At 42.2% G+C, this 109,735-nt stretch overlaps 1 protein-coding gene across 1 annotated transcript; it reads left to right on the plus strand.

The window, feature by feature from the left end:
* The first annotated feature begins 2,845 nt into the window (after window positions 1-2,845).
* On the plus strand, window positions 2,846-95,885 carry KIF26A (kinesin family member 26A). Its single transcript, XM_079308612.1, has 15 exons — window positions 2,846-3,180; window positions 3,338-3,580; window positions 33,071-33,571; window positions 49,447-49,592; window positions 67,975-68,158; window positions 79,611-79,820; window positions 81,800-81,893; window positions 82,369-82,631; window positions 82,877-83,060; window positions 83,354-83,513; window positions 85,203-85,365; window positions 85,907-89,279; window positions 92,678-92,868; window positions 93,738-93,888; window positions 94,406-95,885. The coding sequence occupies exons 1-15, from the start codon at window positions 3,127-3,129 to the stop codon at window positions 94,579-94,581; spliced, it is 6,093 nt and encodes a 2,030-aa protein (XP_079164738.1). The 5' UTR covers window positions 2,846-3,126; the 3' UTR covers window positions 94,582-95,885.
* Window positions 95,886-109,735: the final 13,850 nt, after the last annotated feature.

Here is a 109,735-nt window from a genome sequence, read left to right on the forward strand (position 1 = left end):
CAGCGGGACCCCCGAGCCCTGCCTGGCCCCAGGCTGGGACAGGCGGTGAGGAGAGGCAGGCAGCCTGCAGGCAGGGCTGCCCGAGCCGGGAGCAGCCATCGGGCACCTGTGTCTCGGCCCCTCGATGAGGAGGAGCTCGCTCCCTCCTGCCGTCCTCACCCATTGCAAATACAATTAAGCAGTGGAGAGAAAAGTGGGGGAAGCTTTTTGGAGTGAAAGGCCGCGTGCCTTACGGAAAGCGCTTTACTCCGCTCCCTCAGGCTTTCCTTTTTTTTTTTTTTTTTTTTTTTAATTTTTTTTTTTTCACCTTCTACTATTTTTTTTCTGCCTTTTTGTGCCTGTCTTTCTTCTCTCCTAAACTGACTTCATCGGCAGCTTTTCCCTCCTTGCGCTCACCCCGGAGGAGGAGGAGGAGGAGAAGGAGGAGGAGGGAAAAAACAACCCACCAACCCAGGCACTAAACCCACCCAGCAGTGGATGGGGGGAGGCAGGAGGCTCGCAGTGCGGGCTCGTGGCCAGCGGGCGGTGGGAGCCCCCTCGCTGGGCTGGCGGATGGCCGGCGGCGGGGGAGCAGGGCGCTGCCGGCCCCGCGCACCCCGCGCAGCGGCGGCCCCGGCCGCGGCCCCGGCGCCTGCGGGGCGCTGAGCGCTCCGCGCCCGCGCTCGCTCGTCAGGCAAGGTGCGCTGAGGGGGGATAAAACGGAGCGAGAGCGGCGGAGAGCAGCAGAGAGACTGGCGGGTCTGCCCGGCTGCTGGCTACCTCACCCCGGCGGCGCATCCTGGCAGATGACGGAGTAACTCACCCGTGTCTGGCTTTTTTTTTTTTTTTCCTCTTCTTTTTTTAAGAGGTGGGAGGTGTCTGCTATTTTATCCTTTTTAAATTTTTCCTCCTCTGTGTGCGTGTGTGTGTATACAAATACATCGCCTCCGCTCAGGGAGCAGGATATTTCAAACCCCAAACTATGGCTTTTCAAAAATCGCCCGATGCCTCCAACGCCACGAGGAAAAATCCCAGCCTCTTGGAGATAGGAGCCTTGTGCTTGGACTCGGAGATCATCTTCGGCTTCACCAGCCACCTCCTGCGGAGGAAAGCCAGGGTAAGGGGATCTTGCGGCGGTCCGGGGAAGCCGGGTCCCGGAGGGGTTGGAGGGTCGGCTCAGGGGAAGGGGGTGGCAAACTTGGCGGTGCGGAGTTGCGGGCGGCGGTGCCGGGCAGGTTTCAGCACCACGAACAGTCCTGGCGGCTCCGCGGGGGAACCGCGCTGCCGGACCCCTCCTGGGGCTTCCAGGGGACCGCGGCACCTTATGTGACCCCGCTTTCAGATGGGGAATGTTGGAACCGCGTCTCGCTGTTTCCACGAGGGTGTTGTAGTTACTAAGAAAAGGAGATTGCTCAGCCCAGCGTCGGCCGGGGAGCCCACCCCTTTACCCCCCGCCCCGTCCAACCCGAGCCTTGGAGCCGCGGGAGGGTTTTGCAGAGATTGTTTGGGCACGGGAAATTTCTTCCCGGACTTCCCGGAGAGCAGCATTGCCCCGATCAGGCGGGAGAAAGGGAGGCGGGGCGCGGTGCCCTGGCGTGTGTCTGTGCCAGTCCCGGGTCCCCGCCGGCCCCGAGGGGCACAGGCAGCCCCCGGGCACCAGCCCGTGTCCCGCGTGTCTCCGCTTTACTCCCGCACCCAAACTTTTCCCGGGCTGCCGGCGGGCGGTCCGGGAGGCGGGGGGCGACAATCCCAGTGCAGGGGGGCTCTCTGCCCGCCGTGAGGGGCGCGCCTCGGGGCTGTGCTTGTCGCCCACGGGGCATGCACCCTTAGCGGTGGGGCCGGTGGGGCGCTTCACACACATGCTCGGGAGAGCCAGAAAAGTTTAAGTGGCTGCGGAAATTTGCCTCCTGGGGCGGGATTATTTTTAACCCAATATGTACGTGTTTCCCCACTCTTTGTGCTCGGTGATGCTCACTTCACCCCACGCGCCACCAGCACCCACTCGCGCGGTGGAGGGAAAGGGGCTCAGAAGCCGCGTTGGCATCTCCGGGGGAGCGGCTGCCGTCCCCCCGCGCGGCCCCGCGGGGCTCCGGCTGCGGCTCCGGTTCCAGCGGCAGCTCCGGCTGCTCCGGCTCAGTCCCGGGCGGGAGCGGCGCGGCGGTGCCGGCAGGGGGCGCTCTGGTCACAGGGACCGGCCCAGCCCGCGCGCGTGCCGGCCCCGCCGCCGCCGCACCGACAGACAGCGGCGAGCGCCGCGCTCTCCGGGGGGAGAGAACTGAAAAAAGGGAGAAAAGTGCTAAATACACGAGCCGGAGCGGCAGCCAAGTAGACAATTAGCTGCGAACGTTAATTTCTCCATCTGTCAGGTCAATTTTCGCGTGTAGGAGCATCCCGTCGCGCCCGCCGAGCGGCGGGAGGGTCGGTCCCGCGGGACCTGTGCCCCCCGGCACCGCTCATCTGCCCCGGAGGGAGGGCACCGCATCGCAGCCCGCGCAGGAGAGCGGCAGCGCGGGGCGGAGCGGGGGGAGCGGAGCCCAGCCCGGGCGGACCCCGACCCCCGCTGGCAGCTCGTCTGCACCCCCAGTGCCGCTTTTCTGATTCCGTGCCCTACGGCGGGACCGCACCCCGCTCCCAGCCCTTTTTTCCCCACTCCCGAAGAACTTGGGTTTAAGTGTGTGAAGGAAGCAACGACTTAAGTCACATTGATTTTGGCACGAGCCCGTAGGGTCTTTATGAAGTGGCATATTCCTCCCCACGCCGCTATCCCAAAACTAAAGCTAAACCCAGCCCGCCCCGGCAGAGGCTCCCCCGCCCCGCTTACCCCACCCCACCCGCCCCCGCCCAGCTCCTCCTCCCCTGCCCTCGGAGCACTTTTCCAGCTTTTTTTGCCGACGTGCTCCCGTGCTCTCGGTCCTTCCCCGTGCCGCCGTGGGGAGCTCACTCAGCCTCCCTCTCCCATCCCAAACTTCGTTCCCGTCTCAACATGGGAGGCAGCATCACCTAGAGCGGCAGCGCGGGCGGCGGGGACCCGGCGCGATCGCTGTTGGCAGCCCTGACCCCGCCATGGGCGCCCCGGGCCGGCCGCGCCGCCGGGCAGCGCGCCCGCACTAGCGGAGCGGAGCGGGGCAGGGAGCATCCCCCGCTGACATGATCGCGGCCGCCGGCAGGAAGGCTCTGGGAGCTGATCCCCGGGCGCCGGGGGTAAGTTCCTACAACACTCATCTCCTCCCCGCGGCCAAGGTTTTCCATGTTTTTTTACTCTTCCTCACTTTCTTTTTTTTTTTTCTCCTCGCGAGGAGGAGGGTGGGAGCAGCGTTGCCTGCGCGTCCCGCGTCGCTGAGCTGTGCTGTCTCCGCAGGTGGCGGAGGGGAGCGCGGTGCGGGAGCTCTCCCCGCGGAAGAGGCCGCCGGCCGCCGAGGAGGAGCGCTGCGCCAGCCGCCCGCCGCCCGAGGGAGCGGGAGCCGCCGCGGGGGCCGAGCCGCGGCCGCTGGAGCGGGCGGCGGCCGGGGGCTGGTGCCGGAGCTGCCAGGCGCAGCTGGCCGAGCTGAGGAGGCAGGCGGCCCGGCTGGCTGCCGGCGGCTGCCCGCCCAACGCCCCGCCGGTAAGTGCAGCCCAGCACCGCGGGGAAGGGGGGGCGCGGAGCCCGGCACGGGGGCACAGCTGCATCCCCGAAAGATTTGGGAGGGGAGCGTGACGGCAAAGCCGGAGGTTTCCAACCGAAAAGGGTTCTCCAAAAGTTCAAGGATTTCCCGGACTTTTATGAAAAAGCGAAACTGTGCGGCTGAAACAGTTAACAATAAAACAGGGAGTTTGGGAAGAGCCGAGGAGCGGCTGTGCAGGTGCCGTCGGGGCACCAGTCCCGGTTCCCGGAGCTCCCCGTGTCCCCGCAGCAGCCGGGGCCGCCCCAGTGCCCGGTTCCCGGAGCTCCCCGTGTCCCCGGGGCCGCCCAGCCCCGCTGACACCGCCGGGGATGCCGGCTCGGTGCGCGACTGGGCTTTCCCTTCATCCTTACTAATAGAAGCTGCCGGTGGCAGGCGTTCAGCTCCTCCTTCCGAGAAGCCCATAAAGTGCGGCTGAGAATCAAACACTTGTGTCTGTGGCGCTGGAGGAAACTTTGAGTGGGATGTGATTTTGCCCTCTGGATGCTTGAACGTGCCTGCCTGTCTGATGGGCTCACTCCTGTCCTTAATGTCCCTCGGGCAAGCACTGGCTGTGTCATTTTCTTTCAGTTTGTGCTGCACGGAGGCACTTAATACCCAGTAGGGAATGGAGAAAGTGCATGAGGACGCCAGGAGGTTCCCTCTAACACAGGTGCAGCTTTATTAGCATGTATTGTAATTGTCGGCACAGCTTTTCCTTCCCCCCCCCCCTTTTTTTTTTTCCCTGTCTATCAAAGGCCTTTATTATCCTTGTCCCTTTTAATTTGTCAGAGCAGGTAGAGCAAAGCTATTGAAAGGTGTAAAGTCTTGATACAGAGTCTTGCCTAGACATCTGAAGAGATCCTGACAATTAGCTGATGGGGCAAAATGCAACAGAAGACCCTGAGATTCTGTTTCAGGACACACAAAATGTGTGTTGGGGTTTTGATAACGTTTGGAAGTAACGTATTGTTTTCTAAACAATGCTTATCTGGATGTTTGCAAGAATAGGGGGGAGGGTCTGAAGAGGAAGCCAAACCCTACTGACCTTCGTTTTCATTCAGAGAGTTCCTGTATGATCTACAGAATTCCCATTGAATCTAAATATAGTTTTGTTTGGAAGTGCATTGTGGAGCGGTGTCCCAATGTACAGTGAAGTTTGCATCAGGCCAGATCCAACGCCTTTTGAAATCGACAGGATTTTTTTGACTTACTGGGTTTGGAGCAGGCTCTTATTTCTGTGGTGTAAAAGGTCACGTATCTTATCTCATTGGATTCAGGACTGCTGGACCTTTTGTTTTCTGGATTGCTGCAAATGGTGGAAAGAAGTTTAATTTCCCTTGTGAAGTGCCTGAGATGGGTTCCTCACAGAAACCCCTGTTCCTGTTGCTGGGGTGGGCCTCTGCCACAAAGAATTGGGTCCTATCTGTGAGCGGATCTCTGCCATGGGAAAAAAAAATTCCCAGTGCAGGAGAGTCAGAGGCCTCAGCCAGGTGTTCAGGTGAGGAGACCTGTGAGCAAAGGCCTGTTTGTGTGGTCTCCTTCCTGCAGGTCTCAGGAGACTTCCTTGATAAGCACTCGATGATGGGTAAATTAATCCCCCTTTTCTGCAGGGTTTCAAAGCATGCCCAGGAACACAGTAAAATGGGAATCATCACAGTGTCAGAACCTCAGCAGTCCTGAGCACAGAGTAACAGATACCTGGAGTTTACTCACTGTGCAGCATGCACTAAGGCTCAGTGGCTGAAATTTCTTGAAAACTGCATTCTCTGACACTTGTGAGTCTTGTAGCCTAATTGCCAGCTCAGATTCCCCCTAATCCTGAGCAGCTCCTCAGGAAGGAAGATGCAATAAACAGTTGCACTTACTGCCTAGTGAGTGTGAAGTAGGTTAGTGGGAGATAACAGTCAGGGGTTTGGCTACTCAGCTGCTGAGAATTGGCCTTGCAGTGGGAATCTGATGCAATATGTTGGCAGGGTGAGCACTGTGTAATGTTTGTGCCAAGAAAGCAGCTTGCTCGGTCCCCCCCCCTCCCTTTCTTGTTTAATTATATAACAAGACATCTGAAAAAGCAGCTCCTCTCTGGAAGAGTTTCATGCCCATACAATGCAAGTCCAAAGTTTCCTGCACAGCTCTTCTAATGCACTGTCAAACTAAGCAACTACTGGATGAGTAAACACCAGAAGGCTGCTGCTTGGAGCATGCTGCTCTCAAAGGATTTACCTCCTCTGCCTTAATAATTAAGAGATCTTTCAGCACAGATTCAGAAGGGTTTCCACACCTGGTTGAAAACCCTTTGGAAAGGTGGGTGGGTGCCTCAGAGATGAAAGAAGGGCTAGTTTCCTGCTGTTGATATCTTTCCTGATGAAAGAGTGGAGGTGTATTCTCGTGTGTGGGGCAGCTGACAAGGGATTGAATTCACATTAGAATAGAAAACCAACATACTGTTTGCAGTCTGCAGGGATAACAAATCTAATTACTTGAGAAGGCTATGATTCATACAGTTTGTGTTGCTATCCTTTCAATTAGGCATATTTAAAATATATAAATAATTTAAAGTTTCAGTGTTCAGATGATGTGCATTGATTACAGAATACTGTTAGTTGTTTGTGCCTCTTCAAAGTCCTCCAAATCTCTGTGGACAGATGATAAAAAGATACACCTCTTTGCTTGTGTTAAAACTCTTTAAACAATCTCCCAAGCACAAGATTTACTGCATCCTACACTCTCAATTCCCTTCATATTACTGCTGCTGCCTTTACAGTTTTCCACCACAGTGAGGCCTGTGTGTGAATCAAAATGTGATTTTCATTAAGTGTGGATGGAACCAAGCAAAATTTAATCTGAAATTATCCCAGATTAACATTTTGGTATTACAGTGTTGGCATTAGTTACCGGGTCATGTACTGAACTAATGTAGGAGGGAAAACCAAGGTGTCTTGGTTTATCCCTAATTGAAAGTTTTGCAGGCTGTGTCCCTGGAGAGTTGGTAATGGGATACAGGATCTCCTACTGCCAGAGATCTGGCTGGAGTGGAGAGCAGGTTGCTGTGCCTGGAAGTTGCTGCTGTTGGCAGCTGTGGGACAATCCATGGGAAATGAGTTGGTGGTCTGTGTTTCACTCCCAGTTGGCAAATAGCCTTGTCACAAACCACAATTACCACTAATTGGCATCATTGTTGGCAGTTTCAGGGAGACACTGAGGACTGAATGGGATGTAGATTAAATTAGTAATAATATTACTTAGCACCTAAATTCTTCATTGTGCTTCACAAATGCTAATTAATCAATTTGTGTGATTGCCCCTGTTAGGTAAAACCCAAACATGCTGTCATTTCTAAAGAGGTGTGTGTCTCCAGAAGGAAGTGGAGAGGCAGGGAGAGTTCAATACGAGAGATGTGCTCCTGTAGCTGCATTTCTGGAGGTAAACTCTGTGCTGCCTCTGGCACAGGCAATGGCCTTTAGGATATACAGCTACTGTAGAATGGTTTTAGCTAATCCCTTATGAGCAGAGGAAAAATCTCTCCTGGTGTTAGATACACACACAGATGCAACTACATCCACAGAAGTGATTTATACTGGTATAAATATTTTGGCCGTAGAAAAGTAATGCTTGTGCCCAGGTATACTGTATTAGAAGAATTTTTTATTGGTCTGAAAGGAGGCCAAGAGCAGCAGAAGTTCACTTTGAAAGTGATTAGCTTTGATGATAATGTTTGTCCCAGCCCAGGGATTCAGACACTGCATTTCACTTATCCTCATCCACTCTCATCCCCTGACACCCCCAGACTGAGCAGTTTATACTGTACCTACAGCCAGTGCAGGCAGGTGCTAAAGGCAACATCAAACAGGGCAGAAACATTCTTTTGGTGATATAGCTTGAGTTCAGGAAGTTCTTGCTGTCTTAGTTTTTTAAGAGCTTCTTTTTTTCCCCGTTCTGTTGTTTTGTTTCAATTTTTTACCCCCATTGCATTATCTGCACTGTGTGTTACATGAGGCACACCACTGGATGGCTTCCAAGGGCCTGAAGGACAAAGAAGAGAGTGTGGCTGTATTGCTGGTGGGGTTTGCAATCTTTGTTCCTCAATACCTGGAAAGTCCTGCATTCCCAGCTGCCCAGGTAAACTGCAGTTGGGTACAAAGGGTCACACTGCCAGCCCTGGTCTGCAGGGAGCCTCAGTGACCAGGACAGGTTATGCCTTTGTTGCTGGTGAACCATGAATCATTTGAGGGAGCTAAGCAAGTCCTGGCCTGCTGTATCCTTGTCAGGGCTCAGTGTTACACCAGCCAGAGTTGGAGGAATCTCTGATGCTCTGGGAAAAAAGGGAAGATGGCACTGGCTTTAGACGTGCTGTTTGTGTGGATGTGTCACCTGTGCAGATGCCAGGCACTGCTGGATGAGCTCCCATCACTCCTCCTTCTGGTCAAAGTGATGGGCTCTTGGTGGCACACCTGTGTGTGCTGCTGATGGCATCACCTGAAGGGAGATGAAGAACAGAGTTTTGGGATGGGCAAGCTCTTCCCTGTGGGTTTCTCCTGTGTGCTAAATAACCCCCCCACATTTCCACCAGCAGCAGAACTAGGGAAGGAAGGTTTAATAGGATGGATGATCACTGCATTTGTTCTCCCCATCCTTCTGCATTAATCCCAGCTGTTCTCTCCTTGTCCCAGATGGCTCCATAAGAGGGAGCATCTTCTCTGCAGCTGCACAGTTTGGTTACAGTAAGCTAGTACTTGGACATCTGGCTTCTACCAAACAGCTAATAACACATGGGTACTGCCCAATATCTCTCATAGTTTGTGGGAGTTGTAGGAACTTGTTCTGAGTCTTCTACCTAAATTTAAAGTCATTTGACAGGTTGAAAAGCTGTTAAAGGAGGGCTGTCATTAAGAAGGATGGAAAGAAGGACGTGCAGTAGTTCTTATTGCTTTGGGAATCCAGGCTGAGAGGACAGTCATGGGATTGAGGACTGTAGTCTTGATGTGTGAGAGTCAGGGATGCTTTGTAATTCCCACCTTGGCCACTCTGATGGCCTGGAATTGAGGCAAGGAGAGCTCATGTGATCCCTGGCTGCCAGTACCTGTCTCCTCCCTGTGCACTGTTGGGTGTTCCAGGAGCCTGTGCTGTGTGTGGAGGACCCTGGCAGAGGGCTCTGTGTCCTGAGTGTTTGCCTGCAGGGTCCTGCTTCCCAGAAAGAACAAGGATTCAGACCTTAAGGGGGCTTCTTGCAACACTTGAGGTGCATGTGGAATTGGTCTAAGCTTTTAGGAACAGTCCCTGGCTTCACTGAGTTTTCCTGCCTGTGCCCATTTTTTTTTCTCTTAGTGTGTCAACCCTTACTACTGGGGTAACCCTTACTGCCTGGAATTTGGGAGTCAAAATGGTGACACAGCTGAGTCTTGACTAAGTTTGGGGTCCTCTGTTACTTAGGGACTCTTCTTATTGTCATGGGAGATCTTTCTGCAACTGGGTTCATATGGATAAGTGGAATTGAGTGGGAGAGCTGTCTCTTACAGATTGCTCTCTAGAGGAATCCAATTTTCATGGCTCTTTACAAGCACTAAATGCACCTTAAAATGTTCTATATTTAACACTTCAAAAATGTGTAAGTGGAGAAGTAATGTCTTGGTTAATAAATACAAAACTACGGGGCATTTTTTCAAGATGCACATTTAATATTTAATTTTTGTGAGAGAGGCTCTTGCAGAGACTTGGCTGTGGAGTGCTCCAGGCAGTGAGCTCAGATGTGGATTTCAGGTACGTGTGCAGTCTAATAACAGGGTTAGTGACAGCACTGTGTCAGATGTGTTGACATGAGCAGTTCCTTCTTTGACGGGCGCAGTCGCTCCCCATGTGACAGCACGGGCTGCGGAAACTAATTGCAATGAGTTTGCTTGAGACACTTTAGGATTTTCAAGCATGCCCTTTTAAAATACAGGTGAGAGGGATTATCTTGCAGTTTGGATGCTGGAGGCAAGAGACCTTCTCACTGGGGGATCTGGAGTGGGGGAGTGGGGATTGCACAATTAGCTGAAGGTACTGTGGTCTCCCGGGTAGCTGAGGGTAATTAGTGTTTCTCTGGCTCTTTCTCTGGCTAATTCCTTCAGCACCCTGCCCTATTAGGGGAAAGGGAGGAAACACATAAACCATTTCAAAATCCCAGGGGGTGGAAAAGAGCATCTGCTCCTAACATCTGAGGTTACTTTGAACCTGTTGAAATATGTAGTAGCTGCTTTATTGTTTTTGCCAAGAGTTTCCACCTACGGTGATCCCAACCTCTGACTTGTTAACAATGAGGTTGTTGGAGGCAGTAGTCATCCTCCTCCTCTTCTCTGGCTCACAGCAGCTGACAGTGGCTGCTGCCCTGGATCTGGCACTGCAGGGTACAGGAGTGGGGATGACTGAAACCACCAAGATTTTCTTTCTTTTTTGTTTTTCTCCCCCAAGACCAGGATTACCCTGTTCAAGTTGCTGCATGTGTGTCCTGCTGCCTGGGTACCCCAGAATAGCTGCACTCTGTGGTCTGAGTTGTCCTTGCCACAGTGAAGATGCTGGTGTAGGGAAGAGCCAGTTAGTCCCTGGGTTTTCAGCTGGCATGTGAACATTTTGTCATGAAAAGTGAGCAGAGATTTTGCTTCACCCTGGTTAAATGAGGAGAATCTCTCTGAAAGTGTCTCCATGTCTTAAGGAATATTTTTCCATGCCAGTGATGTTACCTTTCTCAAACCTGGATTACCTTCAGGAACTAGATCTATTTGGATATTGGTCATACTGAGTATGGCAGGCAGCTGTCCAGTTGGAAGTACTGTATCTGCTCTTTATAATTTACTGGAAATCAGTGGAATTTAACTTGTCTGGATTTGTCTTCTTGCCCTCTGACTGCAGACCTGCAGCACTGGAATAACTATTTTGTATTTATGTGTCCATATATCCCCAAGTTGGAAGGCATCATTAAGAGGGCAGGAATCTTGTCTGTTGCTGGCTGTGCTTGGGATCAGGACCTGGCTGACTTCTTTTACAAGTATCTACTAATTTTGTATAGTGACTTACAGGAGAAAACTTGGGCCTTACTTTAAGGAGAATCATACCTCCTGTTGCTTCTCTTAACAGGAATTATCCCACTGCAGGGATGCAAAATCTGAATTAATCCCTGGATCTGTCACTGACTCTGTGAATTTGGACAAGCAGTTTAATATGCATGGGCTTAATTTCTCCTTTGCTCAGGAAAGAGAAAATGCTTCCATCTTTTGTTCATTTCCATTAAAACTTTATTTTGTTTTGGTGGGGACTCTCTTGCTTGTCTCATTAAACATTATCAAATGCTGTTAGTAGAGCTGACTGCTCCTGTAATGTGCATAATAAGAATATATAACATAGGGACACAGAAAACAGTGGACTCTGATTTGCAACTGAACTTTCAGGTCAGAAAGGAGTTTCTGGGACTGGGGTCACTGCAACAGCAGAAAGAGCTGAAAAAGTCATGGATTTCAGGTAGACTGTAAAGCAGTAACAGTGCTGAAAATCTGCTGGTTCACCTGGAGAGGAGTGGTGAGGCTGTGGAAGGAGACTGAAGGTCTGTGCTGTATGTCCAGTTGATGTGGAGCTTCAACAAGCAGCAGGTATCAGATCATGAACAGGGGTTAGAGCTGTGCTGATGGTACCTAAAAAGGCTTTATCTGCATGATGCCTCCCTGTGATGGAACTGGAAAACTGCCTTGTGGAACTGTGATGTGGCCTTGTGAACTGGGGGCTCTCAGTGGCTTCAGTCCCTCCCACTGCTGTTGGAGTTTATGCCAAGGTGTATTAATTACTAGTTTTTCATTAAAAATGTTTTACTTTTAAATGGAAAGAAAGCCAAATTTTATAGAGGAACTTCAGAGCAAAACTTCAAATTGTTATTGCTATCATTTGGAATATGGTGGGAATATGTCACTTAGCAGGAGTAATATATTTTCTAGGATAAGCTAAAGGGAATGTAAATCTTTGGCATATAGTTCTTTGGACTGACTTTGCTTTGAAACTGCTTGAGCCTTTAAGACATAGCTGGCAGATGTTCATTCTCGTGTAGGAGAAAAAAGTGTTCAGTATAAATATATCCATCTATTTTAGGCAGCATAATGCCATTGTTGCGTGTTTGTTTTATCACCAAGAGTCTGACTGCTATATGCATTAGCCTTATGTACAGTGAATCAGAGAAATCTCAGCTCTTGCTCACAGAAAGAGGCTTAGGTGAGTACAACCCTCCTTCTTTGAGTCAAGTCTTGAAATCTGTCTTTGATCAGCATTCCTGGAGTTTGTAAGCTGCTCTGAGTTTCGGCTGGGGCTGGGCTGCTATTACCAAACATTAATACCTGTGCAGGATTGACTGGAGCACTGGACAGCTGTGGGAAGATGATCCATTTTCACTTACTCTTGGCACATCTTCCCCTGATGCTGCTGAGGGGTTTTACACTGCTGGGTGAACAGGATGAGAGGCCTTCTGTACAAAACTGAAATGTGATACTTGTGGCAAGGCTGGGCATAGACTTGGCTTTCAGCATGAACAGTGAAAGAGGAGCATTAGTCCTGGTTCTCACAGCATTCAAAAGGTTATTTTAAATGTGTTTCCTGTTTTATTGCAACATACCATTTGTTACAACATGGTTTGTGTTGCTGTCTGTGTGTATAAATTCATCAGTGCTGATTATACTGTAAATGGGCAGTGTTTGGCTTTGTGTTTGAACTCATTTGGGATGTTAAATGTACTCAGTTTGTATTGTATTCTGGTTTATTACCTTATGTTGTTCTCACTGTATTGTATGTTGTAGCATGTATTTACTCCTTTTGGCATTGCTGCTTTTCTCCTACATCTCAGAATACAGCAATTTCCTACAGCTTGCATATGGCTTTATCAAGTAAAAATTTCTTCTCAGGGGTTGCCTGTTGCTTTTGCATCTTATGTGGCTCCTGAGGAGTTCAGGGGTGGTGTCTGTGCCCATGGCACACCACATGGCCTTCAGCAGAGTGGTGCTGCTGAGTGTTTTGGAGGAGGTGAGACTGCTGAAGTGGTTGAGATCAGTGGCACTATGCCAGACTGGTGGCACATGTCCAATTCCCACCCCAAAGCTGGAGCTGTCTCTGGAGACTGTGGAATGTGACAGTCGTAACAATTGTCAGAAACTTGAGGGCTAACAGGTTGTTTGCAGGATCAGGAAATCTGGTCATCCTTGTTTGAGTCACCCTGCTCCTCTTGGTGTTCCATATTGCTGCATGGCCCTGGGAAACCTGGCTCCAAGGAAACTCATTAATGATGGGAAACAAATTGCTCTACAAAGTTGGGCCTTTGAAGGATGGAGGTGAGGGACAAATGTCTTTGCTACTGTTATTTCTGGTCAATGCTTGGTGCTACTTCTCTGGTCAGTGAGCAGAAGATGGAAGGGCTGGTTTGTCCAAAATTCCCTTTTTAGAAGATGTACCTTAGTATGATCTACAGGCACTGCAGAGCTTTTGTAAACTATCTTGAAAAACTATGCTGTGGGCAAAACATAGGGCAGGATTTGGCCTATAACTGTCTTGCCTGTAGCTTGAAATTCAGAGTTAAACCCAGAATCTGCAGTTAAAATGTTCAGGTGTTAGTGTAACTTGTGTAACTGTAAATTGTGAACTATTTGTCTTTCTCTGAAGATTTTGTTGCAAAGGTAGGCAAATACATTTGACATTCCTCCAACAAGCTCTCACAAGGGTAATTTTGTGTGGATGATTGAGTGGCATGGAAACACTGTAACATACCATCCTTTTGTGGATTTTGTAAAGAGAAGATGCAGTTGAAATAATTCATAATATACACAGAATCTCAGCAGACTGCTGAGAGAGCTTCTTTCAGCAATTATCTGTAAGAATAAAGTAAAAAGCATTTATTATTGATATTCACTTTTTACATATAAAGAAATATTCTTTCTGATACTTTAAATTTTTTATTTGTTGGCTCCAAAGGATTGTAGAGCAAGACAAATGTGTTCAAGGAAGAAAAAGATACGAGTTAATACATTAAGTTTACATATTTTTCGTTTGATGGATTTATGGTTTTTAATTACATCTTCATGTCTTGCATTGGGATCCCTGGGGGCCTTTCTGAATTTCATACTTGTACTCTTGTGCACATGAGATGCTTTAACCTGCCACCTCGTGCATCTCACTGCTGCTTGACTGACCTCTGGTGAAGTTACTTGTTATTCAAGTTTAAAATCGGAGACTTCCACAAAGAGCTCAATTATTAGAATATTTGTGTGGCTGAGAGAGTTTCTCATGCTGTCATGTTGTGCAACACAGGCTGTGAATGGGTTTCTCTGATTTTTGTGTGGGAGGTGGAGTTTGTGCTCAGCATTTGCTCCCTTGATCACAAGGAGCAACACCCTGGCTCAGTGTGACTGGCTCCCTGAGGGCAGTTTGGCAGTGGGAAGTAGTCATGTCTTTGGTAACAGCCCTTTGGGGAGCCATAGCTGGGTTTAGGGAGGAGTATTTCCAGCAGTGCATCATCCTGAGTGTGCATCTCCCTGCTCCTGTCTCCGGTTACATGCGACGCTGGGTTTTCATCTCGTAGCAGTTTGCATCGTGGTTCTTTGGTTGGCAGAGGAATCAATAACCTGTGTTAACAGGTGGAAAATGAGCCTGTTTGCTCTGTGCAGTTTCAGTTGATTTACATGGGTGAATTGCAGAGGAAGCCAGGCTGCAGAACTGGTCAATGTTTATTCCAAATCCATCTCTCCGTGTTGGTATCATTACCTCTGTCTGCTTTTCTCCAGCCCATCCTCTTCATTTTTCTGTTCACTGGGAACATAATTGCCTGTTTATGTGTATGTGTGTGGAAGTAGTGTCAGGATCTATTTTTTATAGTGATGATATAGCTGATTGAAGAGGCAAAAATCTCTGGCTGACATTATTCAGGCTTTCCAAAAGAAACTTGCTTTTGGGGCTGACAAGGAGCATGAATATTCAGGCACAACTTGAACTCCTGTTCTCAGATTTGTCCTGTGTGTTCTTTTATTATTCTGGTCATGGCTGCTCATAAGCACATGCAGCTCAAAAGCCAAATATGTCTGTGCTGTAAGAATTTAGCTGGGTTTCAGCTTCTTACTGCCAAGTCTTTTGATGACATGAAAGATGTGTTATATGCAGGATTGGCTTTCCTGACTCACCCTGAGTTCTTCACTGAGTGTTTTATTCCTGTGGGAGGGTTTGGCTCTTGCAGGACTGGGTGCAGTGAAAAGTGTGGAGTAGATAGTTAAAGAACTGAAATGCAGAACACTTAACCCTGGGAAGTGAACACAAGTGAGAGCACAAAGGCATTGTCCTCTGAGGTGCTTCACTGGAATTTTCTACTTTTTTGTTCTGTTTTTACAGTTTTTATTTTAATTTCTCTTGTTAGAATCATAGAATATCCTGTGTTAGAAGGTCCAACTCCTGGCCCAGGACAGGACCACTCCAAGAATCACAGCACACTGGTCCAGGCTCAGTCTGATTTTTCCTTCATGTCACTGGAGCAACAGTCCTGTTTGCTAGTGTTAGAAAATTGTCCATGGCATTCTGTCCTTCTCAGAGGCTGTGCTTGTGCTTTCCTTGGGAAAGCTGTCTCACTAAGCATAATTTTAAGAAATGGTGCACCTGCTGCTAAGGAAGTGAGCTGAAAAATGTCTGTTTATTCAATGAGAAAAAAACATAGATTCACTGAGTGAAAAACATACTTCTTTCTGTACCTGAGCAGGATTCCTGAAGTCTGTGCAACAACAGAGAGTTAAGATAATCCTGATCTTACAGAGTGAGTTAACCCAGGAGTTTTGCAGCTCAGTTGAGTACAATACAGGAGTGACATCAGTGAGAGATTAGAATAAGCTTTGTTATCTTCAAAGGCTGTTTACTCAGCACTGGAGAATCGCTGTGTTTGTGGCAGAGGTAGGAAATGTCCTGGGGCAGGTAGGAGCTGACAGCATTACACAGAGCATGGAGTGTTTCTGCTCATGCAGCCCTGCATTGCCTGCTGGCTGCCACTGCCTTTGTGTACACCACCCATACAGAGATCTTCAAGAGATTGCCAAGGTTATTGTGGATGCTGAACACTGAACCCAAGCAGTATCCTTCATTTCTACCAATCCTGGAACAGACTACTTGTATGTTTCTTAAATTTTCCTTAAAATATTGGTGAGAAGTATTTTCAAAATCTCAGAGTTGAGTTTTGAGGATAGTTACCTACCCTTGGGTATTTCAACTGTTGCATGTTATCACATGAAAGACAATTTGGGTTTGGGTTTTTGGAGGATTCTTGTGCAGCTCTTGGGTCTTTTCTGCAGATTTCCTTTTGAGAGCAGTTAAGTTACATCTGATCTCCAGAAAGAGGACAACCTGATTTGCAGATTTATGTATAAAAGCTGCTATAAACTTAATTTGGAGCCCACTGGGGTGCATGTCCCACATGCAAGTCTTTAGCAAGTCCTTTTTTCCTCATGGAAACATCCCTGTAAAAGTGGTCTTGAAAGTGAATTTTTGCCTCATTGGCATTTTTCAAAAGACAAAACACAGATGCAGTGTTCCAGGCAGATATATTTTTGTTCCCAGCTGTTTTGAATGCTCATTTGATGTTAAGTCTTTGTTCAATCCAGTCCTGTGTCATTAATGACTCTGGAGTAAGTAGGTATGCAGAGCTGGAGGAAATCCTGTTTTATGTGTTCCTATTCTAGGAAAGCCTCAGAAAGAATAACAATGATGCAGCTCAGTGAGGTAATGGGTAAACATAGTAAGAAATAAAATGTGCTTGCTCCTTACTGAAGCAGAAAAATAGCTTATGAAGCAAAATGTCTTTGATAAGTGTAAATAATCTGACCTGCTTCAGTGTGTGGATTAAGACATTAAGTGGGGAAGGTAAAATGGCTTCTTGTAAAGAACCTGTCCCTCTGGTTGTGAAGGAGGTGTCAGCAAATGTTAATGAGAATTAAAAAGGGGTAGGAGCCCAGTCATAACCCATCAGAGTCACATGAAAGGCTCTCCCTGCCCTCGGTGGTCAGTGATTCCCCCTGAGGTTGAGGCTGTGCAGCTCAGCCTGACTCCAGGTGGGTGCTGCTTCCAGGCAAGGGGAGGGTGCTGCAGAGCAAAGCCTGGGTCTGTAGGTGTCCTCTTCATGTCCTCCCAAGGTGCTGTGGGAAGGAGAAAATAGGAGCATCCCCTTTTCCTTCCCTCTGCTGAGTGAAGCTTAGGGTAGTGTTTGTTTTCAAGAGGAACCAGGTTTCTTGTAGGAAGTTCTTCATCAAGTTCTTGAGGAAGTTAAGGCTGGGTTTAGAGCTTTTGATCCTGGTCAGTGGATGGATAGCAGGTAAAAAACAGGATGAATATTTTGTGGAGTGAGAAGAAAATGTTGAAATTGTGTAGTTTTTCCATCACCCAGCTTCCACAGCAGCATGTGTGAATACAGTGAAATATCTGAACTGCAGCCCACTCACACTGTGCTGCAGGCCTCCCTAGGGGCCCAGGGCAATTCAGCTAGCATTACATTTTTAGATAAGCTTACCCCATTTAGCACATGCATTTTGATCAGCCTGTGATTACAGACCAGTGACTTGCATGCATATGTACCAGAGCCCTGGTGTTGGTGTTCCTTAGATATGCACTGGTTTATGGGCATTAATCTGGTGTGTGCACTTCAACTGTATTTCTGTTTCTCTACCTTCATCTTTTTTAGCTGCAAAACAGCAGAGATCCCTTTTCCTTGAGTGAGTAGGCAGAATCATACTTGTGACATATTTTAAGACTGCTTAGAAGATATAAACTTCTTCAAGTGCTTGTGATCTATCTAGTTTTGCTTTATTTGATTCCTTAAATGTCAGCCACTGTGAACAGTTCTAGGATTTTCCTCCTTTATTTGGGAAGTGTCGTTGATGAGAAGGCAGCTGATGTGCTGAAAGCATCACTCCCTTAGGAATTTGGTGTGTGAAGTGTTTAGCTGGGAAGAAAGCCCTGTGACAGTTACCCTTTTGTTTTTGTTTTCTTTTGCTTTTCTCCCCCTCCCTCCCCCTGCAAAAGCTTCGATGGTTTAATGGTTAAAGAATGCCGCAGCTCTGCTCAGCTGTGCAGTGCCTTTCAGGTAGTGAGAGGTGTCTGAGGAATGAGAGGGATCCCATGGGAGTAACGCTGGCACTTGGCTGACCTGGTCTGATGGGTCTGTACATAGTCCCAGCTCCTGCCAGGAGAGCATCTGATGTGCAGCAGCAGCAGCCGGGGGTGTGACCCCTCCTGTACCTGGATGGGCAAGTGCCTCCCTACCTGCTGGGGTGTGGCTGCCTCCAACACCTCCTGGAGAAGGCAGCTCCTTCAGGAGACCTTGGCCTCGGTGGAAGGAGCCCTGCTGGCAGGAGGAAGCTGGGAGTGATACCTGAACATCTCTTCTGTAGAGGAGCAGCTGCTCTGGCTCCCTTAGCACACAGTGCTGCTTGGAGCAGCGCTCAGGGCAGGCAGTGAAGGGCTGGGAATGCATTTGGCACACGAGCTTGTAATGCCTGGTGCAAAGTGCAAGGTGGGAGGTGTCTTGAAGCATCTCCCTCTGCCAGACCCAGCTGTGCTACTGCTCCAGGAGGGGCTCCAGGAAGGATGGAAACCATCCAATTGCTGCTGCTTTCCAGAAACACTTGAGATCAGAGTCTTACGAGTGTGTATCACCTCTCATGTATCTTGCTTGTTGCAGGTTATGTTGTGATGGCAGTCCTGATCATTATCTCATTTTAATTTTCAAGAGCATGATGTATGTGGATACACCTACTGCGCTCAGAGATTTCGCTGTGAGATTAGAGACATGTTTAGGAAATTAGTAATGAGAGAAAAACACGTAATTAAAAATGATATCAGTTTGGAAGCTCATCCATCTTCAGCCAGCTTGCTGGAAGAGAAAGAAGTCTTACACAATACCTAGTGGTGGGAAAATGCATTTGGCTCTCCACATTTTAAACAGGAAGGAACTATTTAAATGACAGACTTACAATAGTAATTGGGGCATTTACTTGTGAACACTGGATAACATATTGTAGATGAATAATAATGCAGTAATTCTGTATAAAGTTAAGGCAGATCTTCTCATGTTTGTTTACTTTTAATGATGCCTTCATGCAATTTTTTAAAAAACTTATTTGGAGCCTTTCTAAAACAATTGGGTAATTGTACTGAAAATAACATTCATATTTTGAGGTAGTCATATTTGCATATGCCAAATATTGTCTGTAGCATTATGAGGATGCACACTTAAAAATTTATTTGTTTCCTGAGATATGCAGTTTTATGTGAAATGTCTTAAATTCAAAATCTGCAACAGAATTTTAGCTCTTCATCCCCAATGACCATTATAAAATTGCCATATGTCTTAAAATATGCTGTACACAACTGCAATTGTTCAGACTGTGAATTTCCTCCCATTTTATGATGAAATCCTTAGTTTAGAATAATTTTATTCTTTAGTAGGAGAAACACCATTTGGTCATATATGGTTCATTATAAAATGTGGTAACTTTTATGCATTTCAAACACTACATGTGCTTCATTTGAGTTTTTATGCCATTTTTCATGAACAATTAGCAGTACTTTGTTGTCATTTTTGTCATGAAATGCCCATAAACTCAATTATCTTCCTGTTTGGTCCCACTTACAAACACACAGAAAACCTAAGCAGATGTCAGACCAATAACCAGGTGTACATTGTAGTACTTTGCAAACTTCTAATTGCTGCAGGGATGTTTCCCAGTTAATGGCTGTGTTTATTAAGTGCTCCTGTCTGCTGTGCCTTGCTCAGGAGTGTACCTTACAGGTGGTGTGCTCAGGCTTGTTTATCCAGTGACAGACTGGAGTAGCCTTGCAGAGGGATGTGCTTTTTCAGTTTTGTTGTTTGTAGTGTAGTTAGCAAAACTGCTGAATTGCTTGTGGTGTAGGGTCCTGTGTGATGAAGTATTCAGTGATCTTGGGGTGGGTGCTAATGGTGCTGTTGGCTGTCTCCCTCTCCAGAGGTGATGAGTGCTGTTATCTGGAAGGATGGACAATAGATGAGGATAGTGTGGCCAAAATGACTCACCAAGGCCAGCAGTTCTTGATGGTGCTTGGAGCAGGGAACCCTTGGTTGGTGGCCCTTTGTGTCTCAGAGCTGGAGGTCAGCAGCTGTGGTGGAAAGGGTGTGGAATGCTCCTTGGCATTCCCTGTTGGGCTTACCCATGGAGAGCTGGCCTTCCTGGAGGGCTGTGAGGGGAAGCACAGTCTGACTTGACAGCCTCCTCGGGGTCTGTGCTGTTATGCATGATTGGGGAGATACAGATGTGGACTGAGGATTCCTCCAGTTGTTCTGTGTTCACTGCCCAGGAGCAATGGCAGCACAGGAAAAGGAGACCCTTGATTCATGACCCTGTGCAGTCCTGCAGGTTTGTACCCAGACAGGCCAGAGTGCCAGGCTTGCTTCTGAGATACATTATGTATTGATGAAACAATGAGAGTGATCATCTTTTCCCAGGAATTAAATAATTGCTTCCTGGATGAAAGGACCCAACATCTGGCTCTTGGGTTTCATGTATTTTATCATGTAGATGTAACTGTTTGCTTTGTTCCTGCAGTAATGTTAACCTACTAATGTATGAAGCTGTTTCAGGTCAGTGAAAAACTGCATATAAATCTTTATTACATGCACTTGATTGTCTTTAACTCTTTATAAGATATAATTAGCACCTTGTAATCATATTGGAGTGCTGTTTCTGTGATTACCCTGGCAGTTAGTGTGCAGTGCAATCCTGGTTTTATAGACTGGAGTTAATGTTAACTTGATTGGAATAAAGGACAAACATCATCCTGTGTTGTTGGCCAGGTAATTTTCTCACCTTTCTGCTGCCCAGTTCCATTGCCTCCTGCAGTTCTGAGATGTGGCTTCTGATTCAAAAGCTGTGACCTTCAAAATGTGGCCACTTTCAGGGATGGTGTCTGTGATGGGAGGGAAGAGGAGGATTGTGGCAGGTCTTCAAGGATGGTAACTTGGCAAAGCACAAGTGCCTAGAAATGTTTTGATCCTATTGTAATGAATAGCTGCTAGTTCCTGTTGTTGTTTCTGTTTTGATTGAGTGCCCAGCTGGTGTGTGGTGCAGATAGGATGTTGGGGCAGGGAAAGGAAGTAACTGTCAAAAGTGCATCTCCCTCAGGAAAGCAAGAATGTGGAGGCATGGTAGGATTGGTGTTTAAATAGCACTTATTTTTCCTTAGTTTTCATAGTGCACTGACCGTGTGCAATTTTCCACATGCTGGGTAATGGAAAATTGGCCCCAGAGGAAGTCACTTTGTAAGTCAAGTTTGGGATTATAAAATCAATCACTTTTGGGTCACTAATTGATGTGGAAGATAGGAATTTCCTATACAGTATGATAAGTTGGTTGGTTTTCTGGCAGGGTGTGCACAGTGCACTGTTTAGCCAACGATATTCTTTCCTGATCCTGTTGTTAACTTAGGAAAAGCATCAGGTCATTTACAGCTACACCCAAATTGTGGGTTTGTTTCTGAGTAGAAAGGGGAGGGTGGAGGGAGTTTCTCATGTAGGATCTACATGTGTTTTATGAAGCTTGTTTTCATCTCTTTGTGGCATAACAGAGAAGCTTGGCAGCCATGTGGGAATCGTGAAGATTGATTGCTCCTGGTGTTAAGCATCTCGTATCTCTGAGTTTATATCAACACTACCCTTCTTCCAGCAGCAGCATCTGGCTCATTGGCAAGCTCTGTGGACAGTTGTTTTCATTGCTCTGGAGATGCCTCTGGCTGTCATGTGGCTGCTGCCTTGGCCATGCTGCTTTGTTATTCTAGCTGGTCCCATTTTCATTATTTAGTTTTTGGCTTTCCTTTGATTCTGATTGATTGCTACAGAGACTGTAGTCTTGAATAAATCTTGCCTAATACTCTCATGCAGGGACTTCTATGAGATGCTGATGCTAATTTATTTCAGTGACTGTTTGCTGATGGAGCTTGGAGCAGTAACATCCCAGCCTGTGCCTTCTGTGCAGGTTTTCCCTGTGAATCACAGCATCAGGCATGTGGAGTAAAACACACATCTTAGAGCATGTCCTGCATAATGGCTTTCTCTGAGACTGGTGCTGCAAGCATACATCAAATATTAACAGAGCACAGTCATTGCTTGGAATGGTGCTGAGAGTCCTGGAATCAGCCGCTTGGATTTTTCAAGCTGACCATTGGGAGCAGAGATTCTGGCCCTGCTGATATAAACTGTCACAGGAGCAAAGAGTAGTGTGTGTCAGTTCTGGATTTATATCCTCAATTGCTGTCCTTAGCTGCTTGATTGTGTTTTTTATTCATATACTGTATACTTTAAAAAACATTATTTTTTCAGCAGTACTGTGGGTTTGGAAGACTCATGGGCTTAAATAAAAGTGAGTGTTTCTTAAAATACTAAAGCATCTATTTTCATTCAAGAAGCCTATCAGGGTCACTACTTCTCGTGGTTGAAATTAACAGAGCTGTGATGTGCAGGAGGTGGGACAAGGTACTTATCTTCACTGCTCTTTAACACTGATCTCTAGAATTGCTTCAGTGCTGCCCACAATGGGGGCTACTTGACAAGCTGTGAGATTTTATAAGGATGTTAGCAAGACATGAATGATTACACAACTGGTTTTAAATGTATATTTACATCTGTAATGATGATACTAAGGCAACTTAGGTGACAGGTTTTTTTTTTTAATGATTCACTGCAAATTTTACATATAATGCCAGAAAACCTTGTTTTAAAAAGAATGGGGATATTTTCACACCAAGATGTAACTCAAGTCATCACCCAGCAACAACAAAAGTACATTTCATTGGCATTTTATGAAATGGGGAGGCAGATTGGTGAAAGACTTCACTGCTAATTTGAAATTAGGAACAGGGATATTTCAGTTTAGGGGAGGATATAATGACTTTGCATTCAGTATGAATGCTGCCATGGATTTCTTTAGGGCCCAGTCTCACTCTGGGGCTATAATTTCTGTTATTAAAAGAACCCTTTCTTCCTCTGTACCTGGCCTTTCTAGCAGGTGATGAGGCAGCTTCTTTTCCAAGGTCCCAGATTACAAATTAAAATAAAAACATCCTTTTATGTAGTACCTTCAATTGAATGGAAACATAAATGTATCCTGTGATGTTAGGCATTGTGTACAGTTGTGGAATTTCTATAGAGGTAACGTTAGATACTGTAAATGTTTAAGAGCCTTGTTAAGTGTGACTGGTAGGACGAGCTAGTGCCTTTCATCTCTGAGTTGCTGGTTTTATTAGGATCTGGCTCGAAGGGTTTTGAAAGTTGTTGCCAGGTATTTGATTGCTTCTGTATCTCAGGAGACAAGGTTTGTTTTGTGTGTGTGTGAGGAGCCTGAAAGAGTTTGCAGAGGTATTTTTGCCAATCATCTGTGGGCACGTCTACGTGTGCGTGTTACAGGCAGACATAAGCTCACTTTGCCCATGGGTTTAATATGTTTATATCCCATGTCTCAGCAGTTTATAAACCCTATTAACATGGCTTTTGAGATGCTTTGAGCATGGACACAGTGGGTTTTTGTCTGCCTGTGGGCACAGCCCTATGGATTTATGTTTGTAGAAGGCAGACCTTAGGCAAAGGGAGCTGCTTCTCTTTGATTACACCAGTCCTTTGGATGGTGAGAGATTGCACATCTTGAAGTTTTCACAGGACCACAGCAGGGCTTTCTAACAAGAGGGTTATGGGTGGATATTGATCACCAGACTGTTGTCATTCCGCTCATGTAAGTGTGATGTGCTGGGCTGACAGAGGCAGTTCTCACCCAAGCCCTTCTTCTGGGAGCTGCTCTGTCTGTCCATCCCCAGCCTGGATTGGTGCTGGGGCTTGTCCTGATGCAGGTGCAGCACCAGCACTTGATCTTGTTACACCTCATGAGATTCCCATCAAATGGAGCTTGTCCAGCTCTCTCTGGATGGCATCCCACCCTTCAGGTGTGTCAACAGCACCACTCAGTGTGGTGTCATCTGTAAATCTGCTGAGGCTGCACTTAATTGACCTTAATAAAGATGTTAAATAACACCAGTCCCAATAGGGACTCTGAGGGACACCACTTGCACCTGATGTCCACTGAGATGGACAGATAAGAGTGCTGGACTTGCCCCTTCTAATTTAGGCATCTCATTTGGATTCCTAGAACTGATCCCTGAAGTTGTAGGGAATAAAACATAGCAATTCTATACTTTGTATCTGTAAAGGAAGATTGAAAGTGGGATATAAAATGTAGCATAATTAATGATAAAACAAAGTTTTGGGTGTGGTGATGATGGGCTGTATTTGACAGAATTTTTTGAAGTGTATAGAGGGTCGTAACTGGGACAAGAGGTATGAAATTAATATAGGAATGATGCAAGTGGGAAAACTTGCTGTGGGTAGGTTACTAATAGTCATCTAAGTAGAGGGGTATTTTGAAATTTGTGGCACTTGGACCTAAGCAGCAAATCTGTGCACAGATATGTTACCCATCTTTCCAAAACTACTATCATAGGGCTGAGGAGTGATATTCAGATTTTTAAAAAGTAGTCCAGCTTCCTCCACTGGAATGGGGTCATCTATCTCTTGATCACTTCCCACAGCTGTTTCTCATCTCCTCTTCAGAAATTCTCAAAAAACCCCAAGATTTCTCAATGCCATTCTGTAGCAATTGCCAATGCTCACTCATCCTTGATAGTTTTTCATGAGTTACCTTTGCTTAAAAGTAGAATGATTTCCTATTTTCCATACCCAAGTGGATCTAGAAAGCAATTTGTCACCAGTCTGTTTGTAACCACTTTTTGTACTGAAGGACTCTGATTACTTTTCACTCGTCTAAAATAAACCAAACTCATTTAACTTCCTGCAACATCCTTGTTTTTTAAATTGCTATTTGTCCTGTAGACACTCCTCAAATGCTCTGTCTCCAGCTGTGTTTTATCTGGCTGGGATAATTCACCCTAATGGGATTCCATTGGAGGATCACTTGATTCTTTGTGCAATGGTCCTCCACCAGCAGATAATCCTTGGGATCTGCATATTTATCTTTTCTTTCTAATGTGAGCTGGGGTGAGAAGAATGAGATGAATTAGTTCTATGCCCTAGCATCCTACCTGAAACTGAGGGACAGCAATGAACCTTACTTCCATCCTGGTCCAGAGATACTGAAGACACAGGACCAACAGGTGGCTGAGGGCAGATTTGTGAATTTACTTGCTGAAGTTGTGCTGCTGAAGAGTGGTATTAAAAAAAGCCATCTAAGAATCCACTTTAAAGGGCTGCTGGATGAACAGCTTGGAGAAGGGAGGTGGTGTCTCATCCATGCCACCTAGTATGCAAAGGAACTGAAGCAGACTCTTCAGGTAGAGGGTGGCCAGCTTGTGGTTGAGGAGTTACAGATGCTCTTCATCATTCCTTGACTATTCATCCCTGTTAGTTTTTTTTTTTCCCCCCTTGGTTAAGTCCAGGCAAGAAGAAAAAGTTAAAACTTAACTCCACTACAGTACTCCCTAAATTCGATGCAAAGCTGAAATTTTTCAGCCAAGGAGGTTTTTTTTTAACTGAGGCACTGGAACTTAATTAGAATGAAGAATAAATGAAATCCCCTTTTATAATAATAAAAACTTCATGGTGTGCTAACTGTGCACTGTATGCAGTAATTTGTAGCATGCAAGGGAGTGCACAATGGGCAGCCTTTTGGTTGTGAAGGCTAAATCGTTTCTGTACAGTCTTCAAGTATTCATCTACCAAATAATTGATAAAATGAGCTAGTGAATGAGACACTAAGAGAGTGTGATCCAATGCCAAGTGCTGGTTTCCATAGTTGATTTTAAATCTGCATTATGCTAATGATGTTCATTTGGAAAATGTGTCCACTCCCTAACTTCTGCCGCTGAGTGTTCTGTTAATTGGATTCAGATGGTTGGACTGAAAAAGTGGCAGGGTTCATCTACAGGGGAGTGTTCCAAGCACTTTTTTTTCCTATGCAGTCTTTCTAAGCTAGAGTTGCTTTCACTGTGGCTGGTGTCCAGCTGTTCTTGAACTCTCTCATCAAAGGTCTGTCTGATACAAATGGGCACAGTTCTGCTGGGACAATGAAGTTATGATCTCTTAAACATGCTGAAGATCTCATCTGGGGTGTGACTCCTCTCCCAGTCCATTGGGCTGGCTGGGCTGGGTTGCTGGTCAGAGTTCATCAGAGAGGGAGTCCATTTCACCAGGCTCACAGTGCAGTTTGTAATTCTGGAAACACAGGCTGTTGACTGAATTGTAATAGCAGGAACAGCCTTTTGTTTCCCATGAAATGATATTAAGAGCTGGTGTTTCTGAGGCATTTTGACAAGGCAGCACGTTTCTGTATAGTGGTGCTGTGCTCTGATTTTCATCCCTATGCTGACATTCAGAGCTATTCTATTACCTGGGCAGCCTCATTGAACTCAAACTGTTTGTGGGGTTGGTGGCATTCCGTGGGATGGCATCATTTTCCCAAGCAGCTGTTCTAACCCATGAGCACTTGGTTGGCTTTGAAGAGGAAAGAGAAGTTGTGACTTTTTATGCAGTTGTGACTCTAGTAGGCAGAGTTTTTATAATAAGATTTACTGTGCTCATAGGCTAACCAAAATTTATTCCCTAGTTCCAAAGAAAAAAATAATTAGGGATGGAAAGCTCTTTATCTTTTAAACAAAAGTGTCTAATTTCTGTAAGAGGTTTTTAGTGTGAATTTCTGAAAGTCAGCTTCATCCAAGTGGCTGTTGCTGAAAGTAGAATCAAACAAAGGCTTTTCAGACACCAAGTATTGTGTAGTGATAGATATGCAACTATTTCTATACACATACTTGCTGCTGTTTCAAGTGATAATACTTTCCTGAATGTTTATAAAAAAATAAGAGGGAAATTAAAAAACACACAACGTGTGTTGGAAGATGGTATTTTCACATGAACAAAATCAGTACTGAATTTACATTGAGCAGTTATAGTAAGCCTCAAACCCAAGAGGGAAAATTAAAAGATTACTTAAAACCAACAATAAACATGCAAATTAAAAGTCATAAATTTTAAATGAAGTCATATGCTATTAAAAATAAGCATAAAATTGCATACTAGTTTGGATGTGTAGTTTATAGAACACACCAAATGTTAAAATTGGATGAAATTAAGAAAAACATTTTCCAAAGGCAAGTAAAATATCTGTTTAATTAGATAGTAAAGAAAGAAGATTAAAAGTAATATTTTGTGAAACAGTAATTACTGTTTTTCAGAAGTAGTCAGGTTCCTGTGTGTTGGTCTAAATTTACCGGTGATAGCAGATCTCTTTGGGGTCTTTTGTTTTGTTTGTGTCTTTTAATTAATTTAAATGGCAACCACTACCTTTATGTTGTTTTCTTAGCACTGAACACACTGCATGGCTGTTTGCTCCAGTACTCTGCCAGCTCATGAAAGCAAATCTGGGAGATCAGCTCATCCCCTCTGGTTCTGAGAGGTTAAAAGCCAACTCATTGCAGGGGACTATACAGCAAGATAACAGGAAAGGCAGCTGAAGCCTTTGGGAGGTGGGTTGAGGTGCTGATGGGAGCCTGAGATGTAAATAAACCAGATTGCTCTCATTTCCTCTTTCCACTGTATTATGCATTCCAATAGCACTATTCATCTTTATGACAGACACCTATTGCTTTAACTTTACTGCAGGCCACTGAAGTACATTAAAGTGGGCAGGAAATGGAAATAAATAGAGTTCAGTGGAGCTGCGAATAACTAAACACGGCGCAGTCGTTTTTAGCGAGGGGCCATGCGAGTTTGAGCAGATTTATTGTATTGCTTGGCTTTTGTTAGAAAGATGGTAGCTCTTTAAAAGAGATACTCTGTAATTTTTCTCTATAAGTAAGAAAATGTGCTTGGATTTTTTTTTTTTCCCTAAACTCTTTGGGTTGCCGGAGATGAAAAGAAATTGGGTTGAGTCTCAGCTGGGTAGAGTCAGGAGGATGTGTCTGTGTGCACTACCTCGGGTTGTGGCTGGAAACAAAATAATGGGATTGGAGATTTGAAGAAATCCTGCTAGGAAATAGAATGGGAGGAGGGCCACAGTCCATTGGCTTAAATTAACCTTCCACCTAAAGGTAGTGAGACACTGCTGTAAAAAGGCCAAATGGAATTCGGCCTTAAAAATCTATCTACTTTTTTCCTAATGCCTGCACATTTTGCTCGCTTTGGAAATGTGGATTGCTCTCCTGCTTGTTCAGAGGAATGTTTTCAAGGACAGTGAAGTTACACTGCAGGTTCCAGATACCCTTAACCCGCAGGAGATGGGACTTCAGGTGAATTCTGTTTTTGTGAAAGCTTCATGTGTTTGTTTTTCCTTGGTTGTTTATATTCTGATAAGATGAGGTCAGTGACTGAATGAATTCACAACATGGGTTACTTGAAGACTTAAAGCTCATATTTTCACTCCCTTGAGATTTGTCAGATAATTGGAAACTTTTCTTAAAAAAACCGTTAGCACTGGTTTTGTTTTTCCATGGTTACATTGAACACTCTATGGGTTTGCTGAATCTACTGCTTGTGCTTTTAATTTTTTTTAATTTTTTGCTTGTTTTCACAATGACTGCTGTATAGTTGAAAGCCGGCATCAGCTTTCAAGGTATTTGTTAATATAGAAGATATTAGGGGATATTTCACAATGCCATGTAAGATAAAAACTGATTTGTAAGCAGTGTGGCAGAGATCTGGAAGGACAATTAAGACAAAAAATCATTAACATTGATTCTTGTGCACTGGGATAGTACATTCCTTTTTCTAAAAGCATCCTTTTAAAATATTGTTCACCTCAGTGTGTATTTAATTATATATTTCAGTGTGACATTCAATGATTCTTCTTTCTCTTAAATTATACTTACATCAGGACTTTAATTCAATTCAGTTAGAATGCTGCTCTGGATACACTCTCACTGCAGAGAGCAGTGCCAGGCAGAATTGCAGTAATTACTGAGGACGGTTGTTGGCAATTTGACTTTTCATCATTTGTTCGTCATCGTTTGTTCGCACTCTGTGCATAGTTCCTCGCTGAAAGGATTAGGTTACAGATGGGTGGGTATTACTTCAGGGACTTCTTAAGTGAGAATCCAGATGCTTTTCTGCCTCCTCTTCTCTTGCTTAGTTTGGGAGTTAGAAGTCAGTCGCTGCAGGTAAGATTCAAAACTTGTATCTTTATTTCTCTTTGTGATGGAGAAAAGCTCTCTATTCTTTCTTGCTAGAGCAGAAAATCTAACTGCAAACCCTGAATACTTGGGAAACTGCAGATTGAGCTATAATTTAAAAATAATTTAATTTAAGTGCAGTTATCACTGATAAACTGCTTCAAGTTCTCCTAATAGTTCAGGTCCAGGAAGGTAATTTTGTGCTTCATGCTTGGCTATGCTGGCTGTGACTTTGGTGTCTAAGCTGTAGCAGGGATTTTTGGAGATACTGGCCTTTGGCCACATGCCAGTTGCTTTGAGTTATGTCTGCAGTTTCAAGGGCAATGGTCTGGGGATGTAGTATTCTACATTTGTGGGTTTTGTCTGTGTACCCCACATGCACATGTGGTGTTACCCCAATAGCTGAGACCCTGCTGGTTCCCCCCTTGGTTTCATGGGGAGGGGGCAGAGCTGAGCTGTTACACCAGGGAGGGAATCCTGGATTACAGAGACCGTTCCCTTCTCGATGGTGCAAATTGCTGATGTGCTTTCAGATCTGTGCTCCTTTTCCCTACTGCTGCTTTCAGAGGCAATGCCTGAAGGCAGCTTCAGGCTGAATGCTCCAGTGCTGAAGGAAATGGGTGTTTTGTTGTGTGTTGTAGCAGGAGCACAATCCTGGTTTTCCAAGTTTACTATGCTGCCAGCTGAACTTGCAGACCATTTCTGTGAGCTCCTCTCATGTGGGCAGTTTCCATGTGTGTGTTTAATCCCCCAGCAGCAGTTGGCAAGCTGGCTTGTGTCTGTAAGAAATGCTTGCTGAAAAGCAGTGGTAAATTCAAGCATTCAGAAAATTTGTCCTCGTATAAGAACATGTAATTATCTCATGCCCTGACCTTGCTGGGGGCTGCTGTGCTCCTCAGTTCCTAGGGGGACCATTTATTTTACAATTCTAACAGTCTGTGATGTTTGAATATCTGAAACTTGTATGCAAAAGTTATCAAGCTGAGTCTGAAATCAGGGTTTTCGTTCCTCCAGTGGGTGGGGAAGTTGTGAATGTTACAGCATCACAGTGTTCTGCTTATCCTGCTTGTTCAGGAGGAAAGATGAGCATTTGGATAGTAGGTGTGACAAAGACAGCACAGTTTATTTATGCTGTGGAGGAACAAAAGAATCGTGTTCTTTGTAGCACAGCAGACTAAAGAGGTTTTGGAGCACAGTTTGGAACAGAGGCTTGTGTGTTGTGTGTTTAATTTTTGTGCCGTTCCCCTCAGCTATTTGCACACCTCTTTTGTTTGATTTGCCTGTCTGCTGGTGGAGCTGTAGCGAGGATGCCTTTGGCTGCTTCACCACGTGTGTGTCACACATTTGGTCACTCGGGTTGTATTTCTTCCCTCTGTTAAACACAAGAGTGTAAATTCCACCCCAGCCTTGCTGAGCTGCTGAAGCAGGGGCTCTCCAGGAGCAGGCATTGTCACCGGGCAGGAAAACCTCTCTAATGGGGCTGGATAAACTTTTAAGTTATGGTTAATGTTTTTAACATAACTTGTGTTTCCTCTGGCCTTCACGCCCAACCATTAGCCAGGTGTTTTTGTCTCTCAGAGTGGAAAAATTAAAGTAATCTAACTATGCAGCAGGGCCCTCCCTGAGGTGCTGGAGAAGGTTGTCCACAGTGCAAACTGGGGGTCACAGAGGCTGGATGTGTGGGTTAAGAGACTCCTTGTAAAGCTTGGCAAAATGTAAGCATTGGAAATGAGATGCCCCCCGTTTTGTTTTTTTTTTTTTAACTATAAATAAATTATGAGGTTTAAATTTGGCAGGCTATGTGCCTATAAGCTTTGCTCTGTGTAATTATATATATATATATATAAATATATATATATATATTTAAAATGTATTCTTGTTCCCCCCTTTAATATGACATCCACTTGATTTCTTTGTAACTGCGAGACAGACCTGACTCTGATCTGCCTTACGCTGTAAACTCTGTTTATGGAGCTAGAATTGGGGTCATTAATTTTCTTTACATCAAAAGAAGTAATTTCTTTTAAATGAGAAGCCTGTTTCACCTAGTAATTCCCTTTAATTGCTTATGTGAAACTTTTGACATTTGATAGCAATTTAAACATTGCCAGATGAGGCTCCTGCAGTTGGGACGTGCAGGTGCTTCCTTGTGTGCCCAGCTTGGATCAAAGGATGCAAGCCCAGGGATGTGCCTGGCCACAGACAGGGCACCCAATGCTGAAGGAGCTGTATTTTGGGGCTGCTTGAGTAGATGCTGTGTGTCAGCTCAGCAAGTGTTTGCTCAGAGGGCTCTCCCTTGGAGAAGTTTCTGAGGAGCACTGAGCACGGTGCTGTTTGTTTTTCTTGGGAGATAGACTGCATGGCCTTTGTTTTGCCTGAGGCTAAATAGTGCTTGCAGCACTGAGTCTCTGTTTTTTTAAAGTCTAACAAATAGCACTTTCTGCTGAAGGGATAGAAAAAAATTTCTAAAATATTACTTTTTTTTTTTTTTTTTGCCTGACTAATATCTCTTTATTTAGTATTACCATCTTCTGGGAAGTTTGGTGGGAAAGTATTTTCTTCCTCATGAGGGTAAGCAAATGGTGCAACTTCAAAGGCATTTCTAGCCGGATCTAAGCCTCAATAAAGAGAAGAGACAAAAATGAAATAGTGTCTTACCCTTCACTTTTTATGCTGGTTCACAAATGTGAATCAATCTATTGTTCAGTCAGTGGCAGGAGTAGCTTTTCTTAGCCTGAGAAGTATGTTTTATTTTAAGTCAATAAGCAATAATTTAGATTATTGTGGAAAGAGCAACTTTGGTTAATTGCTTTTGGCTGTGGAATAACTTGATGCTAGATAAATTTACAATGGTTTCTATCAATTGTACTGTGCTTCGTGAGAGATTAAAACTATTGCAGGAGTAGTCCAACAGCTGAACATGAGATAAATTCTGTGCTGCTGCTGCTGCAGAAGTTAAGCAGTATTTTAGTACTTTCTGAATTCAGAGCAAAGCCAAAGCACCAGTGCCAAGACTTCTTTAAAGAGTTTTATTGATGTGCATTGTAATTAAAACCAGAATTAGTTTTCTAATAGGACATTCATTTCCTAGAGAGCAATTACAGCTTGGCATAAAGTAATACATTTTTAAAAACAAGTGCCAATCTGGGGATATCCCCAGCATATGTTGGATGACTGATTTACCAGCTATGTGTGTCCTACTTATTAACAAGAAAGTTAAATATTTTCATTTAAAATAATTATATAAATAAACCTTTGGCTATGCTGTGATTTCATTAAAACCTTAATTGTTTGGAGAGCTCTGTGAGAGTGTGTGAAGTTGGGTCAGTTTTACAGCCTGATGTTAGTCTTGATAGCAGATTTACGACAGGGCTGGATTTAATCTCTCGACTAATCTTTACAGTAGCAGGCCTGGGATGGGAAGGCGTTTGTGTGCTTCAGGAGATAGGAAACTCTATCTCTGAAGTGGAAACGGTGCTGGCTTCTAAAATGTCTTAGCAGCCTTAAAATGAACTAGCCAAGGGGTGGTGGGGAATTGCTCTGTGGAAACAAAATAGGTGTTGCTTTTAAATCAGGTTGCAGCGTGCTCGTTGTCACACCTTCACACATGGCTGTGGGCTCAAATCTATTTCTCATTAAAGCAGCTGTAGCAGAAGGGAATATTGCCACCATCTGGGTTGCAGAGATCAGAAATAACAGTCCTGTGGGCAGCCGCATATAAACTGGCTTTCATGCCACTTGATTAATCATTTCTCAGGGTAAGGGCAGCAAGATGTTTACCAGGTCACGCATTAATTTCTTAAAATACTTTCAAGTCTAATTTTCCTGGGTTTCTAATAGTGGTATGCCTTTGAATCAAGTTACCATATCTGTAGGTTCAGCATCTCAACTAACATTGTTCCTGAGCAGGGGAAACACGGGTACTTTAGATGTCTCCAAAGGAGAGTTAATTAGAAGAATGAGCAGTTATTAAGAGCACCACAGTTCCACTGTTTAATTCTGATGATAATTTCCATGCTGGGTCTAATACAAATGAATTCACTTATGGTTTATTAATCGACTGTGGGCCTGTTAGGGTATTTAGCAGGAAAAATGCTGAGAGTTACCAGAACAGATTTAAAGCACTTCTGTCAGTGGAGAGCAAATCAGAGAACTTTATATTTCCCCTCTCCTTTTTATCTTTCTGCACTGCTGTAACTGAGTATGGTGTTTTTTCTCCCTTTTCTTCACTTCTTTAGGACCCACGATTATCAGCTTTAATTTTTGACAAGCTTCAAGTGCCTGACTATTTACAGAAAAACAGGAATGAAGGAGAGAGCAGATGTGAAACTTGTGCCACTCACTTGAATCAGCTGAAGCAGGAAGCCATTCAGATGATGCACACCCTGAGCCAAACCAGCTACCCAGAGATGCCCGACCTCCCGCCCGGCGCCGGGGCGGTGGCCAGCATGGTACCCAGGATGGTCACTGTCTCCTCCCAGAGGGACCTGCCACTCCTTGCTGGCCAGGTGGGCAGGCAGCCTGGGAAGTCTCCCAATCTCTTCTCTGCAGCAGAGAGGAAGAAAGGACTCGGGTGGTCTCAAGGCGTGGGAGGTTTTCCCAACTCCAGCGTTCAGGTGACGGTGGCGCCCAGCGGTCTCAGCGGTGCCCTGAGCTCCGTCACCATCCAGGCTCAGCAGTACCTCGAGGGCATGTGGAGTATCTCCAGGGTGAACAGCTTCCTGCCTCAGGCTTGTCTAGTAAGTAGTGATAATTCAGCCACTTGAGTTGTGTTTGTGTGTGGATGTACAGATAAAGTTTGAGATCTATACATATTTATCTTTGTGGGGATCAGCTAATGGTATTCTAAGCCATGTTTCATGAGTTTAAGAGCTTTAAAAGATGTTCTATCAGATTTTCTTTCTTAGCTCACATGGTGAGATCCTTTTCCTCAGATGTTTTTGCACCTATTTTAGCTTCATGAATGCAGGTGGTGTTATTTGCCTGTCACATACCTGGTAACCCCTTTAGAAGAACACAAAAGGCCAAGTTTGTCACACCTGAAGCTCTGGAAGCTTCATGGGATTATATCAAAGATGAACTTGACCCTCAAGTCTAGTGCTGAGCTTCCAACACTGTGTGCAGTTCAGCAGTTGCTGCTGATGGGCTGTGATGCACAGCATTAATCTGCAGCTTAGATGTCTTGCAAAACAGTTTGCTGCTGAGGAAGGGGCTCAGGAGGTTGCTTCAGAGCCACATGCCTGTAAATGTCACTGCACTTGGATTTTAAGCCTTGATGTTGATTTCCTGTATTCTGTGTGCGTTTTATGAACTCTTGTGGGAAATGGAGAAGCTTTATAGAGGTGCACATTGCCTTTAAAGCAAGTTCATTATGTGGCCATCTATGGAACTGTGCTAAGAAGAAGAATACAATATGTGGCTAATTTTGACTAAGATTTATTCCTAACCAGGTTTCAGGTAGGGAATGGTGGGGGTGTACATAACAATGAAATGTGTACAGTTTGAAGTAATGGTTTTCACTTAAAGATGACATAGCAGATCTTTGAGATCAGGTCTTTTGGTGCCAAGGAGCTTTACATTTAACATAATGCCTTACATGCTGTTATATGTAAACACTACCTAATACTGCTTGGTAGCTTCAGCTGGTTGGGCTCCAAGATCATCAGAGATAAACATTTGAGTGCTGCTGTGTAACATTACTTTTTCAGGCTGACTTTTGTTTCCTTTTAGAAAAGCCTTGGAGACTTGAATCCTCCCTCCCATACTTTTCTCTCTTAAGGAAGTTTGTGAATTCACATACATTCCACCTTTGAGGGGTTCCGATTTAAATTCAGTGAATCTCCACTGACATCAAGTCATTCACTGAGGAAAGGGAAAATTGCCCATTCAGCTCTTCACAGTTTATAAGGAACTTCTGCTATGAGAGCTTTTCTCTAAATTGTTGCTCCATGCATTAGGGATCAATTTGGCCATGTAAGGTGTATGATGCTACCTTTAAATTGCCTTCTAGGTTCTTTGTACATCACAGAAATAGAGAAGAAAAAATGGGAAACGTGCTGGGCAAAGAAGCCTGCACTCTGAAAGCAGAAGTATTTCCATTTGTCTGCTCATTCATTGTCTGCCCTTATTCTTGTCCTAAATAATTCAGTAACAGCCAGCTGCAGATTTCCTCCTGCTTAACCATGCTGACTGATAGATGTGGTCTTCCCTAACCACTACACTATCCTGAGATAAAACTGCTGCCTCATTTAACCCCTGTGAAGGAAAAATGTGTATAATGCAGCAGAGCTTAAGTGTGATTTAGAAATGTGCAAAGAAACTCAGTAGCCTGGAAAAGAGTGACCTTTAACGAAAGGACAAACACTGTGAGTGTTGGAGGCAGCTTGGATGTGATCCAGTCATCTGCAAGGATCCTTTAGATTTATAAGCAATTTTTGGAGAGTCTTCAGTTTTATATCTCTCTTCTCTCTTTCTTAATTTTATTCATTTAAACCCAAATGTAGTTACTGAAGACTGAGTACATCTGTTTCCAGATGGTGCTTCTTGTGTCTGTCAGAATTCTTCCAGTGCCTTTTGTATTGTTAAGAGCCTTGTGTCTGATGAAGTTGTTTGGGTGGGTGAGGCAGAAAGTGCTTCCCCTACGCTCTTCCCCTGAGGAATCACAGGTGTTGAAGAAAATAGGGTTGGAGAGATTTCAGGAAACTGTTAGTCTAGCCCTTGTCTAGGATAGTATCCACTGCAGGACATTCTTGTCCAATGCTTAACTTACATAATTTTAAAATTTTTCAAAGACTGAGATTTTCTGAGTTCTGTTGATTCTCACATTTGAACTTCCTTCCTGATTAGAAAAGTTTATTTTATTCATTTACATTTTTTTTTTTTTACTGGTTAGAGAGATAATTTTGTCTTTCCTGGAGTTAGAGACAGAGTTTAGGTTTCAGATTAACCCAGAAGAGAACTGTGCATACACATACTTTTAGTGATGTCTGTCTTTAGCAATACTTCCTGCCTTGTGGAGCAAAGCTGGTCTGGCCAGAGGAATTCTGCAGCAAGAACTACTGCAGTGGAAAGAACAGCATTGAATGTACTATTTATTGTGTGTGACTGGGTTTTGAAGACTTCAGCCCCCATTTAGGCAACATACTGCACAAATGCAGAAGGAAAATACGGTTCTTTTCCCAGGGAGTTTCTACTCTTGGTTGTGACACCAGTTATTTTGACCACCCTGTAAATACTCCTGTTTCACTGGGAATCTTAAGCCTTTTTTCCCCTACCAAAGGGTGCTTGAAACAGGTGCTGGACTCCTGGTGGGAGGCTCCTACCCAATGCCTACCCTGCCAGTGATTTAACTCACTGCTGCACATGAAGTGGGCACAATTAATTTTATTAATTTGGGAAGACAAAGGTAAAGGCTGGGATTCATCTCAAGTATTTTTAATTGTCAGAACCCCAGGTGTTTATTATAACATAATTACTGAGGCTTCCTTTGTGGCTGTGGAAGACCAACAGGCACTTCCAAGAGGTTCTCTCTCCTTCTCATCTGGGATGTCTGTCTTGGTCTGCCTTGTCCATCAGCAGTGCCTGTGGCTTCCAGCTGGTGCTCCTAGAGCCCAGGTAGGTCACAAATAAATCCCTTTTTGGATGTCCTGAGTGCCTTCTGGGTGTGAAAAGACACCCCAGTGTGCATCTGCCAGACTTCAGGAGACTTTGCAGCTGCACACATTTCTCCAGAATCTGTATTTTTTATTCATGGGTAGTTCTAATAGTGGTGGTAGTGGAATTGTCTGTGGAGATTAAAAAAAGATTTGATTCTGCTCCTCTCATCTCCCTCCCAAACTCCCATGTATTACCCTGTAATGTCACGGTTGTGAAAACACTTCTGGGCTGAACGTTGGGGGTCAGAAGTGCAGGACATCGTAAATTTTTAATATGTGTTTGGAGTTCAAGTGTGAAAAATCCATTATATAGATTATAAATTTTTTGAACAGGAACGTGTGTTTGAAGCACAGTGTGGGTGCTGCTCAAACCAAAATAATGACCATGGGCTTTGTGAAGAGGAACAGTAATTAAGGATCTGGAGGAAGGTTCAGGGAGGGGAAGACTAGGATTGCAACCAAGGTGCAGAAGGTGAAGATGTAATCAGCTGCTTTACCCAAGTGGCCTGTTGTGAAAAATTACAAAAAATAATCAGCAGTAGCAGTGATAAGTTGTCTGAGCAGACAGTGAACACAGTGGAGGGGAGGGAGCTGGTATAACTCTGGGTAAAGGAGGTGATTTGTGCTGGACACCTGACAGCTATAATTAATAAATAGTTTTATATTGATGTTTTTATTCTAGACCTGACAAGTCAATATAAGGTTACTACTCAAATGAAAAAAACCACATTAGCAGTGCTCAGCACTGCCACCCAGTTTAATGCAAAAGGAGAGGACTGAAGGGAGTTTGGGCTTCCCAGATGTGTTGGAATCTGGCTGAGAAGTTGAACATGAAAACCACTGAAAATATCTTATCTGCTTATTAGAGTGTTTGCATTTATTGTGTATTGTAGAAAAAAAGAGGTCTTATTGTATATTTTAAATTGACTGTGTTATTATTATACAGTGTTATGTACTGCATAAAATTGCTAAAGTAGCCATGCCATGTGCTATAAAGACATCTCAGTGAAATACAGCTTATTTGCAAATTGCTTTTTCTTTTATCTTACACAAAATGAAATCCCAGTCACACTGTATTTCTTACTTGCATATATACAATTGGTACTGGTTATAAAGCAAAACGTTGTGGCTCCTTGAATACTTACCAGTTTGTAAGTGGATTTAAAAATATATTAAAAAAATGCACCATTAAGAAATTGAAAAAGTTGGAGCACTAAAGAATTTGAAGTGCCTTAAGTAAAACTTTTAAAGCCTATTTATGCAAAATTGTAAAATTATCAAAAGCTCAATGTATGTTCCTGAGAGTATTCACAAATTTAACTTTAGATATGAGTTTATTGCTTGGGTCTGTGAGTTTCAAAGAGGGAGGGTTCACCCACAGCACAGCACATGTAAATGGGTGCATAGACCCTAAAGTTAAAGAACTTTTGTTTATTTGTCTTATGTGAAAAACGTATGAGTTATTTTAGTCACAAATTCAAGCTTTCCTGTAGTTTGAATAAGTCTTCTGCTTACCCTAATCTAAACCAGATGGATTTGTCTCAGAGTAGCTCAGCCTCTGTTGACTTTTCTTAAAGCCTCTTTGTTTGTTTATAGCCAGGGTGACTTACATTTTGTTTAAAAGATGCAATAAAAGGCTGACTGTGGAAAACAGAACAATGACAAGATTTACTTTCCAGCATTTACTTTTTTACTTTGATAAATGTCATGCCAAATGGATTTTTAAATTAATTTTTAAAACCTTTCTTGATAGCTTTCTCAGTGACCTTTTATTAATACAATGTGGGAAATATATTTTGTAATGAAACAATTAAAATACAGTGCATTGGCCATAAATCTTGTCTGTGAGATGTATGGATGTCTTTGAGCTTTGGGACATTTCTCAGACTCCACGTGTAACATCTTGATCCTCAAGAAGTCAGTGTCAGATGGTGAGGCAGGGACTGCACAGAGGCTTTTCTGTTTTCCCTTTAGCTCCAGTAGTGCTGGTGTCACTGCTCTTATAGAGGAAGGACATAAAGCAAAGGGGGTGGCAAAAATGACTAATTTTCAAAGTTGGTCTTGGTCACCCTCCATAACAAGCTTCAACAGCAGAAGGAAACCTTTTGGTCCAAGTCACTAAATGCCTTCTCATACTGACCTAATTAGTGTTCCCATGGAAAAGAGCTTTGCTGTGAGTGCTGCACATCAGCTGGGCAGTCATCCTTGCTTTGGGCTGTGCTGCCTTGGCAGATGCAGAGGGAGGGTGTGGTGTGGGAGGACAGGCTGCCACTGCCAGGGAGACCCTGCCCAGACTGGTGTGGAAGGAGAGGGTGGAAATTCAGCCTTAAACGTGCAGCTGAAAGCGTAGCCCTCTGTTTTGTGTAGTTGATGAGACCTTTGTGCTCTCTTATTATAGGTTTTCCCCACTGCATGGTGCTGAAGGTGAAAATGAGTTTAATTTTTAGTGTATTTCCGGGTATCAGAGTGATACTGGAAAAATACTAATAGTTACAGAAAGGTTATTGGCTACAAGATGGAAATGAACATTTTTTTGGGTGAAGGTGTGGAGTGCATTTCTTTTTATTGTGTTTGACATTTCCACCATAGTACTGGTTTTACAGTTGTGGGACAGGGTAACTATTTGAGGACTCAGACCCTCTTGTGGCTCAAATTACCACCTCAAACCAGTTCTTTTGATCTTTCACCCCTCCAGGCTAAGCAGTTGTTATTACACCTCTCATGAGGAAACAAGTCCCTACTTGCCTCTGTTGACAATTGAATTCAATAGGCAATAATAAAGAAAATGTTTGCCCAGACTTCACCTGTAACTCATCAGAGATAGATTTAAGACAAGCAGATTTTGGAGATTATGTGGAAATTATAATCCACTGGATTTACCTTTGGCCCACAGTTCATTCTCTCATCTGGCAAGTGTATCATAAACTACACTAAATACCCCAAATATTTAAATTTTCTGCTTTTGCCTTTCCACTTGTTTCTTTGGCCTTTTCTGTTCACTTTGCTGTTTCCAGCTTCTTTTGCTACCTACTGGTCCATTTATACTCTGAAGTTGCTCCACTGTGCATCCTCCAGTGAGCTGATAATCAGTGCATCCCATTCCACCCCAGCACTAGAAGTCACCATGCAAGGAAGGTTCATCCTTTTTGGCTGAAGCTCAGGTGTGGTGTCATCCAAGATTTGAGAAGGAACACTTTTTATGAGGCTACTGTTGCACTGGTTACATGGGTTAAGCGTGGGCTGCAGATGAATAATACCCTTTGGCTTCAGAAGTTAATGCAGCAGAGAAACCAAATAAATTCAGGCAGAGCTCAGACCTTAGTTGTGTGCAGGCTGGTGGAGGAGAAAGTCTTGCAGTGGTGTCTGTGTAGCACATGAAAGAAACTGATTTATACAACTGTGTGCATGTAGCATTGCCCAGCTGTCCTGCTTGTATAGAATAGTATTTGAACATAATCTTTTTCTTTTTTTTTTTTTTTTTTTTTTTTTTGGATAGTGCTTTGAATTTGACATTTTCTCCACAGGCTGTTTAGTGGAATGATGGCATGTTGAGGGTGTGGGCCTTCAGTTGTGCACAGCATGAGCATTGCTGAAAGCAGCTCCTGTTGCTCTGTGGCATGACCAGCTGAGCATGGGGCAAAAATTGGTGCTTTTTGTTACTTGCAGCTGGAGTCACTGAAGCACCCTGCCTGGTAGCTTCTGACAGGAGGTTTAAAAAGCATCAATAGAAAATGATGTATCTATTTTTGTATTTCAGCACTTAGGAGAGAATTTATGATGTATAGATAGAGTTCATAGATATTTCAAGCATTTCATATGTGTGTGTTTAATGGAATGGATTGCCACTTTAGTGAACATAGCATCAAATCAGCTCTGTTAATTGAAAAAGATTTTTCACATTATTGCTAATGATGTGACACAGTTTTGTTAGAGATGGTGCATAAAATAGCACTACTTCAAGTGACATTAATGTATGCATTTAAATTCCTTTTTTCCCATTTACGTGCATTATTGATTTTATTTCATTGTTGAGCAGCTAATGGATTTATAATTTGAATACAGTCACTGTAATCAATGATGGGATTATTAGATTTATAAATAGAACTTTAAAACTACGATGAGATAATTTCACAATGACATTGTGGAGAGTGGGCTGCCCAACCAGGAGTACTGAGTGGATGAGGTCCTCCAAAGACAGACAGGAACAAATTTGTTTTCAGAAGTCCTGGTCCTCATGAGGGACTTCAACCACCCTGATACTTGTTGGAGGGACAGCACAGCAGGGTGTAAGCAATCTAGAAGCTCCTGGAATGTGTTGATGATAATTTTCTTCTCCAAATGACAGGAGAGCCAGTGAGGAAAGGTGCTGTGCTGGACAAGTTAACCATGAGCCAGCACTGCCCTTGTGAACAAGAGGGCCAGTGGTGTTCAGGGCTGCATTAGGAAGAGCATTGCCAGCAGGTGGAGGGGGGATCCTGCACCTGTGCTCAGCCCTGCTTCAGACCACGTCTGGAGTGCTGTGTCCAGTTCCAGAAGAGCTCCTCTGTTCAAGAGACACAGAGCTCCTGGGGAGGGTCCCCTGGAGGGGCTGAGCAGATGATGAGAGGACTGGAGCATCTCTTGTGAGAAAAGGCTGAGAGAGCTGGGCTTGTTTAGCTTGGAGAAGAGACACCTGAGTTAAATGGATTTGTTAGCTGCTACTATTTCAAATCTGGATGGGTTTGTCCTTTTGTGATACCTTATCTGGAGGAAGAATTTGAAAGGTGCTGTAGGCATAAGTCTGTTGATGTGTTTTTGTTGTTTCTGGGCAAAGATAATGGATTTGTCATTCACAACTATCTCTGTTGTGCTTCTCAAAAAAGATGAAGTTGTGCAAGGTGATGAATTGTGCAAGGCTGTTTTCAGAGTCAGGTGGCAGTGGAAGGATAAAGAATGGGAGAGTGGCCCTTGTGATGCCTGGCTTGGGAAAGGTCTAGGTTTAGTTTGTTCATGCAAGGTGTGGACAAACCCTTGAGTCTTGTCAATCTCTCCTGATGACTCTGGAGTAGTGATAGGGGATACAGGAACAGTGCAACCTCCTGTTGCTAGCTATGCTAAGATTCTCTTCAAAAGACTGAATGGGAATGATAAGAACATTAGTAATATCCTGCTGAGTCTCAGCTGCAGCCTGTCTAGCCCAGGGCTGTCTCCAGCAGTGAAAGGGAGTGCTGTGGAGCCTGGCTGTTTCCTGCAGTCAGCTCATGCTCCCCAGATGCTCAGTTGGAGAATTCACAGAGACACGTACCTGACTGTTCCCTTTAGGATCTGTTTAGAGACCTGTGTTCAGGAATTTATCCAAACCCTCTCTGACCCTGAACCACCAACTGCACAGCCTTCTGTGTGCCAGCAGGTTCCATGACTTCCCTACCCAAGTGCAAAGAAGTATTCACTTTCATTCAATTCATTCTGCACCTCCATGACTTTGTAACCTCTGTCAGGTTGTCCTCAGTCTTTCATTCTCCAAGCAAGAGTCCCAGCCTATTTCATCTCTCCTCCTGGGGCAGCTGCTTTATCTTCTTGACTATTTACTTGCTTATCTCCTGTCATTTCCCTTACTCCACTACCCTGTCTTGAGATGTAGTACTAGGCTCAATTATGTAGATGCTCTTCTTGTTCTTTTTGCCCTGCCTTGTGATGTCCAAAATTTGCTTGCTGGTTTTTTGGTTTTTTTTTTTTTTTTTGGCTGCTGCTACATCTTGATTTAGAGGAACTGTCAATGATCTTTGGATCTTCCAAGTTGTAGCTGCAAGTTTTGAGCTCAGTATTGTTGAGGAGTCATTTAGGTTGCTTTTCCCCTTTAATGTGGTCTTATCCATGTCAAATCTTACCTGACACTTCTTTGCACAGTCACACTTCTTTTGGAATACCTTGTTATTGGCATTTGGTTACTTTAAAGAACTTTGAGACATTTACAGGCTTGCAGATTTCACTCTAGTCATGGTGAATAATGTCTGGGTTACCTGTCCCCAGCACTGGGATAAAACAGTGGGGTCAGCAGGAGCACCCACAAAAACAGTGTCATCTGCACATCTCTATCCCTAATTTGGGACCTTGCTGTCCTTCAGCAATGATCACAGCTATCCTTGTCTTTGCAGTCTTAATTCTGCTTCATGAGCTTAGCTTGGTCTGTAAATATGGGTGTGATAAAGAGCCAGTTTCCCTTCAGATAATGAGTGCTTGTACCTCTTCAAGTGAGCTGCTAGTCAATGGGTGCCTTCCATGTGGTATCTGTCAGGCAAATTGATCCCAAGGGATGTTCTGTTTAAAGCAGCTACATCTAATATATAAGCAGTTCAAGTGTGATTGAGATAGAAATTAGGTATGACAATCTCCGTCCACCTTTGCTTTATTTGATGACATTGTATGTCAGTCATTATAACAATACAGTGATTTGAGCAAAATTTGGAACATGGTAATTTCTTTTGCTGAATAGGGAGTAATCAAGGTACAGTGAGATTTTTGTTGGGTTGCCCAAATCATTGAGAAATGCTGTTGTAGAGTCAGGAAAGTGACACAAAATCTCCCAATTCAAAGCTCTGCATGTATCCTGAGTTTAGTGGCTGTTACAAACCCTTCAGGCCCATGGAAGTCAGTCCTAATGGAAAAGCATTTGTCTTCTTGTAGGAAACCCAATCTTGAAATGACAGAAATTTGCATTATTATGAACCTGTTAATGAATTCCTTTGCTTGCTCTTATCAGCCTTTGACAAAAAGCAGGTATTTTTCTTGTATATTTGTGCATTTGAGTAAATACCTCAGGGAAGTACACAGCTAGATATTTTGGCTTTGGAAGGTGTAGCTATTGTGATAGAAGACAACAGGGAGGGCTCTGGGCAACATTTCTGATGCTTGCCTAGAGGCATTAGAAGAAACAGTTCCTCTAGCCTGGCTGTTTTAAATCCACTGCACATGAGAAGTCCTGATTTGAGAATGTTAATGTGCAGCAGGATCTATGTTCTTGTTGGCAGCTTATTTCATGACCTCCTGACTTTCCAGGTGGTGGGTTTACATGTGCAGACAGGAGGGTGTTGTTCATGTCACTGGCAGTCAGATTGCTGTGAAGAAGAAAAGAAAAAAGAGAATTTCTTGCTGTGTCTTTCAGTAGGGGTGTCCTGAATAGCTGAAATGTGAAGCAATTGGTCTGTCTCTGCCTGCTGACATCTTTGCACCACCAGAACCCTGCCTGCAGGAATTGCTCACATTCTCAATCTGAAGGAAGGAAAGAATGAATGACATTTCATTTTGTAGATTGAGGCCTGCCCAGAACCCTAATAAATTTTTCAAGGACCAAGTAGCATGGTTTGTGAGAGATCTGAGTGAGATTGAGATCAAAAGCCCTTGGTGAGAAGGGAGAAGCTGCTGATTCTCCATCCTGGTACTGCCAAGGACACCAGTGCTGGATGTAGCTGTGTGTGTGCCCTGCCCAAAAAGATGAGGTCCTTTCTGCATGGAGCACAGGCTGCTAATGATTCTTGGTGGTAAAGATCCAAACCTTTAACTTACTTTAATAATTCAGATATTATTTTAAAAAGCAAGTGCTCTGAGGTTGCCTTTGGATTGCCTATATTACTCTCCAGTCTGTGACAGCAGATGGGTCTCCTGTTTCTATTTAATTCCACTTCTCTATAATTTTTCTCCTTCTGCCTCATCTTCAGAGATTGATCATAAGCCAGACATTAGCAATCCTTGTAGCTGAAAAACCTTTCTTGAGAGAAGGAATACTATGCTCTGCATTTGATTTACGTTGAACACGAGATGCATATAAAAGTCTGAAACCACAGGTTTAGGCATTCTTGTTCTCACATTGCAGCTGCAGGTTATAAATGACTACAGTAGTGTCTTGTAGTTATAAAATGCCCTACTTATTTCATAATGAGCCCTGGCAGAAACAATGCCAAATGGCAGGAAGAAGTTTATCCAGAACACGTTTTATTTCAGCCTGGCATATGCTGCCCTGTTAACTTTATGTGATGCTCGTCAGTCAGGAGGAGACATTTCTCACTGGAGACACGTGCAGAACTTCCCCACACTTATGGGAAAGAAGAGTTTATAGTGTGAGCTTTACCCAGCTCCAGATTTACGTCATGTTTGTTCCAGTCAGTGGTGGTAGGTCTTAAGAGTCTTTGCATGAGTCATTTAGGTGGAAAATTATTGTTTTATCATATATAGCTGGTTTAATATTTTGCAAAATCATTGCATCAGGCAGTTTTTACAGTTTAATTGACCGTGATGTTCTAGTCAGAAAGGGGAAAATAGTAAGTTAGAGAAAATTCTCAAAATTTTCTGTTTGCATAATAGTTAGAAAGGGGTAAAAAGAGTTAGAAAAGGAGAAAAAAAACAGCAATACAGACTCAGGCTTTACCAGAGCAGTTAGTGCTTCACCTGCACTGCCCTGTTAAGTGCTTTTATTATGGCAACAGTTTTTTAAAGTAAAATAATTTAGATTGAATTGTGGTTCTGATAAACAGATATGTGTCAGATACTTAGAGGCTGTTGCAATTTTCTTCATTCCCTCGTTAGTGATTCTGTAGTCTTTTGCAGCTCTATCCAACCTTATGGTTCTTTTTTGCCATTACAGCATTATCCTGGGACTGGTCTATTTTTCTATAGGCTTTTATGGTTTTTTTGCCTGTTGCCAGATACATATTTTGCATGCATTTCAGACACCAAGTGGCATGACCTCGTTTGACTTTTTTGGATTCCTGCACATTCTCTGGACAAAGGTCAATATCCAGAGAATAGAAATACTCAGAAAACTGGAAACATTATGGCTTAGTTTTTGGCTTTGCACTTCAAATGTGTAAAGAGCTTGTTAGAATTGTAATTGTCCTTTGGATGGTAACGGACTGACAAAGTCCTGTGTATCTGGAAATTTCATTTAGGGCCAACCTCTTTATAGTGTAATTTTGGACTAGTCTGACTTGCTTAAGCCTGGGCAGATGTTTCCTGCCATGTAGTCACAACAGTGATCCCCTGTGCTGGGAGTCAGGGATGGGACAGGGGTGTCCCATTCTGCCCAGCACACCTCCACCTCTGCAGCCCGAGGATGTCAGGTCACCTCCACCTCATCCTGCCCTTTCCCCCTTGACCCTCCCAGCTGGGAACAACTCAGCTGTACCTGCCTCTTGTGCATGTGCACGTGCAGAATGCTTGCTGTGACATTTTCAAATGTTGTCCTTGACATGCTCCTACTGGTGCCAGTTTTCATGTGGTTTTGGAGAGACTAGAGGGACGGGTCCTATAGAGCAGTTTTGGAAATCCTTCCTTTGAGGTTTAGCATCTTTCCAGAGGGTTTCTGGTTTTTTTCCGATGGCTTTTGTCCAGCAAATACTTTCTTAGAAAATTGAAACAAACATTACACTCTGGATGTGGAGCCCTGTGACTTTTTAAATATTCAGTGCAGTCAGTAACACTTTATAGTGACAAGGTTGTGTTTTCTGCATTTGATCATTAATGATTTATGAAAATTCATTAAATGGAGAGACACAGTTCCCTCTCAGCTGCAGTCTGGAGCCTTCTCTCTGTGCAGACTTGAACGCTTGGAAAAGTCAAAAGTTGCTCAAATTCCTCTAAAGAATTTTTTTTTCCCACACACAGTTGTCAGAAAAGTATTTGTTGAGATGAGGGAGCTACATTTAGCAAAAAAAAATACAAAACCAAACCAAAACAAACAAAACAACAATAACAAAAAAAGCCCCTTCCTTTTTTTGTGGTGTGGCAAACTGGAGTGTCCAGGGCCAGGAGGGTCCCATTACTGATCCTTGATTTTCTTGCCTCAGGGTAAATGACCTGGTCTTGACAAATTTCCTCATACCTGAGCCTTGCTCATCCCCTGAGAGATGTTGCCTCTAAGGGTGAGCTGCATATGGCTGTGCTGGAAAATCCTGTCACTTTGGATGGTGAAAACAGTCCTTGAAATGAATCCTAAACTTAGAAGAATTTTTGCTGCTTTTCTGCTTCTCACCATGCAGCAAAACTGATGCTACCTCTGTGTTCAATATAAATTGATTAGTTGAACACAGCTAAAATTATATAGGTTGTCTTCTGCAGTAGTTTTTGGATGATTTTATCTTGTGTATCTTCACTTTTTGTTCCTTTGCAAGAATCAGTGCCTTCTCAGTGGCTTCCCCTCATGTTCACACAGAACTGAGAAGAAAAATTACAGAAACAGAAATTAAGTTTGAGTTTTCAAATGTATTTAATGTGGGAAGAGCAATTTATCCAACTTAGATATGTTGGTTTGGAAAGCATATTAACCATCTGCCATCTGAAATATCAGGCTTGATTTGACTATTTGAAGTTACATGCCTGATATAGCATGTACACAGTCATTGGTCTCAGAAATGTAGGCTTTTAACTTCTTACAGAAATAAAAAAGCATTGTAAAAGGTATGTGTGTTACATGTGGCTTACCTTTTTGTTAAATGTGAATAGTTTGTGCAGGAATTGATCTGTTAACAGATTCCAGTCAGTTCTTACAAGTCTGTTACACTTTGCTGTAAAATTCAATGAAGTTTTCTGCTAACTCTACAGATTTCATATTTAGCTTTAGATCATGCCATCATTTAGATTATAGATTAACTAGTGTGATTGGTTAGAAACATGTTACTGCTCCTCTCTTTTTTTCAAAATGTTGCTTAAACACAATTTTCTTTGTGTCAAGTTCTCTTGTCTAGTATAACCCCTGTTGAAAGTGAGTAAAAAATTGTCTTGGGAATTTGACTTGAGCCTGTAATTTTTGAGACAGCAGCTTCTGTGCAGAGGGTTGTGGTTGTCTTCCTGACAGTACATGGGGCAGTTTTCAGACACAGATGTTATCCTGCCAGTGGTTGCAGTGCCTCCTCCTCTTGCTGGCCATCATGCCACTGCTGCTGAGCATGACAGTCCCTGGTGTGCCACTCTGTAGGCTCCAGAGGCTGTGCTGTAGATTTTTTCAGCTTGTAAATTGCTGAAACCATATAAGCTCCACTGTCAAAGCTGTCAGTGCTTTGCATCAGTTCATGCAACTCTGAAGTTCAGATGTCCCATTGGATTTTACCCATCTGCATGTTGTTCCACACCACATGCCATATTCTTTCTGTGACTGCTACAGGTCAAGGCCACATGTTTGTTGCTTCAGTGCATTAATGATCAAATACCTGCTTTATCGACCTCCTCAAGGTTCATTACTCCATCACTTAGTTATAAGCAATTAACCACATGAGTGGATCTGATCCTTTTCCAAGCTTCCCTGTTCCTGGCTGTCATTGCCAGTGGATCATGGACAGCATGGACAAACTCCCTTTTTAAAATACTTTTTCCTGCCACACCATTTCTTTGTGCCAGTCGTGATCTCTAGCAGTGCTTGGTCTTTCTGCTTTCATCACAGAGAAATCTGATGTCATGAAATTTCTGTATTACAAAATGAAGAGTTTTGCAGAGGGTTGTTCCAAGTTTCCAGTTTGGCTTCTAGTGTGAGCAGCTTCACTAGGATTAAGTTAATCTGCATGAATATTATTCTGTGTCGCAGCCTCAGGTCTCTTTGGTGAGCTCTCTAAAAGAACTTTTTTGTGTAGCACTCTATGGTAAAGCATTAGTCAGCCACTCCATAATACTGATAATAGTACTAATCTTGAAAGAGCAGTCCTTCAAAAGAGCTGGGTGCACTTTCTTCTTGTTGACTTTGTTGGGAACTGGGAATATACTGAACCAACAGGAATGAGTCCAGATGAAACTCCAGAGAGGCTTTCATGCATCAGCTGAGCACTGCTTGGTTGGCAAAGTTTCTGTCCTTGGAACCTAATAACTGGGTTGCCTCAGTTCTCATGAGAAAATCTCTATTTGTATTGTCAGTGTATGAGAAAATTGAGGGTGTGTATGTAACTGGGAGTGCCCTATTGCCATGTCTGCATATCTGTAGTTGTAAAGCATGATCTATGGCAGCTCAAAATTTAAAATTTGGTGGCATCCCTGGAAGTACCTAATTGTGCTTGTGCTTCATTACCAAGCTGTCTCCTTTCCTGGAGTCTATTTTACCTAATTAGCTGGAAATGTCAAAGTAGTATTTCAGATGACAGAAACATCATATATTATCATACATGAAGCAATTAACTCTTTTGACAAATATTTATTGTGGTGTCATCTTTAATTAAACCTTCAGGACTCCCAGGCAGAGAGCAGGTTCTTCTGAAGAGGAGGCTTCCCACCACTGTCAATGAGCCTTTGACTGATGGGGCTTAATTGAACTCGGTGCTTGAAAGAGTTGGTGGCCTAAACATAAAGATATAGACCTGACAATTTCACAATACATGTCTAAAATTTTGGCAAAAATTCAAAACAACTGCCCCCTTACAAACTGTGTCTCAGATGCTTTGTGCTGGAGAAGACGCATCTCCAGTCTCTCCTGTTCTTCCACTGGAACAGTTTTCAGGAGAAAAGTGTTGTACACTTGTGATGCTAAGAAAAATAATGCTGATCAACATGGCTGTATATATGTTTCTGAAAAAATCAATTTTCTTTTATTTAGTTCTTGGGGTTATTCATGTGGAAACATATCACAAGTGTGACTGTTTGGTTAGTTCCTCTTAAGCAGATAGTTCTTGTAGGTGATGTGCCGCTGAGAAATAATTCCTGACAGTCATAACTGAACCAGATAAACAGTTCTGCCAGCTCCCAAATAACACTGTAAAACAAAAGGGTTCTGCTTATCGTTTTCCATTTCTTCATGCCTGTCCAACTCTTTAACTGTGCATTACTCCTCACAAAGGTTCTCTGTGTTTTTGTGCTCCTTTGCTGTGGTGGTGGTTCTTCATTTCTCTGTTGCTGAGCCTACTGTGCTGCTCTTCACCTCGCTCAGCCCCTTTGGCAGTGCTGTGTGAATGTTTCCTGTTAGAGATGTGCATGGCAGCGCTCTGACCCGCGGGTGTTTTTGTCTTTGCCAGGCAGAAGCGGTGCCGGGCGGCGGTGCCGGCGCGCAGAGCGGCGCAGGGCCGCCGGGCGCGGAGCCCGCGGGCGGCACGGCCGCGTCCCCGGGCGCTGTGGCTCCTGTCTCGGCAGCCACCTCGGCTGCAGCCTCCTTCTTCATCAGGTACGTGCCAATTTCTGGTCTCCATAACTGCTCCTGGTCCTCCAACAACTGGGAAATGCTGTTCATGTTTGTCGTGGTGCTGGTCACGGGTCATGGCTGTGGCTTTCTGCTGCCGCTGGAGAGCAGGGATGGATGGGGACACCCCAATTATCTATGGAATCTCTATTGACCAAAACCCTGGAAAACATGTCTTGGGCTTTGTCTAGTCCTCAATGGCCGTCTTCACCACAAGTCTGCTATTCTATAGGTTTCCTTGGAGCAAAAGCTGAAGTAACAACTCTTTTTCACTCAGATCTAGATTAAAAAAAGGTATTTTTTATTCGGTAGCATGGCCTATGTGTCCAAATAAAAGTTTCCATGATTTGTAGAAACAGTCAAAACAGTTTGACGTTTTTCTTTTAGCTATAGTCTAGAACAATCTTCCTTTTTTTTTTTCATTCTGGTGTCTTATTATAAAAATATGATAGTTTTGTTTGTATGTTTGTTGTAATTAGCAGTGTTGATTAAATGTAATACGCTGTCAAGCAGATGGTATTTAAAACAACAAAACTCAGGGCTTTGTACTTGCATTCCAACTCCTTTTTTAATTCAGAATTGAACATATTTTGAGACAATATTGAAAAGCGTATGTCTGTGAATGGCACTAAAGTAAAATTTATGCACTGAGAATCCCTTGTAGAATGTAATCACAATGGTAATTGTATTGTTCCCTTTTCATTGTTCTTTAACGTATTTTGTACCATTCAATAAATGATTTTTGCCGTAAGTTACAATCTTAACCTCGGAAAGGACTTGACTTTCCAAGTTCTGTTTTTTTAAAAGAACATAGTACAGTGATTTGAAGTGTCAAATGCCTGCGTGTCACAGTCTGTCTGTACAGAAGAGTTTGGGAAATGACTGCCCCAAGAGCAGTATGTAAGTTAGTGAATTGTCTCTGGGCTCTGCGTTTAAAGGCAACACAGAGAAATAGTGGCATGCAGAGGATGGTTTGTTTCATTCAAAGACAGGTATCTGAAATAGTCAGTGGGAATGGAGAGGAAAGGTAAAGGGAGAAGCTCAGACATCTCTCTGCTTGTTTAGTTAACTACGCAAGGATAGATGCATCCTTTCCAAAGTATTTAGAGGGGACTGCAGCACAGCTTTTGTTACTGTATTTCATATTATGGGTATGATTTTAGCTTAATCTACTTTGGATTTATTTCAGTGTTAATCTGTGTGTCATAAGCAAATGAAAAAAAAAATTCCCTTTCACTGGGGAAGCCAGAAAACAGGATACCTTTCTTGAAACTGAGAGAAAGAAATCAGTGCCTAATAGTACAAAATAGGACCCAAAATATTTTCTCTCAGTGATGCTTTTGTCACTGGTCAGCAAAACTCAAACAGTTCTGTTTTTATTGTGAAGTGAGTGTCATTGGCTTAATTCAAAGATTCTTGAAGTCAGCAGCAAGACTGCAAATGACATCACTGTATGTTGGATCAGGCCCTAATTGCTTCTCATGAATCTGTCTTTACCTTGAGTGAATCAGAATTTTATAGCTTTAGCAGCTCTGTGCTGGCTAAAACATTTAAAAATCCCATTAGTACGTTGCTTATTCCCTACCCATGTTTCCTATATTCAAAATTGATTCTCTTGAATTTTTTAACTGATGGACGGAGCTGATGGAAATTTTTATGCACAAAGCACTTTTGTTCCTTATTCTATTGTTGTTGAAACATAACAAAAAAGAAATCTCACAAAGGTTTTGTGGGGGAGGGAGATCCATCATTGATCCCTGGCATTTGTGGATAGGTTGAGCAGATGCTCAGGTGGGTACAAAGGTGTGGCCAGGCTGCTGCCCCAACTTTGGAATTAGCTTTAGGAGAGGCTCACTCTCCCATTGCTGCTTCTCTTTTGACTCTTCTGCCATTGGGCCTTAATGGATCACAGTTTCCAGGCTGAGTCCTCCACCCTCAAGCCATGCAGTCTTCTCAGCAGGAGGGGAAAGGAAGAGGAGGAAATCCTCAAGGATGAGTGAGAGAACACAGGTACTGGCAGAAATGGCTTACCCAGGAACCACAAATATTGGGATATCACCAGTTTGGGGGGTTTTGTTCAGTAAATGGGCTCTCAGGCTTCTTTGCTTCAAGCCTTCCACTCTTGTCTGATTCCCTTTGCACCCTCCAGCCTTGAACATGTTGATGATCATCCCTGCCTGGACTCTTAAAACAGCATTTGCTTGTCCCTCCTTCATCTCTGTTCAGCTAATCCTTTCTCAGGAAGCACCTGGAGATGAAAGAAGAGTCATGGCTGCAGTGTCATGCTGTAGTCCCTGTTCATTATATTTGCTTTTTTTTTTTTTCCATACTGAAACTCCTCATCCACTTAAAATCTGAACTTCATAGCAAGACCAGTGTGTGACTCACCTTATGCAGGGCCTGGCAGATTTTGTTCTTGTTCTCTACTGGAATAAATGCAGTTAATATACTGACAATCACACAGACACACACATAAATATATTTTTTTGCAAATAATTTGCCTCTCTTTGACCAAGTCTACCTTCAACTTTTTACATGAGCCTTCTGTAAGAGGAGCTATGGTTGAAATTTTAACTTCTTTAAAGGGCTGTTTTGCCTTAAGAGTGAAGTAGCCAAGCAAAAATATGCATATATGTTAATGTCCACTGTATTTGTGTGCAGGGTTAGTTAATTTGGAAGACAAAGCCTTCATAGGGTGCTTGTGGAAACTGCATCTGTGATTTCCTGAGCCACAGCAACAGTAGATACAAACTTTTTTCCAAATGAATAAAGTATTCCAATCTTATTTTTCATGTAAAGCATTCACTGTGTTTGTACAGGTCCTAGTACAATCAGCTTTTGGGTTGTGACGTGGTTTCTTGGCCACATACAAATGCCTTTTTCATATAAAAAATGGAGTTTCTATTTGCTAAAATAACACCCTTACTCTCTTGCTTGTGGACTGGTTTGTGCCTGGGAAGGGAGATGTGTGCTGGATTTTTTTTGATTGGTTGTTTTTTTACTCCAGTTTGTTCTCCGACAAGAATTAGTTTTGTGTTTGTAAGGTCACAAACTCTGAGGACAGGACAGAGAGTTCATGTCCTCAGCTGGAAAATAATAGCTGAGAGATGCAACCAAAAGGATACCTGGTCATGAGAGGTCCCCATGGTTAAAATGAATATCTTTAAGATACACTTTGCAGGGAGTGCATTGATTTTGTTAAGCATATGTGCAGCACGAATCTACATATTCATCCAAAGCTCATTCTCATTTGAATGTCATATTTAATTTCTTCAAGCTTAATTATGTTCTTCTTTAAAAAAAAGTATTTTATTCATTACCAAGAAATGCAGAGAAGCGCTAAGTATTCGAAATCAAAGCCAAATATTAAAGACAGCAGACAGAAGCGTATTAAGAAATTAAATCAGTTTTAAGCTTTTTTCCTCGCTGTGATCTGTCACAGAAGGAGGAAGGCTTTGATTAACATCTGACTGTGTCACGCAAGCAAATTGCCAGACATTTCTCAGTGGTTGTGTTAGCAGAGAACCAGAGGATTTAGCAGAAAATGGAGCTTCTCAGTAGGTCACTGGCAGAGTGAGAAAGCCAGGGTGGAAAGCACAGCTTATCTTCATGGATGGCTGTGAAGAGACTCCCAGTTCACCGTGACATTTCAAGAGAAGTTTATTCTTGCATTCTTCAGATTTAAGGAGAATGCAGCTGGCTTTGTCCCTCAGTGTCCCATGAGCTGTGCCTTGCCTAATGTTCCACACTTCATACCAGTTTCCTGGAGGATTTTTTGTGTAAGGAACCTGAACAAACTTTATATTACTAAGGGAAAGTGTGTGAGATAGTTGAAGGATCTCACCTTCTGTGGGCTATGCTTGCAGCTAAGTAAATATTGGCATTTTCTGTTATAAAGCTGTAATAAGCTTTTTAACAAAGTTGGGTTTTCTTGTCACGCGAACGGTGGGGAAGAGAAGAAATTGTGTTTCCAAGATCAGGCAGGAGAAAGGCATCAAGGAGGAGAATGGGCAAGCACTTGGGAAGAGGTTAATGGGCTCTCTGACAAAAAAGAGAATAGCACTCCTTTGGGAGAAGGGCAGACCCCAGTAGATCGAAGCTGTCACCTCTGAGGTGCCATTGCTGCCCGTGGGTGGCTGGTGACGGTGGCAGCAGTGGCTGTGCAGCTGCTGCTGTTTGGAGAGCAGGGATGCCTGCCCTCCCTGCACAGGCTGGAAGGAAGATCTGAGCAGTGACAGGGCAGTGAGCAGGAATTAAAACTGTTGAGAAGAAAATCTGTGTCTAAGCAAGCAACCCAGAGCAGCGCTGAGCAGAAGGCAAACTGCATTAAGTCCCTCGTCTAAAATTCTCATCTTGTTTGATGCTGTTGATCTTTTCAAACTGGTTTGCTTACAGGGTTACATTTGCTGCTGTGGGACTGCTGCTTTTGAAGTGGGGAAATAACTGTATAGGTGCAACTCCATTCCCTTTCATCCACCTGCTTTTGTTTAAAAAGTTAATCTTCCAAACATAGCACTCACTAGTTTTCAGGTTTTTAAATAATTTGTGATGTTCCTGGGCTTTGCTAGATTAAAACAATTTAAAATAATAAATCTGGAGAATCACAGTGGTGAATCACACCCATTATCTTTCTGCTCTCGTCATCCTGCTGCATGTTTGGGAAAGCTGTGTCGATTTAGGCATGATATAAAACATTGCACATGATATGCTATTTGCAAGCAGATTTTCTTAACAAAATATACAATCTCTGAGTAATGTAACTGAACATCTGAAGAGTTAAAATAAGCGTAGTTGTCTTTTTATAGAGTCAGGATATTCCATCATATTTTAATGCCTGTGAATTTGGATTAAAGAATCTAATTATTCACTAATGAGCAGTAATGGTACATATAAACTAAGGGTCACTATCCTATTACAGGCACCTGATGGTTCACTGATAAGCATTTGGTCATTAGATTGACCATAAAATATAGTCAATAATTGAGGTTACTCATAGAGCAGACACCTTATCAGCTTTAGGCATGGTGGGACAGCTTGTCAGTACTCTCTGTCCTGATTGTGCTGTGACTGAGCATATGATTAGGGTATTGAAGCAGTCTGTATCTAATGAAACTGCAGGAAAGGCATAGCAATATTAGCACAACCACTAAATGACTAATGTGTTTTTGTTCCAAGCCTTAGACACTTCAGTTAGTTCCAATAAACTCTGATCTAGTGTAGTGGTAGGCAGAGAATTCAGATATTTTTTGTACAAGCTTTCATTACACTAGTCAAAATTTGTAACATTTAGGGGACAGATGAAATCTGTGTGGCTTTGAATAGAAAATGGTGGAAATAATAAAGCCTGTCATTACTGGTTTTACTTAATGTTTTTTCAGTTTTGTTTTTGCATCTTTTAAATTTAGACTACTGAAACAATGCCTCATGCCTGATTTAAAAGATGAAGCTGATAGCAGCAAATTAGATGTCTACATTTTGCTTTAAAGTCCATTCATGCAGTTCATGTAAGCTTGTGCATATAGATCTAAACTTAGAATGTGTTCTTTAGCATTTTGTACCATATGGAATATTAGTCAAATAGTCTCATCTTGAAAGCTTTTGTAGAGATATTGATTTTGTTGTGCTTCAAACTGTTGAAAAGAAAATAACCTCAGAACCTATTCTTTTATGATTTTTTTCCTCGAGGATGCCTTAACTTTCATAAATTATTTAATATGGTGAAGGATGCAAAATGCCTTTTGTCTTTCTGTTCAGGCTTCTCTGATGCGACCTTGGAAAGTAACCATAGAAACATGTTAAAAGCATCAACTGAAAATCAGTAGTTCAGTTTGACAGTGATGCAAATTCTGTGAAAGAAGATTATGATGTATTAGGAACACTTGAGGCATATATTACTGCTAACCTGTTAAACCTGATTATTCCATGACTATCAGTACTTTCAGAATTTAATTCAGGGAGGAAAAAAAAAAAAGAGAAACATTTTTTTTTAAATAAGTTGCCATGTTTAAGATGATTCTAGGTAAATCACTTCAGCCTGTCATCCTCTGTCCTGTTAAAAGCAAGAATTATATTTCTACTAAGCTCATAATGTAATTCACAGTTCCCTGTATTTAATATCTGTAAACTTCTGCCCAGTACCCTGCTGGGGTACATGGGTACCCTGGCTTTGTGCAGAGCTGACAAATTGAATCTCTTTGACAGATAATATGAATAACTGGGTTATGAATAAATAGTAGTTCATCAAAAGGTGAAAAAAATCTATGATTCATTGGATCCTGAGTTAGAGATTTTTGGGCTGACCTGTGATAGTTAAGCTAGTCTCTGAGGCTGAAACAGAAATCCCTGCTGTAGTTGTAGGTAACCACAGTAAATTCTTGATGAATCATGGGTCAAGAGAAGAAGCAGAGTCACTTGTTAAAACTTCCTCAGTAACCATAACCCTTGCCCAAGAAATCCTGTGTTGATGTGATGTGGGAAAATCATTTGGAGCTAGTTACCTCAGAAAGTGGGGTACAAGTCCTTCCTGACTGGGGCTGCTTTGCTGACAGATACATTCAAACCCCATGCATGGTTTGTCCCTATTTCACAGTGCCATATGATGGGAGCTGCAGGGCTCCTCAGGGATGTGATGCCAGCAGCCCCTCAGTGCCATCCCTTCTTTGGTAAATGTCCCAAAAATCCCCACTTTCTCCTGCTACCATTTGGTCACTGCTCAGGAACAGTGGCTGAGAAATCCACAGCTTGAGGGAGAGCTGTGGATGTGCAGATGAAGTGGAGCATCCAGCTGTTTCAGGGGCAGCCAGACACATAATTAATGTTTTCTCCTTAACGAGTCCCTACTCTGGATTTAGAGGACTGGAGCAGCCTGATCCCTGTGGTGTCCTTCCCACTGCATGGGGCTGGAGAGGGGATGCCCTCCTGTCCCCCTTTTCCTCTGCATGGAGGCAGAGAGAGCAAGACAGCCCTGATGCAGAGGTGCAAATGGAGAGGGAGCAGGTGTCACCAGGGGCTGGTCCCAGCTCCCAGTGCCATGCCACGCTGCTGGAATGTGGCTGTCCCTGTCCCTGGAGAGCAAACGTGACCTGTCTCACAGCACAGTGGGACAGGAGGTGGGGCAGGGTGTGAGGCTTTGTGCAGTATCTTGTATCACTTAGGGCAGCTTAAGCTTTCCTAGTTGCTGTGGCAGCATAATACTGCCTGTAATTAAGGGCAAACAGAGTGTGTGCTTTAGGTATATTCCATTTCACGTTAGCCCGTGAGGAGGATAAATTAGGAGATAAGCCTGAATTTATTAGGATTTGTTCTTGGAAGCACAAATGACTCTCAGGACAGCGTGTTTAAGAGCAGAACATCATTGCTGGTATCACTGCTAATACAGCATCATGCATTTACCCAGTCCATTATTGGTGTGTGGTGAGCCAGGCTCCCTGCTAGGAACAGCTCACCTGTGATACTGGGAGACTGGCAGGGCAGGGATGAGACACATCCCTGGTAGATCAGCAAAGGGAGAGCTGAGGAACTGGAGTAGCTGAGACTTTGGAAATGAGTAGTGCTGAGTTAGAATGCTACACAAAGCATGAAAAGTTCCCAGAGGTCAACAGGTCTATGGTCAGGATATGCCTGTTGGTTTAGAGGGATGAGGCAGGGATGATCAGCCAAGGTGGGGAGCCCATGCTGAGGGTTTGACAGAGTCTCAGGAAGAACTTGGCATCTGTGAGTCATTGCCTTGGAAAATGGAGCTCCTGTATGAAACGTTAGAGATCATGGTATGGGAGAGATCATGCAAGACAGCAGTGTCAGGGAGATGTTTGGAAGGAGAAGCCTCTGTTGAATAGCACAGGCTGTAGGACTTGTGTGGGAGCAGGTTAGAATGTGCAGGAGGTGGCAGATTAAGGAAAGGAGGGAACCTTGTGCCAGCCAGATTGGCAAGAAATGTGAAAAAGGAGAGGCTGTGAAAGCAGGGGAAAATGGATTGAGTAATGTTGGGACCATGTGATGAAGTCTGGATTTTGGAGAGGATGTTCCAGGTCTTGACTCCAGTTTGAGAGCAGAAGCAGAATTGGGGCACAACAAAGCACTTCCAGTGTTTTCTGCTGACCTTAAAGATCTTTGTAATTTGAGGCCACACCTGAGTAGAGCTTATTTTTGTCAGCCCTGAGTGCCTTGATGAATGGTAATACAGGAGGTTCTGGAGCAGCAGAGCAGCCCTCCCAGGGGAGTGGGGACTTTGTGAGCTGCTGTAGGTGGTTCAGTGCAGGCACTGGTTGCAGCAGTTGGGTCTGGGATTAGCTCTGTGTCCTGAGGCATTCTTGATGCCCATGAGAAAGAGAAAAGAAGAATTTAAAAGAGATGTGCCTACAAGTAGGAGAGAATCTGTGCCTTCAGGGCTGCCAAGGTTTGAATTTACTTATGAGGGTAAATGGTGGTCAGTGGTTTTTAAGCTAGGAAAAGGTCTGAAATACTTGACTGGAGTCATGCAGATATTTCTTCTTACTTGGTCCTCTCTTGAGTCTTCTGCTTGCCTGGACTTAATATTTTCTCTCTTAATTTTAGTTTTTTTTTTTTTTTTCCTTTTCTATATTTCTTTATTTTCTCCTTCCTCCCTAGCTGAATGCACTTGATTATTCTATTTTCCTGAGTGTGTGGAATCTCACTGCTTCTGCCTAGCTACAGAGTCTCTCTTTCCCCTTGGATTTTTCCTTTCTTTCTGCCCTTCCTAGCTTGTCAAGAGGAGCACTTCTCCTGCCTCCCCCTCAGCCCAGCCCTCCCAGTCTGCCTGCTTTTTTGGTTCCTGGACTCCTGAACACCAGCACTTGCTCTGACTCCGTTATTTGGGGCTCCTCAGCTTGGCAGCAGTGGCAGCTGCACTGGTGGTTTTTCTGCAGTGGAATTGGAGCATTCCATAGGTAAAATGATAACGGTGACTTTCCTGTGGGGATGTAATTTGACAGTTTGCACCTGTTTTACAGCTTTATTACTGACTTTCAGACTCTTCCAATAACTATTTTAATACCATTGTTAAGACGGACAGACTTAGCAGGTGAAATAGTTTTATATCAGATTGGTAGTTAATTGAATATTTAGTTTTCATGGCTAACTTGGAGTCACTCTAACACTCAGTTTATGGTGTGCAAGATGTGGTTTGCAGGGCAGATGGACTTTGAAGTGGCACTGTGTCTTTTCAGAGCTAAACTGCTTTGCTTGCTTGTCCTTGTCGCAAAACAAGACATCCCACATCACCATTTATTACAAAAATAAAATGTCAAGCCAAAGCAATGCACCAGCTCTATAACTGCAATGCTTGATCAACTGCAGGATTACTCTGATGCTACTTTTTAATTCTCTATGAAATATTTAATTCTCTATGAAATACTGAATTTTGGCTTTCTAAAACTTCCTTCATCCTTCTTGCTGGAGTATGGAAGGTGTTTCTTTTGGCAGGACATTTCAAAGATCTTAGCCAGTATCTCACTCATCATTAGTTAGTGCTGCTATTGGGTTTGCTTTCTGCTTTGTTTTTGGCTTTTTTTGTGTCTTCAGTGTTAGAATTCACTTATTAGGAAGCACTTGACCTCTGGAGGAAAGGACTCGATGGATGTTAATCAGCATATAATAAATCTAATCTAAATGTTATTAGTGGAGCTTTCTGGACTTTAGGGAAAGCTTCAGAATATTGTTTGATAATGCATCTCAAGCAGGTCTTCAGGAGTTGCTCATTTTTAGTGAAATTTGAAGTTACCATCTTTGGGTCAGAAATAGTCAGATCTCTCCATCTGCAGTGATGGAAAAACATGCATCTCAAATTTTCCTTCCAAGTGTTATTTTAAAGGGTGCTGCAGTATCAGCCTGTTATACCTCTGAGGAGTATCACTTCAGAACTCATGTCAGTTAAATAAATCATAGTAACCCTGGGTCTAGAAGCCCATGTGTCCCTCCTCTGTTTAAAAATACTCATTGTGTAGGCATACCACTTCTGTACTTGGATGATTTCCACTGCATCATTTAGTGCTGTCAGTGACCATTTAACTCACTAACAGTAGGAATAAGTAAATGCCCCCCTGAGAAGTTATGTGCTTGGCAGTATAGGTGTCAAGCCTTTGACTAAGCATCTGAAATAAAACCCAGCTGAAGTGGGAATGGATCCTCTGTGGATTTTCTAGATGTGCAATAAAATATGGTACTGAGGGAGCTGGAATTGATGAGAAAGGTGTATCTGTGGGGATGGTGTGTTGGGTCAAAGGAAGGTAACAGGAGAACCCACCTCAGAGCTTTTATTGTGAAGAGGCGTATTCAAAGATGCTAGCTTGTATTCAGACTGCCATATGCAATCAGGAACATGGAAATACTGAATTTCCCCCTCTTCTGGTCCTTCTCTTTCCTGTTACATATTTGATTGTGGTGTTCCAGACAAACCTTTGTTAGCCATGTCAGGTCTCATCTTTTCCTCTTACAAATACATGTACCTCTTCCCTAGAGCAACCTGAATGAGCAGCATGATTTTTGTATATCAGGATTTTTGTATACAAAGCAAAATTTTAAGTAATCGATTTAAGTGTTACTTCAATAGTGAAGGGCTAGTTAGCACCATTGTTTAAATTGCATTACTTTGTAGTTTTAAAAATGACTTTCTTACTTTTTCTTGACAGAATACAAATGAGACTAGAATTCTATTTTGCTCAACCTGACTGTAATGCTTCTGTGTCTTGCTGGCAAATAAGTCCAACTTTTTTTTTTTTTGCCTAAGGAGTGAGTTTAGATTGATGTGGTTCTGCCTGCTTTAGCTCACTTAGCTCATGAAACAGAGTGGGGAAATATTGCTGGCACTCAGGTAGCTGTATTTTCAGTACATAGCTATCCATGCAGTGTGCAGCCTGGGAACTGACATATTTCTGTATTAGGTGTTGACAGTCTTGCTTACTTAAAGATTAACCTACACAGGTTTTCAGCAGTTTGTCATATGGTACAGTTGTAAACAGCAAGTGTGGAAGTGCAGCAATATGTTCATCTGCTCTTGCTTTGTTTAACATCATTAGTGAGCAGAGCTGGAAATGGTATGTGGCAGGCTGCTGTGACTAGCTGTTATTCTGATGTGTATATATATATATGAATATACTCATATAAAAGTCAGTTCCTGAACACTGGTTCTGGCTGCTGAAGCAATGTTCTTTGGCCAGAAAAATGTCTTAAACCTGCAAGCTGAAGAGAATATGGCAGTGACAATTTTGTAGCAGCAACCTCAGAAGCTGCTGGTTTGGGAAGAATGGTTGGAGTGCAGTTGTCAGTGCTTGTGAGGATCTGCCCTTTTGTGTTTCTTAAACTTGGGGAAAAAATTACAGAGAAGTGGTGAAAATTTCTTCTTGGATACCTGTATGCAAATTGCTTGAATGCTTGAAGATGGGCTAGATTGGTTGCTTCTGTTAATTTAATAACCAGCTGAGTGGAGGGAACAGCTCTTGGGTCTCTACAGCATGAGGGAACTCTTCTGATGTCAGGAGAAAATTGCAGGTTTGTTTAGCTTCTCATCTTCTGGAGATTCTGAGTTTATCTCAGAGTGGCTTTGCCTGGCCTTTCTCTACTGTGCCTGAATTCAGGTGAGCCTTGATTATTACTCACTGGTGCACAAAGCCTTTATTCCATACTTCATGTTCACAAGTTGTGAACAGAGTTGGGGGCAAGCAGCAAGGATGGTCAGAAATCAAGGAAACCTGACATGTGGGGAGAAGGTTGGAAGGATTGGGACTTCTTAATTTGAAAAAAGAAGACTGACAGGGATATGGTAGTGGTTTTCATCCATGTAACAGCTGCAGGGGAAGGAAATAAGCTTCTGCATTTCTGCTGGTGGGGTGGGGGGAAATTAGGGAATGGGAGACATGAGATATGAATTTTCTGATTAAGTGTAGTTAAAAAGTGTCTAGTAAAAATCTGTGAAACGATGATGTTCCTAATATGTCAACACTGCTGATTTTTATTTCTGCCTTGCTGATTTTAATAAGAGATAGTAAGAGAAAATTACAAGGTCAAAGTGAGAGGCTGAAATACAAGTCTGAATTTCAAGATTATGCTATGTGCATGAAAGCAATGCATGAACTTTGTCTCAAATTGGAGATACTTGCTCTCACAGTGTTGGTGAGGTAACATCCTTAAAATACTAAATGTGGTTTGACATTTTGGAATGTTTCAGAATAATGGGTTTCTATTGAAACTTTATTACCCTCACCCATTATAAAAATGCCATTGTTTGAGGCTGTGCATTGTGATCCAGATGAACTAATTATTTATTGAGGAAGTCAAAACACAGAAATAAAGAACATTAATTGTTTGTTCTTCCTGGCAGTGATTCTCAGCAACATTGCTGGGACAGCTAAGCAAACAAAGGTTTGGTGCAGAATTTGTGTAATGGTATGAAGTGGGGAAAGTGTCTGTGTCCTCCAGAATTTGGACATCCATCACAGGAGCTGAGTAAGCTTGAGGGAGGAAGAGACCATACCCTTAAAGTTTATCATATGCTTTATAAGTGGCTCCTTGGACAAAAATTACTCTAGAAATACAGATGGTGCCTGTACTGTCCAAACCTTTATAATGTATTTTGACATTCCTGGTTTTCTCTTTAAAAACTTGTTTTCTAAACCACACTTTGTTTTCCAAGATGAATGCTGTTAGTGGAAACAGATACCTTGCTAGTTTCTAATTTTCCTTGGGGTTTTGGGTAGCAGCTGCATTTTTATTTCAGTTGTGCTTCCTTTATAATTTTTGAACCACCAATAATAAAAATAATGATGCCAACCAAGTTTATCCTGTGAGTTGTGGAAGGCTTGGGACAGGGTGCTGGAGGATGTATTGTAGGACATCCGTCTATTTGTTGCCTATTTTGATGAGTGATTAAGGAAACAATAACTGGAACTGCAGATAGGATGACAGGCTGTGACTTTCCCACTGCTTCTTTGGAGCTGGCAGGCAGCAGGAAAAGATTGGGATATTGGTTATGTGGGGGAATTTATGCCTTGTTGAGCTGAGAACTGGGCAAGTTTGGGAAAGCTTTGCTTTAAAGTCGACTGGTTCTCACTGTAAGCCTGCATCCATAATTTTTCAAACTTAGGAGATGGCTCAAATTCAGGATAAAAATCACTTCTGTGATGTCTGTCAAGGTCAAACCAAAAGTCTTGAGTAAGCATACTCTTCTGTAAAGTCCAAAGTTCAGGATATTTAAAGCTTGGACTGTACAATTCTTTGGCCTTGACCCTTTCAGTGAAGCACTTCAGCATTTTCACAATATGAATAATGATGGTGATCTCTGAGAGCTAAGACTGGCTAATAACACTAGACCTGTTAATATTTAATGAGTCAAGTTGAAATGAATGTTCAGAAGTTTTATTATTCTTGTCTGTGGAGCTTAGTAATGGGAAGCAGGAGTCCCAGCTCTATTTCTGACTTGTGGCAGTTTGTCCATGAATGTACTGTGTCCACTGAGTCCTCTGCCTTTATCTCAGTTGACCCATTTATAGTGTGTGTCCCAAAGTATTTCATAGCTCTCTTCCTTCTGAGGGTTAACAAAATTCACAAAGTTTAGAGAAAAATTTTATAACTTTGAATAGTTATGAAAGTTTCAAATATAATTTTCTTTTTTTTTTTTTTTGGTGGAAAAATGCTCAGAAAGAGTGCTTTAGGGATTTAAATTGTGCTGTTTACTTTCACAGTTATAATGTGCAGACTGTGTGCAGGGAGTGTAAGCCAGAAGCAGCTTGCTGTACATCAGAATATCTGAAATGTCATGCTAACAACACAGGCAGAATTTAAAATTAAAAATGGCATGGCTCTTTCAATGAGCAGGCTTTGTAGCTACTGCTGTTGCACAGTCTTGTTCCCTTGGTGCTGAGCATTATGTAATTGATCTGACCATGATTTTCCTCACTGGTCTCATCCATGCATGGCAGAAAACCCAGTAATCTGTAAATTGTGTGGGGGAAGGAGCAGGTTAGAGACTGTCCCTTGTCATTTGATATTTGAGTGCCCCTGCATGTGCCATATATTAGTTTTATTTTCTACCCTGACGCCTAGCTATGAGGAAAGAACTCTCCAGTGCATCTTAAAAGACATCTTCTATTAAAGAGGGAAAGAGTTAAGCAAAATGCAGACAGTAGATCTCACAGCTAAAAGTAATATACATGGATGTCCTTCATGCTTTAAGTGGAAGAGAAGTGTGAGAGTGTGGGGCTTAGTTTCCCTTGTAAGAGAAGAAGTGGTTGTGAAGGCTGAGTGGGGAAAGAGAGGATAGGTGGGAAATGTAAAATTCTGTCAGAGCTATGGCAAATGTTTGGCACATGCCTGGAGAAACACATAATGGTAATGCTTAAGTTTTGTGTAGAATTCCCTAAAGGTCATAATTTTCCCTATGAGGAAGCAGAAGTTGATATTTAACAAGGTCATTGTGGTGCTGGAGGTGTGTGAGGGCCTCCTGTGCAAGATTAAATTTGAGAAAAAGAAGCAGGTCAGGCAATAGCACCAAGTTAAGCTCCCTACAGAAAGTGATCGCTGTGAGCTTGAGTTCTCTCTTTCTGGTGCTAGGCAAAAGGGGCCCAGTTTAGGAGAGCTTTTCCAACCCTGTCTCCATGGAACAAATGCCCCCTGAGAAAAGGAATTCTGGAGAAAAGACACAACTGACGACTTAAGTGTACATTCAGAAATTGTTGGATAAGGACTGCAGAAAGTCTGGCACTCTGGAGTGTCTCAGGGCTGACTCCATGCAAATGCATCCTCTCATGAATTTTACTGAAGTAAAGAGGTTTCTGAAGTTAGATTCTGTTTGATTTCTTTGGGCCCATGTCCAGACCAGCTTGGCCTATATTTTGGCCTAATGAGTAAGTGTCTGGGATGCCACCAAGAGTATTGTTTGTTCTGCAAGAAGCTCATAGGGATTGGTGAATGTTCCTGTTGTGCTCTTTGCCTGGACCTGCCCAGGAGCCCAAGCAAAGCATGTGAAAGGGGCTGCCCAACTGGCTTTTTGTTAAAGAACTGACTGTGCTTTCTATAGAGCTGAGGATGACAATTACTTGAATTCATATTCAGAGTCTGCAGTTTGATAGTGATGTTTTGTTTTGCCTAAATTGCCCTATGCTTTCAATTAGACCCTTACCCTTTCCCTTTCAGAAAACACCCCAAAACAACAAACAAAATCAAACCCAGCAAGCTGTTTGATACTGCTTTTGCAAGTTATCTCTGATGTTCCAACTCCAGAAATAACCTTGTTTGAATGTCAGGCAAAGCCATTCTTGCATTCAAACACAGAGAGGTTGTAATTAAGCTTTGTGCACTGTTACCTGACATGAGATGCTTTTTAAGTGTGAACCACACACATCATTATTAGTGCAGTTGGCTGGTTGCCCATCAAAGCACTGATTATTTTCTACCACAGCTACTCCAGTTCCTCTGCTTTGTTTCCTGTTATCTCACATGGACATCAACAATCCCTTTGCCAAATTTCTTAGTAAAATCATCACCCTGCAGACTCACAGGAAGAGGATTTATCAGCACTACAGCAGTTAATTGCTTTAGGTAGCATGTGCCACTGTCCTTTGAACAGTGAAGGTGCAGAAAGGTTGTGCAAACTGTCAATGTGAACCAATTTGAAAGTGGTTCTGGCTTGGTGCAGAAGTTAAGGTAATTAGTAACAGATTCAGTATATTGGATCTGCTTATCAAAATGTCCCAGAAATGTGCTACTGAGGTATTTTGAGAAACGCTATATTTCTAAAAAATGCCATTTTCTGTTCATTGTTTGTATGTTTTGCTTAGCTTGGCCTTTTTGGCTGCAGTTACTCATTGGGTGTTAATGCTTAGTTAGCTGCTTGAACACACAATTCCTGAGTAAATTTGTCCTTTGTATCTCATTCCCTTTCATGTATGTTTCCCAGAGGAGCTCCTCCAGCCTGATCTGTTGCAGGAGTAATTATTTCATCAGGATTTAATGTATATCTTGATTGCACTTTGAAGACATTCTCTTGAGGAGTTTTTGTAATTTCGACAAGGGATCATAGCATGTAAACAAGAAAATAAACATTATCTTTCATATTAATCAACAAGACGATTAAATAATAAGCAGGATTGTTAATTGGTACTTGGAGATAGATGCTAATGACTGTCTTGAGTTCCACAATGACAGTACCAACAGGTAGAGACTCTTTTCTGCACAGTAAAGCTGAATACAATTTAGGAGGCATTACAGTTTCAATGTGCAGCTGCAACCACAGTGAAGTTGTGCAACTGTGTTCCTGGTGTCCTATTTCAGCATATGTTTTCATAGTGAATGAAGTATTAGCAAGGGGCTTGGAGATTTAGGCAGTTAAATCAGTTCTCATTGCCACCAAACCCTTGAGGTTCTGTATAAACCCATGCTTGTGGTATTTTGCTTCGCTGTAGGATGCAGCTCCTGCTGGTTTCAGGATGCAGTAGTAGTCAAAAGCTGCTTCTTTCCTCAGAGGCAAAAGTCCAACTTGTTCCTCAAAAGACATTGGCTTTGGGCTCCCTCTGAGTTTGGAACTAGAGCCTCATTTTTTTATCAGATGAGTCTTTGTCTTTTTCTATATACTGTAGTGTTTATATAGGGAGAAGGAAGCATGTAGGAGGTATGTGTCTCTAGAAGTTGAAGCAAAAAAGTTCAGGAGTTTAACACACAAGTTTAGGAATATAGAGAAAAGGGCTGGGGATTTTGGAGATCTGTAATGAGAGTCTTGCTGTTGTTCTAACTAGCTGTCTAATTTTGACTCAAGTGTCCAGTTTTGCACCTCAGACAAAGCCAGTTCTTTGTGCTGTTGCTCATTTGAAGCCAATAGTGCAGCTGGGAGAAACTCTGCAGCCCTTCTGCTCTTGGTGTTAATTTTTATTTCTAACCTACAATAAATATAAGCAAAGGAACAGTTTCCCTCTCTGATCACCTTACTAAGGTGACTAAGCCTGAGGCTGCCTGACAATGATGACAAGATTTGTAGCAAGGCTGGGGTTTTAGATTTATCCTTAATTCATTATGACAGCTGAACACTGCCTTGGTTTCTCCATAGGTCTCTTGCTTATAATACTTCACAGATGCTAGTGCCAGTTTGATCTCACTGAAAAATACTTGGAGATCTTGGGTTGAGAGACATGATGAAAATATAAAGTAGTCATTGCATAATCATGCTTATTAATTTGTTCAAAGTGACAAAACTTTAAATTGCAAACATGGACCAGAATAGTGGTTTGTCCCCAAAGACCTGCTGGCATCAGTAGTGTGGTCTCAGCATGTCCACAGATGCTGGCAGTGGGACACCTTGTGCTTTTGCTGCCCTGACAGTCATTCAAAGTAATGCTAAAGGTAACAATTTGGATGCTTTTATGGTATTTATCTGTCAGTGGACTGCCTACTGACAGTCTCAGGGTCACATCCACAGGTGTCTTTTTCAGGTGGTAAAGCTCTCTTTGAGAGAACTGAGATTTCACCCTCATTGCCATGCCCAGCATGTGCTTGCTAATATATATATATATATATATATATATATATATATATTCTATTCTGCTTAAAATAATCATTCTGCAGGGTGAATTTTATTTTCCTATGTGGGTTTTCATGTAGGGAAGAGTTTCTGTTTAGGTTTCTTGCTATCTTGTTTGGTGCTGCTGATGGGGAATAGCAGAAAAAACAGATTATGTTCCTATTTTTATTCACAAGGAAGAATGTTACAGTTTTAATTGTATGTTCTAATTTTTCATCCTTCTTCATCTTTTATGTTTTGGAATTCTACATTTCAAAAGCAGGATCATTATCATTCAGCACATTAAAGCATGTCTTTTTAATAGCTTTCCATTTTAATGTGAAAGAATGGAGTTGGGGAGGAAAAACCAATCTGTCTTGAAGGAAATGTTCTGTTATCTAAGGATTTTCTGTGCAGCCAACAGGAGAGGATCTTGAGCTTGGCTGAATTGGAGTGCCATTCTCTGCCTTGAGTAACTTGTACAAAGAACCATTTTCATAATGTTATCACCAGCAAAGTCCATCTGGTTCTGCCAGTGACAAGGGGATTATTTCAGCTTTTTATTACATTGGTGAGATGGTAGTTTTTTAGGGCTCAGATGTCAGACTGTTGAGGGAAAGAAGGGCAAGTTAGATAATAATTGAAATTCTGTTGGTGGAGAAAATAACTGAATATTTTACCAGTAATTTTTCTACCCATATTTCCTTTATTAGTGTCCTGATGACTTGTCCCTATGAAATCAGATTAGAATGCAATGACTTGATTTGTTAAACAGGCAATGATGACAATAAGCATCTGTTTGTCTGGTTCAGATTCCTGTTAACACCTAAATAACATTATCTTTTTTTTGCTATTACTTTTATACAGAGCAGCACAGAAGCTTAACCTGTCTTCGAAGAGAAAGAAATACCATCCACCACTGCCACACACACATGACTTCTCTATTTATGCCACTAATTTTAGTGGCATCCTGCAGCTCTGTCCTCCCCCAGCACCACCATGCCTTCTGAGAGCTGTGTCCAAAATCAAGGACAACCCTGGCATTGGAAAGGTAACTTTGCATTTCAGTATTTTAAAATATTTTTCTAGACAAATTTTAACTGGGCTGGAAGCTTCCAGCCTAGAACAGAGCTGGATTGGCTCAAGAAAAAGGTTTTGGGATAGAGAGAGTCACATCCATTTGAATGTGCCTGAGTGCTGTTACCTCCTGTGGACTTTGCAGAGAGTAAGAGACAAAATCTCCTTTGATGTCCAAACCCACTGGTCCAAACCCAGTGCCCCATTCAGGCTTCAGCTGTGGAAGGAGTCTCTGTGTTGGCAGCAGGACTCAGGCACTGGTGCTCTCTCTCTGCTGAGGTTAAGGGGATAGGCTCAGGGGGCTTTGTTTCCCTCTGCTTCATATGTCATTGTAAGAGTGGGGAAATGGAGTAGCAGTCTTACCACCTTAGGAAATGCAGCACCTTTGAAATTGAAAAATTTGTGATAAGTTTATCTGAAATTAATTAAAATACCACCCAATTACTTGGAGCTTTATTCACATTTATAACTGTTTAATCACTCACACAACAGGGTTTGAATACTTATTTACATAGGCTGCAAGAGACTAGTGTTAGAAGATAGAATTGAAGTATGTAATGTGCACAGGAGAGCTAAAATATGCACCTAGAGTAACTCTACAAATCAGCATTAACATAAAGAGTTTGTCAGCCTAACTACCTGGAGCTGACACTTGCTCACAGAAGATACTCTATATTTTCTGAGTTTGTGCTTATTGGAAAAGAAAGGAGTAATTTGGGCTGATTTAAGCAGGTGAAAACTCACAGAGGAAAATGGATTGGTTTTTTTTCTCCTGCTTTTCCAGTGTTTTGGAAAAGGGGATGCACTGATGGAATACAGTAAACCTGGCACAGTAGACATTCCTGGGTGGAGGAGGGTTTGCTAAACAATGTCCTTTCTATGTGTGAGTTTAACAAAACCCATTTGTTGTGCCTGTTTGGTTTTTTTTTTCCTGTGAGACAGTACTTGGCCGTGGCACCAGGAATAACAGGGAGCATGGCATTTCTGAGGCACTTTGCCTTAGGAAGACCTTTAAAGTATGATTGTATATTCTTGTGCCTGAAGCTCAATAAAACTGTCTCTGCACTTGTGTGCCTGCAGCTGTGTAGCCAAGAGACTGCTTGGCTTGTCCCTGTGCTTTGAGAGTGGCTGGTGGAACTTCCCTACATGAATATTCCCTACAGAATATCCTGAATTGGAAGGAACCTACAAGGATCGTGGAGCACTGAAGATCCTGTTTGTTGTGATTCTTGGGGATGGTCCTCTGCAGGGCCAGGAGCTGGACTTGATCCTTGTGGGTTCCTTCCAACTCAGCATCTTCTGTGAAGCTGTGAGAGTTTCAGCTGTGTTCTTCTCACCAAATACTTGTTGACTGCAGTTTGGAAGAATCCTGTGCTTTGCTCGAGAGGATAAGAGCTTTCTGCTGCTAATTGAATCAGCCCTTTAGTTGAGATTTAGAGCATCCAAATGGTGATGGGGTAGGCTAGTTACCAGTTTTAGTGCTCCTCAAAACCCAAAGTAGCCATTTCTGAAAGACAGTGTAAGATATGCAGTACATACTAAATGTCTCTTGACCCATTCCTCTTTTGCAACTTTATAAATATCAGTGCTTGCCTTAAAGACCTTCCAGCAATACAGCTTTTCTAAAAATTATGAGTCAGCACAGATTAAATTTCATGTGTCTGAATTCTTAGAACTTGTGATCCAAGGAGGAGAAGTGTCATTCCTCTATAGGTGTTCTTAAGTACTAAAAATTAATAGTTTCACCTTTTCTGAGCAGTGCCAAATGACTTTTGGTAGCCTTTAGCTCACTGTGCATTAGCACTCTCCATTATTTCCTGCTCAACAGCTTCTGCTGTTCAAGATTTACTCAGCTGGTATCTCATGATGAGGGTGATGGGAATAAAGTAGTTACTTTTCTTCCTCACTGCTTTAAGTATCCCAGCAATAGAGAGAGCAGTGAACACTGGCAGTTGTGCTGTGGTCCTCTGCTAAAATCAGTCTCTCTTCTAACAGCTTTTTAATTTACACTTCTGGTTATAATTTTCCTCAGATTTTTCTTGCAGCCTGTCCAATACTGAATATAAGATACACATATGGAACAGAATCAGTGGTGAATTCTGGAGTCACTTTTTCCTACCACAGCATCTGTGTCTGTGGTTGGTACTCCATGTGGTTTGGGTGATCATTTCCATTTCAGCAGTGGGCCTCACTATTACTGTGTAGTTACAGTGGGTTAAGCAGCTGGTGAGGCAGCCTTTGCCTCCCTCACCTCTGAGGAGAAGTTGTTGAGTGAGAATGAAAAACAGAAGTAACAAACTGGACACTCGTGCAGTGTCCAGGATGCTTCAATGAGAGGAATGTGCCTCCCTTTATAAAAAAATGAAGAGATGAATGATATGCCAACTATGCCAGAATACTGTTTATTCTATGTGAGTAGTGCCTGAATATTACAGTGCATAATTATTGTTTGTACTGACACATTCTGTGCAGTCCTATTTCTGTAGTGAATCCACTGGAAGCTTGAAGCACATGTTGAAGCCTTTACAAAGGCAAATATGACTGGATTTCTGTATTGTCTCTGCAATGGTAATTCTTAACATTTTTTCCATTCACTGATACTCAGGGTTGGTTCAATATATTCTGAGAGACACAGAAACGATGTGGAAAATGTGATGTAATTTTTGGGGCCATCAGATAAATAAACTATTCTGAACTGGGTGATGGGACAGTTGAATCCAAGGAGCTGACTGAAAGTAGCATCTGAACTATTTTGTGTTCTTCTGGGCTGTCAAGAGCTGAAGAGGTCCTGCCACTGGTGGGATCTTGTCTTGAACATTTGAGCACAACAGACATTTGGAGAAAGAGGCTTGAGTTCTTGCTTTTGATAATGCAGTTACTGTGCATTGTGAGCACTGCTGGGCAAAGCAGGAATGTGGAGAGATCATGATGGACAGTTCTTGCACTTGAACTCAGTTATTGATTATTTGAGCCCAAGATGTAAATTTATTCTTAATTTCACATCATCATCTCCATGTGTATCAGTGTATCATACAGTTCTTCTGTGGTGAAATTGCTATATGGCTTTTATGGTTGAATAGATTTGTTATTAGATACTTAACTGCAGCAGAGAGCCCTTACATATCTTTTGCAATTTGTATTTATAATTTCTCACTGTTTCAAGTAATTTTTCTGGAAGGTGAAAAATAAATCTTATTAATTTCTTTTACATTTCAGAAATACCAATTTTTTTTTCTGTTTATAATAATTTCAGCAGCAGTGTGTGGACTTGTCCTGTGATACAAATCTTTAATTAAGCCTTTTGCTTAATTTTCTTTAATAAGATTGTAAAGTGTTACACACTTTCACAGGTGCTTGCTGGGGTTGTCAACACGCGGGAATACCAAGCAGGGAAAAGTTGAAAAATAAAAAAAGCAACAATTTAGAGCAGTAGGTCTGCCTGGGACCTGTGCTTCATATAATCAACAGTAATCAGCCTCATGCACAAAGGAAGATGCCACTGTCAATTCAAAGTGGATACTGAAAGAGCTTTGCACACTACTGATAAATGTTACGTAGCAAAATTCATACCTTTCTCTTGAATGTGCCAAAAGCATCAGAGTCCAAACCATTTAGTTGAATCTTACTTAAAAGGCAATGATCCAGTGCACCATGATTCTTGTAACTGAATCATTTTTGTGGTCTCTCTGGGTGTTATTAAATTTAATGTCAGAATAGTAGGAAAGATGTCTGAAAGCCATTTAATATTGTCACTGGCAAGAAGTTAGATTATGCTCAATTTCTGACATTAATGTGCTACTTAAGATAATTTATCATATTGTGGTATTAAGAAAGACATCCTTTTTACAGTGGCTGCTGTATAGCATTCTAATGTGCTATTTTTCTTTAGCATGGTGGGAAGCTTTTTTCATGCAAAATGTTATTTTCTGGGGCTCTATTCAGCTCATTCTTTATAATACTGCATCACTTACAACAGCAACTTTAAGTGCTCGTCTCTTCCAAGGATTCTGTCAATTTTTTTTAATGTTAGAATGACAGAATGCTCCTATATGAGACAATTGAAGTGGAGCATTTAAAGAGAGCCTGAATTGTCAGACATGTTTCTTGGACAGGTATATGCATACTGCTCTCCATTTATGAGTTTTAGACATTTACTTCCATTTATGCTTTACTAAAGCCATAGCTAAGGTACTGCTAAGATGATTTACTGATCATGCAGGGTTGTTTTAAGTGTGCTGTGTGTTCCATTCACTGGTTCTTATGCTGGTTTCATGATGGATAACAAATAGGTACTTAATTTTGTCATCTTTACTGCTCCTTGTTCCCTAATGACTGAAGCATTATTTCTGATATAAGTCATGTATCACAGTAAGTACTCACCCATCGATGTAGGTAATGCTGTATTATCCAAGGTATACTTGCCAAAACACCTTGAACTGCTTAAACAAAAGTGTGGAAAAGTGAGATAAAAATACATAAGTTCTCATACTTTGTTTTCACCTTGAAAAAATGAAATAGTTTTTCATCATGTTTTCTGAGAGTACAGAATCAATTCTGCAGATTACAGTATAGAAGTGATTTTTTTTTTTTTCTTTTTGTTTTAGGTTCTCCCAGGGGAGCTAGATGGTCTATGCTAGCATGGCAATTTTTGCATATAAATTTGCCATCCATTGGTAGTAGCAGTATATAAAAGGCTTGTAAGAACCACCCACAGTAAAACAATTTAGCAAGGGTTATATATCTGTCAGTTACAATTAAATCCATGAAAAATATTGGCTCTGTACTAGGACTTCTGTAATTTGATTTACACTGTAGTTGAAAAATAAGTGATTTCATTGGAAAATGGTCTTTATTCAATGAAATGTGAATTCATTGTAATTTCTTGGTGAGAAATCTTAATTCAGAATGGTGGGTGTCTAAACATAGTGATTTAATTAACCTGCTATTATACACCATTTTGTGAACATTGGACAAAATTAACTTCTTGGCTGCACAATGCCTGTCAAGGATGTGTGTTTCTAGGGAATATTTAGTGTCCATTCAAATTTGTTATAATGACATTTATTGCTAAAGACCAAATTGCTTGTTCATTTAGGGATTATCATACTGCTGTAATGCAGAATATGATCAGCATTTTTAAAATGGATTCCAGTGTAGTGCCAGGACCTTCCCAAAATACAGAGTTTATTTTAGTAAGAAAGGCTTGAGCACATTTTAAAAATTTATATGCTTTTAATCCATTCCTTTTACTTTTTTCCTTCTCATTATGTCTGATATGAAACTTGACAAGTATATAAGCATCAGATGCTAACAAAGCATCACTACAAAAACATAAACACTGCACATCCATTGATTTCAAAGGAGGTACCATATGTTGCAGTTATGCCTGTGCTAACATACTTGGCTGGGTCAGGATCCTAATTTCCTCAACATTCAAAGTGCCACAGAGTCTAGTCATTACCTAGTGAATTAGTGGAGTCTGTCTACATGTCTGTCCTTAATTAAACTGTGTAGAGTGTTTCCCCTGAAAGGTGAATGACCAATTTTATATATACATATAATTTTTTTTTGTATTTGTTGTCTAAAACATGTAGTAGAGGTCCATTATAGTCTTAGGAGCAGAATTCAGATCATCTGGTTCTTTAAGTGTGAGATGGTCCTTCCCTTTCCTCTAAATCAGAGTTTAAAGCCTTTCCATCTTCCTTGCTTAGGGTGTAATAATCTATGAGAGCCTGATTGTCATTCTCCTGGCTGTTTCTAGTTTCTATCTAGGATTATGTGGAATTGTGTCATTCTGTTAATCAGTGGCTCTTTTCTCTGCAAATTCAGGCTTGGACACAATTTACCTCACTGGTCTTGCCGTTTTGTATTCTTTGATGTGTGGTTTTGCAATAGCTCCATTCAGTTCAGATCCAAAATATCTGGATAAAATTGCTAACTTGCTTCTGACCATCAGTCTTACCTTCAGCTGCCAGTTGCTTCAAATTTTGGGTTTCCCAGGTTTTTGGTCTGTCTCTTCCTTTTTCCAGCCCTGCTTTCTGGCACTGTCATGTGCTTGATGCTCTGTGCTGTGTTGACCTGAAGCCAGCCCATTATTTTGGTTGGTGACTCCTCTGTCCTGTTCTCCTCAGCTCCTGCTGGTTCAGTGTGTTGGGGACATCTGGCAATTATGAGCCCACACCAGCAGGTGATGTGGCAGTGCTGGAGAAGGTCACAGTGTGGGAACAATGGCAGTGGGGCACAGGGTCTCTCCCTGTGACCCTCTGGTGTGGAATGGGGTAACCAGTGTCAAAGGAGGAGGAGCACTGTGAGGGGAGGAAGGGCTGGTACAGCAAGAATGTACCTCCCTCAGATTCTCAGGTATTTTGGTGTTCAGGTGAAAACTGTTAAATATCCATCTAGATTTGATTTTCATAAAGGGTAAAGATCTCAAAGTCTAGGATTTTGTCTCAGGACTACCAGCAGGTTACTGATATTTGAGTGGATCTGTGATTCTCTAGTGATCTCATTGGATGTTTCTAAAACTTTATGGGGTTTGGCCCCAGAGTCCTCCACATAGCCTTGTCTTCCACACAGAGGACTTTTCTTTTTCCCCCCTCATTTATTTTTTTTAGAAATCCTTTTAGAATCCCTTTTGCTAATTAGTCTCCTTAAAATCCCATATGTTTAGGATTAAACTGGTGTGATTTTTGTTTTTATGCTTCATCATACATCCTTTAGATTTTCCCTTCCATAGCTGGAATAAATGAATTCTAGCAGCTGTTTTCTTTTGTTGCCTTCCTTTGCCCTGATTTCCACTGTAAGCTGACAGATAAACTTAAAAAAAAAAAATTCCTTGATTGTTCAAAAATTTTCTCATCCTTGCCAGTGGGGGTTAAAATTACACTCATTGTTGTGCTGGGTGAGGGGCCTCTGACCTTATGCCACCCATTGCTAAAGCTTTTCCAAATTAAATGTTTGTTTATTTATTTTTTGGAATTCTTTATCTTGTAATGACATATTCAAGATATATTTACCATTTTAGTTTCCTAAGCACTTTTGATTTTAATAGTATTTCCTTCAGCAATTCTGCTGACCTCCTGGTTTCTGCATATACACAAATTTGGAAAAGTGCAGTAATGGAGTGTGAACCCTCAGTGTACAAACCCCACCAGATTAGAATCAGCTAATTAATGAGATACTTCAGTTGTTTCCATGATTTAAGCTGTCTTCAGGCACTGAGAAAAATGTTAATAATGCAAAAATATTGTGATATTTATGTTCCTTTTATTTTTGTTTGCAGAAATTGAACTCAAATACAAACATAGCCTCTTTTTCTATCAACATCCTCATTAAAATAGAGCCTCTCTCCAGTATTCAATGCCTGCATGAATGTCTGTGTATACCCTTCATAATTATAAACTTCCACTTGTAATTCTTTTTTTCTTTGTGTCATTCTCTGCATTGAAGAAGAAACAACAAAAGGGAGGGTAAAGGTAGTAATACCACCAAATTTTAGCAAAAAGGATCATTCCCATCACAAGATGGATGTCTGTGTTAGCTCTCCTTAGGGAGTATAAAAGATGTGGGGTGCCCTGAGCCTGAGCTGACTTTTCTGAAATCCCCAAATTTGTATTGTCTTTCCTTTTTTGTGTTTTCTCTCTCTCTTCCCCCTTTCCCCCAGTCCTTTTAGGTCTCTTCGATTCCCACCCTCTGACCTGTTCTTTTTCTTTCAGACTTGTTCATTCTTCCCTTTTTTCCTTCTCCTCTAAATCCCCTTTTTTGTGCTTCTTTGCTTTGTACAAATGTTAGCAGTAGCTGGTACCACTGCAGTTGGAGTTGACTCCAGTACATGTTGTCAAATAATCACCCACAAAGGGTGTGATCTTGTGGGTGAAATTAATTGTGTTTAATTCTAATAATTAATTATCCTAAGCAAATAAAAACATTAGATGCAGTCATTGCTGATTTGCTCCCTAGTTATGGGCCAAAGTTACTTTCAAATTACAGGCCCTGTGTTATCCTGAATCCTCCCCTCCCTGCAAGCCCTTGTTTCTGGATGATTTCCTGCACCTGCTGTCTCTACAGGTGAGCATGCCTTTTGTATGAGAGCTAGATGAAGAGACCCAGGAGAAGGTGCAGTTAAATTGATCCTTAAGGCCAGAGCCATGCTGGCTCTGTAGTACTCACACTGTACTGTTTTCCTGCAGTATTAACTCCAGAAGAATACTGGGATGAGCTTCGGAGCTGAGAATATAAACCTGTCACTTAAGATTGGTCCTCAACCACAGGCATGCAGGAGTGTGAGAAGAATAAACAGTATTGCACCAAACCTTTCCTTTATACACACAGAAGCATGTGCATGCACCCAGCATCTGCCTGCTCTTAGTTTTTGCTCTTGTGAAGGGATGTGTTTGAGTAATCTTTGTGCTTGATGGCACTTCCATGAGCATTTCTGCTTTATTTCTGAGTGAAATCAGTCTGGCTCAGCATCATGAATGAGTGTGGCACATTACAACTCTACAACTACTGATAGATAGCACTTACAGATATATTTAGTGGGCAGGGAAACTAAACATGAAATCAGTGTTTTTCTACTCTGCAAATCAGCTTTTATGCACAAAACACTAAAAGAGGAAGTTTCTCAAGCTGCTTTTCTCTGCCCCCTCACATTCGTCTTGAAAGCTCACTTTTATTGTAAAAATGATGACCCTTGAGGCCTGTTAAGTTTGTTATCTGATCCATTATGGGAAGCTATTTTAGTGTTTTTCTCATTCAGAGAGGTGGTCTTAAAAACCTAATTTGTCACACAAGGATTTTTTTGTGGGTGAAGCCATCATTGTGTTTAGGGGGAGCAATGCCCTAATAGGGGTAACTGGCTGTTTAGGTCAGGAGCAAACCAATTTTCCTCTTATGCAAGCTCTGGCTGCTATAATCTAATAATAGATGGAAGAGAGAACAGAAATGACTGTTTAGATAAGTGCTTTGAAAACAGCATATATTTTAAAATTCATTTTAATCAAGTGACCCTGAAGTGGGCATTTATACTTACATATATTTATATATTTAGGTTTTGTTTCTCTTTTTTGCCCTGAGGGAGGTTATTTTTTATGAGCACCTTGGTAGCATGTCAAGGTTGAGCTAGCAGGCTAATACACAAAGCTGGCTTCATGCAGCTTTTATGGGGAAACAGCCTTGAGTGTGTCACCTCTGATGCACCTTTCTTTTGAGGCAGCTGTTTCATTTATTCTAAGGTTTGCTTGTTTTCTGGGACTGTGTTTTCATATTTATATTACTGTGAAGGGCAAAAGAAAAGAAAGTGTTGAATCAGAGGACAGTTTGAATCAATAGGTGGAAGAATTTGCTGCTGTGTTTGGTGGAGCAGTGTTTATTGGAATGGTTGGTTGTTTCTTAACCTCTTTGTTTGGAAGAAACGTTTGGGAAAAGCTTTTAGAGCTGCTTTGTGGAAAATATTTCCTTTGAGAGTGCTGGAGGAGTTGTGTAGGGATGCCTGTGTGCAGCTTATCCCCCATAGAGAGAAGGAGATAGTTCTTCATGGGAGAAGAAGGGACAGTTGAGAACTTAAATGTCAGAACTACTTTCCCTCCCCAGCTGGTAAAGGCAGGGCCAGTTCAGCATGGTGCTTCCTGCTGCTCCCACGTCTGCTGTGGATCATCCTGGCTTGGCCACTGCATTTCACTGCCCATGCTGGGTGCAGATGTGTCTGCTGTCACCTTTTCATCCTGTCTGGTACGAGGGGCAGTGCCCAAGGGTGGCTCAGCCTGCTCTGGTCTCTGCTTGTTGCCTGCATTTCACATGCTGTGCTTTGCTGAAGTAGGTTTTCAGCTTTGGTTCTTCCTTTGCCAGTATCTCTGTGGACACAGAAGTGACAGGGAAGTGCTGACTGCAAAGTCCATTTTTTTGGTAAAGACACAATGTGTTCATGGAATAAGTGCACACCATTTTAATGGCATAATGTTCTTGAAACGAAGTAAGTAGGAATCAAATTGTTCTGGCATATTTAAGGTTACATTTAGCAAAAGACTTACTGAAATGGAGAATCATTCTATATCAGACAAGTGCTTTTGAACCCTGCTTCTACATCAATATTCAGCTCAGGGCTAAAAGTGAGCCTGACTCATAGAACCATGGAATTGTCTAGGTTGGAAAGGATCTTCAAGTCTAGCTGTTAACCCAGCACTGCCAAGCCCACCACTAAACCAAGTGCTTTAACAGGAGTGGCTGTTTGGTGGCTCAGTGCTGCAGAAGATGAAGGTGCTGATGGGTGCTGTGGACAGTGCATCTGTAAATTGTTGCAGCAGAGATGTATCACAGCCATGGAGGCTCTTCAGCCAGCTGGTTAACTCTGGTGCTGTGAGAGCTGTCTGGTAGTTGAATAAGGAGATCACACTGTTCAGCTTGTTACTGAAACATTTCATACACCTTGGAAAAAGTAATTCTCACTGAACATTGCTTTTCTCTGAAGTCTGTTCTGCAGGGCAGTTCAGAGTTGAAGTTGCACCTGTAATAGTAATTTACTTCAGTGCAGGGTGTATAAAACATGCTGGCTCTGACATGGGAGCATTTCATAAGGATAAATGGTTGTAAGTGGGTGTGAGGCAGTATTTCACAGGTTTTAAAGTAAGAGCATGATTTCCAGGATGTTTAAAAGAAGCAGGTGTGCAGCTGTTGCAGAATTTTCCTGAGACCCAGTCACTTGGCTCCCATAAGGTGCTTTGGAAATCACAGCTAACGTCAGAGCTTTCTAAAGATGTGTCTTAAAAACCTGTGTGTAGGACATCATAATTTGTAGTGCTGCAGTTGAAGTGGACCTTGTGATAGGTTTCTTTTCAAACTTTTTTTACCTTTTAGTGGTTTATGGTTTGTTTTTTTTTTCTTCCTTTTTTCCCCCCGCCATTAAATCTGCCATTAACCACTGAAGAGCCTAGCAATGACAGCATAAAGGCAACTGCCTGGGACAGTTGTAAGAGAAACACCTTTTTATTAGAGTTATATGAGTGAGAAATTGAGTTTCTAGACATTTCAAATGCAGTAGCTGTCTGAGCCTTGCTATTCAGACTGGTTTTCAAAGTGTCCTTTTGGTCACATTGAGTACTCGAAAGGCAGGAGACTAGAATTCCCTTTTCTTTGGCATTGTGTTACACCTACAGTGGATTATGTTTGCAGATCAGACATTTAAAAATTGAATTGGTAAAACTGGAATAGCATCAATGGAAGAGACAAAGTACACCTTTGAAACCTAATTAGTTTAGTGAAGACCCCAGGCTGGAAAATATGGCTCTGTTTTTGTCCCGTGGTTGTTCTGACACACCTAAACATTGCAAACAAACACATCATAGGAAGGGGAGTGGGTTTTGGAGGAATGCTTTGCATATGCTTATCTGTAGCTGGGACTCAAGTTGTTGCTTTCTTCTGAATCCTTGCAGGTGAAAGTGATGGTAAGGATTTGTTCCTCTCAAGGAGCACACGAAACGTCTGAATCCATGTCCTTCCTAAAGGTAGACCCACGAAAAAAGCAAATCACATTTTATGATCCAGCAACAACTGGGCCTTCCAATGCAGGTCACAGAAGAGGTGTTGTTGCTGTCCCAAAGATGTTTGCCTTTGATGCAGTTTTCCCCCAGGATGCTTCACAGGTACTGGAGTCACTCACATAAACCTCTTGAATCTTCTCTTGGCCACTGCATTTGATTGCCTGAAGAGTTCCTCCTGTTTCTGGGGAATTTTATTTTAATGAGTTGCCTTAATGCTTGGAAAAAACACGGTAATTAATAGACAAGTGGGTAAATTCTTACATCATCTGTTTAGTTGAGATGTAAAATCAAGGAATAATAGCTGGGGAGATAGATTTGCTGACTAAATTACCTTCTTGTGTATTCTCTTGTTAGAGAAAGGCACACAGCCAGCTTGAAATTCAGTTTTCCACCCAACTAGGTTTTAACCATTTGATGGGACTGAAATAATGTCCTTCCCCATAGCTTTCAATGAGAAATAAACATGTGCTTAATGTTAAACTAAATGCTGTTAGGAGGAAAGATAAAGCTAACCCCTTGGGATTGTAATACTGGAACAAGGAGCTTTTACATTATCTGCACCTTTTCTGGTTTGTTTATCCTGTGGTTTTGACTGATTATTTTATGCTGATGATGGTGCATGTCTTTCTTTTGGCCTGCAAAAGGGAGCATTTATTCAGTAGTGGCTCAGACCTGAAGTCTGCTACACAGACAGGATGGCTGCTCTGAGAGGATTGGGGTCTGCAGTATATTCAGTGAAATTACACTCATGGACATCTGATAATTCCTTCTGTGAAAAATCTTTGGTTCAGAAAATAAAATCGTAGAGCAGCTTTTAAAATAACTAATTCAACAGCATTTGAAGAAATCTGAACCAAGTCTGAACTGCTGAAAAAAAATTAGGGTGAAAAATACAGTGCAAAGCATCCAAAGTGAAAACAGTCTGTTAATGCTGAGAAAATATGACAAGGTCTAGATCATAATCCCCTCCTCTTCTCCTTATTTTTTGGGGTCCCAGACTATAGATAGGAAAATACCTATTGAGTCTAACTTCTAGACAAGCACAAAAGATGGAGAATAACTTCCCACACACATCAGTGCTCAAAGTACCTGTAACCACACCCAAAAGCTGTTTGTAGATCCTGCATAAGTTCAAGCAGGGTCTTTGTAGATCCTGCATAATTTCAAACAGGGTCTTTGTGCAGAAGTGTGCAACAGCAATCTCAGCATTAGTCCAGAACTGGAAGTGAGGTTTTTTTATTTGTGCTGCCAACCCTGCTGCAAGGTGTCTGCTCACAGTCTGTGTGCCTGCTGGTTTTGGCACCAGTCCTTCAGGCTGTTGACCCTGGTTTGGGATGACTTTCCAGTTCCTTGTAGCAGGCCTGTTGGGTGGCCTGTTGTGATGTTTTTGGGTGATGTTGGCCACTGCAGTCCCTTCTGTGGAGGCATTATTGCTAGAGGCAAGCTTGCTTGCACCTGCAAACAGAGCCTTATCATTTCTCTGTAGTTACATATTTACAGCATCCCCCTCCCCTGCCCCAGTTGCTGTACTTAATAGATCATCTTATTGTGTATTTGAAACCTTCCCTGACGTAGATAAACTGGTTTTAGCACAATCAAGTATTTTAGCAGGTTTTCTTTATTGATGATGATGTTTCCACTGGAAGAGGAAAATGTAATACTATGAAATCTTATTCAGGGATCTTAATGCATTTTCTCCAGTATGGATGTCTTTTTAATTCCTGTGAGCACTCCTGAGTAGCTTAATTTCAGTGGAGTTGCTACTATTACTGAATAGCCTTGGCTAAGCTATTATACCAGCAGGAAGCCTGGTTGGATAGCATTCAGTTTGGTACATTAGTCATAGAATCAATATTCCAAGAGAATAGGTTTAATAGAATTGAAAACTATTTTAGGCTGTAGTAGCATATTTTATTATTTTTTAAGATAGCATGGTTACTAAAATAATAGGACTGATGCCATAAAAATGGGGAGAATATTGCGCCTCAAAAATATTGAGTCATTCATTTCATTACAGAAGAGCAGTAAAAACCACAGCAGTATATGCTCTTTCACTTATTTGTCTCCAATTTTTCTTTCAGGCTGAGGTATGCTCTGGAACAGTAGCAGAAGTAATCCAGTCTGTTGTGAATGGTGCAGATGGTTGCATATTTTGCTTTGGTCATGTCAAGCTTGGTGAGCTCCCAAATTCGTTACAGTTAATTACTATGTCAGTCTGGTAATTACATGCTGTCAGCTCCTGGAACAATAAACCTGGAGTATATGAATAGATTAGAATTTCTTTTTAATTGGCTTTGCAAACTTATCTCGGTTTATTTCTACACTGTGATTGTGAGTTTTAATTTGAAAAGGTAAAATGTAGCATCAGATTAGCTTATTCAAGAGCAAGTTTATGTAGGTGCACTGTGATGAAAATCAAAAGATCAGAGATGTTTTTAACATTAATTTACTGTGGGTCTGACATACACAACTTGCAAACCTAATTGAATAAATAGTAATGGGTTATTAATTAAATACTTTGAATTTTTTCATCTGTTCTTTCCCTTATCTGTACATGTAATGTACCATGGTGATATCAGGTGGCAATATGAAGAAACTTAGCCTTGTACAAGAAAGGTTAATTGTGTTTATGTTTGTCTTTTTGTTCTAGGAAAATCTTTTACCATGATTGGGAAAGATAACTCCACACAAAGCCTTGGTATCATCCCCTGTGCAATTTCTTGGCTCTTCAAATTGATCAATGAACGTAAAGAAAAAACTGGAACTCGTTTCTCTATTAGAGTATCTGCTGTAGAGATCAGTGGCAAAGATGAAAACCTTAAGGATTTGTTAGCTGAAGTAGCCACTGGCAGCCTTCAGGATGGCCAGTCTCCTGGGGTTTATCTGAGAGAAGATCCAATATGTGGAACCCAGGTATAATGAATATCACAACATAGATTTTTCTGAGCCTTTCTTCTACTTTTTATTTCCTTTTATCTGACAACAATTATGACAACTTTTAAGCCAGTAAAAAAAAATTATTGCTTTCAGTTTATAAGCTCTTCTCCCATGGTGTACATATTTGTTTCTCTTAGTGCCCTGGAGATTTAGCATGTTCAGCAAAAAATAATTGAAAAAATGCCCCGTGCTAATTTGTCATTTTCTTGTTTATATTCAAGCTTCAAAACCAAAGTGAGCTAAGGGCCCCAACAGCAGAGAAAGCTGCCTTTTTCCTTGATGCTGCAATTGCTGCCAGAAGCACCAGCAAGCCTGAGTGTGAGGAGGAAGATAGGAGGAATTCCCACATGCTCTTTACTCTTCACATATACCAGTATCGCATGGAGAAGAGTGGCAAAGGAGGAAGTATGAATGTTCTTACCATACTGTTTATTTTTAAATGATGTGGTCTTGCATTAGTTTTAATAATGATCTGCAATTAACTTAAAAAGAAGAAAAAGAACTCTCAAACCAGTTGAGTCACCTTTAACTTTGGTAGCTGTGACTAATATCTGGTTTCCTTACAATTAAGTATTAATTTGGTCATTATCCCATGCTCTATTCATTATTCTCCTCATTTGAATGCCTTTTGAATACCAGTTTGGCTTGAGTCCACACAAGAACGTGATGTACAACTGTTTTTCCCCTCTTTGTTTTAGTGTCTGGAGGACGCAGTCGTTTGCATCTCATTGATCTAGGGAGCTGTGAAAAAGTGCTGAGCAAGAGCCGAGATGGAGGAGGCTCCCTGTGTCTGTCTCTCTCTGCCCTGGGCAATGTGATTTTGGCCTTAATTAATGGTGCTAAGCATGTGCCATATAAGTAAGTGAATTCTAGTCTGCATGATCTTAAATTTGTGGCTGGTGTTACCTGAGAAATGCATCAACAGTTTACTGTTTACCTAATATGAAGTTCAAGGAAATTCTGTGCCAGATGGAGGTCTGTCTTCTTATAAGATCACTCCTACAGATACACATATCTGTTCATCTTTTTGTCCATATTAACATACACACAGGTTTTTAAATGTTCAAGTAATGTGAAATTCTTAGTAAGATGGCCAAAAATGGTACATACTGAATTTGGGTGAAGGTTTGGGGAGGATTTGATTGTTGAAAAAAGTGAGGGAAAATGGCTAAGATGTTTTGTTTCCTTCTCTCTCCTCTTTGTTTCCTGGATTTGGAATTTTTGGCTGATCTTAACCAGCTGGACATTAGTGAATATTTGAACTTAAATTTAGTAGGATTTTCTCTTCTTTTTGCAAATATAAAAATTTTACTGAAATTTTGGAAAACAATTTTAGTATTTATCAAGTATGGTCATCAAAGGTTGTTACTTTTACATGTCTTTTTGGATGATAAGTCTTTTCAATTAAAAAAAAAAAAGAAAAAAGACCACCATGGTGCACATTAGTTTAGCAGAAGTGAATGTTTAGGTGTGTTCCTTTGTGGAGTGTCTGTGACAACAATTTTGTGTCAAGCACACCTGTGGGGAGCCCAGCTAAAAAACAACACCCACACTGTAAGCACCCTTTCCAGAACTTGGCCTTCAGTCCTGAAATTTAATTGCTGCTTGTCTTAACAACAGCACAAACTTATAATGCATTATCAATCATGTCATTTCACATATTTATCTAGTGATGCATCTCAAGCAGGTGTTTTTTTCTTTCTGTAGTAGGCAGAGAGATTTTCCTCAGGGTACTTGCTAGGTTTGTGTATGGAGTAGAGGATGGATGGGTTAGAATAGGGAAGGGCAGATCCTCAACTTTGTCACTTACTGTGGTTTAGTGACCAGACATGACAGGAGTTCCCTCAGGCTGGAACTGCTCAGAGGGGGCAGCAGGAATCAGGGAGCTTCCTGCATCAAGGAGCCATGGGGAAAGATGTCTTGGAGACCAGGGGAGGACAAAATGTCACTTGTCTTGTCAGCTTTACTGTCCACAGTGGAGGCTTTGCATCACCAGGAAAGCTTCCAGAAACAAGTTCTGCTTCCCTTTTGCTATGTCAGAGCAGACCACAGGTGGCAGAATGGAAAGTAGATTAGTTGGGATGACACTTGTATTTCTGATATCTAACACTGTTATATCTGTTGATTTTTTTATTATTTCTGTTTATTTCTTTTATTTCTTATTGTTAAAAGTGTTTGTGTAGAGCTCACAGAGTGTAACTATCTAGGTACTAAGTCTGTTCAGCTAAAAATACAGCACTGACAAGTTCTTTCAGGTAGTATGATCTAAATGTGAGAAAATTAGTTAACAGTCAATTGGTTAACAATTTTCTATGCAGCAAAATGACTTACCATACTGTAAATACACAGGTATATTAATTAAAATATTGGTACCTTTGTATGTGTACATTTAGACATATTTTAAGTGTGCTCAAGAACAGGAGCATATTTCTTATCCACATGTGCCATTCATGCACAAGAGTGAAAGCACAGCTTGTGGTATAAAATTCTGTGTAAGAAGGTGGTGGTGTCTTTAAATAATCCTCGTGTTTTCATTTTTTTGCACAGGGACAACAAGTTGACAATGTTGTTGAGGGAATCACTTGGGAACATCAACTGCAGGACTACTATGATTGCACACATTTCTGACTCCCCAGCCAATTATGCAGAGACTCTCACCACTGTTCAGCTCGCATCGCGAATCCACCGCATGAGAAAGAAGAAATCCAAGGTTGGTTCATAAACAAGCAGAAATTAATTCATTTGAAAATGAGTTTTTCTAACCTCTCAGTAGGGAAACATGGGATTTCTTGATGATAGGAAGTAATACAAAATGCATAGAATCTCAGGAGAGGAACTGACAAATGACTTGGCAAGGAGCCATCATCCTGCCCCCAATCCTTAATCCTGAAATTCCCTTCTTTTTGTTTCAAACACATATTCTTTCTTTGCTTACATGTGGAACTATCTCAAAAGCTTCTATCAATACTAATTAAAAATCAATGGAGAAGGAACAGAAAGCTATTGAGGAGAAAGACAATATTTAATAATTTAATATTTAATATTTAATGGAAATTATCTGAAAAGATGCAATTGTTATATTATTACTAATACAGTAAAAGCTATGTATGTTATTTTAATTTATCCTCCCTTCTAATATTTTTCCAGTAGATATAGTTGAGAGTATATTGCAATTTGACCTTGTAATCACTTACTGTACATGTATATACTTATTTACAATTGATGCTAATAACTTTTCTTGTCATTTGCAGTATGCATCCAGCTCGTCTGGAGGAGAGAGTTCATGTGAAGAAGGACATGTCCGGAGACCGCCCCATTTGCGACCATTCCACCCACGAACTGTTGCCCTTGACCCTGACATTCCTGTCCTGAATATATCCAGTGATCCTGATTATTCCTCCAGCAGTGAACAGTCTTGTGATACTGTCATCTATGTTGGTCCCAACGGTGCAGCTTTGTCTGATAGGGAATTGACAGATAATGAAGGTCCACCAGAGTTTGTTCCTATTATCCCGTCCCTGAATAAGAAGAGAAATAAAGACAATTCTGCTATTGGTAGGAGTTCTGACAAGGACCATTTCAAATGCAACACTTTTGCTGAACTGCAGGAAAGGTTGGAGTGCATTGATGGAAGTGAGGAACCCATGAAGTTTGCTTGTGGAGAAATCTCTGTTGGGTCCAACTGTAGTCCTGTTTCTGGAAGTACAGAAAACGCACAGTCTAAGTTGATAAGGGAGAAAGTATCCTCTCCGTCTGGAGGATTTAAGAAACCGATTCCACAAGAAACTGCATCTCCCAAAAAAGGACATAACCTTCCATTCCAAGCTGTTGCACCAAGGAGTGGCAATGGCAGCTGTCAAGAAAATGGCACACCTCACTTGAAAGCAGAGCTTTCCAAGCTGCAGAGCAGAGCTGACAGCAAAATAATAGACTCTATCCTAGAGGGGGAGAGAGGGACAATCACTGATTCCCTGCAGACATCAAGGTGTAGCCCTTTGAGGAATCCAGAGCAGAATAAGGCCACAGGTGAATGTGTCACTAAGGAAAAATCCTTGTATGTGAAGAGACCCTTGCCAAGCCCAGCACCTCCCCCTCCCCAGCAGAGAGAACACTCCCCAGGCTTCAAAGCTGAGAATTTGGAGCTGGACAATAGCGATGCAGTTCGGACTCCTCCCGTGGGAATGAGCAAACAGATGGGGAGCAAACCTGAGCAGAACCCTTTAGGAAGCACATTCCTTGTTGGTGGCAACACCCAGAGTCAGTCAGGTGCGATAGAGGTACACAGCTTCAGGTCAGCATTCCGAGGGAAATGTTTTGATCGGGATATACTGACCACCACAGTGACTTTGCAGCAGCCTGTTGAGCTGAATGGAGAGGATGAGCTTGTTTTCACAGTGGTGGAAGAGCTCTCTATTAGTGGAATTATGGATAATGGGAGACCTTCCAGTATCATTAGCTTTAACAGTGACTGCTCCCTTCAGGCCCTTGCATCGGGTTCGAGGCCGGTCAGTATTATCAGCAGCATAAATGATGAGTTTGATGCTTATACCTCACAGGAGACTTCTACTGGTGTAAATATTGATATTGTTGTTCCCTTTGCTAAGGATCCCTTTACCAGCAGCAGACGTTCCTCCATCAGTTCATGGCTTAGTGAAGTCAGCATTTGTACAATTGAAAGTGATGGAGCTCAGTCTAGTGACAGTTTTGTAGCACAGTCATCTTACAACTGCAGTAACTCCGAGGAACCCTTCAGCTTGGACTCATCCCATTTATGTGTCCCCCTGAAAAGTGCTCTGAATGACAGTGGATTTTGCTTCTCTGAGCTGGAGAGTGAGAGCTTGAGTTCCAGCAAGCTTTCCTCAGGCAAAAGCCCTCAAACCTCTGAAACTACCAAAGCATCTCAGATAAAAAGTGCTTTTTGTGTCACTGATCAGCCAGTAAAAATTAAATTTAGCAATTCTCGTGATGCGCCTGTGATAGAAACAATACATTCTAGTCTTCCTAGGAAAACAAAAACTACCTCTTCTGCAATCCACAATAATACTGTCCTCAGCTATAAAGAGCTGCAGAATCCACATGGCATATTTGAAGATCCTTGGCTGTTACGCTCTGATTATCACTTGGAAGCAAAACCTGCAGAGTCACTACTGTCTCCAAAACCTCACATGTTTGGTACTGAGAAGCAGCCAGAAAAAGCTGCCCAGTGTTTTGGCACAGCATCCAGGCCAACAAAGTCACAGACGATGCTCGCCTGCTCGCAGAGGGTTGTGGATGGTTGTGAAATGGCCTGCAAATCCTCCAGCGGAGCTGCAAAGAAGCCAGAAGCTGTGATGAAGATGCCACAGCTGAAGAGAGGAGCCACCACACTGGGAGTGATGCCAGTGTCACACACTAACAGTACTTTGCCCGAGTGTGTGACCCGAGGGAATTATGATGTTCCCTTGGCCACGGGCAGCTTGAAATCGTCCCTGGGAAAGAAGAACACACCACAGAAATCAACCATGTTGCCCAGACCAGGTGGGCCAACACCTCCGACACCTCCTGTACGTAAATCGAGCCTGGAGCAGAAACCTGTTGGTCTGGGTAATGGTGGGGGGAAAGCCTCTGGCCTGGACTTTGCCAGAGCTGCCACGCCAAAGGCTGAGGATGAAGTAGATCTGCGGTTGAAAGCTGGCTCCTACTTTAGTGAAAGTGCCAGCTGCAAAATGAACTTGAAGGGTGACCACTCTTTGCCCAAGATGACGTCCAGCTTAAAGGTGAAGGCATCAAAGAGTGAAACTGTGCACCGATATGGGAGCCACATGTCTCTGGAGAGGTGTGACAGCCTGACATCAGTTGGATCCAAAGCAAGCATGGTGAGGGACAGCGGGAGCACTGGCAGCAGCCGGGCAGGACGCTCTGTCCCCAGGCTGGGGGTCCCTCCGGTTGCTTCCAGTATGGGTTTGCCACTGCCCTTCACCGCCCCTGCACCGGGTAAAAACAGCCAGGCCAAACCCACGGCTAACCAGAAGGTGCAGGCCAGTGGGAATAAAAGCCGGGGCCTCTCTGCCAGCGGGTCTAAGTCTCTCAGCTCCTCAGTGAAGTCGCTGGCCCAGCCTGCAGGGAAGGGCTCTGGCACGGCCCCAGGTGGGAAGGCGGCCCCCCGGGCAGTGCAGCCTGTCGGCAAACCCGGCCGTGGGACCATCATGGGCACCAAGCAGGCCATGAGGGCGGCCAACAGCCGCGTCAACGAGCTGGCGGCGGGCGGCCCTGCCAAGGCGGGACACTTCCGAGGCTCCACCGACTCCGACAGCGGCAACGACAGCGGCATCAACCTCAGCGACGAGAAGCCGGTGCCGGTGCTGCCGTCTCCCTACAGCAAGATCACGGCGCCGCGGCGGCCGCAGCGCTACAGCAGCGGGCACGGCAGTGACAACAGCAGTGTGCTGAGCGGCGAGCTGCCGCCAGCCATGGGCAGGACAGCTCTCTTCTACCACAGCGGCGGCAGCAGCGGCTACGAGAGCATGATCCGGGACAGCGAGGCCACCGGCAGCGCCTCCTCGGCACATGACTCCATGAGCGAGAGCGGCATGTCCTCACCGGGGCGCATGAGGAGCCTCAAGTCCCCCAAGAAACGATCCACAGGTAAGGCATGAAGGTGGCCAGGTGTGTTCGCTGGTGCTCCACTGCATCCTGAGGATGGAGGAGTTTTGGGGCATCTCTGACAGAGAGGAGTGGAGGAACTGAAAGCAGGGAGGTGAACTGACGGCATGTGCTTGTGTGTACACGTGTATTGCTGTGACAGCAGCTACTTGTCATTTATTTTACTTCAAAGCTGCAGGTGTGACACAGGTGCTGTGGTGGAGAGGGCAGCAGAGTGCGGGTGCCCCAGGGTGCAGCTTCCCTGTGAGGGAGGAGGCAGCAGGTGGGGGACATTCCTTCATCCCTCAGCAGGGCCTGGACCAGGACCCAAATAAGAGCGTGTTATGGGTGGGCTGGGAAGAGTGAGGGGCTGGGTGAATGCTGATGAGTTTTTGTGAGGACTGAGTGAGTGATACTGCAAGACTGGTGAGAGAAGGGCAGTGAAGAGAGGACGGGCTCTGCTGCTAGGTGTGTGTGAGGGAATGCCAGGGAGACCAGCTAGGACTGTAGTTTAGAAAAAAAGGAATGGGCCAGGAGGGGCTTCACACTTCGTGTTTGTGAATTAAGGAGGATTGCCAGATATGCATTAGATTACCCAAAGATAAAGCTTGGAGCAGTAGGACACAGGCCTAAGATGCAGCAGCTCTTAGGTTAATGCCTATAGCTAATAGCAAAATTTTTATATTACACTCTAATAATAAGAAATTTTAGGGGATGTGTGTGGGCACTGTAAGTAGTAGGAAACTGGCTGGGAGAGTTGCTTGGAAGAGGCAGCTCTGGCTCACTGTGTCTGACCACGCCAAGCACAGGTGGGTGTGTGGGGCCAGGTTGCCTTTCCTCCCTCTGGTCCCTTTCCTTATGGCTTTCACTGCTGGTACTCATGTAAGTGCAGCTGCAGTCGTGTATTTGTAGTCAGCTTCAAAATCTGGCTCTTATGGTTGGTGTTACAGTGTTAATTTCTCAGATCTAGGTTAAGATCCTGTGGTATTGTAAAGAATCCAAGGCAACCAGTGCCGTGTAGATGATGACCAGCAGCCTCCTTCAGCAACCTGGGCATACTGACTGGTGGAAATACAGTAGGAACTAAAATCAGCAGTGTGCTGGATCTGAACTTCTGGTTGGAAAGTAGCCATTACTGCAATCCCTTGTAGATATCCATGATGGTCAGTTCAGGCAGTAAAACCAGATCAGTGAGGTTGATCTCATGGTGCTTTCTGGTAAAGGAAACTGAGTTGCTTCAGCAGCTGATAAATTCTTTTGGAAACTTAGTGCAACATTTGCTGCACTTCTCTTTCCACAGCATATCAGCCTCTTAAACCTGTCCTACAAATCAATATTAACAGCTGTGTAAGTTGCACACATATTGAGAAGGCATTACCCACTGATGGATTTGTATTTGTTTTTGCCCCAGGAAATACTTATAAGGTCTTTAAAAATGACAAACTATTTCTTTTTCCAGTTGTAATTGCTCTATATCAGTAAATTATGTATTACTTTTTTGGAGTGCTGTAGACTTTGAGAAAATAATGTGTTTTATGCATGAAATGTGGTTTTACCAGGAAATGCATCAAATATTTCGTACGAGAAATGTTTGGTTCAGACCTATTATTGTTCTAAAATAACCGTAATCTTTGCACATTATTAGATATTCTTGGAGTAGTTTATATAACACCAGACTGTGTTGGAGTCTCTGGATTTAAGGACAGATCCTGTTCCCATGTATGTCACTGTAAACCTGTCCCTTTATCCTGTAATGTTTTTCTTGGAGAAATGACATTGACTCTGGCTTGTATAGTGGAAGGAGATGAAGTTTGCCTGCTTGTTGCATGTGTTTGACCACATCTGTTTGGTGTCCTCCTCAGAGGAGTCTCATGTCACCAAAGCAGTTACAGGGTCAGGGTTACAATGTGTGGCTTCATCTGACAGGGCTGTAGTGGTGTTTCAGGCTAAATGGATTGGTTTTGTGCAAATGGTTTTGTAGAAGTAAAGTCTTCCCCCTTTGAAAATATTGCCATTTTGTTCTTGCTACTTAGAAAGCAGCAAGGATGCAATTAAGAATGAGGGATGTTTTTTTTAACTTATGGGGTTTTTAACTTATGGGGTATCAGTGGAGGTGTGTTGCTTGGGGGTGCCTGCTGGGGTTTTGTCTTCATTTCATGTTGAAGTTGATAACAGGACTTATCTGACAGCCTTAACTTGCATCTGCCTCTCCTTTAGAGGTCTCAGCCCTCAAGTTACTTTGGCAGTGCTGTCCTTTGAGCAGAGCTGCCTTCTTTCTTTGATGTGCTCCCTTTGGTAAGAGCAGAAGAAACAAGTCTCTTCACCTCTGAGTTGGTTTTTAATAAGAGGAGGGAATTAAGTACTTCAATTTATTGTCACTAGTCACCTAAATCCACATTACATTTACTGCTACCTTGTGTTATTTCAGCTTGTTTCTGGTGATCTTCAGCCCTCCTCTTCTTAGGGATTAGACTGCAGGCTTGTTAATGTTGCCTGACCAGCTCTATGCATGTACTTATGCTTGAGACATGTACTGGAAAGGTCAGAGTTTTAGAGAATGGTAAGAGACTTAATAATCACAAAAAAACCCCTCTGGGCTCCAGAGTGCCAACTCTTGCAATCAAAAGCATCAGCATTTTGGAAGGATATAATTCAGTCTCTGCTTCATGAAACTTGAACCCTAGCAGAAACATAATGGAGCCAGTATGATTTTCTTGGAAAATCTTTGAGTATTCTATTCAAGGCTCACAGAATTGCTGAGTTTTGTCATGCACTGAGCTTCTGCGTGCTGGTGCAAAGGTGTGAGACATCTCAACATTGGAGGGGCTCAAGTTGCAGCTTGGTTGGTGCCCTCTGAATGCCTCTCAGTCCCACAGAGTCACTAGAAACTGCTGGTATTTAGCACCCTAAAATAGCAGTAGTAGTTATAAAGAGAACTGTTTCAGCTTTGCAAAGATGTAATGCAGTGAGAGGGATCTTAGATAGCTTGCTTGGCTTTAACTGGGGGAGCAGAAGATTTCCAGATAAGTAAGCCAATATCAGTATTAGTTTTAGATTATTCACTATCTCACTGCCTTTGCAAGGTAATGAATACCATTGTAGTCCACCAAAGAAAAATCAATCCAAAATATTTCTTCAAGGAGAGAATAAAGAACTGATATTCAAACATCTGCTTTGGGAGAGGAACTGCTGTTGTTCCCATCTGGGAACTGAGTGAAACTACTTTGTCAAGGCAGTAACTCAATTAGCAGCCTGAGGGTATTTTACTAAAAGGAAAAGATCAAGAAAAGCATTTCTTCCTAAGCATGCTGAGAAGCTGGATCTTTCCTTAATTTACTTCAGTAAGTTCTGCAGCATGTTTGTCTCTTAGAGCCTGAGAATTGTTTGTTTTTGTATTTTAGGTCTCCAGCGTCGCAGACTGATTCCTGCACCATTGCCAGATGCTGCCTCCTTAGGAAGAAAACCCAGTGTCACTGGCCAGTGGGTTGATCTGCCACCTTTGCCAGGCACTTTGAAAGAGCCATTTGAAATTAAAGTTTATGAGATTGATGATGTGGAACGATTGCAGCGACACAGACAAGAGGAAACTGAGGTCAGCACATATTTTACAACTGTAGACAACTTAAATTACAATATACAGACAAAGTCCTTGCTTGAATGCCAGAATGGTGTTCAGGAAATTGAGTGCAATTAAAGTACTATAATTATTAATTTTGCAATTCATATGTTGGGGTACCCTTAACACAGAAAATGAAAATGATTGCTGTCTAAAATTAATTGTGGCTAACATGACTGATGGTGTAAATGGAAGTTACCAATGAATACATTATGGAAAGACTTCATAATCCTAGCCTGGCTGGTGGAATCTTACAGTCTCCCTCAATGATAGGATCATTAACTCTTTATGTAAGTGACAGGATTCTATTACATCAGGGATATACTGAGACTTACTTGTAATTGGAAAACACTTCAACTAATTCTATTTTGGAGATCAGAATTCTATGTTCTACTGATGCCTTTTTCCCCTTTCTTTTGTAATAGCCTTTCCAGGATGTTGAGAAGGTAGGAATGCTTTATAGAAAATAAGAATTCATGTTTTAGTATTAACTGTAACTCTGACGTTATCATTAGGCTGTGTTTATAATTTCCACTACTGGAAAAAAAAATCTTCAAACAGTAGCAATTTCAAAATGTATTAAGAGATGTTTGCTAATTCAGAGATGTGCAACAAATGCTCAAGTGATGTAGCTTGCAGTTCCTCTAGATTAGAATCCATTAATGTAAGCTGCAAATAAAAAGACCCCCCAAAAACCCATAAAAACCCCACCAACCCCACAACCAAGTAAAACAACCCACCTGCTCACTCTTACAAGTAGTGAGCTGGGAGCAATTTTTGTCAGACTGTTATGGGCCAGCTCACAACAGGAAAACTCATGGAATGGTCTTTCTGTGTCTTAAAAGGGTCTGATGTATTTCCATACCAAGCTGAAGATACTGGAGAGGCGCCAGCAGCGAATCAGAGAAGTAAAGGCAAAGCACGAATTTCTGAAGGAAGAGTTGGAAGAGACGAAGTGCAGGTTGATGATGGATCCAAATAAGTGGAAAGAAGACTGTAAGTATTTTGCAATAACAGCAGTATCATTAGCCTCTAACAGATTTTCAGTTATCAATCTTACTGAAAAATGTAATCACTTGCTAAGATATTTTGCTGAATTGAGTCCTAAAATACTCTATGACTCAATCTGTGTTTCTGTAAGATGCTATTTGAACAAAAAAAACATCCAAACCAGCCGGAAGAGAACATCAAAATGGTGCTGTTAATATTAAATATGATGTTTTTTAATATTAAATGTATACTCTTCTATTATTATTTTTTTGCAAAGAAGGAAAAATTGTTTCCATATCCATGCTATAGCTGGGAAATTGAGGCATGAGATTTGTTCCCAGACTGAGTGCTGTGCATAACTGCAGCCTCAAGGCAGAGTTTTGCATCTGCTGAACAAAGGGGGGAAAAAAATCTTAGTTCGAGAGAAACTAAATTTTGCTCTACCGTATTGGCTCCTTTGTGATAGAATAAATGTTTTATGATAAGCTGTTTCTCTTACTCAGTACTTTTTTTTGTCTGACAGTTGAAGTGGATCCTGATCTTGATAAGGAGTCACAGGAGTACCTGGAGGCACTGGAACAAGTGACAGAAGAACTGGAGCAGTGTGTGAATCTGTGCAAGTCCCATATCATGATCGTGACGTGTTTCGATATCGGGATAAGCGACGCGCAGGATGGAGCCAGGGAAGTGGAGGTTTGAAGAGAGGATTTTCAAGGGACTGGGGGAAGTGGAGCTGAAGAAGTAAAGGGATAAAGTAGCTGGGAAGTGAAGGAGGAAAGGTGAAGACTAAAAAAGCAACAATGAATGTTGTAAGAGAAAGAAACAGCTGAGGAATGGGAATGTTCATAAATCATTTGGTGCCTCAACGTGACCTGAGCTGTACAAAGATAAAAGTAGGATCAAGTATTGCTTCTGGTATTCTACCAGAGGGAAATGAAGAAATTTAGTACAAACCCTGATGTTAATTAAAAAACAAACAAACAAACATGAAATGGAAGTGCCTTTAAAGTTCATTTGATTTTCATTTTTGTATTTGGTGCTAGAATTAAAGCCAGCAAACCTAAGCAGACCACAAAATGTATTCCTACGAAATATTTTATACTGTATAGTGTATTTATGACTATATGTAAAAAACAAACAACATTGTAGCAAAAGCAATAAGTAAATTATGTTTTCATACCTGAACTTGCCTTCTTGTTTCATAGAAAAGCTGTTTTATGTAGCAGAATTAAAATTGTATTATAATTGTTTTCTTGGTTAGGGTTCAAGATATTTTTATGAACATTTATCTATTGAAAAGGAGTATTATGGCATTTTGAGATGATTGTTTTACCTTCAGGTTTTGTATTATTACTTTTTCAGATCAAAATAAATGTTTGTTTGCCATTTGATATATACATATATAGATATATATTAACTGCTTACCTACTTCCTTGGTTACTAACCTCACTTTTCACAGACCTGGTCTTTTTTGGAGTCGTAAACTTAATGTGAGGAAGTCTACAAAGGGCACTGTGGTTAGTTTTGGTTTTCTTTTTTCCTCTCTGACTGCAGGAATTGAGAATTATGTTTATTACCAAAACCATAAAACATGCAAAAAAAAAAGGAGCAAAAAGTTTTTGTAAATGTTAAGTTAGGTCCATATTTTTATATAGTTTTGACTATAAATATAGCATTTGCATTTTGAACTTTTAAGACAAATAGTATATCTTTTTACAGTTTTTCTAAGGAAGGCAAACCCTCAGGATCAAGTTTATACATGCTGCATGAGATTTGTGCTTTTTTGAAGGAGGCCACTTAAGTGTGGAAACTATTGATAAATTGTTGCCAAACAAATACTTTTGAAAAGGTTTAATAGTGTATGTAATACCACATTTCATAATGAATCATATTTTCTAATCATCTTCCTTTTTATGGTTTTTTCAAATCCTTTGTATAAATATGTATTATAACAGCTTGCTTCGGTTTTTATCTGTGAATAAAAGATACATTTATTGTTACAAGTGCTTTTCCAGTGTATGTGATTTTAATATTCAGAAGAGGGAGGATGGTCTCTGTTACACTGTGTGAAATGTCACATTTCATTGTCTCTTTGCCCAAGAGGTGTATAACTGGGAGCAGAGTTCTGACATTCTTCATCCTAAACCAATCAGGAAAGACAGACAGAACACCAAAGGGTGAAATAAATAGCAGTGATATTACTTACATTCTCTTAGCACCTAAAAGTTTACAGAACAAAGACCTGTGGCTCACATACTTGTTTTCCCTGATGAGAAAAAGCAATTAAAAATGGGTCTGAAACCACAAGAAAAAACGAAGAAATGGAATCAAGCCCTGGGCTGCATAGGTCCATCATGGCAACCTGCTGCATTCATTTTTCTGTAGCACTGCTGTGTTTGCACTGTTTGTGTCACTTGTTTTTTTGAGGGTGGACAGCAGCTGTGCCTGGTCCTCAGCTCCTGCTGCAGGCTGGAGTCTCCCCAGGCAGGGTTGATGTAAAGTTTATGTTTCTCATGACACCATCTCTGGTGTTTTCCAGACATTTGGCCAAAAGGCCAATATGTGGGAAGTTTCCCCCTCCCTCTTTCTCTCTCCTTAAGTCTAACAGCATGGCATCCATGCACTGTTTTCTTACCCTCACAAGAGACCTGTGAGGTGGGATAAATTCCCTCCTCCTCATTCTTCAGCTACAGAAGTAGGAGAACCAGAGTCTCAGAGTTTGATGCTTAAATAGCTTTTTGACTGCATGGGTTACAGAGTGCCCTTCTCTATGCCTCAGATTTATCCCAGGAAAAGGGTGCACCATATTTGTTTACTGATACTTGGCACTGTGTCTGGTTGTATGCAAGGGAATATGGCATCTAGAATTTCTGGAGGATCCCTTTGCTGATACCCTTGAATACCAGCTATATTTACTAACTTGTAAATTCCATCTAAATTTACTTTCTGTGTGCAGAAAGTCACAGTTCTTCAAATATAGAATCAAAACCACGTAGTGATTCAATACGTTGTGGGTTTTTGAGAGCAAGGATTAGATAAATAAAAGCAACCAAAATAAAACAAGGAGCAGCATGCCAAGGAACAAATATTTATCAGCAAAAGGGAAAACTTCCACAAACATGATGGCAAAAAGAGAATGTATTCATGAGAAGCTTTGCACTTGGAGTTGGGTTCTGCACTGGTGCCATTGCTCTCTCATCTCAGTGGTGCTGTGGCAGGATGAGTTGACCTGTGGTGCCTCTGAGCCCTGGGCACAGCAGGGATGGGCACACTCTCTTTTTCAAGGTAGTCTCTAACACCATCTTGAATGGACCCGAGGGTTTTTGTTTCTTTTATTTATTTGCCAGCCACATCATCCTCTCCTTGGAGGTTTCAATTGTTCTCCCCCACCCTGGTAATATTACCATCCTCTGAAATAAAAATCAAGCTGCTAATCATCCATCCCAGTTTTCATAAACATGATAATTTGTTTAAATATTCCCCTGTACAGTGTTAGCTGATCAAACTTGTATCCTTGGGTATTTTCTCCTTAGTTTCTAACTATGGCTGTGTTTGCCACAAAGAAACGAGACATTTCAGGGCTACTGAGTTCCATGTCAACATGGCAATAATATGCATATTAAATGAATTTAGCCTCTGGCTTGGTGGCACAGAACAAGCCTGAGATGCAAAATAAGATGAGGCACTGATGGATGAAATACAGAATTTTCCCTATGCAAATACTGTTCTTCATTGGTAGTTGGGGTAGTAAATTATCCTTCATATCTCAAGACCTGAGATAATCTTTTAGTTTACTGTTTTAGCAGTTGCAGTTCTGTCCAACTAAAACTTATACAAATATACACTTAGTTTATTATTTGAGTCTATTTTACAAAGACTTAATTATATCAGATTACAGAAGATAATTTCAAAATTATACTGGGTGCTTTACTTCATTCTTTGTCTATTTAAATTTGATGATATAAGATAGCCATTAAATTGCACACTTAAGCACCTGATTGTGTTGAGCTTGTGGTATGAAATAAAACTTTAGAAACCCACTGGCTTTGGAGAGCTGCCTGAATAACTTCAGGCAGGGATAGTTCACATTGGAATTCTTTCTCCTTTTCTTGCAGTCCTTCCCATGAAATCCCTCACCACCACCTTCTTTCTGGCCCAGTTTATCAAGTAGCTATTTCGCACCTATTTCCCAACAACAGGAAAAAAAAGTATTGATAGCTGCTGGGTTTTTTGGAACGTGCTATGGTGATTCAAAGCTTAAAAATTAAATTTCAGGGACACAAATTCCTTCTTCCTCAAACTTCACATCTCACTAGGTTTCACAAGGAGGCCAGAAGGGAGCTTGCCTGTGTGGGAAGGAGAAGAAGAGGAGAGATCCCCACATGGTCAGGCCTATTTCAATAGAAGATGAAGTATGGGCTGGAACAGAAATCAAGTGAGAAAGCAGAACTCTGATCTGGTGACCAGGGATAGGAGAAAATGAGGAGGGACTTGTGTTCTGGACATGGCCTCCCAACTTACTTTTGCATTTTCCAATTTAATGGTCATGGTTCAATACATAAAACTACTCCTGGGAGATGGGATTTCAGCTGGAATTTCACATTGCTACAAGTGTTTGGAATAGCAGTTAGTACTAACATAGACTCCCTGTATAAAAATAAGATGTTCTGTAGACAAAAACTTGTTTAATGTGTGTGTAAACCCTTTTCCCATACAGTGCTTCTGGTCTAACCAGTTCCAGTTAGGGCAGATCTGGGACACTGTAACTGCAGTATTGAAACATCAGTACTAAAAGAGAATGCAGTAGAAATACAAGATTGTGAGTTCTTTTCTCAGCATGCAGAAAATGTTTCATTTATTTCTATTTCAAGGTACCCTTATATTCTCTTTCTAGTTATAAACCCACCTTTTCCAGCCACTTGCATTTTATTTTTAAAGTTATGTGTGGAACATAACTCCACAGGCAGCTGTTCTATAGTGTGGCTATAGGCAGGGTTTAAGACAAAAATGTTAGCTATAAGATGACCCCTGTATCAGATGTCCAAGCTGGCAGAAGTGGACATAAATAAAAAATGCTTTCATATTTGGGACCTAGTTCACTACAGCACTTAGGCACCTGTTTAAGCAAGCAAGTAAATCTGGTTTGTATCCAGCAAAACACTCCAATTTTGGCTTATATCCCACTGACTAGGATTTTTTTTTTTGCTCCAGGGCTCCAGATGGTGTAAATTCCTTTAGCAGTGGTTCAGTGGAGCTACCCTGACTATCACCAGATGAAAATCCTGCTAAAAACATTTTATTTATCAGCATTACTTAGGAGAAAGAAAAGATATTGATGTGCAATGATATCATGAGTGCAAATTAGGAAGCAAAACTGCCTTCCAGCCTGCTCCTGTGTGCAGCATCTCATGGCTTCATGCAGAATTTGACTTGCAGAAATACACTTGTGGAATACACAGAATAAGACATAACCCTTGACAGTGTAAATGCTCAGAGATTTATTATCAGACCTGAGGGAGCTGCTGCCTGGCAGGGTGTGTTTGGCTTGACAGTGACCTTAGAGCAGCTTACAGGGAAGCCAATGGCTCCACTCCTTGTTCCCCCTTCCCAAGAGCTTCCCTGCAAGCAGAGGGTGGGTGGGACAGCTGGAGCATGGAGCCAAGAGCAGGGGAATATTTCAGAGCAACCCACAGAGGGACTCCAGGTGATACACTCCCTCACCAGCCTGTTTTTGACCTTATTCATATGTCTTTTTCTTCTGAATTTAGCTTGAGACAGATCATTCCTGGTTTTAGGATTTTCCTGGGACCCCCATATGAAAAGAAGGGCAGGTATGACAAGACTGCATTCCAGGGGGTGGAGAGTAAATGGATGCTCTTACAGCAGACACAAATAACAGTTCTGCCATCCCTCCACTGCATCAACACTTACTCAGTAGCATAATTCACTTGCTGCACTTTTATATTAATATTCTTTCTTGCAGCTAGGACCTTTCAAATCTCAATTGGAAGGAGGTCTCTCTGAGACAGGTTTTGTTGGTTTGCTTTGTCTTCCAAGTGGACAGCCCAGGTCCTGGCATGAACCAGTACAACTTCACCCTGCCAAAGTTTTGCTTCATTTATTTCTTTAATGTGAAAATTTATTTGGGAGCTTCCTATCAGGTCTGGAAAAGGACAGCAGCAGCTGTCTCTGACTTTTGAAAGACTTGGTTTTGGAGTTCTGCTGTTGACTTCAGTAAGGAAAGAACCAGGTCACTAGTTAACTCCTGGCATCTCTGGTATTTTAAAGCAGTATTAGATGACCAGAAGGAGCAAAGCCTTCAGTCCCAGGGTAGGGAAAATGCAGGTCCTGCCTCCTTGTTATCTGGCTTTGCTACCCAAGGTCAGCAGATTGTCTCAGACTCTGCCCTTCAGTGTGTCAGGGATCTAATCAGGCTGTGGAGTTCCTGCACACGGCTCACGTGACTCTATTTAAAGCACATTTTAATTGATCTGACCTTGTATAGGAAATACCTTTGGAGCCCTCATCTGCTGCTCTCTGGGAGGCAGGCACAGTGCTTCAGGGCAGAGGCAGCAGAGAAATAAGCAGACATTTTAGAGTTTGGCCTTTGACTGGAAAAACTGACTTTTAAATATTGTCTCACTGAGACCTTTCCCTTTGCCTGCTACCATGACCTTCCATTTGTCAGCACCTGGCAGGGATACAAATGCTGCTTGTTTTGAAGAGTGCCACTCATTTTGTTGTATATTACCATTTAAATGAGTTACATTTGTACCTAAAGGCTTCAGTCTCGTGGGGCTAAGTGCTGTACAAACACAATTTTTTAGCCTAAAAAGACAGGGAATGAGAGGGAAGGACAATGTGGACTACTGTGTTTGCCTTCAAACTGAGCACATAAAAGTTCTTAAAAACACATCTCTTCCAATGTACTTTGCTGAATACAGAGCAAAATATTCAACTGTGGCAGCTGAAACCCTGCAGAAATGGAATGCCATTTTCAAACTGCTCAGTTTTCAAAGTGAGTATAATGTTATTTACTTATGCACCAGGAAATGAGAGAGAGATTTGATTCGGCTTTTGGGGAGAAAAACAGAAGGAGGAAAATGTAATACTGTGTACAAATACATAATGGAAGAAAATGCCAGTACATGGATTGTGCACTTTTTGCAAAGCCATCATTCTGGGCAAGATTGAGGGCAGCTGTGTGTTGCTCCCCCATTTATATCCTTGCTGACATTTCTGCTCAGCCTCATACCAACCAAATAATTCACAGTTCCCCTGTGTATTTATCAGCTTTGATGTAGAAATTGTCTAAAACACTTTTGCAAACACAAGGTTTCCTTGTTATCTCCTTTTCCCAGTTTTGTTTGGTAGGACATTGCCAATTCTTGCTGTTCCCTCTTTGGAGGCCTCACTTGGTCTCTGATCTGCTCTTTAGTATCTATACTCTCCCTTTTCTTCCTGCTCTTCTTTACTAAAAATCCTGTTGTAAATGCAGTTTACTATTAGGTGTTGTGAAATGGTAAAGAAGTTACTTAATGGGATTGTCCTTGATAGACAGGTGACCCAAAACAAACCAAACTCTGAAATAGCATCAAGGCATTAAACTTCAATGACTTGTCTCACTCATTTTTGCTCCAAAATCAGAACTAAGGAATCTATCCATGTCTAGGTAAGGAAGGTCTTCCAATATACTGACAACACACTGACTAATTTACCATAGCAACTAAAGATCCCTTTTCAGGTGTGTAAATTGTAAAATCGGGATTTAAAGTTTTTTATAGAATTAACCCCTCCATGGTGTGGATGTGCTGTTTGAATCACTGATGTTATAAAACCCATTAATGTAGTAGATAGATCTGTATATGTTGGGAACATGGCCAGGAATCCTGGCTCTGTGTGCACCAGGCATGCAGCTCTACAGCCCTTGTCCTCCAAGGCCTCTCCCCATTAGCAGTGTTAATAATCAGGGTGGAAAGGAGCACAGCAGTCTGATAGCACTGTATGCAAACTAACTGGGAATCTTTGGAAACACTAGTGCCCTGCCAGAACCCTCTCTCTGCTCTCTGCATGGATGCAGCTGGTTTATGGTTTTCCAGCTGATGGTGAGCGAGGTGCAAGGCTGCTGGTGGCACTTGGGCAAGTTGTTGCATGCATTTCAAGTGGCTGCTACTTGTGTTGCTGCTTGCACAGAGCCCCTGATGCTTTGCAGGAGGTGATTTAGCTGCAGCCTACCTACCCCAGCCACACGCTGCAGTAGTTCTGCTGTTTGTATGTATGTAGGTTTAAAATGTGGCAATACTTCAACAAAGCCAGCATGGCTCTGTGTTTACAAAGGTGTTGCATCAGCCTTGCCTTTGTTGTGCTATCATCTTATCAGAGTGAATGAGTGATGAGTTTTGCCAGCCTGCAGCGCCCTGGCACAAGCTCTTCTAAGGAAGCTGCTGCTCCTTTTCCTTTCTGAAGTGCACCCACGTAGGCTGGGGAGGGTCAGTGCATGACCGAGCAGCTCCACTGGTTGACAGAAACATCTGTGGCAACCAGACTATAACTCAACTTCCCAGTCTTTGGGAAGTCCCAGGTCTAGTTTAACAATATCACAGATGCCAGTGCCAGCATGGCAGAACCCTGTAGGCCACCTGAAACCTGCCAGTTTTTGTTATTGCTACACTGCATTTGCTGTTTTATAGGTTTTAAACCGTTTAATGCCAAGATGGGAGTTTTGTTAGCATGTACATGCATCAGATGATGAGCACTCCCATTGCCCAGGGGGAATGTGAGACTGATGAAGAAATAACAGATTTCCCTGTGCATTTGGAAAAAGGAGTGAAAAGGCTGTAGTCTTTATTTGCACGCAGAGAGGGGAGTGGTGACCATGTGGAAGGACTCAGCTTTGTACTGCAGCCAGCTAAAGTGACAACTTGACAGCCCTGGCAATGTGCTGGTGACTCACCACACCTATCAATCCAACAAGAGCTGGAGATTTGCTCTGTATAAAAAGAAACTGCTCTTTTTATTTGCTTTATGTTGATTTTTGCCTCCTCTAAGATTCATAATGAACCAAGGACAGTGGTAAGATGTTTCATACCTTAGCAAACAGGCACCCATTTTGTCCAAACCTGAACTTGTTCAGCGGCCTTTGAATAGAAACACTGGTTTTTTATGCTGGGTGTTTCAGACATGTTCTGACTGCTGAGAGTGGAACTGCAGAACACTAGAGCAGAAGAGAACCTGCGGCTATTAGTAACTCTCTCTGAGTTGATTGTTCTGCACTAGACCAGCACTACTCCCAGTAATAGACTCAATATTAATATTAAAGCAAGAGAGCTTTGTCCTGTGGTTTGCACTTCAGGCTGTGCATGGTGTCTGGCAGGAGGAGCAGAGTAGCACGGTGTCTTATGGATTTAAAAACCCCTCCCACTAAAGCTGATCTCCTGACTGCTCCCAGTGACAGTCCCAGCAGACTGTTCCCAGTGCCTTGGCTAGTGCAGAGCAAATTGTGTTCTGGCTGCCTGGCCAATTGCTGCCACAGGGATAGTGAGATGCCTGACTGGCCTCCCCTTGGTGGAGGAGTTAATTTCCTCCTCTATCTCACTGCCAGCTTTCATGAAACCCTGTGGGAATGTAATTATCACTGAGATTTCTGTCCTTGGTCAGATTTGTTTGATGTTGGCCAACCCTTCTCCCAGTTTCTGTGGAAAGGGGGAGAGTGGTGAGATGTGTAGTGCTATTGAATAATTCGGCTCAGCAGTTAGATGCATTCCTATGTGCAGTACGTATCTAAATAATTTGCTTTCAGAGCTGAGCATGGTATTAGAATAGAAAAATACACAATGAAGCTACACAGTCCTGAGTGATTCAGTGACTTCTTGTCCTAAATTTGAGGTCATCTGCCTATAATGAGATCTGCCTATAATGAGATACATCTGAAATAGGGTTTTGCTTTTCTCAGTAAATAACACCTTTCTCTGCTTTATTCCCAGGAATGAATTGTAAGTAGCTGAGGAGAGAGCATATCAGTGCAGCCTGTTGGTCTGTGCTCTGTGGGGTTAGAAAAGCTGAAAATAGCACTCCTGGTATTTGCTTACGAGGATTTCTGACAGCTCCAGATTCTGGTTGCAGATTATGCTGGCACAGGTTTACCTGAGAGTACACTCAGGTAAATGCAGTTTGTTTGAACTTATATCAGTATTGATGAAAAGAGGATTTGGTCCTCAGTCCTTCTTCTAGGAAATCACCTGTGTTTTAGAAAGAATGCTCACACACTGTCTCAGCTCCCTGCCATGCTTCAGGAGGCACTCCTCTAATTTACAAGCTTCGTGCACATTATTGAATGGTACCGAATTAACTGGAGGTGAAAACAATTCTAGCACATTTCTTCAGCTGCTGGCAATACATGTAACTCCATTGTCTTTAATAACAAGTGCTAATTTTACACCTGTTAAGGACTTGATAAAGAGCAGCTTGGCAGTGCTGTGCCTTCTGGGGTAGATAATGAGCCATTTTGTATCTCAGTCCTGGCTTTCTCACTTGCTTGTGCTGGCTGGAGTGCCAGGAGGGTGAGATGTGGATTTTATTTGCTGCCAAGGCTCTTCTGTTATTATTCTGCCTCTCCCTTGCTGCTGGTAGCCATATGGGTGACTCTTCTGGGAATGTGCAGGCACTGTATTTTGACTTACAACCCTGTGTGAATGGACCTGCATGATAAGTCTTAATATGAGAACATTTGAAAATAGTCTTGACTTGCACATACCTTTGTCTCAAAAAGTGAGAGGAGCTTTGGAGGAGTTCTAGTGAGATTTTTTTGAAGTCAGTAATTGTATGGGCCATCTGCTGTGAGGGGGAGAGCTGAAAAATGGTAGGTATTGTCTTAAGTGTGCGTAATCCAATTTTTTTTGTGAATGCAGTCTTTAATCACCACTCTTGCAAAGTGAGGCATCTGCCTCTGAATTTAAGTAGCTGAGACTAATCACACTAATTCAAGTCTTTCTGCAATAGGCCTAGTTGATCAATCTAATATCTTTGAAAAAAAAAAAGAATAATTATTTATTTGATACTTTTTACAATAACTAAGATGAATATTTTAATCACTTTGCAGGGTAGTCTTGAAAGTTGATATAGAAATTTGCTTACAAAATACACCTGTTCTTATTTGTTGCTACTTCAAAGCCTGCACTGTGTTTAAAGGAAGAAGAAAGTGCTGATGTGTGTACTTTCTACTGGAGTCCTCTTACTCTCGTCATAGTGCAAAAAGTTATATTAGTTTGAAATACAACCTAGCCTGAAGTGGGTGTGAAGTATTCTAATGCAAATTGCTAATTTGAACTGTAGTATTTAGTCTGAGGAGAAGTTTTTAGTTAAGCCTTTCCTCATGTTTGCATGCCATGCCAAAATTTTTTTCAGAGCTGATCACCCTGTTGTGAAATCATTTGTATACTATCTGTATACTTTGTATATTTGTATTTATGTGCACAGGACATGTGTTCAGTATGTTTTGCAAATATTAAAGCAAGCTATTTTTATAAGAGTGCTTTTGAGGGTAAACTGAGGAAAACAAAGGCAAGTATGTCTTGGCTCCTTGCTCCTTACTCTGGCTGTTGGAAGATACATCACATCCCACAGCTTCCAGTGAATTATTGCCTGGACCTGCCCAAAAGTTTTTGAATCAAATACAGAAATGTTATTTACAGGACAAAAATGTGCTTCTGAGAAAAGGGTGCTTATCACTGAATTCTCCTCAGCTTGCCTCAGGAAGGAATTCACTGATATTTTTACAATTGGATATTGTCACATTCCTGAAGTAAGTTGATGTGGATGAAATGATTAATTTTATTGTACACATAGACACACATTCAGGCAGAAAATTGTGGTAGCAACAACATTGCGTTCCTCTGCTTTGAGATCTTGTTAAAATAAGATGTTTTATTTGGTGGTGTTGAAAGCTAGGACAGACCCTCCCTTATAGCTTCAGATAAATCCTGACATTTCACACAGACCTCAATCCTGGGCAGATTATTAACCCTTGAGTGAAGTCTAATGCATAGTGAAAGTTATTCATACACCTAAGTCTTTATCTTAATTATTATTTGCCCACTGTATTAGGGAATGGCTTAATGTGCCAAGGGCAAAAAGCATTTCAATTCAGCAAGTGCCCATGGCACCAGAACTTCTTTTTAAAGGTAGAGAGAATAGCTCTCCTCTCACTGTCCTTGTGATGGTAACATAAAAAGAGAGGAAACAATAGTATTGAATATAACAATGAAATAATGCCTATTGGTTTGTAAGGCTGTAGAGGAAAATAATTGGGGGAAAAGGCAAGAGTAAGCCAGTGAGAGTTAACTTAGAAAAACCCTAACATTATACAAAGTCAGAAACATATGAAAGCTTCCAGCTTGCTTTATTTCACTTAGTTAATGTTTTGCAGAGTGTTTGCATGTGTGGTGCTGATCTGAACTAAGATCTAGTCCATGTAAGCCTTTTATAAGGTAAATAAACCAACATCCTCCAAAGAATATTTAAGCACAGATAATCATCTTGGCTTAATATGTCATGAACATTTGTTACAAGTGTTCTCATCCTTTCCCCTCCTATCTTTTAAAAAACAGCCTAATAGCATTTGTAGGACTTATCTGGAATGTTTCTTAACTCCCAGAAATTGTAGCACAAATATTTCTAATAAATTGTGTTATTTGAACATTATTTTTGACTTTTCTTTGATGTAGCCAGAAAGCACATTGCTATCCCTGCAGTGGTAGAAAGGGATACCTTGCTCTCACAGGTGTTGCCACAGCCCAAGATGTATTTCATCACTTCAAAAAATTAAGTCCTGGGACAAAAAATTAAGTCTTGGTCATAGTAATGGTGCTTTCATGTGGTTTGCTATTCTATTGGTGGTTGTTGGAAGTCTATTACATTGTAATGCTGGAAGGAATTTTTACTCTCAAGTGTCTCATCTATTAGTAAGTAGTGATCCTGTTCTGTTTAACATCTTATCAATGTTCAGGGTGAGGGAATTGAGGGCATCCTCAGTCAACTTGTTGATGACACCAAATTGAGTGGGAGTGTTGATCTGCTGGAGGGTAGGGAGGCTCTCCAGAGGGTTCTGGACAGGCTGAAGGGATGGGCCCAAGGCCAGTGGTGAGAAGCTCAACAAGGTGAGGTGCCAGGTCCTGCCCTTGGTCACAACAACCCCTGCAGTGCTACAGGCTGGGGCAGAGTGGCTGGAAAATGGCACAGGGGCAGAGGGTCTGGGGTGCTGCACTGAGCCAGCAGTGTGTGCAAACGGCCAAAAAGGCCAAAAGTGGGAATAGTGTGGCCACAGGGCCAGGGCAGGGATTGTCCCCCTGCACTCAGTACTGGTGAGGCCACACCCCAAGCTCTGTGTCCAGTTCTGGGCCCCTCATTTCAGTAGAGACATTGAGGTGCTGGAACAAGTCCAGAGAAAGGCAATAGAGCTGGAGAAGGGTCTGGAGTACCATTGTTATGAGGAACAGCTGAGGGAGCTGGGGGTGTTTAACCTGGAGAAAGTGAGACTTGGGAGGATCTTATCACCTTCTAAAACTGCCTGAAAGGAAACTGCAGCAGGGTGGCCTCTTCTCCCTGCCAGCAAGCAATAGGATGAGAGGAAACTGCCACAAGCTATGCCAGGGAAGGTTTAGATTGGATATTAGGAAAAAATTCTGCACGGGAAGGGCTGTCAAGCACTGGACAGGCTGTGAGGGAAATGGTGGAGTAAGCACCCCTGGGGGAATTCAGAAAATGTATGGATTTTGTGCTTAAGGACATGGCTTGGCAATGCTGGGTAATGGTTGGACTGAATGCTCTTAAAAGTCTTTTCCAACCTGAGTGATTCTATGATCTAGGTAAATTTGTCAAATGAAGTGTCTGTAGTGCTGTTACCAGAGGCTGTTTGGGCGCTGGGCTGGAGTTGAAATTGTTGATACTGATGGGTCCCTTCCAACTTGGCCCTTTCTATGATTCCAGGGGATGTTTTAGTCAGGGGGCTCCTTATGAGCTGAGAGGCTCAGAGGGGCTTTTCTGGAAAACACAGGGGCTGGACAGTAAGTAAGTATTTCTTTTGCATATGCAGTGGCAGAAAGGTAAGGAAACAGTTGTGAAAGTGAAGGAAACAGAAGGAGAATTTGGAGAGATGAAGTGAGAAAGGTGAAGTAGGCAGGACTGTACCAAAGCTGTTACTGTCAAGTAGTGGGGTTACATGGAGAGCAATTAATGGGAGCACTATCTGTCTTGCTATTTGGTTGCAGTCTCTATCATTTTTTATTGGAGTGTGGCTATGAACAGGATTCTTTAATATGTGAGAAGACCCTTCCCACCATCACTCTGATTTACCATCCTTTCTGAAAAGATCATTATATCCTCTTCACCTTAGCAGTCTGCAACAGCAGGAGGTGAGAAGGTATTTTTCACTCTAAATAAATGATGATGTGGTTTGGCTCAGCTGACTAAACTTAAAATTTCCTATCTTCTGGTATGCAGCTACTTGCTTCAAAGAAACAGCATTTGAGAGACATATGAGTCTTCCTAGCAAGAACATGCAATATAGTCCTCTTCTACTTTACTACTTGTTTAATAATCTTTCAAGGCCCAGTTGTGATCTCTGATCCAGAACTGCCAAGATTGGAGTAATGCTGGTGTTTTGAGAATAGAAGCAGTTTATACTTCTAATTCTTCTCCTGTAGGCATTTTTGCTGTCTACCTTAAAGAGATTTAAGATTGCTATGTGTCTCTAGAAGAAGATTAAATTTAAAATTTAAAATTTAAAAAGAAGTTTTGATTTTGGTAAAATAAGTAGGCTTGCATGGTTGATTCAGTCTTACTCATCTGCAAACACCTCAAGTGATATAACTTTACTGGAAAAATCATAGATTTACTCTGTATCCTGTGCTGTGGAGGGATGTTTCTCTCCGTGCTCCACACTCCAAGTTCAGGTCTACCTGAAGGAATCCTAACAGATTTGCAAGTAGCACTTCAAACCCTGCTCTACTAAATTATTTTTTGAGGAAGCTGGAATCTGAGCATTGCTTCATGAATGTAGTAATGTCTGTAAGAGTTCATGAGGTTCTTCTTGCACATACTTTTGCTCATGGATCATAAAATTAAACCCTGGCATTTAGTTAGGATGTTGCAAATAAAACCTGCACACCTGCATGGTGGTTTAAAAGAAGCTGCATAATCTATTAATTTTTGTCCATGTCTTGCAATTTTCCTTGCTGGTTAAATCCATTTTCATGCTAGCAGCTCAAGTCTACAAAGGCTTGAGTAGTTCATGTGTGCTTAAAGCCAAGATCATTTCTTTCACATTCTATCCTGATTAATTCATTTCAGCCAAATTTGTTAGCTGAGGCATTTAGAACCCTTCCCTTATAGGGCACCATTTGATGCTGCAAATGTCTTTGTAGGGATTCTGACAGATGTGAATCTGGTTAAGGGATAAAGGGAAATCAAGATGTCCTTAAAGCAATTTTAGGGATTCCTTATGTTGGAATAGTTCTGGTGTTGAAAAGCTTTGAGATCATTAGAACAAATGGGGAAGAACTGGCATGTGAGGACACAGAATTCTGGTTGTTTTTTTGGTTTGTGAGTTTTTGTTTTTTGGTTTTTTTGTACACAGACACTTTCTTAGATTTCCTTTTATGGGAGAAATGTAGATACTTAGGCTGTCTCCTTATTGAAGGTAAAGCAGTGTGATTTTACTGAAGTTAGACTGATACTGCCTTGATAAGAGCTGTCTTTTAGCTTGAAGTATTTTCCATCAGTTTTCAGGGCAAAACAAGTGTACTTTCTTCCAAAATACATTGTGTTCTCTGTGGAGCTGCAGTACTGAGCAAAGAGA

Source organism: Erithacus rubecula (genome assembly GCF_903797595.1).
Source record: "Erithacus rubecula genome assembly, chromosome: 6".
NCBI classification, from domain to species: domain Eukaryota; kingdom Metazoa; phylum Chordata; class Aves; order Passeriformes; family Muscicapidae; genus Erithacus; species Erithacus rubecula.

Bases quoted from the DNA above. Each gene is read 5' to 3' on its own strand.
- KIF26A (XM_079308612.1), top strand. From the start codon at position 3,127: ATGATCGCGGCCGCCGGCAGGAAGGCTCTGGGAGCTGATCCCCGGGCG. The intron at 49,593-67,974 runs GTACGTGCCAAT...ACTTTTATACAG, and splicing joins GCAGCCTCCTTCTTCATCAG to AGCAGCACAGAAGCTTAACC. The intron at 89,280-92,677 runs GTAAGGCATGAA...TTTGTATTTTAG, and splicing joins CCCCAAGAAACGATCCACAG to GTCTCCAGCGTCGCAGACTG.